General features: G+C 43.7%; 1 protein-coding gene across 1 annotated transcript; it reads right to left on the reverse strand.

Moving 5' to 3' along the window:
- Window positions 1-11,715: 11,715 nt before the first annotated feature.
- On the reverse strand, window positions 11,716-112,059 carry Mamld1 (mastermind like domain containing 1). Its single transcript, XM_026403534.2, has 6 exons — window positions 111,835-112,059; window positions 62,533-62,691; window positions 43,827-45,740; window positions 21,779-22,022; window positions 15,478-15,562; window positions 11,716-13,890 (listed from the first exon to the last, which is right to left on the reverse strand). The coding sequence occupies exons 2-5, from the start codon at window positions 62,626-62,628 to the stop codon at window positions 15,522-15,524; spliced, it is 2,295 nt and encodes a 764-aa protein (XP_026259319.2). The 5' UTR covers window positions 62,629-62,691; window positions 111,835-112,059; the 3' UTR covers window positions 11,716-13,890; window positions 15,478-15,521.
- Between the last annotated feature and the right edge of the window lie 32,120 nt (window positions 112,060-144,179).

Consider the following 144,179-nt stretch of genomic DNA (forward strand, 5'->3'; position numbering starts at 1 on the left):
CATCACCAAAAAAGAATCCTGTGGCTTTAACTGTTATCCCCCGATGCCTCTCTTCCCACCCATCTAGTCTCTGTCTCCATGGGTTTGCCTGTTGTGGACTTCCAAATGAATTAAATGAGAAAGTTTTGTGTCTGGCTTCTTTCACTTAATACATTGTTTTCAGGGTTTATCCAAGTTGTAGCATAAATCAGTACTTTATTCCTTTTTCAGTCTGAAAAATACTCCATTGTATGGATAGACCACATTTTGTTTATCCAGCCACCAATCCATTAATCGCCCTTTGGGCTGTTTCCCCTTTCAACTCTTATAAATAGTGTTGTTATGAACATTCCTACATATGTGTCCATTTGGATGTTTGCTTCATTTCTCTTGGCTATATACTTAGGAGCATCCTGGAGTAACTCTTTCTGTATTTGTTTTCTTACTCCTCAGAAGAGCTCCATGAAGAGAAATACTTGCATTTTCTCCATTTGGCAGATGGGGACACTGAGGCACAGAGACACTAAGTGGTTTGCTGACCTGCATAAGATCCCACAGCTAACTAGTTCTGGAGCCATGATTTGAGCCCAGGGTCTCTGGCGCCAGACACCAGTGCTTAATGGCTGCCCTGTGCTGCCCCTTGGCTTACAGACTGTGTCCAAGTCCCATGAGGCCTTGGGGCAGCTGGGTTTTTGCCTTTGGCTTGAGTCCATGCTTGCTGAATCCTCCCACTGCTGCTTGCAGGCCAGGGTGTTCAGCGTGCCAAGTCTGTTCCCTTTGTCCCCAGGGGAGCTTTGCAGCCACAGCCACTCAAAAGGGGCAGGGCTTTGGGCAGGCAGCATGCAGAGTGGGCCAGGGCTCTGCATGACATTTTGAAAAGGGCCACACATTTCCTCATTTGTTGCTGACCACGGGCCACATTATTGAGTGTGAGGAGATTGATTTATCAAACCCAAAGCAAAGCCACTCAGAAAAGAGAAATGACAATGCTGCATTTCCATGAAGGCTCTGTTCCACGTGCCTCACATCTTCAATGGTCAGAGAATTTCAATTTACAGAAAATCAGTAGATGCTTCAGTAACCATGGCCAAACTCTCAGATGTTCTGATGAAGAAGCCTCCACTCGTGGCCTTATAGAGGGAGCAGGTTGGAAAGAGAAGGAGAAAAATCCACTTATTTATTTGTTTACTTATTGTGGTACTGGGGATTGATCCTGGAGTTCTCTAACACTGAGCTACATTCCCAGTCCTTTTTATGCTTTTTCAGTTTTGACACAGGATTGTGTTAACTTGCCCAGATAGCCTTGAATTTTCAATCTTCCTGCCTCAACCACCCAAGTAGCTGGGAAAGCTGTGTCACTGTGCCAGACTGAAAAATCCACTTTTAGAAGGAAAGAAGTAGAGCTGGCCTGTGCCTGTGTAGGTGGCTTGTGGGCTGAGACAGAACCCAGGCAGAGGGGGTCTTCTGCAGTTTGGGATTTGGAAAGCTTCTGCCTAAATAACAAACAACCCTGAGAAGGCCCAGGTAAGTCTGGGCAAATGGAACCTGTTGGAGGACAGAACTCCCCCATTTTAGGAAAGCACAGAAGCAAAATAAGGAACGCTCTTCACTCCCACTCCAGAAACAATCTCTGCTAACAGTTTCAGGTTCACCGTCCATTGAGGACACTGTATTCCCACAGATGGCAAGGTGTCTTGTGATGATACATATATGTTACCCTCACTATTTCAAGCAGGGTGCCTGGCCTGCCTTTTTCAGGCACCCCAACTTCATGAGGAAATGACTCATTGTCCACTTTCCTTCCACTCACTGGAAGATCAGATGGAGGTGATGGCGAAGGGTGCTGGGGTGGGTGGAGCCAGCACCTTGTGCCCAAGAAGCAAGGAAGAAGAGGGCCCTTGCTTGCATTTTTCTGGGTCTCTGGTGTGTGTGTGTTTGTGTGTGTGTGTTGGGGAGACTTAGGCAGCACACTTTCTTTTCTAAGCAAAACTGATTTTTAATGGTAATTTCCTCTGAACACATTAATTTGATACTAAAAATGGGGACACAATTTTTATGGAGCAGATAAATATTCACATTATTGCAATTGTGTTTTACCTAAACAATACAATGAAAAAGCACCAATATCTTTTTGCTCCAAAAATGTTTTGCTTCATACTCTTAATATGGAGACTCATGGTATTGGCTTTAATATCTGAAGATACACATGCTGTGTGCCAAAGAATGGGCAATCTGTAAAAACAAACAACACATATTCAAGTCCCAAGGCATCCAAAATGTGTAACTTTTTATCATAGATAACATGATGGAAAGGAGAATGACAGATCTGAAGAGACAAAAAGACAGCTTCCATCTTGGAACCCTACCAACTTGCTCCATAGTGTTCTTCAGGTTACTAGTGGAAAGTCTTGGTACTGGCCCTGAAATCAAATCAAGTCTGCTGTATCTTGTTGCTACTTGCTGATTCCTTGTTGTTTTCACTTATCAGGAACAATCTTTGCAATGCAATATGGAAATTCATACCTGTATTTGATCTAATTCCATGAGCAAGACAAATCTTTAACCCCAAATCTCAGGTGCCTCAGAGTTCCTCTTTTATGGAGAAAGGCCCAGTCCCATTTCTGGTGCCTATTTGGTTGGATATTTTCTCTGCAAACTGGTTTTTGAAGCAACTCTTCTAGCAGAGAGGAATGATAGTTAGTTAGTACCAATTTTCATGGTCAAGCTCCTGAAGCTTTTAACCTGTGTTATTGAGGAGGAGGGATGAGAGGGTGCTTTCTTCACTCCAAGGTTCAAAGAACAATTTATAAAATGATGGCAGTCAAAATTAATATTAATTAATTCTGATAAAGTAAATGCAGAGGGAGGGTTAAATGCTGAGCATTGAAATGTCCAAAGTAACAATGTTTCCCTTGAAGACCTCTTTTGTTCAGGCTCCTATTCACTGTCTGGTTCTTGGGCAGTAGAAGCTCCAGTTGCTGAGGCCCCTCACTTAGCATTTCTGTGGAGCAAGGATGAAGGCTGTTGTGTCTCCCTGAGAATTTACTTTTAAGGGCCTGCAGGAAAGTTCAGGAGACAAGATTAGTTTAAACTTTTGAATCAGGTTCATGCAGGCTCCTCTTGCATCTTTGGATCTGCAGAGGAAGGTGATGTTCAAGGTTCCCAAATGGGGCCAAACTGGCTGGAAAATGTTCCCAGACTTCCAATAAATGGGAAATTCCATATGCTTTTTAATAGCTGCCTAATACTCCATAGAAAGGCTGTCACTAGTCTTTATTTTGAACACTTGAGAATTTTCCAGATTGGTGTGAGATCAAAGGATGTCATAATCAACTATTTTGTACACACATCCATGAATGACCTTACTACTTTTCCCTATGACAGATTCTTATCATGTCAAAAGCCAAAGCAGTTCTCCTTGATCCTGAAGCTTAATAGAAAATTCCTGAGCCTTTTCCTAGTCCTGCTAAACGATTATCTTTGAGGTTAGGGCCCAGTGCAGCCATATTTTTCAAAAGCCCCACAGGTGGTTCTGATGGACAAACCAAAATTGAAGCTCTCCTGGGACTTGCCAAACTGTCCCCACAAAAGTTGTGTGGATTTGCCCTCTAATCAGCAGTGAAGGAGAGAGGGCCAGGTCCCCATGCTTCATCTACACTGGCTATTTATTATCAATTCTTACATCTGGGGCCAACCTGACAGAAATGACACAACAGAGTGTCATTGGTCTTACTGGCATTTCTTTCACCTTAAGGAAGGTTGTGGATTCAGTGCATGTTCATAGACAATTTGTATTTATTCTATTTTTATTTTTTTGTGTGCTGGGGAGGGAAGCCACTGACCCCACCCCCAGATTTGTGTTTCTTCTATTAACTAATTATTCTTCTTTTAAATTTCCTCCTCACTGGGTAGTTATCTTTTTCTTATTGATTTGAAAGAAATCTGCTTTTTAATTTTTTATATGTAGTATAAAAATGAAGAAATACAAAAGAAGAAATGTGGGCTGGGGTTGTGGCTCAGTGGTAGAGTACTTGTCTAGCACATGCAAAGTACTGGGTTTGATCCTTATGCATCACATAAAAACAAATAAATAAGGGCTGGGGATGTGGCTCAAGTGGTAGCGTGCTCACTTGGCATGCGCGGAGCGCTGGATTTGATCCTTAGCACCACATAAAAATAAAATAAAGATGTTGTGTCCACCGAAAACTAAAAAATAAAAAATAAATATTAGAAATTTCTCTCTCTCTTAAAAAAACAAATAAATAAATATATTTTTAAAAGAAATAAAATAAAGCTATTGTGACCATCTACAGCTAAAAATATTTAAAAAGAATAAATGTTTATCAAGATAACCATTTAGCTAAGAAGTTGAAAATGGAAAGAATTAAAAACAGAGCAATTTTGAAAATATTGAGAACACACGGATAATTCAAATGAGCAAAGCAGCTGAGCAACTGTTCAGGTGATCAATTTCTGCATATTGCCATAATAGAACGAAGACTAATCTGTTGGTTGCTTTGTGTATTTAGGTTTCCCCAACCCCCTGCCCTGGTTTTGGCATAAACTCTGTTAGCTTCTGGAAAAGCAGTTGTAGGAGAACTGAGACCATTCCTATCCTCTTTCTAAATGCAGCTTACTTTCTGGCCTTTTCATTCTGCCTCAAATTGCTGGATTTGTATTAAAAAAAACCACCTCTGTACATTTAAAAATTATTTCCCTCTAATATTGTGAAATTTTCAACTATTCATAAAAGTTTGAAGAAATGTACAGACCTACCTCATAGATTCAACAATTAACATGATAGTCTACTTGCTTTGTCACATATCTGTTCTCTACCCTTCCATTTATCAACCCATCAATCATCTTTGTTTATTTATCTTATGGGCTTCAAAGTACACACAGGCTTCAGTACACCTCACCCCCAAGCACTCCAGCAAATCATTAACTAGAGTTCAATGTTTGTTTAAGATCCTTCTATTGTAGGTTAAATTTATTTATAAGGAGATGTCCAGATTTTACATGAGTCATTCTCTGGATTTGGGCAAATGCATGCACCTGTATAACCCTAGCCCTATCAAGATATAGAACCTACCAGCACTCCAGAAAATTCCTTTGTGCATTTTGCCAGCCAACCTTCAACCCTGGCCAGAGGGTCTCATTATTAACTTTTTCACCATTCATTACTTTTGCCTATTTTAGCTCTTTATGTAAAAAAAAAAAGCATACAGTATATATTCTTTTGTGTGTTGCTCCTTTCTTTCAGCATAATGCATTTGAAATTCCTTTGTGCTGTAACCTGTATCCATAGTTCATTTCTTTTCATTACTAAGGAGTATCATTGTTTATTGATGAGTAGTAAATGAATTGTATGAATATATGAGAGGTTTTTTTATATACACCTGGGCTATTTTTTGTGACTAAAATTGCAATGGAAGTCTTTTTTTTTTCTTTTTGGTACTGGGGATTGAACCACTGAGGCACTCAACCCCAGTCACAACCCTAGCCCTATTTTGTATTTTATTTAGAGAAGGGTCTCACTGAGTTGCTTAGTGCTTCGCATTTGCTGAGGCTGGCTTTGAATTCATGATTCTCCTGTCTCAGCTTCCCAAGCCGCTGGGATTATAGGCATGCGCCACTGTGCCTGGCTGCTATGGAAGTCTTATAATCATCTTTTTTAAAAAAACTTATCTTTATTTTGTTCATTTACTTTTACAGGGTGCTGAGAGGATAGAACCCAGTGCCTCACACGTGCGAGGCAAGTGCTTTACCGCTGAGCCACATCCCAGCCACCTTATACTCATCTTTTTTGTAGATAATTTACTGATTTTTGTTTTTTTTTTTTTTTTTTTTTTTTTTTTTTTTAAATATTTATTTATTTTTAGTTCTTGGCAGACACAACACCTTTGTTTGTTTGTGGTGCTGAGGATGGAACCCGGGCCGCACGCATGCCAGGCGAGCGCGCTACCGCTTGAGCCACATCCCCAGCCTGATTTTTGTTTTAAATCTTGGGAAAATTAGCCTTTGAGTGTCATGTGTTGTGATTTTTTTTCTAATTTTGTCATTTATCTTTTAACTGATGTGTTTTTCTTCAGGCAAGTTTTGAAAATTTTATATAAGCAATTTTAAGAGTCTTTTCCTTAATGTCTTCTGGGTTTCATATCATGATTGGAGAAGTTTGATCTAACTTGACTATAAAAATATTTACTCTTTTATTTCTTAAATTTTTTTTTGTTTTCTTCTGTGTTTTTATTGATGCATTATTATTACACATAATAGTGGTATTTGTGGTTATATATTAGTACATGCCATGATGTAACAATATAATTTGTTCAATATCATTCACCAGTATTTCCCCTTTCCCTCCCCTTCTCCCTCCCCCTGGTCCCTTTCCCCTACTTTACTAAATTCCCTTCAATTATTATAAGATCCTATAACCTTTTTTTTCCTTTTTTCCTCCTTAGCTTCCACATATGAGACAAAACATGTGACTCAAGGCCTTCTGAGTTTGGCTTATTTTGCTTAACATAATGTTCCGATAGTACTAGAACCCTTTCTTCATTCTTCTTTTTAAAAAATTTCCTAGATATTCTTGCTTTGTTGATTCCTCAGATGAATAATTCTCAGCTATTTTTAATATTCAGAAAATAATTCTATTGGGGTTTCATTGTGATCACAGAGATTGTGCAGATCCATTTGGGGGAGAAACACATCTATCTGAGATACAGAAGGGGTGAAGGAAAGACAAATATTAAAGATGACTCCCAGGTTCTGGACTTGGAGACCAAGTAGATTTCGGGCATCCAGAACTGAGGAAGGGGAAAAGGAAGACTACCTTTCACTGAAGGATGCCCAGGCTTGGAGGAGGTACAGTGAGGAGCTTGGCCCTCCTGAATTGGAGCCATCCTTGGCAAGCCCACAGGGAGAAGCAGGGAGGCAGAGACTCTCCTTATCCACCTACCCCATTCATTCTGAGGCCTGTTCTCTGCATGGGCTCTGAAGTGACCCAAGGCTTCCCTTGTTGAGCCAAGATGGCCTCCCCAGTGCTTTCCTGTCCCCTCCTTTGTTCACCAGATACTGCCCACTTGCCTCCTTCCCATTCCTCCTGACTTTTGTATTTGCTATTTCCTCTACCTGGAACATTCTGGCCCTAGCTCTTTGCATGGCTTGCTCTTTCCTAACCTTTAATCTCAGCTCAGATATCACTCTCTCAGAGATATCTATCCTGAGCACCCTATTTGAAGCAGACTGTTTTTTTGCTTCCCACTAGCCCCACCAAACTGAGGTTTCTCCCTCTTTCTGTCTCTCTTGTGTTTCCTTCATGGATCTTGACATGCCTTATTATTATTCTATTTGTCCATGTATCATTTGTCCCCATTCAATGGGTCATTTTATGTGTCAACTTGGCTAAGCTTTGGTGACTAGTTTCATCAATCACTCACTCTGTTGCTGAGAAGGTATTTTGTAGCTGTGATTAACATCAACTGATTACAATCAGTTGAATTTAAATAAGTGAGATTACCCTACATAATTCACTAGTATTTCCCTTTGCCCTCCCCTTCTCCCTCCCTTTGGGTGGGCTTTAGCCAGTTAGTTAAAAGAACTTAAGAGCAAAACTGAAGTTTCTCTGAGAAAGAAGAAATTCTATCTGTGGACTGCAGCAGCAGCTTCTGCCTGAGAGTTTCTAGCCTGTCCATTCTGGTGCTCTGTCCTGTGGTTTTGGGTTTGCCTGGCCAGGTCTCCCTCCCATTACACAGTCTCCCACTGGTTCTCTTTCTCTGGCATAATCCTGATGGGTGTATGCCCCCACCTTCCCCAGTTGTGATTTTATGAGGTTGGGGGTAATGTCTATCTACCTTCCCATGCCTAGCATGTGCATGTTGACATGTCATTTGAATCACATAATTGCCACACACTAGGGAAGACAACCACGTGTGCTCTTTAGAACTTCTTGTCCACTGGATGCAGTGGCACACACTTGTAATCCCAGCAGCTTGGGAGGCTGAGGCAGGAGGATTGCAAGTTCAAAGCCAGCCTCAACAACTTAGAGAAGCCCTGTCTCAAAATAATATATATAGAGAGAGTGAAGATGTGGCTCAGTGGTTTGGTGCCTATAGGTTCAATTCCTGATATAAAACAAAAAGTAGAACTTCTTCTCCCAACACACTGGCTTTCCTGGATGGAGGACAAATGAGAGACAACAGTTTACCCATAGACCTTAGTCCCAGCACTCCAAGGGGCCTGAGCCTGCTGTAAGGGAAGAAGGAAGACCTGGGGTCTCACATACCTCCCTGGGCACTTCTGGCAGCTTCCCTGGGGTTGGCCTCATGGATGGAAGGGGGGAATCGTGGTTCTTTCTGCCTCTCCAGTGGAGAGTCCTCAGGCATCTGCCTGTAGCTCTTCAGGAGTCATGGGCAGCTGAGTGCCTTCTGCCCCACAGTCCTCCCAGAGAAAACCGTGCAGCCAAGAAAGGGGTCCCTTAAGGATGGTAGATCAGGCTGTCAAAGGCAGGAAGTAGACTCCAAGCTCTTGGAGGGCTTCATCCCAGTGTGGGACCGAGTCCAGCAGCATTCCCTGATGAGTGAAAGTTAGGACTCTGACCAGATGTCCAGAAGCTGAGCTGCTGGGATGGTGGATGCAGGATCCTGAATCAGTTTGTCTGAGTATGAAGTCATGTTTGAAAAGTAATGGCTGGAATGTCTCCTTGTAGAGAGGTGGGAGAATGGATGTCATTGTAAGAGAGAGGGCCAGGTGTAGGCCAAAAGGGAAGAAGGGTCCCAGGATACTGTAGGCCCCAGGATCCAAGGGACAGCACATTTCTGCTGAAGGATTGAATCTGCTGAGTATTGAAAATTTTCATTGGTTTTATGGCCAGGAAGAAGTTTGTGTTTTGACCAGGTTACCTAGGGGGAAGGAGATGACACTGGACGCACACTGTTCTGGGTTGACGGTGGGTAGGAAGGAAAAGTAGGGCACTGCCACTCACTCCTTGGCAAGGGATGCAGGGAGTTGGGGTTGGCACTTCATTGGTGCTCCTGGAAAAAAATCCAGCAGAGGAATGGTTGATGGTGCTGGCGACAGAAGCAGTGAAAACAGATGATAGGGAAGGCACTGCTGGGAGGCCATGAGGCCAGGCTGGGATCGGGTGTTAAACAGTGTTCAGGGAATTATCTGTGCTGTGGCCCAAACTGGTTCAGCCATGAGGTTACCCATGAGGTTCACTTGGGAAGTTAAACCCTCTGCTAATGGAAGAAGGAATCACCTCAGTGGGACATGACCATCTTTTGTTTTGGTAGATCTGAAATAGGGTAGCTCTGACCCATGAGGCTCTCAGGAAGGCTGAGGAGGACATCTGGGAGGGCTGGGCAGGGGGTTTTACAGGGCATGGGATTCAGCTCCCTGATTAGCAGGTTCTGAGAAATAGTCATTGGGCATGTGGCCTAAACCCCTGAGAGGGGATCTGACAGCTGGGCCCTAAGGCTCCAGTGTATCTGGAACTATCATGGACAGGGCCCTTGAGGAAGATGGATAATACTGATAAGGAGTAGAGACTGGCTGAGGGGCACTTGTGGGATACCTATTTCCTAGATCTACAGGAATGCTTAGCAGGAAGCAGGAGGGGCCTGTCTGAATGGGGGCTAAAAACTGAGGCTTTGGGGTAATGGTTGTTTCCATGACCCCTTTGGTCCATGGGCAAGTAAGACATCTACCCTGGCGATCTTGGCACTTAGTCACAGCCATCTAGTATTAGATGTGGGCATTTTCTGAGAGCAGCTTTTGGTTCTGTTGGACATGACAGGCCCACCTCAGAACATGTACATTTAATCCTGATCGTTTCTTCAACCATGCTATTACAGCACACGTGAGTGTGTGTGTGTGTGTGTGTGTGTGTGTGTGTGTGTGTGTGTGTGTCCCAACTAGCTTCTTCCCCACCTTTGGACAGATGTGGCTCCATTTGTGAATGCTTGCCACCTACTGGCTTAGTTCTGGCCACCTGGTGGGAGAGGCAGAGGTCCAAGCCATCTTATTAGGGTCCCCTTCAGAAGATGCCCAAATCAGATGAATCTCTGTAGAAGACACTTTCTTGCTGTGATGTTGGTGGCCCACAGGTGAAGCACATGGGAGTCCCTGTTGTTTCTGCAGCAGTTTAAGGAAAACCCACCACCCTCAACAAAGCCTCTGGATGCACATGTGGATGGGGAGAGGAGGGGAAGGTGGGGGGACTGGAGGGCTTCCTGGGATGCTGGGATTGGCCAGCTGGTCAGGATTTAAGGGAACTGGGTTAGAACTTCAGGGACCAGAGCTCCTCTGAAGGTGAAGCAAATCCAAGTAATGCCTCTCCTTCCACTGACATCCTGGACCTGGAGGCAAGCCAACTTTGACCTTCTACCTGCACCAATTAGCCTCCCTTTGGCCCACCGGCCCCAGCTCTCCTGGCTCCTCTCAGAATGAGCAGGGCTGCATTTAGCCCAGGCTTTGGACCAGAGCCATGGGAGAGGGAGGCAAGAGGACCATTCTTGCTACATGCTGCAGGGGTGCTCAACTGCCTGTCTATGTCACCAGGGTCTTGTGGCTTTCTTTTCAAAGTATGGGTATATTTCCCTATGTAGCTGACATGTCACCCAACTCAAAGTCACCTCCCTGCCCAGCCACTGTTTAAAAAATAATTTTATTAGAGCTTTATAGTTACACATAGTAGTGGGGTTCATCCAGACAAATTTATTTGTGCAAGGTATTCAATGTCAGTTCATGACCCTTTTTCCCCACCCATCCTCCCTCCCCTCTCCTATTCTCCTTCCTCTACTCAGCTTACTTTAGCTCACTTTTTACTTTATATTTAATTGATTCTTTCTATGTATGCATAAAGGTAAGGTTCCCTGTTGTATATTTATATATGAACATAACATGATTTCCCAAGAATTCATTCTGCATTGCCTCCCCTTACCTGTCTCTCCACTCCACCTCTCCATCTTCTTCTTCCACATATTGATCTTCTTTTTATCTTTATGTTGTCCCATGCTTCCCTCCCCTTTCCTTTATTTCACTCTAGCTTCCCCATATGAGAGAACACATTGACCTTTGAGTTTCTGAGTCTGCCAGTCACTCTCTATGGGTGCCCCTTCCATGAGTGGAGCTGAAGGAGCCCTAAAGTTAGGCCTGCACTGCTCTTCTTTGCTTCACACTTGCTTTATCTCCTCAGATTCCAGGGGTCATACCCAGATAGCAAGTTGACATAGTAATGTGCTCAATTCTGTCAGGATCCACTCTTGGTCCATTTTCAAGGGTGGCAGTGTCTGAGCAAAGAAGGGCAAGTGTGATCTTTAGTAAGGGCAGGAGGATGGAGGCGCAAAGTCTGGATTCTCAGAGGGAGTCTCCCACCCATCCTCTGTCCCCACTATGGAATTACCTGAGTAGCCACGCAACCCTGTTCCTCTCCTATAAAATGAGGAGTTGGGATTGAAAATGCTATGCTTCTATGCTACACTGGTCAATCACTGTAATGTGTTCTACCCAGCCAGTTACCCCTGTGCCCTCGCCGCAGCAGCTTTCTGATGCACAAGACATCAAACCACCTCTGAGAACCAGAGACACTAGCAGGCTCAGCTGACTTGGGTTTGTAGGCACTGAATGCTCCCTGGAAAATGAAAACATAGAGGCACTTTTCTCCTGGCTGTTTATTACAGAACAGAAAAAACACACTGGCTCAAAATAGATGCCAGATTTTGATGTAGAGGCAAAATACGAGGTGGCAATTAAAATGTCATTACACAAAATCTGGACACTGAGAAAAGTTTACAGGACAGTGCGTGTGGATTTTTTTTATAACAGACACTTAAATATACATGACAATAATTGCAGATAGAAACCATCAAAGACAAACTCCAAATCAACTATTAATGTTTATAGACTCTTCACCCCAAACCACAGAGCCTTACACCAAGACGAATGCGGAAAGACTTGAAAGCAGGCTTGAAAGCAGGATGGGCTCACCTTCCCACTGTGAGGTTGCACTGAAGCGGCAGGAAGTGGGGGTTTTCTCTGAGGTCTGAATGACGGAAAGAGGGGAATGTTCTAGTGCCTCGAGGTGGACAGCTCACACAGAGCTCAGCTCTTTGCACCTCTCCCAAATCTAAAGGACATCTAGCTTACCTGCAATGTCTCAGGGGGCACTTAACAATAAAATAGCTTCTGCTGTAGATGCTCATTAGGGAGGAGCTAGCAGGGACGAAGAAGTCTGCAATGAGATTAACAGTCACACCTGGCAGGCAACAGAATTTTTAGTGAATATGGAAATCAATGACCAAGTGGTTTTTCTATTCAGCATTTGTCAGTTTGTACAACACCCATTGATCACATCCACATCTCCCATTGCATCAAAACCACAGCAACTCAGTCACCTGGCTTAACAAGGTGTCACTGCAGTGGACAACACAGTCTGCATATTTGTATAAAATGTATAATAAACACAAAACAAGGCATAATAAACACAACTCTATTGAAACAAAAGCCGTCACTTTATTTACAAAGTCACAAAACCAAGTATAAATACTTCTGTCATTCGTGTTTAGGAAAACCATTTACAAAATTTTTTAAATATATACAAGTAGCTTGAAAAATCACCAGCTTTCCATTGTTTCTGGTAGAGAGAGGGACAGGCTGGGCTGACACCACTAATGAGGAGCCAAGTGTGACTGTCTGGGGCCAGTTGTGAACTTGATGTGGATTCTGGCCACTTCTTTGAGTGACATCAACATGGGGGTTTCTATGGGCATCCTGCTCTGATCTAAAGCTCCCCAGTACCCTTGGTGAGTTGGTCGGCATTCTGGGCTGTGGCATTTTGGACTGCAGCTTGCTGTTCCAAAATGTCATCTATCAGCCTCAAATTGCACACCCAGTCTTCATCTGGGCCCTCGCTAGAGCCTTTCAAGAGAGCTTCAATGAAATCCACCTCACTATCATCAGGGGGTGAAATCAGACCATTTAGCGGAGACTGGGGATGAAGTTGGGGCAAAAGGTTGTCAGGTGGCAGCTCAAGGAGGCTACCTGTTCTGTTAAATGGACCCAAGGACTGGCTAGCAGTGATGGCAGATGCAGCAGCGGCAGCAGCGGCGGCAGCCACATAGCTTGGTGGCTCAATGCCCTGAATGGGACTCATGGGAGCCATGGTGGCCATGCCTTGCTGGAGGGACTTGGTAGTGTTCAGCACAGGCACAGGGACCTGTACTGGGCTCTGCTGGAAGCTCTGGTTCCCCAGCAGGCTGAAGCTGGGGTTGGCCAGGGCATCACTAACCTTCTGGTCAGGTGTGCCTCCTGGGGCAGCCTGATTAGGGGGCACAAACGGCTGCTGAGATGGAAATGCCGAGGCTACCGGAGGCACTCCCATGGGCACCTTGGCAAAGACTGAGTTGCTATCAAAATGGTGCTTCATGCTGTCATCTCCCTGGCTTGGAGGAGGTTCCCTCGAAACTGCTGTGGTCATAGCTGCTGCTGCCGCCATCCAGGCAGCATTGTTGAATACAGTGGGCATTCTTGTCATACTGGGCTGTCTGAGCTGGTGGGGACTTAGGTGCTGACTGTCCAGGGGGTGGGAGCAGAACCTGGGCAGGGGCACTCCTATAGGGGTGATTTTGGGATTCTGTGGATGCTGGCAGACAGAGCCAAGATTGCCCTGGGGGTTCTGGTTCAAGTGTGAGGATGTGGGACACTGGGGGCTGGAGTTGAATATTCTTTGCTGCTTCTTCAGAGTTAGTGAGATCGTGCTCATGCCCTCATGGCTCTGGTGTCTGGTGGGTTGGATTATTCCTGGATTCTCATTGTTCTGAAGGAGCCCAGGTGTGGATGACATCATATGCTGGCTGGACAGGGGGCTTGCCTTGGTGTGGCTACACTTGGAGGTGACTTGTTCTTGGACGGCTACAGAAAGAGAGACATGGGGATCAGTTCCATAGGCATCCTCAGCAAGGACTGTGGCCACTGGACAGGCCATGGGTCCAGCATCCGTCACTTCTCACCTCATGTCCCTGACTAAGCAACCCTGCCCCCACTGACTCTTTTCAATTTCCCTCATTTCTCTGCCCTCAGCCTGGACACAGTTATTCTGTGAAGCCCTCCCATAACTCCTATGTCTGTACACAAAACACCCCTCACCCAAAGCAGATCATGCTGGATTGAAATGCCAGCTGCCCACCTTTTCAAGTAGACAAGAATCTCTGTGAGACCAGGGGCTGTGTCTGCTCTTACCCTCAGTGCTCTGTATTTAGGGGCTTGTCCTGAATATTTTGTAGAAGAAAGGAAGGGTTGGGGTGGAGTGTGGTGGGTTGTGGAAGATGGCTCAGCCCTCAAACTAGGGAAGATGTAGCTTGCCTCAGCTCTCCACCCAACAAACATGGTAAGAAGGAGTGCTCCCCATAGCCTCTGAGCCTCACGTTTGAGGATCATGTGTTTGCTGACTTGATCTGCAGTAAGTTTCCTTTCTAAAGGTCGAAATCTAGGAGGCCACCTTCTGAACTTCCTGATTTTTGGAGAGAGACAGGGTGGAAAGAGACAGAGCAGAAGACAGAAGGTAGAATCCCAGGTACCTAAGTTTCAGAATGCATCCTGAGTGTGCTGTGGCTGACATCTACCAGCACTCTTGTTCAGTGGAAGCTGTGGAAACTGAGGCACGTGTCAGTCACATGGTTTGCCCGAGGTTAAGCAAGAAACAGTGCAGTTAGAATGCCAGCCTTGGACACTACCCATCTTACACTCCATGATCATAATTACTAATTCTATTTTTCTCTTGTAACCATGCCTAGGTTCTTTTATTACCGTGGCACTTCCAAGTTTTTCAACTAGTTTACACTCTAGCCTCAGCCTTCCTGAAACTGACCTGCTCTGTCCCTGTAGCTGAAGCCTGCCCGACATGCCACTCCAGCCTGGGCAGACAGACACAAAGTTGGCTGGTATCAGGCTCAAAGGCACAGGGTTTTTGCATGAGGCTGGAGAATCAATGGTGTAGAGATGGCATTGGGTAAAATGAAGATACTGCCACTTGTCGGAGAATGTTCCCATGAGTATGCTTGGCCTGCTCCAATCTCACCTTACTGGTTTGTAAGGACTGCTTAACTCAGTTATACCTGGAAGCCTGTAAATTCCACAAAGGTGGGACCATTTCTAGCTTTTTGCTAACTGGTATATCCTAAGCCAATAAATGTGGAGTACGTTCACGGTTGCCATGTGGGTGGTGGGGTGGGGGAGCTCCTGCTATCTGTAGAGGCTCTGGGAGCCAGTAGCCCTGGAAATCATTAGAAATGGAAGGTCAGCCCAGCTCTGTGTGAATGTGCATGGGGGAGTGAATGGGCAGGGTCAGAATTCATGTTCTACTTAACTGACTTACAGACCACTCAAGTGCTTTTCAGAAACACAGATGGTAACTGCTTACTCAGAAGTGAAATCCTGCCCCACCCCTACATATGCATCCCTTGGCAGGTCCTTTCGGGAAAACTGACCTTAACTACTTACCTTGAAAATGGCTCATCTGCTGGCCCATGTACACGCTCCTCTGTTTAGGGGTTATTGCCATAAGACCTGATCTCTGTTTCTCTTGCTAAACAGAAGATGAAAAAGACACATTAGATTATAGCTGCTGAGAAATGTTAGTCTTGGGATCACTGCTTGGGGACCTAGGACTCGGCTTTGGTGCAGCAAAAGCATGAGTGAACACACCAACACACACTTGCATGCATGTCCCACCCTCCACAGCAAAGTTCCACAGGTATAAAGAAAAGTAGGATTCTGCGCCTGGGTTAAAAAACCAACTGCAACAGCATAGGATGGGGCAAGAGGCAGAAATCAGCAGCAGTGCACAGAGAAAAAGACTGAGGCAGTTTGAATGTCTATCTGTTCAGAATGGGTCAGCAGTGCGATGTGGTCACCAAAAGAACAAATGTAACATTAGGCTGCATTAATAGAAGCAGAGTATGTAGAAGGACGGAGGTGACAGTCCTATGCTACTTTGTGTTGGCCACACATGCCCAGTGTGGATAGGAATCTGGCCATGCCATTTTCAAGGACACCCAGACAAATTGGCTGCATTCAAAGGACACAGTGGCTTGGGCAGAGCAGATTCTGGCCTGTTTGGTGGTGGGTGTCCAGTCTCTGCAAGGCTGTCATGGGGAAAGGACCAAGGTTTATCTGGGTGGTCCCGGCATGAAGGCTGAATGATCAAATGGTCACATGGACACACCGAGTCCAAGAGTTGGCAGACACTGCCAATTTCGCTTCCTTTTCCTGATTGGCTGCAGCACGGACAATTGGGAGGAGCTTCCTGTCTCCTTCTCAAAGTTGGCTGAGTGGGTGAGGGAGGAGCCAGGCTTTTGGGCTGCAGTGAAGCCCCTTACGTTCTATCAAGTAACACATTGTACTAGGGTTGGGGCAGGGGCAGATGAAAGTTTGAGGATGTGACCCAAGAAAAGGCAGGGGAGGGCAGAAAAGTACAAAGGGAAGGATGTACAGAGAAAGTCCGTCCACCCAGGAGCATGAAAAACAGCAAATCAGTGTGGGATAGGCTCACAGACAAAGGAGAAAAACATGGCAGGGAGAGGATCAGAAGAAGGCCCAAGGCAGGAAAAGGCACAAATCACTAAGACCCTCAGCCAGCCAGGGCAAGGTGGTGACTGGGACCCACATCTGACTTCAGTCCACTGCTCAACCTGTGCTCACCTGCTGCCGTCTCTCTCCCTTTCTCCAGAAGCCTGCCTGTGAGTGCACTAACCAACATTTTCTCTCACCTGTGCCCCCCATGTGACAGAGGTCTCAACTGTGCAATATGAGCTGCCTAGGCACTGCCTGCTTTCCTAGCAATAGGCTTCCCCAGGCAGCCCCTCTCTGCACTCAGTGGGGCTGGTGTGGGTGTAGGCAGGGCAGAGGGATGGCACTTTGGAATGTGCCCAGCTCTCAGGCCTGGCAGTAGTACCTGGCCTCAACTCCTGGCAAAGCAGAGAGGACAAACACATGGCACTGGGAAGACTACACCAGGAGCGATTTCCCCAGCCTGGGCTTTGCTTTTCCATCCCATCCTTAGCCTGCTTCCTATCCTGGCTCTTGTCTCCTCCCACAGCAGGGGCTGCTGGGATGTGGGTGGAGAGGGCTGTTTCTCGGCTGACCCATGGATCTGCCCTCTTCCTGCTAAAGCACTGGTTGGGCGGGGTGGGGTAGGTTAGCTTTTATGAGTGATCACTGTCTAGGGCACTTCGCACCCATTATTTCCTGTCATCTCAGAAAAAAATGCTCAGTGGGGTCAGAAGGCATGACTGCCCCAGGCCATAGCCTCTAGATGTGCCTGAGATGCTCAGGGTGGGTGGCCATTTCTGAAGGCAGCCCTTTCACTTATGTTCTTCTCATTGATTCTTAGATCAGCCTGAGGACATTGGAATACATCCAGAGTCCCCAGCTTACTGATGTGACATGGGAGGCTCACAGAAGTTAAATGACTATCCAAAGCAACATGGAAAGGAAGTGCAATGCTTCCTAACTGCAGACTCAAAGTCTATACCCACTGGCTGCCCCATCACTTTTATCTAGTATCACAGTAGTACAGGGACCGGTGCAGATGGAGGTTAGAGAATGTGACCCAAGCAAAAGCACGGGAGGGCAGAAAAGTGCAAAGGGAAGGATGTACAGAGAAAGTCTGCCCAGGAGCTCAGAAAACAAGGAAAGCCTGAGCTGGGCAGGATTCAGAGAGTGGAGGCCCCTGCTCCCCTTGTACCATCTTTTGTATGAGAAAGTGCTTTACACTAAGTTTAGGGTTATAGGGACAAAGGGGATACTAGAGCATCCAGAGTTTAAGGGGGAAATCTGGTCAGCTGTATAACTATACATACTGCCAAGGTCAAACAGTGCCCTTGCCCAGCCAGTAGTGCTGGCAGCTGCTCTGTAGAAGCTCTGTGTCTGTGGGGACCCCCAGAAAGCTGGGGTCTTCCACCAGCTCTTCACCCTGCTAGGGTATCCAGAGACACTGCCAGTCCTCTTCTCCCTGACAGAGGGGGCCTGGGCACTCTCTCCAGCCTTTCCAAGGAGGCTGCTTCCTTTGTTTTGCAGAGGGAGGCTCCGATCCTTTGTTCTGAATCAATGTGCTCCAAAGATAAGCCACAAGAAAACAGTTGTTGCCTTTTGACACTGACAATTAGAATCGTTGGAAAATGGAGAAAACAGGAAATGACAAATGGTTTCAGTGACCAGGAGGAAATGGTGGCTGAAAATTGCTGCTTAGTGACAGGACACTCACTTTCTGCCCTCTTGTAAAGGATGGCCCAGGTCGTGTGGCTTTTTATAAGCAAAGTTATGGAGACAGTCATCAAAGGACTAAATTTTGTAAGGCTGCGATTGTCATATGCTCTTGATCCTATTGTTCCCGGGACACTGATAAGTGAGCCCTGTGTGCCTCTCCCACAGTGGCCATCCTGATGGGCTAGGGCCAGCAGGAAGTCTCAGAGAACTAAGGCCTCCCCCTTCCTCTGTCTCACCTCTTCTCAGCCCCACTCAGCCAATTCACAGACAAGTCCTGGGCTGCCTTTCAGGAAGCTTCGTGTTGATGCTCAGGAAGCTGTACAGCCCCACCAGTCTCTAGGGGCTCATAGAAGGGCTAATGCCTTAACTTGTGTGCCAAGCAGGAGCGAAAGGCAAAAGGCCAGGCCTAACCAAAGGCTGCCACTGCCTCCTGGCACCACCAAGCTCAGTACGGTGCCTGCCAATAGACTAGGCTGGGCACTGTACCAGCTTCACCCAGAAGCCACCACATGCTCATGTTTCTGTGCACCCCAGTACAATCACCTGGATGCTTCCTTCTCATCAGGGCAGAGGGAAAGTGATCTTAATAACAATTTAACCACCTAATCGGAAAAAGAGACTCTCCAATTGGGGGGAATCAGAGGGCAGTAGGATCATATACAAAGACAGGTGCCCACAAAGGGTTCCTGGGTTTCAGCCTGATTCAGATTGAAGTCACTCACTCCACGATCCCCTAGCGGAAAGCATTCTGATTCAGAGAAATACAGCATGTCGATTGACAGAGGGAGGGAAGAGGAAGAGTGAGAGGGAAAAAAGTGGGAGAACAGGAGGCACAGAGAGAGAGAGAGAGAGAGAGAGAGAGAGAGAGAGAGAGAGAGAGAGGAGAAAAAAAGGGGAGAGGGAAGAGAGGAGAAAGATTATTTTTCCCTCATAAGGGAATCCCCACCTGGTCTCCCCAGTGAACACTGCTTGTGCCAGCAAAGGCACTCAGCTATGTGTCCCATAGGGTAATGAGCTCTAGCGTGGGTTTGTTTATTACTCCACAAAAGAGCACCTTCTTTTGTAGATTATGGAAGCAAGAATTGGCAACAACTCACTGGCCCTTGGGACTTTTCCTTTGAAATGACAGGAGGATGGCATACTGCATGGGAATTCCCACATCACTGAGATCTGATTTCTGAAGGGTCCCATGCTCCCCCATGGATGGGCACTCCTGAGACCCATGGGCTCTGGCCAGCCAGGACCCATAGAGAGACACAATTTAGATATAGCTGCCAGAAGCCCAGTTTGGGGTCCTCTTATGCAAAAATTTCTTCTTGAGCATCTTTCAGAAACTGTGGGGGGTTTCCTACAATGAATAGTAGGCAAGTGTTCATTGTTTACTAGGTTCCTCAACTCTCAGAGCCTGTGACTCAATTTCTCTAGAAGATAGGGAGTGATGAGTACCCATCAGGTCACTTCTCCCTGAGTATCACTGGGGCCATGACTTGGGGTGGAACCTGCTTAACACCTCTGCTTGTGTATGGCCTTGGCTTCATGGCTTCCCCTGCCCAGAGTGTCATGAGAGGGACACAGGCCTCAATGACTCTAAGGTCCCTGGACTTAACTGTGCAAGTACATGATGGGCTTACAGGGCAGCCCAGTCAGCCCCTCTGCCAGTCATTTGATGAACATAGGTCTGCTATGGACCAGGTTCTGTTTCCAGCATGGAGTTGGCACTGTATATCTCTGCTCTTATGGAGCTTACAGCAGATGGGGAGGCTGACAAGACCCAAGTAAATCAGTCAAAGAGGATAATGTTCTACAGACAATATGCCAGGGTGAAGGGATGGTGGTGGAAGGTACTGGCAGAATCCCTGGGTGAGGCATGGGACCCTGAGGGGGAACTGGATCCTGACACACAGTTCCATATGCTTGGCAAAACCTACAGCAGCATTGGCCTTCTGGGGTCTTTTTTTGCCCCTTTGGACAGTGGTGTAGGAGGTGGAACTCTCTCCCACAGAAAGAGCCCTAGGGTCCCAACCAGTTGGAAGCTATCATCAGGGGCTTCACAAAATAAATACTATCAAAAGCAAATGGCTGAACTCCATGTAGGTCCTTTTTTGCTACTTGACCTATGACTGTGTAAATTATTCTGAGTCCTCCTCCATCTTGGTGGTTCCAGGGCCACCTGGAACCTGTCAAATGCTGGGATGATCCTTGGGCAGAGGAAACAAAATCTTTTGTTATTTCTGTTTCAAACTTACAGGCTATTGTGACAAGTGCCAAGGACCCCCCTCAGTGTGGCCAACTTCTAAAGTTCCTAGAGAAAATGTTGGGGCCACACATGTGCTCTGCCCTCTGCTACTGGGGCAGACAGATAATGAGGTGAGGTAAAGGAACTCTCCAGGCATGCTAGCTGGGATCCTCTCATTTGTGGTTTCTGAGGCCAGGGCAAGGCAGGATAGAGCAGGGTAGAAATGGCGACATTCCGAGTGGACGACATCTATATCCTTTTTCGCTAATTTTGTTTCCCTGGCAGCTTTGGGCTGGACAATATTCTTCTGGTTTCATCTGAAGAGCGAACAGCTGAGGAGTACTGTGACTCTGAGGGAGAAAGAAATCAATAGCCCTTGAACGGAAAGCACTGCTTGTTCTTCCAGGCCAGGGCAGGCAGGATAAAGAGAACAAGGCTGGATGTACCAAAGCCGCATTTCCATTAAAGGCCAGAATCCCAGGAGGCCCTTTCAGCTTGATGGCCATCTTCTGATTACTATCACTTAGAAAATGCTCGTGTCTCCAGCTCTCTCTCTGCAGATAGGGCAGACATCCTGTGCACATTGATATTTCATGCACCAGAATAACAACTCCAAGATCCAAATGAAATTCTCTGCAAAAGCTGGTATGCATCATCTTGCTGTCATGACTGTTAATGTGACTCTTTGGGGCATGTAAGCCAGCCATTCTTTCTAGACTCTAGAGGTTGATTCAAACTCTCAGCCATCTTGGGATAGGCTTGGCTTGGATGCCTTCTCCCTTCCCTCCTGGACTGCCAGGCCTTCAGTGGGTTCAGAGAATACCATGCGGTGCAGAACCCACAGCAGATTGCTGGCAGGAGAGGCGGTTCCTGAGCCCCCACTTGGTATCAAACAGGCAGTCATCTGGTAGGGTGATTTGGAAGCACAGAAGTACAACCCCTACTCCCCTTGGGCTCCCAGTCTGGCAGCAGGGACAGGCAGGCAGGAAAGGAAATGGAATGCCAGAAGGTGTCCAGAAGAGGGAGAGAGAAACTGCACCCTGGGCAATCCCCCACTTGTTTCCCTGCAGGTGAGGCCAAGATACCTGGAGAATTCTGCTTGCTTGGGCTAGAGAAAAAGGAAGGCCAGAAAGCACTACAAATCCCTCAGAGGCATACAGAGCTTTATGGGTTGCCTTCAGAGCTGTCACCTCCTGTGTTCCTCCCAAATAACCCCGTGAGGCAGGCGGGCAGGCTGAGCGGGTGGCTGTGCCCCAGTTGACAGATGAGGAAAGCGAGGCTTGAGGAGAAGTGACTTACCTGCGGCATCGCAGCTAGGCAGTAGTGGAGCAGGCACCTGCCTCCAGTCCTTCGGATCCCAGCCGCCCCAGGGCGCTGCCTCTGAGGTGCTGTACGAGGAGGTGACTCTGGCCAGCTCATGAGCAAAGGAGCTGCCGGGCAGGAAGGACTCACTCCCCAGGGCCTGGCAGGATGGGGGCTGACGCCCGAGGCTGACCTGAGGGGGCCTGGCTTCCCCAAGCTTGCAGGCTTTGTCTACATGGGTCTACAACAACCGATTGAACAATCCATCAGCTGCTTGACTAGGAAAAGTTTCCGACTGATTTTTGTCACTGTTCTGACCTCCTACTTGGGTGGTTTGGGTGTTGTGGTTATATACACCAACTGGTTTAGGGAAGCAAAACCAAATAGCTTTGTGGTCTTAGCTTGTCTTGGGTCACAGACTCCTTTGAGAATCAGTTAAAGACTATAGTCTCTCGCCACAGAAAATGCTCCCGTAGTGTCTCCCCCTTCCTTCCCAGAGCATCCATATTTTACATATAATTTTAGGGGTCTTCTGGACCACTTAATGCCCATCCATGGATTTTGAGCAATTACTATCTTGTGGAAAGCTGGAATAAAGCTACATCAGATACCTGGTTCATGGATCAAACCCCTCCCCACCCTGCCCCACCCTCACCCTCACAACAGAGCACACAACTCCAACTGGTTTGTAGTTCTGTGCAGGTAGACATGCTGCGGGGTCTGAAAAACCAAATGGTGAGTGTGAAACCAGTCAAGTGTACACCTCCCAACAGTCAAAACCCAAACTTGTCCGTGCCAGGGCCTCAAGGTTTCAGGATTGGATGGATAGGAGCTCCCTTTCCATTAAGCTTTAGAAGGGAGGCATGACACCAGCATTGAATGTATGACCCAATTCCTTCAGCAGAAGCAATTAAAATAACCTTCTACTTGATATCTATGTCAGCAAAAGCTTCAAAACTTAGATGAGTGGACGAGCCAGACTTTTACACCCTGACGAGCAAGCCAAGTGTTTAACAGCAGTGGTGTCCAAGAGGACTGGGCCAAAGACTGCATGATGACAACTCGTTGTTTTTCCCTGAAGCAGCATCTTCATTCTCCTGCGTCTAATACTGAGCTGCAAGTGATCAACTGGGTCCAAGAAACAGTCCAGTGGAAAGAAAAACACCTCTCACATCTAAGCTAAACACTTACGAAGCACCTACTATGAGCAAGTCTTTCCAATGGATGATAGTCCAGTAGATGTTTCGATATATTATTTGAAAAAAAGCAATAAAAATTGCCACTGCCATGAAATTTACTGAGCATTTTCTATACTCTAGGATTAACCCAAGTGCTTGCAATATTTGGTCTTATTCAATTCTTATAAACAGTTGTCTCTGAAGTAGGGACTAATTACAGTCCTTACTATATGGACGAAGGCACTGAGGCCCAGAGATGTTAACTATGTTGCCCAAAGTTACACAGCTAGCTAGAAGTAGAGCAGGATGCAGACCTAGGTATTCCTCAGTCCAAAACCCACACATATGCGTTCAGGCACGAACATGGTATATAGAAAGCAAGTTTTGAAATGGAGAAATTGTCTCAATGTACTATTAAGAAAAACACAGGCAGAGTATTACAAGGGAGAGGCTCCAGACAAATACTTAAGAGCAAGTTATAAATATTTAAAAATAGGCATTAGAAGACAACCTAACTACCTGAAGAGTTTTAGAGATGACACATTCTCATCCAAAAACAAATGAATAAACAAAAAACAAAAACAAAAAAACTCTACCCAAAGCCAAAAATAAAGCTAAAAAGAACACAAATTAGGCTCAGCAAGTGAACTCAATGTACTCGTGAAAAAGACTTCTTTGCCATTCTGATGGTGTTAATACCAACCATAGAGAACTCAGGTCCTCTCCCATTGGGGTGATTCATTAGCACAGAGCTGGGCTCACTGGCCATGTGTAGCTTTATTTCATCAAGCTCCAATTTGTCCTTGGGGCAAGGTCATCTGGGTGGAATAAGTGCAAAAACGTGGCTTTCTACAACTCACAATCCTTTATTCCTGAACTTCTAGTTCCTTGATGATTCCAAACAATATTTTACAGCTGTATTGGTTTTTAAAACCCCAATATACAAATATTCTTAGGTTCTGATGACTTGCCTGCTCCATGATGACACATTCTAAAAGCAATGCATGGGGCTTATTTGGAGAGATTGAAAGCTTTTTAAGCTTTTGCTCAGGAATCTCTGGTAGCTTCATGTACTTGCAAGATATTAGTGATGGGTCAAGAAACAGGATCCCCTATCAGCATTAGCATAGTTTGCAGTGCCTCAGTAGTCCATCACGCAGAAAAAAATGCAGATGGCACATGGAAGTGTTCATCAGCAGAAGCCCCAACAGTGTGGGAACAATCAAGAGTGGGCCTGGAGCCACTCATTCAAGTGGAGCAGGATGGGATCAGGCACTACCGATGCAATCCCCAGTTTTAGAAAAATGGAATAAAGAAAATACGAGGCCTTATGAGTGTCTGTCCCAAAGACAGAGATGGGTTTACCAAAGTTAATTATGTTTAGAAACCTTTAGAAGTTACAGTGTTCCTAACAACCTTTTAGTTTGGTTATACACTTATAGGATATGTGATAAGTAGTTTCCTTTTCTAATTAAATAAAAGGCAGCAAACATGCCCATCAGCCATAAAGCTCTCACTTGGTCAGAGTCAAGATCAAATGACATTTCTTTTCTGATGGCAACTAGCTCAAAGTCACATGATAGGTAAGTGGCAGAGCTAAAAGCTGAACCTGGGTCTGCCTTTCAAAAAAGCTAGGCTTTTAGTCACAAGCACTAAAGGTAGTTGAAGATGAAGCAGTGTTCAAAGAAAAACCCTTAGGCTTATGCATACTCCCTACCCCAATTTTCCCAGCCTCAAGTTCCCCAAGTGCCACCTTGCTGGGTACAGTAAGTACTGCTGATAGGCCCTAGGGTTCCTGAGAAGCTATTACAACTAACTGACACATTCTAGCAACCAAGGAAGGGAGTGGCAGGATTTCCTTTGGAGACTTCCGGATTTAGACAGCAGATTTAATGCATGCATTTTAATTCATTCCTTCTCAAAGTCCCATTAGAACTACAGCAAAGGTTTATATTTTGCCTTGTTTTTAAAGAAAAAATCCCACCAGGATAGGGAGTGTAGAAGAGGAGATAGCACCATAATTTAAGAAGAAGCTATATAGTACATACACTTAGCTAGGCATGGTGGCATATACCTGTAGTTCCAGCTACTAGGGAGACTGAGACAGAGGAGCTGCTAAAGCTCAGGAGTTGGAGGCCATCCTGGGAAACACAGTGAGGCCCCATCCCCAAAGACAAATGTCAACAGAGCAGGCTTCACTGACGACATAGCCCCATGGAAGCGAAATCACCAGTGGGCAGAACAGAAAGCTGAAAAGAAACTTGATCTCTATGGCAGAATCTTCATCAAGCTCAGAAATAGAAGCCTCAGATTGTCTCTGGAAATGGAAGGTGAAGTGGAAAGGGGTGGTGGCCAATGTAATAGGGGTTGGTAAAAGTTTAGGAAGCAGGTAGATCTCTGAATCCCCTCCTGACTCTGTCCCTGGGCAATCATCTCTCCCTAACTCTGGTGGAGATGAGAGATCTGATTTGACTTTTGCTGGTGAATTTCCACTCTGCTTTACAGGTGCTGCTGCCTGGATAAACTGAGGACTGTCACTTCCCCCCATGGAGATGTTTTGCACTGGCCTACACCTGATAGCTGAAGGAATTGAAGGCAGCCTATGATGAGCATGAAAGCAAAACCCAGAAGTGGCCCAATCCCTCTAACTGTATTTATTTTTTATGTATATAGCACCATGTCTAGAACTCTGCCAGGCATCCCGATGGTGGTGGACTTTGTACATCCCCAGGTTCATGGTGCCTTTAGCCACTTACTTCTCTAAGAGACAGTCTGGGGGTGGATAGTCAGAGGCAGCTTAGCTTTCCTTCTTCTAGAAGCCTTGTACCCTAGGTTGTGTTTGTCACTCATTTTTCCAAAACAAAGCTATTGCATGTTTAAGAGTCCACTTATAAGTGATGAAGCTACATAGAAAATAAAAGAGAATGATGATGTTAGAATGAGGATAGTGGCTATCTCCATGACAGGAGGCTGTGGCAGAAGGGGCATACAAAGTTCTACTTGGTGGCTGTCAACATTCTATTTCTGTACCTGATCAGTGCTAACATGAGTCTTCACTTTTCACTCTGTCACAATGTACACATCAACCTTCCGGACTTTTCTGTATCTGTTATATTTCCCAGTGATGGGGAAAGGCTGTATACACAGGTTAATACCAACAATGTTATATACATTTCTGTATAGAAAAAGTTAGTGAAATACTATATTCCAACATGTTCACAATAGTTGTCCCTAGGTTATTTATATATTCATATGTTTGTATTTATATATTTTACATGAAGTTTGTTTTCTGCATTTATTCAAGTTGAGTACAAAAAGTATATATTACTCTAGTAATCAGAAAGTCATAAATGTATTCTGAAAAGACAAGGTCCTTATGTAAACCTGAAACTAATAACAATCAACAAAATTGTGGAGACAAGTCATCTGTGGAAGTCTATGCAGAAAACAACTACCTAATGCATTTGGACTAAGCACAAGGACTAAGATGAGCTCAAAGCTCCTTGGAATCTTCTAGGGTGTATTTCTACAGTCAGCACTGGGAAGTCAGTATGGGTGTTATCTCTGGAAATAGGGAGGGTACCTGGGGATTTCTAAGCTATTGGATGTATTATTTCTTGACCTGGTTGATGGGTTATGTGAGTGTTAGCTTTAGTTTCTTCTGTATATACAGTATATACTCCAAAATAGATTCCCTTGAGAGAAAATCAGGAATTGTGATAACAGAAAATATGATGCTATGTAAAAGAAGCAACCCAAGTTTATATAAAAGCACCATTCCTTTGGAAAAGTTTATTTTGGAATCTGGGGCTTATTGATGTGTTTTTGTGCTACAAATCATAGCTCTTTTTGGAGCTGCTTTAGGCACAGGGAATTGGGGTGGGTCAAGGTTGCAGTGCCCTGACTCAGTGCACTCTTGGTAGATTTAGAGCTTGCAGATGTCAGCTGTCTTGAGATCTTGTCAGGGATGCCAACCCTTTCAGGGTTTAGGATTTGGGTCCCGTCTTCCTCCCCTAGGTTTGTCCACATAGACAACTCAAACTACCCCATGGTTTGCTGCTACTCTTCTCTGGTGGCCACCTATCTAGTCACTGAATCCATCAGCACCATAAAAAGACTATTCACCATGATCAAATGGATTCATCCCAAGGATGCAAGCAGGGTTCAATATATGCAAACAAATGCACAAATGTGATCTACTATGTCAACAGAATGGACAGAAACAATATGGTCATCCCAATTGATGTATAAAAAGTTTTTAATAAAATTCAACATCCCTTCATGATAATATGCTGAACAAATTGGGCATATAAGGAATATACCGTAACATAATAAAGCCTATTTATAATAAACCAACAGCTAACAATATACTAAATGGAGGAAAAAGTAAAAGCTTTTACTCTAAGATATGGAATGAGACTAGGATGCTTACTTCCACCACTTTTATTCAACATAGTGTTGGACGTCTTGAAACCCCAAACACTCCACCAAAAAAGACCCATTAGAACTAATAAATGAACTCAGCATGGTTGTAGGATACAAAATCCTACATACAAAAATTAGTGGTATTGCTCTATATTGATAGAAAATTATCTAAAATAGAAATCAAGAAGCCAATCCCATTTATAATAACTATAAAAGTAACAGACTACCTAGAAATAATTAACCAAAGAGGGGAAAGTATCTACAATAAAATTTATAAATCATTGATGAAAGAAATTAAAGAGATCACAAAATGTAGAACTATATCTGGTGTTCATGATTGGAAGAATCCATTGTTAAAAACATCCATACTATCCAAAGTGATCTCAATGCAATACTTGTGAAAATATCAATGATATTCTTTGCAGAACCAGGGAAAACAATTCTAAAATTTATATGGAACTACTACCAAACAAACAAAATCATGCCAAAGTCATCTTGAGCAAAAAGAAGTAAGTAGGAAGCATTATACAATTTCACTTCAAAACATTCTACAAATCCTTAATAACCAAAGCAGCATGATATTGGCAAAAAATGGACACATAACCAATGGAATGGAACAGTCCAGAAGTAAACCTATGAATCTACAGCCAACTGTTTTTTTAACAAACATGTTAAGAACATGCATTAGAGAAGAGAGTCTTCTCAATAAATGGTGCTGGGAAAATTGGATATACAGATTCAGAAGAATGAATCTAGACTCCTGTAGGTCACCATTTATAAAAATCATCAAGGGTCTAGGGTATAGCTCAGTGGTAAAGCATTTGCTAAGCATATGTAAGACTCTGAATCAGATTCTGAGAACCACACACACAAAAGAATTAAAAATGGATTAAAGACTTAAATGTAAGATCTGAGATGATGACACTACTAGAAGAAAACAGTGGATATGCTTTAGGACTTTGGAATGGACAAGAAATTTTTTTTTTTTTTGGAGAAGGCTCCAAAAGCACAGAAAACAAAAGTAAAAATAGACAGATTGAATTAAATCAAACTGAAAAGCTTCAACACAGCAAAGTAAACAATCAACACACAGTGAAGTGTCACTGGGCGCAGTAGTGCATACCTGTGATCCCAGTGGCTCAGGAGGCTGAGGCAGGAGGATCCCAAGTTCAAAGCCAGCCTCAGCAATTTAGCGAGGCCCTGAGCAACTCAGTGAGAACCTATCATCTCAAAAAATAAAAAAAATATATAACATGGCTTGAAATGTGGCTCTGTAGTAAAGTGTCTCTGGATTAAATCCCTGATACTGAAAGCAAAAGCAAAAACAAAACAAAACAACTAAAACAAACAAACAAAAAAAAAATCCAGTGAAGTGTCAATGTACAGAATGGGAGAAAATATTTGTAAACTATATCTGACAAGGGGTTGATATCCGGAATATACCAGAAATTTCAAAAACTCAAAAACAAAGATAAGCCTAAAAGGAGCAAAAGATACAGACATTTCTCAAAAGAAGACATAAAAATGACCAAGTATATGAAAAATGTTAAACGTCATTAATCATAAGAGATATGCAATATCAAAGTTGGGGGTGGCATCTTACCCCAGAATGGCTCTTATCAAAGAGACTAAAGATAACTAACTGGCAAAAATGTGGAGAAAAGGGAACTCTTGAACACTGTGGGTGCAAATGTAAATTAGAACAGCCAATACAGAACACAGAATACAGTTCCTCAAAAAATTGAAAACAGAACTACCATATGATCTGGCAATTCCATAATAGGGTTTATATCCAAAGGAAATGAAATCATTAGGTTGAAGATACATCTATACTCCCATGTTCATTGCTGCACTATACACAATGACCAATAAGTGGGAATAACCCATGTCCACTACTGGATGAATGGACAAAGAAAATGTGGTACATATACACCATTCAGTCATATAAAAAGAATGAGATGCTAGAATTTGCAGCAACATGGATGGGATTGGAGATCATTATGTTAAGTGATATAAGCCAGGAACAGTTATCACATAGCCTCACTTGTATGTGGAATCTAAAAAAGTTAATCCCATAGAAGTTGGGAGTAGAATGGTAGTTCTGGGGAAAGTGGAAGGGTGGGAAGAGGTTGATCAATGGCACTAATTTACAGTTAGAGAAGATCAAGAAGCTCTGGTGTGCTATTGCACAGTATGATGACTAGAGATAATAATAATGCAAATAATTTTCAAAAATCTAAAAAGGATTGAGTTTTCACCATAAAAATGATAAATTTTACAGAGATAAATATGTAAACAACCCGATTTATATAAATATATACATAAATAAACCTGATTTAAACATTGCACAATGTCTACATGTGCTGAAACATTACATGGTACTCCATTAATATGTGCAATTTTATGCATCAGTTAAAATATTTGAAACATTAAAAAATAAGAAACTGAATATCCTATGTGATGTTATTAGGAGGTGGGGTCTTTTGGAAGTGATTAGGTATGAGGGTAGAACTCACATGAATGAGAACTAGTGTCCTGATAAAAGAGGCTTAGGGAGTCTGTTTATCCCTTCTATCATATGAGGACACATGGCACTTCCAGCTTCCAGTACTGTGAGAAACAATTTTTTGTTGTTTTGAAGCCACAGTCTTTGGAATTCCATTATAGCAGCCTGAACTGACAATGAGCACACAAGGAGAGCTCATCTGTCTCCTCCCTTAAGCACTTGACTCACAGCTAACTAAGTTGATTTCTGTCTAAGTTCTATTATGGTTTCTAAAGATTTCTTAGGCTACATATCCTTTTCTGTTATTCTCCTTCCTCATTTCAATCATAAATTGGTTGTTTAAAAAAGGACAATTCAAGTCATGGGATTCCCTCCACACCTCATAAGAAGCCCACTCTCCCAGAGTTCTGGAGAAGAGGGCTGTTTAGGGGAGTCCTCTGAGTATCTACACTGGCTGAGTTGCAGACTCTGCCCTGCAGAGAAGGCTCTGGTCTCCGATCATGCAACTCTCTATTCTTCATGAGGGAGGAAGGGCTGGCTCTGGGAACCAAAAGGCAGGCTCATGTATAACCTGCCACTATGCCTGAGAAAACAGACTTTTCTAATATATTGAGTATCTATTGACAATGGGATCCATCAGTTACAATAAACTTAGGTTCAGCCTTCAAAGTCAACATATATGGGATATAATTTTACTTAGGTTGTGGAGTTTATTATCTACCATTGCCTAAAGAAATTATTCAAAATTTTTAGTTTGATTTGATTTCATAATAAAATTTTATATATACAGCACGTATTTTATATAGACAGCAACTGGTGATTAACTGTAAAGAGTATCAATTCATATCCTATTCCCAGATTTAAAGTTTTCTGCAGATGCAGTCAAGTTTCAGAACACATGAACCTGACTCTGAACCAGAAGTCAGGAGACTCAGGCTGTGACTTGGGGCCAGTCATTCCACAGTGAAACAGACTGAATGTGGGAGCCCCTCTAAACTAGGCAGTTTCTCCTGCTGCGAGTAAAGGCTCAGAGGCAGCCACCTGACCTGGGAGAAGGCTGTCCTCTCCAGCAGACTGTCTAGAACAGACTAAAAAAATCTGTACATATGTGTGTGTGTGTGTGTGTGTGTGTGTACATATATATGTCTCCTGCCTTTTGTCTCACTTTGCCATCTGACTCCTCTGAAACCATTAGCTCAGTCTTCTACTAGCTTTCTATCTTAAAGCTGGCTTGGAATAAAACCTATTTTCCTAACAATTTCACTCTTAGTATTTCTGTATCAGCAAAAGGGCCCCCACCCTTACCCACTTGCAGGAATTAGTGCCACAAAGTAACATTTTTAAGTCACAACATGGCCTTCATTGTCTCTCTTTAAATCAAGACTACCTCAACCTTGGTGGGCCTTACCTCCCTCCTTCTAGCACTTAGCACTCCTCTAAGACCTTGCTCTGCCTTCTGCCTTCCTTCAAGGCTACCTTGGAATGAGACCTATTTTTCTACCTATTTATGGAGTAGCAAGCTATAAAGACTAGTTTCTTCCTTGGCCTCTAGGTAATAACTGCTGGAATCCCATTTCCCCAGAGGGAAAATGTGGGATTTATCTAGGTAAGCTCTTCAGGCCCTGTGGTGTTGGGAGAGTTTGAGGAGTTAACCTTCTTGAATTCCTAAGGTATCCTTCATTTTCAGCCCCACTTGTCAAAATTAGATTACAAACCAAAGCAAGAACTCCAAGTTGTCTGCAGCTATTCACAAGGTAGAGTTGGGTGTGTCCCATTTATAAAATATTGTGTTCTAAGTCAGTGTTAGATCTCAGAGTCCTAAATGACAGAATTTGAAGAAAGAATAGGGATGATCTGCATCAGAGGTTCTCAAAGAGGGGGACCTTGGAGCAGTGGCAGCAGCACCCCTTAGAAACCTGTTAGAAATTCCCAGGACCCCTGCAGAACCTATGGAATCAGACACTCTGGGGGCAGAACCCAGTAATGTGCATTTAAACAAGTTCTCTGGAACATACTCCAATGTGACATAATGTGATTTCCTCCAGCCCTCTCATTATACAGAAGTCAGGGTCTCAAAGAAGCAAGAATCACGTGACTCCCTGCCACCCCTGTGTGGCAGAATATGACATGGACAATGGATTGGTGACCACTCTCTGTTGCTTTTCAATCCCCCCTTTCCAAATTGGAAGGTTTTCTTTCTTTCTTTTTTTCTGTACTCCTGCTCTTTCTCTGCCCAGGTAAGTACATTGACCAGGGAATCACTGAAGATGAAGAGAAAGCCACATAGTGACCCAATTGTGAGGATGGTATATCTCTCAGGGTTTCAAGTTTGGAGCTGGAGCTCTTCAGAGAAGAGTAAATAGGATTTCTATAGGGGAGAGAGAGAGTTTTGGGAGGTATGTGCAAGGAAGAGAGAGTGTATGGATGAGGAGGAGCGAGGATACACCTGCAGTAGTGAATACTGTTGGTGGTCTGGCCAACACTGAATTATTCTCTTGATGACTTCCCCCATTTTCATTCAGGTAGCCTTACTTGTCCTATGCCACCTATATGCTTTGGTTAACCTGCCTTTACTTAAGGTCCTAGAGATGGGCACTTAGCATCATTGACATGAATTTGAGCACAGTAAGTATGTGATCAGTACAAGTTAGTAAGCTCAGAAGTCCCCAGAGACTTCGGGGAAAGAAGCCTCCTTTGCTCTTCCAGCAGAGAGACTAGAAGCAATGCCTGCTTTCTGAATGGGGACAGGAATTGTTGGCTGTTATCATGTGCCCACAAGGGGGAGCCAGCTACAGGATGAGGCCCATGCTATGTAAGGCAGAGCTAGCCAGAAAGAAACAGCTTCTGGTGACTGCTGAGCTGAACCCTGAAGTCTGTCCAACTGCTAGACTTTCACTTTCCTGGGGTTAGTAAGCACCCTTTATTCAACCCAGTGTGAACTGGGTTTTCTGCTATGAACTGGGTTGTCTGCTACGGGCAACTGAATACATTCTAACTGATAAAGAATCTAGCCTGGCCCCTCAGACCTCTGAGTTCATGATCTCTGCACTATGCCTTTAGCCTCACATTAGAGCAAACTTCATTTCTAATGATGAAGCTTGAGACTGTTTAACTCTGCTGAGCCCTGAGTCATGTTTCTTTATCCATAGACCAGGCCACCTAAAGACAAAACTAATATACTTGAATTGTCCAGCGTGCTGTAGCAAACCCATCTAGTACAGATCAAATATTGCAATCTTAGGCTTTTCATTCAGATCTCAAGTGTGGTACTCAAACTCTTAAATATGCATTAGTTGAATGTGATACACATTTTAGAAGAAATAGTTTAGCTTAACATTAAGAATGTCTGGATCATATTCAATTTTGACGCAAACATGAATATGTACTTTGTGGGTTTCTATGAAGAAAATAATTGATGATTCAAACTGGAATTCATCTATAGAAAATAGGCAGTGCTAGCTCCTAAAAGCAATTATTGGCACCAAGCTGCTGAATTTTTAAATCCTTTGAAAAGTCTTAGGATACACCAGAAAGTCAAGATTTGATTTCAGAGGTAATAACTAAACAAAAAACCTAAAAGCCTGTAAAAGGTGTTGCTGAGTAGGATGCTGATGGTTCTAGAAACAATTGTGAGGGTTGGCTCATTCTCTTTCTCTGTAGTCCAATATTATATAAAAATTTTGTGTATAGGATGGTGAGAAATAGAAACAAATGATGTATGGGATTATAGAGAATGCTTATAAACCTCAGTGGGGGGTAGTTATGAATTAGAGTTGGCATGAACAATGGGCTTAGGCAGGGAAGATGGGGGATGTGGCTATCACCCTTGTAAGTGGATCATAGGAGGGCAGGAACAAAGCAGAATGTTTGGAACATGGGAAGAGAACCTCTTGCTCTCTTCTCCACTGGGCCAAATGCATCTGGAGAATTTTTGGTCCATCCAGTAAAGTCTTGCTCATCCAGAGGGCTTCATGTCAATGCCCTGGGCACAGTTCAGAAGCAGGAAGTAAGGATATGGGCAAAAAATTGGGTGGAATAGAGACTCAGTAGGAATATTAGAGTTGTCTTCAAATCTGTGAAGTGCTTTTAAGACTTGATGGGCATATAGGACTAGAATGTTGACCAACCTCAAGATCATGCAATTCTTTTAAAAAAATGAGGCTCAGAGCAAGATGCTAAAATCTAAATTGAATGTCAATCTACCTCTGACAAGTCACAAAAAGATTTATTGCTTGTAGCAGGGCCTTGGTAGAACCTTGTAAATTCCTAAGGCTAAGACATTATTTCAAAAGCAGACTAATATAGTCTTTCAACAGATGAGTCCTTAGCTATAATCTTGCCTTTTGCAGTGTGGGGTAACCCCTGTGTTTGGAAAAGCAGTACTTCTCAGCAGCTTCTGAAGAAAGAGGCAGGCAGAACAGATCCCCAAGAATCCAGAAGGAATTGACATTGCCAAGGCTATTGCCAGAGGCTGGTCTTTCAACCTCATTCTGCTCCTTTGATCTGTATCAATCTTGAACTATAGTTACTAATAGAGTAATAAAAGAAATCAGGAGACCTTTCCAGGTAGAGTCATGTGGGAGGGAATCTCCTTGTGATGTAATTGTTCTGCTAAAGAAAACTCTTCTACATCAAAACTAATAAAGAAAATCGAAGAAACTACCAATATAGCTGTCAAAATGCTAAAAACAAAACCCAAAAGAGAGAATCTCCATAAGTAAACTAGGATCTGTACTCACAAACTAAGAAAATAAAATAATAAATTTTCAAAATAGTTGTGGGAGCTTGCTATAATTTGGAAATTCAATGCACCCCAAAGGTCCATGTGTTATAGGCTTGGTAACCAGTCTATTGGCAGGTGGCAAAACCTTTAGGAGGTAGGGCCTTGTGGGAGGAAATGAGGTCACTGGGGGCATGTCCTTGAAGGGGAGATTAGGATCCTAGCCTCTTATTCTTCCTTCTTTTTCTTCCCAGCTGCCATGAGGTAATATGGCACCCCTATGGTGTTCTGCCTTGCCACAAGCACAAAAGCAACAGAGCCAACAGGAAACTTTTCTCCTTTTAACTTGATTATCTCAGTACTTTGTTATAGCAGTGGAAAGGTAACAGAGCTTAATTCAAATGCAGTCAAGTGTTCTTATAAGTTACATTTTAAGTGTAATATATGATGAACAGCCTTCAAAACATGCCCACTTGATCCTTTGCTAGTCAAAAAGAAACAGCAGAGTTATCAACACACTGTAAGTATAGACCACTCACTGCTCACATGACTGACTGCAATTGAATGAGTGTAAGTGCTGCCCAAGAGTGTTATGAACAAATCTTAACTGGGAAAAAGCAATGAAATTGAATGGTCTGAATTTCTAAGCTAGCTTTTTTTTTTTTCTTATCATGTGTGGCTGTCATTGTGGTATGTGAAACGGCAGCCAGAAGTCTTGTTTTGTCCTTGTAAATTGTATTAAATGATGACAGCAGCAGCAGAAGCAGCAACAACAACAATAGAACACCCAGTACAAATTATCACTGGAAGTATAAAGCTCTGCATTTTTTGGAAGTTGAAGAAATACATGTATTTAGACATTGCACACTTGCTGTAGAATGACAAGAAACCCAACTGGACCAGAAAAGAAATCACACTATAGGCAATGGCCCTACATTTAGAGGCCAACTTCTCCCTTCTCCTCAGCTTGAGACTATACAGGTTCATTAGGCTCCTAAGCTGTGAAGACACAGTTTCTATGGATAATTACCCTTAAACATGCAAAAGTCTCCAGAACCTAACATTCTATAAAGGCTGGAACTCATTCATTCATCCCTACATTTTTCTGCTCATTCATTCAAAGGGTCCTTCAGCTCACATTTACAGAGTTAGTAAGACATCTTCCTGTGACTGAGGAACTTACTACCAAGTGGGGTAGCAGATAAGACACAACCAGTTAAGAAGTTCATGTCACCACACCCTGAGAGACAGAAAGCAAAGGCCTTGTGAGCTTGGGTGTGAGTAGTGACATAAAAACCAGGTATACAACTTTCCCCAAGTCATTTGGTCAGGGTTCTCACTTCCTACTTATATGCCAGTGTCTTAGCCCTTAAGAGCTGGCTGTCACATGGCTGAGAGACTTAACATTTTCCAGCACTCTGTTCCAAGTACTAGTACTTATTCCAGAGGGACAGTTTGCACAGAAAAGCATCATTTTGTTGACTCCTGTATTACTAAGCAAGCTGTGAGTCATCCTGGTGTTTCCAGACTTGTGGATAAACCAGAGGGCCATTGAAGCAAGTGGGGTTTCTTATCCCATTGAAAAGCAGAGATGATACCCATCCCCATTTACAGCCATTTCTTTGTCCCTCCACCCAACATGTTTTCATTTCTCCAAAATGCCTAGAGAATGACAGTCATTTTGTTTAATTTTCCAGAAAAGTTATTTCTAAGCACTGGCTATGCCAGGTGACTCTATCCTGTGTGTTTAACCTCCATGCACCTCACTAAGATATGCAGAAAACCCAATGGACCACACAAAATGACAAGTGGACATGCAATCAATTCTATTCCTCCCCAAGATGGAAAACAGGCAGCTGAGCTTGCTGCCCTGCCACTTTATAATGCACACTAATTTACTGGAAATGGAAATATTAGCAAGTGTTTTAAAACTGCAGGTTTTTTCTTTTTATTTTGGTAAGGCACCCAGTCAGGTGTCACTTAATGAGACACATTCTGAGAAATGTGTTGCTAGGTGATTTTGTCTTGGTAGGAATGTCCTAGAATACACTTACAGAAACCTAGATGGCACAGGTCAACTACTCATGTGGCCTGTTTTAAATTTTTTGGTACTAGGGATTGAACCCAGAGATTCTTAACCACTAAATTATATACCCAGCCCTTTTATTTTTTAACACAGGATCTCACTAAGTTGCTGAGGCTGACCTTGAACTTTTGATCCTCCCACCTTTGCCTCCTGAGTTTCTGAGACTATAGGGGTACACCACCATGACTGGCTCCTCATGGCCTCTTGATACAATCAATAGACTTGGTAGACATAAAAAGTATGAGATTACTGATGACATGACACTGCACATTGTTTCAACATTAAGTGATTTTGTTTATAAGCAGAAGGAGTACAGTCAAAAATAAAGATTAAAAAGTACAGTATACTATATGCTTAAACCAGCAATATAGTTATTTATTATTATTCATTGTATGTGCTATTCTTTCATATGACCAGTTTTTTTTTTTTTAACAGCAGCATCACTGCAAACAATTCAATGTGTTACACTATGACCGCTATGGTGAGAGTAATTTTTTGGTTCCATTATAACCTTATAAGAGCACTTTCATATATTCAGTCTGTTGTTGACAGAAACATCATATTATGGTGCAAGACTGTATGTAGCATAAAACTGACCATTTTGATCTTTTAAGTGTATAATTCAGTGGCATCAAGTTCTTTCACAATGTTGTGCAACCATCATCAGTGTCCATCTGCAGAACTTTTCATCTTGCACAACTGAAACTCTGGGCCTTTCATCTGTGAGTCCACGCTGCACAATTTCCATTCTAACATGAAACTTGCCTAATATGGGATGAAGGAACAAAGCACCGAAGAAACAGACAGACAGGGGCCTATAGTCCTCTCACTGTCTTAGAAACTGTTATTCAAATGGGATTCAGGAGTCAATGAAGTTTCAGGACAGCTGCAGAGGTGGGACTGCACATGGGATGGGGGTGATCTCTTTGGATTTCCCTGTTTTCTGCTTTCAATAACCTCAGTATTTTGGATGGGGAGAAACGTTCATTCATGATGAGTCCTCATCCACAAGAAACAAACAAAAACACACTCTGGAAAACCAGCTATCCATGTGTACAAGAATGAAACTAGGCTGTTATCTCTCACCCTGCACAAAAGATAACTCAAAGTGGATTAAAGACCTAGGAATTAGACCAGAAGCTTAGCAATTGCTAGAAGAAAACACAGGACCAACCAATACTTCAACCTATTGGCACAGACACTAACTTCCTTTAAAATCCCTAAAATTCAAGAAATAAAATCAAGAACTAATAAGTTGGATGGCATCAAATTAAAAATCCTACGACACAATAAAACAAGAAAAAGCAATGTTTGCCATTGTGGGCAAAATAACGAAATTAAATACAATTCAAAGTGTTTCAACTCCTTAGGACAAAGGAGAAACTTTCCTTGGGGGTAGAAGGTGGAGTGCTTTAACCATAATAAGTACAGATATCTGTCCACTTCCATGGAGACTTAGTTTCAGAATTTCCTTCAGATCCCTAAATCTGTGGATGGTGACAACCCTTACTTTGAATAATCTCCAGATAAATTATACTAGCAATACAATGTGAATGCTATGCAAATACTTACATTGTATTGTTTAGGGAATAATGAAAAAGAATAAAGAAAAAGTTTGTACATGTTCAATATAGATACACATTTAAAAAATATTTTTGATCCAGAGTTAGTTGAATCTGGGACTAGAGAAAGCACAGATATGGACAGCCAACTGTATTCTACCTCCTGCTGTCCCTTTCAAGCTCAAAAATAACCAGGTCAGAGGACACAGTTAGTTTACAAAGCAGGACCAGATTGTGGGATTTGTCAAACTCCAAGGAACATATCAGGGTCTTCAAGTGGCAGATGACCCCAGCCTGCTGTAAGCAGCTGTGGTTGAATTCTTATCCCTTCCTTCTGCCCACCTAAAGTCATACTGGGGTCACATTTGTCACTCATCATCCACATGGCTCCTAGTGCCTCAGCTATTTGTGCTAGGAGGGAGAACTTGGCCTTGAGCCCAGCCTCAAGATCTGTGGGGGGCCCCAAGGCAAAGGTCCCAGTGTCTGTTGCTCTGTGCCATTTCCCTTCAGGCCTCAGTGCTGGGAGTGTTGGACTTCAGAGGACTAGGTGTGCCAGGGATCAGACAGGCCCATTGGTGAGGGTTGTGAGGGATTTCCCCAAGAGCCTACCTCAGATGAAGGTGCCTAGACCCCACCATAGACACAGCCCCTCAGGGAGGGCAGACGGTGAGATCACTGCCTTCCCAAATGTTGGGCGCTCACTGCTGCCTGAGCTAAGGAGTTATGACGCTTCTTGTCAAAGACAGAAAACAGAGCAGACCCAGTAGGAGCTTAATTCAGGCTTCTCCAAGGCAGGCTGGGTTCACCTCTCTCTCTCCTCTTAGAATTTGTCAAAACAACATCATGTGCCTTTTGGTCTACTTCTCTGCAGCTGCCCTCTTCCCCCTGTGCCTCGAGGCCTGCCTCAAGGATCGGATTCCAGGATTTTTTGTTCTTAGTCCAACTGGCCACCATCCACATCCCTCCTCCCCATGAAGCCTCACTTGCAGCCCTGCAGATCTGAGCAGGGCTCCAAAGCACGTGCACTGAGGGCCTCTGGCTGGAGGCAGCCTCCTGCTATCCTGCTATCCCTGCTCTCATGCACTGCAACTTCCATCTCTTTGAAGATCTTGTTTTCCTGTTTAAGTAAATGAAAGTTCTATTCTCTAGTAGCCAATGGTAAAATTGAACTAAATCCTAACCTTGATTTTTGCAACACACTCAAGAATCTCTTACAGTTTTCAGGTTGAAGGGGTATCAAATCATGGGGACAAAATTCATTTTACCTCACTTTGATTAAAAACAGATATGTCACCCAGTCTGAGGGTAAGGTGGGGCAGATATAGTATTGGAGTAGAACAAACTCACCCTGAGTGTCATGAGAGAGATTTAAAAATCCTTCTCTCAGTAATTCCAGGTCCATATCTCTTACTGTAATTTCAAGTTTCAAGACACTTTGAAAGTTAAATTTTATTTTTGTAAATCTGGTCACAAATTTTACTTTGGGCAATATTTGACCTGGACTTCAATATGAATACTTATCTGCAAAAATAATAAAATGTTTCTCCAGATTCCACTGGAGGGTTGTGTGTATTTGGGATTTACACCATATTACTGTGATCAAGTCTCAAATGGTCTCCACTAGACTGTCATTGGCCACAGGGGCTTTAGATCTAAGGCCACAAGCATACACTGGTCCTGCCTAAGTGTGTGCCTGAGTAATTTCATCTTTTTTTTTTTTGTGGTGCTAGGGATTGAACCCAGGGCCTTGTGCATGCAAGGCAAGCACTCTACCAACTGAGCTATAGCCCCAGTCCCTAATTTCATCTTCTTTATCTTCTCAACACCTATGTGTTAGAGACTGTTTTTTTCCCCATTTGCTGCTGAGGCTCAGGAACATTGCTCAGTGTCTATAACCAGACTGGAAACTACTTCTGTCTGCCTCCAGTGCCCTTGTTTAACCTGCCATACTGAACTGCTTTCCTGAAGCCAGACAAGCATTTGCCTTTTACCTGACATGGAAGTGAATGGTTCAGTGAAACTCAATCATTATTTCAACAAGTAAAGTGAAATCCCCCAAGTTGAGAAATACTAGCCTGCAAATAAGAATGAGCTCCTATAAACAACTGAATTTTGCTTTTCTGCTTACTGTAGAGTTTGTTTCTCACCTCACATTTAGAAACTATTCCTTTAAAAAAATACGATCCACCTGGGCACAGTGGTGCGCACCTATAATCCCAGTGAAATGGGAGGCTGAGGCAGGAGAATTGCAAGCTTGAGTTCAGCCTCCACAACTTAGTGAGACCCTCAGTAACTAGTGAGGGCTGGTGATTAGCTCAGTAGTAAACTGCCCCTAAGTTCAATGCCCTTGATTTCAATCCCTCATATGGTGGTGGGGGTGGGTAGAAAAGCTAAGATTGAGATTCAAACATATCTCCATTGTAACTCAGGAAAAATACCCCAATCTAACAAATGCCATGTAAAGCTGAGTTTGTAGACCTTAAAGTTACTGGGTAAGGTCAGGAGAAGGAAAAGAGGGAACAGGGGGCTGCTTGTGGCATTCTGGCTGAAAGAGAGCCATGTAGAAATTGGAGTGCTAAGGAGAGTTGGGGCAAGAGTAGAGACAACTCAAGAACAAAGCAGCAAAGTGAACATAGCTCTTTCCTTTTTCTTCCAGCCCTGGGTTTCTTGCAGGGGGCGGGGCAGGGCCTAGAACAGGAAGGTCCTGCAACTCTTGTCAGCCTCATGGCAGACACAAAGCTGGAGAAAAGTGCTTTTCACATTCTGTCCCGACAAAGTTCCTGGTTTGAGATTCATACCTTAGCCCCAGAAAAACAGATCTGGGGGTTCAAGGTCAAGAATTAAAAGTCATAGTGGTTAAAAAAAACCCTTTTGCCAAGCCCTTTCCAAAGTACTTCAGATTTCTAAACATTTAATCCTCAAATGACCTCTCATCACCCCATTTTGTAGAAGAGGAAACAGGTAAGAAGTGAAGGTAGGAACAGAAAGTTCCAGAGGCAATGCCTCATGCACAGAAGTATGAATGTGGGCTCTGTATCCAGACTCTGGTTGTTTGACTTGCTGAGTGACTGTGGGTTACCTCTGAGGATTCAAATGAGAAAAGGCAAGTGAATCACTGAGTACCATGTCTAGTCCTTGGGTACAGGCTGACACTGTCTGGGAAGGTAATTCTCCTGACAATATGTCATGTAGGGAGCCCAGACTCTCTCTGCTGTCAGAGGTCTCTGAGCCCCTTTTGGCTTCTAGCCTTAGAGAGCATGGCTGCTTGGTCTTTCTCCTGAAAACATTCTCCAGTCCCATCTAAATAACTGGTTGGATGTGATTTCCATGATTCCAGGTATCTAGCTCTGGAACAATGCACCAAGCCTATGAATGTACCCAATTGCAGACAAAACAAAACAACAATGGCTCAAAATGTTAGATGGTGAAATACCTCTAGGATAAGGGCCATGCTTACTACTGAGAATTCCAGAGTCGATGCCACTGCTCCACCAAGATAGCTGCAGAAGTCCAAGCAAACAGATAGCAACAGCACTATCATGAAACCAAACCACAGTGTTCCTCAACTGCAGACAAAGGCCTGAGTCCCCAGGTGGCCTGCCCTTTCTTGCCTGCTGAGTCAGTCCTCATGCTGCTTACTATGGCCACCTCCATGGGAGCTCTGCCTTCTGTGTACATAAATGGAATGATCAATTCCCTGGTGTCAAGCACTCTGCTTGGTTAGGCTCCACGAGACCTGGATGAAAAAAACTATCTCTAGGGGGCTGCCATGGTCATCCTTGAATAGGAGGTCAGTTCCTCATTGGAGCTTTCCTTGGGTTAGGTCCCTGACCAAGCACTTTAAAGACATCTTCTCCTTGAATGCTCTATAGATGACGGAGACCATGTGGGAAATGGAAGCATGAAGGATAGTCAGGAGAATGCTTCCTGATGGCACAGTATTGAGCCTTAGGGAACTGCAGGAGTTGGACAGGAGAGAAAAGGGATGAAGAGAGAGCTAGGCATGGGGAAGAGCAGGGGTCAAGGCTAAGACTACACAGGGTGGATTAAGATGTTATTGAAACAAAGTACAAGGCATAGGCACTGAGTCTAAGAAGGTTGGTGGGGCCATGCTATGACCCTCTGGGGACTTTTGAGCAAGTGGGAAACATGACCAGGGCATTGTTTTAGCAAGGCAACTCTTAGAAAAGTGGATGGTTCTTTGGGGGAAAGTAGTTAAGAGCCAACTATATAAATTCATATTTTGAATCAAGAGGATCCAAACTTGGGAAAGGATAAAATGATAGAAAAGAGGATCGTGACTAACAGTATTCTGGGCAGGCATACATGAGACATGGCCTCTATTGAGCTCTGCCTCCAAGTAGTCATCCTTCACAAAATCTCTCTGGCTGACATCTCATGAAGAGAACATAGACTGAATTATTATAAAGACTATGGCTTCTGACTTGCCGGCACCTCTCTCTTGCCCACTTGGATGAAGCCAGCTACCATGCGGTGAGATGCTCTGTGAAGAGGATATATGTTAAGGAACTAGTTTGGGAGGAACTGAACACTCAGCCCCATAGCCTGCAAGGAACTACTTCTTGCCAACAACCATGTGAGTGAGCCTGGAAGCAGATCCTTCCTTGTGGAGTCTTGCATGACTGCAGCCTTCTGAGCGTCAGTAAGCCAGAAGTCCCAGCTAAGCTGTTCCAGGATTCCTGACCCACAAAAACTGACCTAATGTACGCATATGGTTCAAAATTGGTGCTTTGGGATAATTTGTTACACAGCAGATGATAACTAGTATAGGCAAAGATCAGAGCAATGACAAGTGGGAAATGTAACGAATACCACCAAGAAAACTGAGCTGCATTTAATGAATGAAAAAACTAGGAGATGAAGGAACAGGAGGGATCAAAAGTAATTTCAAGAAGAGCACAGGTTCTGGAAAAAAGCTTCCTGGCTTTAAGTTCCTGCTCTGCCCCTTCCTATCTGTGTGACTCTGGGCAAGTCATTGCAACTCTCTGAGCCTCAGTTTCTTCATTTGTAAAATGGAGACAGTAAGAGTTAACTACCTTGCTAGTGCCTGTCTTTTTCCTTCAGCACCTGCCTCAGTGTCCAACACAGTGATGAATGGAACACTGAAGTTGTTCAGCAAGTGATTGCTAAGGCATTTCTAGAAGGCTTAGTGTTCATCCTTATACCAGCAATCAGTGAAACTTCCTTGCATGCCAAGAAGACCTCACAAGTTCTGCTGCACAGCCAGTGCTGGAGAAGACAGTGCATTTCTACACAATGCTGACTTGTCCTCCTCTTGCCTTTCCTTCTCCTGGAAGCTTTGTAAGTACTGTTTTCCTCCCAGGGGAGTTGGGCAACATGAACAGGCACTGAAACCATAACCTTGGCCTCATTAACACTGCTTTACCCACGCAGAATTAGATGACTGACATAGACTTTGCCAGAGTCAAGTCCAGCCTCGGAGAGGACAATAGCCTGGATTTGCCCTCCAAAGCCAGGTTTCAATAGCATAAAACATAGTTCTTATTTCACAACAAAGGAACACCACCAGGTGTGAGATCCTCTTACCTGTCTGGGAAGAGCAGACATGGAATCTGAGGCCACTGATCGCTGAAAGCGCTGGGATTGCTGCATCATCTGCTGCAGTAGGAATGCAGAATGGTCAGGCTGTGGTGGTGGTGGTGGTGGCGGCAATGGCTGTGGTGGTGGCGGCAGTGGCTGTGGTGGTGGCAGCAGTGGTTGTGGTGGCTGCAGCTGTAAGGTGGCAGTGGCAGTGGAGGAGGCAGTGGCTGAGGAGGCCTGCGCTGGTGTGGGCTGCTGCAAGTAGTGAAGCAGGGATTGCTGCCTGGAGGGGGCAGGCATGGAGGGTATCTTCTGGGGGCCTGGCTCAGAAACAAAGTGGGACAATGGCTTGGTGTTGCCAAAGGTAAATGGTTCAGGGGCTTCTGGGCTGGAATTGGTCAGCCCCTGTTGCATGATCATGGTCATGGTTTTGGATGAATTGCTGGTTATGGACTTGAAGATGGCATTTGCTTGCTGCTGTTGCTGCTGTTGCTGCTGCTGCTGCTGCTGCTGCTGTTGCTGTTGCTGCTGCTGCTGCTGCTGACTTAGCTGAGTACTGGTGGGAGGGAGGCTCCTGATCAGAGAGTACTGTGGAGTGAAGGACTGCTGTGGCAAGCCTGGGCTGGAGAGTTTCTCTGGGCGATAGGGTGGGGATGGCCCTGGATTGCTGGTGGGCAGAGCAGACATCAGGTGTCCTTGAGGACTTTTGATTGCAGAGGATACCAGGTTTGCAAGAATGGAGCTCTGTTGGCCAAACTGTGGTTGTTGATTGACAGCCACGCTGGGATGCTTCTCAGGAACATAGTGCAAGGTGGGCCCCATAGTGGCACTGCTGCCAGACGCCATGCTGGAGAGTAAGGCATTGGGCGAGGCTTGCACAGTGCTGCCTGAGGAACTGTTGGATGATATGCAGGGTCCCATGAAGCTCTGAGAGCCAAAGGGTGGTGGTGGTGGTGGTGGTGGTGGTGGTGGTGGGTGTGGTGATGGCACCGGACGGTAAGGTGGGGAGATGCCTGTAGGAGGCAGGCCAGACCAGGCGATGCAGGGCCTTGGGTGCTTTGTAGCAGATCCCTGCTTGCTGGCTGCCAATGCTTTCAGCTGGTTGGCATGATGCCACTGCGGCACTGGTAATGGGGGCAAAGTGACAGGGAGCATGGCCTGGGCCTGGTTCTTGGCCTGTGTTGTTGAAGGACTGACTGAGACCATCTGCTTACTGGTGGAAGGAACAGAATGGCTGATCCCAGTGGAGGAGGGCATGATTGGAACTGACACGCCAGTGACTTGGCTGCAACTCGAAGCAAAAGCCTTGCTGGAACAAACGCTCTCCATTTGTGGCATCTGAACTGGAAGCTTGGGAGGCATGCCTACGGTTGCCTGGGGAGGCATGCCTACGGTTGCCTGGGGAGGCATGCCTACGGTTGCCTGGGGGGGCATGCCTACGGTTGCCTGGGGAGGATGTAAGACCAATGGCTCTTCTGGCTTGCTCCCCAGTATATTCTCAAGATCTAATTCAGATGAAGAAGGTTCCTGAATTTTGGTTAACTCTTCCAGCAGATCTTGAAGTTCCTGGTCTTCAGCAGGTGGGCTGTTTTTCTCATAGCAAGGAGCAGAGGGTTCTTTCAGCTCCATTTCTGGGGTTGGTGGCACCCCAAATGGTGGGCCTGTGACACTGCCATTTATGGCATTATTCTCAAGTAGTAATGACTGATTAGGTACTCCCATCACTGCAGAGCTAGGATTCACTGGTAACATGGGAACCTGCATCTCTGTACAGAGGGTACTGGGATGGGTACCTGGGCCCATAGAAAGGGTGACATCTTCAAGGCAGGGCCTCTTAACTTTATTAGGGTAACCCCCATCAGCCATGCCTGCAAATTGGTAGTTGTCTCCTTCCTGCCTCCTCTTAAGGGTTCCCTGTGGCTGAAAGAGAATAAAGAAAGAAAGGGATGGGAAGGGGGAGAGAAAAAATTTTTATAAAGGCTTGGCACATTAAAGCTAATGAATAGGAAACCTTCAAGATAAAACATCTCTCAGTCTAAGACTTATAGTTGTCAAAACTATAAAATATAGCCTTCAAAAAAAAAAACAACTATAATGTTTGCTTCTTTGTTCTTGTGCTTCATTTCAACAGTCCTGTTACATTTCAAATAATGAGTTATGCTACCTGGATACCAAACAGGACAAAAAGTCACAGCAAGGGTATTCTTTGCCCATGTAAAGGGGAGGTCAATAAAACTATGACAAAACCACTCTATGTACCTGTTGCCAAAGGCAGGCATTAAAAAGCAAAGGAGAACTGGCTGATATTTTTAATTCCTACTTGTCTACAGATACCCCTGTCTTGGCTGATATTTTTAATTCCTACTTGTCTACAGATACCCCTGTCTTGCATCAGACTGTGGTAATAAACTAAATCTCAATAGGAATGAAGTTGATCTGTGAGTGTTCCTGTGGGCAGCTGTCTAATATATATGGTTTAGAAAAAAGTCTAAGTTTCAGAACATTGTAGTTCTCATTTCATTTATTTTTATTTACATACACACATACATGCACATACAAACACTGCTTATACATGCATAAAACATAACTTTGAAGAACCTATATCCAACCATTTGGAGTAGTCATTTCTTGGGGATTACTGGCAATTCCCTTTCTATTCTCTACACTTCTGTACTGTTTGTTTTTAATGAGAAGAACTTGTAATCCAAGGGGGGGGGAACCCACGTATAAGGTTATTTAAATAAGAAATTCCTCTCTGCAGATGCATCCTCAGGTTGGGGAGATATCAAACAGCCGGAAAAGGCCCCACTGTGGGATCTGTACTGTGGGAGAGCTGTTCCCCACATATAAAAGCACAGCCTTTGGGAACAAAGCAAAACTGCCAGTAATGCAGTATTTCCTACCCTTTCATGGCTTTACACACACTTATCAATGGCTCTCATGTTAATAAACTGCCTGTCAACAGGTAAAGGGGAAAAGGGAGTAGGGTGGAGCAGAGCATGTGGGAATAATCAAAATAAGAAAAGGAAGAGAGGGACTTGGCAGTCACATGAATGTCAACAGGTGAATAGGTATAGTTCTCTTAAAGAACTTTTTTACATAAAAACTCCCAATTTCAGCTTTGGAAGTCTGTCTAGGACATACAGTGCTGTTATATTAGATACAGATATCCCCTCTCTCACCAGCATGATGAAAAGAATCATGGCCCTCATGGCCAGATGAACAAAAATGTAGCTCCCTCAGTGCTGTGAGCCTTAAGGCCATGCTGAACACTCAAATCACTTAGAAACATCCAGATTCCCAGAACCTCTTATCACAAATCAATTGCTTTAATCTCATCCAGGATAGGGCTTGTACACAGTCCCATGGGTGATTCTAAATGCCCCTAGATAAAGGCTCACTTCAGTGCTTCCTTTTTACATGGTTACATGATTTCTTACTAATTTCCATTATGAGAGGCTGGCTAGGCCTTCCCCATGCCCACTGCCACACTGGCAACTTTGCCAGGTCTTCTGGGCCAATGGGTGCTGCTGCTGAAATTCTACCTGCCCAGGTCACATGTTTTCTACTGAATTCCATGGCCACCGTCTTAAATCAAATACACCAGATCAAGAGAGCTCACTCCTCTGGAAAGACTTCCTTTCCCAATGTCCCCCACCAAGCTTCCAGACCTTTGTAAACAAATCTTCTCACTTACTAAGTGTGCTGTTTTCCAATCTCTGTGGTGACAGCAAGCTATTAGTTCTAGATACCAGCCATTTCTTGCTTCCTTCAGTCCACATATTACACAGGTTCCTGCCCTGAGTCTGTGACACTGAGTGAAGCCATAGATGTTGGTAGGATTCCTAGAGAGCAGATCTAAATCCTCTACTTCTACAGAAAACAGAAGGGGCTATAATTTGCATTTGGCCATACAGTCAGTTAAGGGATAAGGATCCTAGACCTCAAACGTCCCAACTTCTAGCCAGAGCCCCTGCAGGTCCTGCATTTGGTGGTAGAAATGAATTACTTTCTCTCCATACATAGATGCCTGCAGAGTCCCATTTCATAATCAGGCAGACAAAGCTACCAATGTGATCCCCATGACCTTATAAACATTCATTAAAATGCATTTTGAAGCATGTGATGGCTTCCCCACCCCCTAAGCCATGAGAAAACAAAGGCCATCCTTCTGATTGGGGCTAAGTTCAGCTGTGAAGTCAACATTATTTCTGGTACTGTCTGAACAATGACATATGGCAATGCTTCCCTCTCTACATTTTTAGTTCAGAATGACAAAAAGGACAAAAATTTCTTAGAAAAAGGAATAGAGTATAAGAATACAGTCCAGGCTCATGAAATGGAATAAGCAAAATAAAGAACATAACTTATGAGCAATACTCTTTCCAAATATGCCTGGCAGGCTGTTTTAAATGCTTAATTTTGGACTCTCTTGCTGAAAGTTTCACATAGATACCAACAAAAGGCCAGGAAGAGGTATACACAGCTCCTATTGGATAGGAAGGTAAAAGGTCAAAAGGTATCGGGGAGCCTCGTTCTCCCCCTGTTCCCCACAGAGGGCACTGAGCACTTAGGCTTTTGTGTAAGATTGTTAAGAAGGTAAAAATTGCCTGTGGCTTGTTTAGTCTCCTCTTTCTCCTCATTGTCTCCACTGTTTTAGCTCGGGGCAATTTGCTTGCTGGTTCTTCTGGTCTCTCCTACAAGTACATCTGAGTATCAACAACTTTATTTTCAGTACTATGATACTTCCCCCCCTATGAGTTTCCAGGCACTTGATGTTGGCCAAACAGACTAGATTTCCAGCCCTCTGAGGACAAGGATATTTCCCTAGCAGATCTGCTCAGAAGAAAGTAACAAAAATGTAGGCCCAGAATAGAAAAGACAATGGTGCATCATGACTGGTTTTGCAGGTGGGGGGGGGAGAGAATGAGCATATGAGAATATGCCTGGATATATACATGGGCTCAGATGAATATCCATTTTAAATGCCTATATTTGGGCATATATGTCATTTTCATGTTTGTTTTTCAGTGGAATGTTCCAAAACACTGACACTGAAGTTTATGTAGGACATCAGGATTATCAGCATTTCCAGAACTGCAACAAGTGAGACTCTGGACAATCAGGGTATTTGGTATCAGCAGGGAGCCTTGAATACTGACTGTCTTCAACAGGAGTCAGTGATGTCTCAACTTTGACCTACCAATGGGGGATTTCCTGGTGCCCCCAACTTTCCTTGAGCTAGCAGAAACTACATGTTCAGCACCAGATACAGGTAGAGGCTCCTAGTTCCTACAATGAGGACAGGATGCTTCATTTTCTTCAGATGAGGGGCGGGGGACAAGATGCATCATCTCAGGGCCACCCAGTCATACGCATACGCAGTCCAGGCCAATGGCAGCAGGGCAACCCCAGTAGGCATTGGACCAACACACTGACTCCATGTGTGCTTTCTGACAAGTCCCTCTCCAGTTGTTGTGGGCTCCTCTGTCATACACAGTGCATTCAGCAAGGAGATCAACCAAAGGCTACAAATTGTATAGAGCCTCCTGCCTGCAGACGCCAACCATCTGCTATTAGGAAAATATAACTGAGGCACAATCAGGTCACACAGTAAATGAATAAAGAAAATATCCCTTTCTGAAATGCTCTAAAGAGGTGGAAGAGGGGTGAGGAAGGAAGTGCTCCTCCAAGTGCCTGGGCAGTTCTTACAAATGCCGGACTTCCCTTCATCTGGTGAGTGACAGAACCAGTAGAAAACACCCATAAGGGGCTGGGATTGTGGCTCAGTGGTAGAGCGCTCACCTAGCATGCACAAGGCACTGGGTTCGATCCTCAGCACCACATAAATGTAAAATAAACATATTGTGTCCACCTAAAACTTAGGAATAAATATATTAAAAAAAAAACCATAAGCTGTAATGCTTAGACACCCTGCAAAGCAGAGAGGCCTAGATATTCTATAAACTAGTGGGCTGTGAAATCCCATAATTATGCTGTAAATATTTCTTTTCTTTTAATTTTTTTTCTAGTTGTAGATGGGCACAATGCCTTTATCATTTTTATTTATTTTTATGTGGTGCTGAGGATCGAACCCAGAGCCTCACACATGCTAAGCAGGCACTCTACCGCTGAGCTACAGCTCTAGGCCTGCTATAAATATTTTTTAGGCTGCCCTGGGCTATGATGGACCCTGTCCCCAGCTTTCTATATGTCTACCTAGAGCCCATGTGCAGATGAGCCATCCAGGCAGGCTAAGAGTGTAGACTTGCATTCAGAGACCTACCCAGGGAGTGGAGGGCAGCCATACCAACAGTCTCAACTCATTTGGTGGGCCCTGCTTTCATGCCATACAACACTATTTGAGGCCTCAGATTTGGCTGATGAATATATATCAGATGGGGAGCACTTATCTCCACCTCCCTTGCTCCCTGGATACTCAGGCCTTCCTCTCACAAGTGTCACCTTCTTGGCTGTGTCTTTAAATGCAGGATCCTTTAGGCAGTGGAAGGCTCCTTGCTGATGGTGATTTGAGGGGTGGGGAAGCCCCTTGGCTGATCCCTGATGGCATGAGAGGATTTTTAGAGGGGCTACTGGTACATTTCAGCGATATAATATAATGCTGGGCAGAGCTACGCTGCCGCAATAAGGAGCCATTAGTTAGAATGGTTTAAGCTGTGTAAAAATCATGCAACACATGGGGTAGCCAAACACATTATCCAGAGCATTTCTAAGAATGGTTGTGACCAGCTCTTCTTACAGCAAGACCCTACCAGCCTTGCCTCCATGCCCCAGTTCCCCCTCATGACCCAACTCTTGCCAGGATGCCACATTAAAATAACTTTTGCAATAGCAGTTCTTGGGCCTGTCTCCACACTGTTGCTTAGACCTCAAAGGATCATCCTAACCCAAGGAGTTTTATGGCTGAATAATATCCCATCATATGGACAAGCCACATTTTTTAATTGATGGATATCTGGATTGTTTCTCCATTTTAGCTATTACGACTAGTGCTGCCATGAACATCTGTATGCAGTTTTTGTTGAATATCTGCTTTGGTTGTTTGGGGAGTGGAATGGCTGGTTTCTAGGGTTTAACTCTTAACTTTCTGAGGAACCACCAAACTGTTTTCCATAACCTAAGTCCTCTTTGAAATGTCCACCATTTGTGGGGGTTGGAGGTCTCATGAAAAGGGAAAGCAGTAGAGTAGGGGAAAGGGATCAGAGGGAGGGAAGAGGGAAGGGAATGGGGAAATATTAGAAAATGACATTGTCCACATTATATTGTTATAGTCTACACACGTATGAATATGCAACAATAAATTCCACCATTATGTGTAATTATAATGCCCCAATAAAAATATGGGTGAATGTCCACTATTGTAACTAGATGAAAATGTGGCAGAGAGGGCTAAGCCTCAAAGTCAACTTCCAGGCTGGCAAAAGGAAACCTCTGTTCCTATACTTTGATAGTCTGAGATGGAATCCAAGGCCTCCACATGCTAGGCAAGTGCTCTCCCACTGAGCTACACCCCCCTGGCTTCTGCAACTTCTTTAGAGAAGCACCTATTTGCTCCTGCTGCCTGTCCACTTGCACTGCCCGTGGTCTCTGACAGAACCAGAGTTTGACGCAGGCTGAATGAAGGCATCCACCATTCTAACACCTAACAGGCAGAGAGCCAAGAAGAAAAGCATGGTCAGATCAGGCAACTAGAAGACTGGTTCTGATTTGTCATCTAAATCACATTTAGCTTTCTGATCTAAAATCGCAACATGGGTAAGGTTTAGCAGAAGCCTAGAATCCTATGGCAGAGTTTGTGAGGACCCATGGGTCACTGCCATTTGAGTTGGAGAGGTTGTTGTATTCCCATTCCAGCTGAAATGAGCCATCTAACCTGGATTGCACTTACTTTGAGGCAAGAAGCCTCTCTAAAGGCATGGTCCTCCAGAAGCCTGTTCTGCTGTACCTACTCCTCAACCTCCTGGCTCCTTTAGCCCAACTCCACATCTGGAATCCTGTTAAGGCAAGCTGATCATATGTTCCCCATCTATTTAACCAAGTAGAACACCACTCTAGAATTATCTCTGGCCACCACATGGTCAGAAACAGCAAGATGTGTGTCTGCAAAAGTAAACAGCAGAGCCTGCCTGAGCAGGGGATACATGCCTAGGAGTCAAGTTCTGCATTTTTATGTGTACACAGGAGGTGGCTCCTATACCAAAGCCTTTCCAAGGATGTGGGGGGTTTGTGATGTTTATTCCAATTACACAAGCACTCAAGAAGTAGTCATGAGGGATCTATATAGACTCTCAACATATTGGACTGTTTTAGAACTTCAGCTCCAATTCTTGGTGTTATCAACCACAGACCTTTGTAAGATTATAGCCTCTGTCAGTGGAAAATGGACTTTCTCATTCATTGGTTCAAACAGCAATTGTAGGATATAGTCATGGTTTTACTTCGGATCCTTGTTTTTCACATGGGTAAACTGAGGCTCAGAGAGGCCAAGCAATTTCTTCAAGTAGTACAGTTAAGTTGGTGGCAGAGCAGAGCTTGACACTCAAAACTTCAGAATGCAGATCAGAAACGGTGTACCAAGAATCCAGATGTGCATGGCACTAGATGCATGGACACTTTGGAAGAAAGTCAGCCTACCCAAGGTGACCTAGAGGATATGCTTGGACACTGAGGAAAAGGCATGTAATTTCAGTAACATAAAATCTGCTGTTCAGTCTCAGTCATAGCATTTCAATTTGGCTGTAAGGACTGTGTACTTGCCCTAGGGTTTTCCAAGTTACACATCACAGGAGAGTGCCAGATAGCAGCAGCCTTAAACAAGGAAGCTCCTCCTGCAGTTTTTAGTATGAACATTAAGGTAGTTTGGCTACTAGGAATTTGCTGATCTTCAAGGGCCCAACCATTTGCCTAAAAAACCCTTTATCTTCCCTCAGGTACCAGGTGCATTGCTATTGACCTGACTGAACTGCCAAATACTCCATGCATATTAAAAGTGTTGTAGACAAATGGAGAATCTGATCAAATAAAGAAACTTCTGGACATCAAATTCCAATTGCTGAATTTAGCAGTGTGGGATGGTGAGAGGGCTGCAGATAGGTCTTGAACCCTCAGTCTGCTGAAACCATGGCTCTAATTTGTAGAGACCTCAAGCAAATCTTTTTTTTTTTTACTTGTAGATGGACATAATACCTTTATTTTATTTGTTTATTTATGTGTGGTGCTGAGGATGGAACCCAGGGCCTCACACGTGTGAGGCAAGCACTCTACCACTTAGCCTCAGCCCCAGTCCCTCAAGCAAATCATTTTGAGCCTGTTTTCTTACCAACAAAATGGGGAGAGTGAAGCTACTTTACCATTTGTTATAAGGATTATATGAGCTTAGAAATGTAAAGTTAGCATAGTGCCTGGTGTGATGTAGATACCAAATAAATATTATCTCTCTTTCTACTCCTGAAAATGCAAACACATTCCTGGTGGTCCTAAAATAGCTGTTAACATGGCTTACTCAGCAACATTTGCCATTCAGGGCAGATCTGTCTTTAGTCATTGGCTGGGCTCCTGAACAGCTGTGTGCAAGGCTAACTTTTGTAAACCGAATCATAATAAAATGCAACAAGAATTTGACACTGAAAGGAAATCCTCAGTATATACTTTATGAAGTGAAAGATCCCTCACCTAAATTCATTGGTTTTTTAAGAGTATACATTAGGGGATATCACGCTTTCTTAGAGTCAACTTTAATTCAATGTTCATCACAAATACATGATGTTCCACAGCCCCAAAGCACACAATAAGAAGAGTAGGTTACATATTGAAAATAATGACAATTAAAACATGTATTTAATATACTATATATGGACAGTATCTGTAATTGCATAATTGAGTGTCCTTTTGTGTGCATGTGTGTGTGTGTGTGTGTGACAGAGAGAGAGAGAGAGAGAGAGAGAGAGAGAGAGAGAGAGAGAGAGAGAGAGAGAGAGAGAGAGAGAGAGAGAGAGAGAGAGAGAGAGAGAGAGAGAGAGAGAGAGAGATGGGTGCTGGTGCTGGTGGTAGAGTTGCTTGACGTGATAGAAGTGGGCAGAGGTGATGACAGTGGTGATGGTAGTGGCGGGGAGTAGAGCTATGAAGTAGAGATGGTGGAGGTGATATAGGTAATGGTGATGGTGGTAGTGGTACAGGTGGTGAAAAAGGAAGTGGCAGAGTTGATGGATAATTGAGCTGGTAGTCATGGTGGTTGAAACATGATGGTATGCTGATATGAGAGTGGAGGTGCTCCTACAGGATATTAATTTCTTGTTATAGCACTCTGTAAGAAGCTCCACTGACTGAGCCTGAGGAAGAAGACTAATTTTGAATGTGTTATTAACAGAGATCTCAAAACGGCCTGTCTCCTTGCAGTCATTCATACTTAATTTTTCCTTATCTGGGAAATTGAAGCTGAATTGCTGGGGAAACACGGGAGATTTGTGTTTGTTAACATGATGCCAGTAAAATAATTTTATGTCAGATTTAACTACAGGAAGGGGCAAAGCAATTTAAGTTCCTTAGATGTCATGTGATAAAAAAAATAAAGAGTGGTTAGCTACTGTACACTTAGCTGTGTGAAGCCATTTATTCAGAAAGCAGGTGTTGGGTGTTGGTGTTTGCAGACTGACTTCCTGGAGGAATTTTATCTAGGCCAAGTCCATTGTTCCAAACCCTAAAGGCTTTACTTGAGGGAAGATGAGAGGCAAGAAAATGTTTAGCTCTTCTGATAGTCACACAAGCAGCCTTAACACTAGACTTCAGCACCTGAAGCTTGTTCTAGAAAAGAAGCAGCTAGAGTGGCACTGAGCTTCCCTCCACCAGAGATGGAGACTTTTAAAAATGCAAGGCAAGGCTGCTGAGGGGCCCAGAAGAGACCTCCACCAAAATGAGCATGTGCCAGAGAGGTGTCAACAACAGAGGAGCTGGAATTCTAGTGGGGCAAACAATAGGAGAACAACAGGAACAAAACCAGAGTGAGCAGCATTGAAAAATAGTGATGTGATTGAGAGTGGGTGGGGGTCCTCAAAGGAGGAGACTTTTAAGTGAAGGTCTAATGCAGAAAGGAGCAGGCAGAGAAGCACAGGGACAACACACTCTGGGCAAGAGCACAGCATGTGGAAAGGCCCTGGCCCTGGAGGGAAGGCTCTTGGTCTGTTGTGGTGATGAGCAGGCGGCCAGTGTGCCTGGCACACAGTGAGCTGGAGAAGTAGCCAGGAACTCACAGAGGGCCTTGCAGGTCATGGGAAGGGGGCTGGGTTATATTCTGTTTGCAGTGTGAAGCCATGAGGGGAAGCGATGAAGTCGCGGAAAGATCAGTTCGATGTTTGTGAAACCTTTCTGGATGCCAAAGGGGGAGAAATAAACGTTATAGGAAGAAAAAGGAACAGCTGCAGATGTAAGAACTCCCAAGGAGGATGGGATTGACAGCGTGGGGTCTGGGCCAGCTGCAGTACGGTGGCATGGGGTGGAGGGGATGGAGAAGAAGCACGTGGGGAGACATAAGGTCCTATGATTTTACCTCAAGTGAGTAGTGAGGACAGTGCCCATGTATTGGGGGCAACAAAGGCCTCAGGGAAACTGGAACTACATGCCCAGTGACCTGGATCAGGCTTGGCAAACTTTTCCTGGAAAGGCCCAGATAGTGACTGTCTGAGGCTTTGCAGGCCATGTGGTCCCAGTTGTGAACTCGTTGGTAAATAGTATGCCAAGGACTGGAGCAGCCATACACTAATACAACTGCATTTACCAAAGCAGCTTATGTGCTGCATGGAGTTCCCAGTCCACAGTGTGTGAACCGAGCCTCTTCCCCCTGGGAAATAAGGTATTTCCGAAGTGCCCTCACTGCACTGCAGGGGAACATGCAGGCCTATTGTTCATAGAAGGGTTGGATAAGCAACCTTTTTGGAACTGAAAAACTTAAACATTTCCACTATAGTGCAAGTTACGTGACCATTTCTGAACCGTGTTATGCAGCAGTCCAAAATGCTATGCTTCACCTACACTAATGATACTTATTATTGTGCAACTGTTGGCCAGTGTTCCAAGGGAAACACCCTCTCCTCCCAGATCCCCTCCGGCTTTGCTCTTACAGCCTTTGTCCACTGTTGGACAATTTGCATATTGTCTAGCGGATTAAAGCACACCCTCTTCCCTTGGGCCTCAGTGGTCTCTCTAATAGGCCTTGGTTTCTACCTTCTCCCACAATGCCAGTTGCTCTGACCAACCTCCAGGCCCCTGTGATGGGCCTATGCACCTTTCAACCCCACAACATGCTCTATGAAGGTCAGACTGTTTCCTACTCATCTCTTTACCCCTAAAGCACATAGCCTTCCTGACAGGGCTCAGCTGGCATCTGCAGATCAGAATTACCCATTGGAGCAAATGGTGTTCTGTAGATTATCCTGTTCTGTTCCAGTGTAAGGCTTCCAGACAACCACTTTTCAGAAACTGTGGCATTGGAGGGTGTCAGACCAAGGCAAGCCTGTGCCAAAGGGGCAGGAGGCACCAATGAGGTAGGGAACGACAGAAGGAGCCAGGCCTTGGGTTTGGGCCCTCAACGGTCAAGTCCACTGGCTCAACGATCAGTCTGCCTTGCTAACTTTGGAATCTAGGGGATGATCATCTATGAGAAGGGAGGAGGGAGATGAGAAGGAAGGGGGACAATGGGAGGGAGGGAAAGGAACAAGGGGAGGAGATTTTTTGACACATTATTCTGTATCTACTGCAGAAATCAAAATATGTAGCCCAAACCTGAGAAGCATACACCCCCACCCCCATCCTGTCATTGCCAGAAGTGTGGAATGAAATCCCCCCCCAGGGAAGTTTAGGATCCATATATCTAACTGTAAAAGGGAGACATTGAGTTCTCCATCAGGGAATTTTCAGTGAAAGCAAGAGGTGTCTGCCTGCATAGGTCAGCCCACAGTTTGGGGTACCACAGGCTCATACTCCCAGGACATGTCCCCTAGAAGGCAGTGGAACCTGAATCCAGCTTGGCTGTGCTCTCTTGTCACCCTTGCCTTGAGGAGAGTCCAACAACATCCCCTCCTCTCCCTGGGTCAGTTCTTCCTCCAGACACCTGTTACCTTGGGTCTAATATCAAGGAAACTGGGGGAAGGAACTAGGTAGGAATGCAGACAAGGCCAGCGTGGGCTTCTGGAAGTTCAGAAATAGGCTCCCAGATGCCTGTGGAAGCCAGCTGCCAAATGGAGCTCCCCTTCCAGCATCCTCCCCCTCCAACAGACTGCAATTAATTTGCAGGTCACCGGTTTGCTGAGTTGGGTTACCCAGGCAGGACCCAGATGCCAAGCCCAGTGGTGTCCTGCAAGCTGACCGGTGCTCAGCCCTTGAGGAAGAGATCTGTCTGCAGGGAAGGCTCTGCCTGGTTTCCCGCCCTGGTGGGGTTTCTGTAACAGGAAAGGGCCCATTGCTGCAAGAATAGGAGGAGGGAGCAAAGGGAGGGAACAGCTGCGTGCTCCATGGGGAGGATCCCCAAAATAGCAAGGCGCAAGCGCACTTTGGGCCTTGACCCAGAATGCTCAAAACTGCACCATACATCCAACTCTCCTCAGTGCAGTGGGGCTGCTGATGAGGCTGTGGTATCCTCAGGGGTCCTCTGTGTTCCTACCTGAGTGCCAAGGACACATTCCTTTTTGCCCTTCTGATGGAAAAACAATTCTGAGGCAATGCCATTCTCTGATCACTAGAACAAGTGCTAAGAGCAGTCCTACCCTGTGTGCTTTACAATGCAAGTACATCTGTGTCCTGCTTCATCATCCCTGAGACCTTCACATAGAGAGCAAAATTATAGGCCTACTTCGCTGATGTGCAGACTGAGGTCCAGAGGCTCACCTAAGTGCTTAGTAAATGGCAGAGACTGCTGCTTCCTTGATGATATGGTCCCTGGGATCACCTGGGTTTTGGAAGTGAGGCCATACACACGAAATCCCCTCTCTAGGGGTCAGTCATGTACCCACAACATACCCACAGCCTGTGTGAATCTGGACTAATGGCAAGGACCCCAATCCCTGAACCTGGTCCTCCTATCCAGACTTCTAAGTGTCATTCCAGTTCCTAGGTGGCTGTCCCCCTATCCCTATGGGATCCTCATTTCTGGTTTTCTGCCAAGCTGGACAGTGAGTCATGCTGGTCACAAGGCTCTAGGGAGCTAATAGGTAAAGATACTTTACCTGTTTATGGGATGAAAGCTCCAGGAAAGGGGGCTCTCTTTTCTCCACTGGTCTAGCCTGAACACCCCGAGTTGTATATGGCCTGCAAAAGGTCCCACAAATATGAGTCCCTAATTGGGGAATGGGAGGCAGCTAAGTGGGAGGAGATTTGAAGGCAGGCAGGGCAACTGGGTTTGAGACATGAATTTACAACTTTTCATCTGTGTGACACTGGAAAAGTCCTTGTCATTACCTGAACCTCTGTCTCCTCTTTGATGAAATGAAAATAGCAATTCCTGTGTCACAGGAGTAAATGAGGTAATACACACAAAGTACCTTGCACAGGAGAGTCACTCAACCATTCCCTCCTCCAGGTTGCACAACAAACTTCAGAATAGTATAGCTTTGTTCCCAAGAAGGGAAGACTAAATAATTTGCTCCTAGACTGTGAACTCCTGGATTTTAGGGAAGGTATTTGTTCAAGGTCTCACAAAGAGCTTGTCACACTAATAGGATATAGTCTGAGATCTGCTTCCTGAGTCCAGTGCTCGTTTGCAAGCAAAAGCATGTGACTCCATGTGCCCATGCCAGATGGGCAGAAATCTTGAACCAGATCACACACTATAGGAAGAGGGGAATACAGCACCTCCTAATAGGTATTTCTAAGGTCTCCAATCTAAAGAAAAGGGACAAATAGAACAGGACCAGTATTTTTGCAGCCATCCAAATCTCTACATACCATTACACCAGTGGCTCCTCTCTTCTGCCTCAGCCCTACTTTCATTTAGAGGAGAGGAGACAGGCTGAGAATCGATTCTGGTCAGTCTATAGGTAGGAAGCACACTGCACTCGGAACCCTAGATGAAGCTACCTACCTTCTGTGAGTCACTGGATTTTTCAGATTTAATTATCTTCACCCATAAAGGAGAATGATAAGAATAACCTGTCCCTTCTGGCCCAGAGTGGTCAGCAAGCTCAGAAGGACTACAGGGCATGTCATCTCATTGGGGCCTTAAAGAGCAAGTCATTTAGTAGCATTAATTAGCTATACAAGATAAGCAAAGAGTATGCTGCCCCTTTCTCTCATCAACTGTTCAGGTAATGCCCTTAGTTCCCCTTTTTGTCCAGGAGCTGCTCACAGCTGAGGGAATCTTTGCAACTTCAGTGGGGTATAGACTGAGATAGAGCTGACATGGGACATGTAACCTGAGTCCTGACTGTATGCACACTCTGGAGGACTCCCAATTTACAGATCTAATAACTTTGAGATTCTCACACTAGTAATCAATTGACCTACAGATCTGGGGAAAAAATCAAGATCTTAACTTCAAAGGGAAGGACCAACTGTTCTGCCTCCTGTTGAAACTCCACACACAAACTTCAGACTGGATGCCTTATTAACTTTGGATAGACACCCAAATGTTCAAAAGGCAAAACTCCTCTTTTTCCCACATCACAAGTCATTAATCAATCATGCCACTGAATGAATGAATAAATGATGCTGAAAAGGTGTTTGCATTGCTGAGTTCTGATGACCACTTTTTTTTTGCAAGGTGAAATTTTTATTATGTTATCACAAGAAATTGAGAGAATATTAAAAATGCTATTATAGTTAACTGATGACCACTTTTGCCTGATATCTAACTCAATGTTTTGTGGTTTTCGACATGCTTTAGATCTAAGAGACACAGAGTATGGTGATGAGGATAGCAGATGCTGAGATCTGCCACTTTCCTAGGTTTGTGACTTTGTCAAATTGCTTAACCTCTCTGAGCCTCAGTTCCTTGCAGAGAATAATAGTCTCTTCCTCTCAGGGTTGTCACGAGGATTACAGGAGATAGTGTACCCCACTATCTATATTTGCTTAGCAAAGTACCTTGCACCTAGTGAATGGCAGGTATTCCTGCCTTTAGTTCATTTGAACTCCATTCTCAGAAAAACTCTGGAGCTTTTAGGAGCAGATGGAAGACCAGAAACTTGGTCTTAGGGTAGAATAGCTGTCACATCAGATGCATATATTCCTGCAATGGGGCTCTCAATTTATTTATACATAAATCCCAGAGCTGTTCAAAAGAACTTTCCTCTGGGACAGATAGAATTTTATTTCAAGACTCTGACTTAAGATGTGCATTTTTTGTTAGTTTGTTTCCCAGGAAAGAACAAGAGAACCAGTTCAGCCAAACCTGAAGCAGATATCTATGTTAAGGTTGCTTTCAGGATGAGAGGGAGTGGTGCAAGCAATGTGTTTCTAGATATCCATGGTTTTGTGAATGCAAGGTGCAGATCCTTGGATCTTATGAAGCATCAGAAAAACAACACACAATGAAAGCTTCTGGAAATGCACAGCTAGATCCTACAAAGGGCCTCCCTCTGCTGCTCACATTCTAGGCCCTGAAGTAACTTCTTTGGTCAACAGGTTTCTTGATGAACTCAGAGGTCATTCTGCTTTTAATCTGTCAATCTCTGTCCTTCATTTCTTAAGAATCCAGCTGCTGAGATCCTCAGTGTGTGCAGCAGAGTTCAATTTTAGCACAGGGTATCTTCCTGAGGTATCACAAATTGACCAAACACTAAAATTCAGCTGCTCTCACACCTCACCAAGAGCTGCCCCTGCTGCTCAATGATGGAAACATCACTTGCCCAGCCCAGCCAAAGGTGCAGGCTCTCTCTGTGTCATCCCCTTTAGAGACCATATGTCTTCCAAGAAGACAGATGTGGTTTCAACTGTAAAGATGACTTTTCTGAGACAGCTGTTTTCTGAGTCCTGAGGCATACTTTTTGGATCCCCTTAACTGGGGCAAATCCTTAGTCTTCTAGGACAGTTTGGCATTTTGAAAATGGGTCACTCAGAGCCAAGGATAGAGAACAAGGTGTGACATGGGGGAGGAAGAAGGACTGATTGTGGTCAAGTCCAAGGTGTGACTTTAAAGCAACGAATGTGAAATCTTGGCAAAGCTTACAAAGGGCACTAAAGGCTATCTTCCAGAAAAGGCCAAGCATGAGGAATGACAGCCTCTCCAGAGTGAGAGCATGGCTGGTTGCTCCAAGGACTCATTCTAAGTACAATTCTCCCTGGGCATTGTGATCTACACTGCTTAGACTGAAGCAGTTACTTATGTGTTACATTTTTAAAAAAAAAATATTGGTGGAGTGGGAGAGGACAAGGAGAAGAAGACCCCTACAACTACAACCTGCTTACCCTTTTCTCCTAAGATTTGGCCCAAGTGAATGAAAACAAGTGGGAAATGAAGAGGCCGTGTAAAGTCATGCTAAAACTGATCAGGAACTCTGGGGCCACTATCAGAGATTCTTCATTTACATACTCAGTTATTGACCATAAGAGAAAAGCATGAAATAAAAAGGGTAGTTAGTTAGGATGGAGGTTAAAAATCGCCTTCTAGAAGATACCTCACAAGGGGCTGGCAGTTTGGGGAACAGGTTGCTGGCCAAGTAATAGCTGTCATCTGACTGTCATTTCTGCCAGAGCTGGGATTCCAGTAAACAGAATTTTGTAAACATGTACACATTTAACTTCATAACACATTCTCAAAACATTGTTGGCAATGAGGGGAAAAAAGGAGAAGCACGATTCAATCACCCCCCCCACACACACACACCTGGGCACATATCAGTATCCTAAAATAAAGTACATTGCCCTGGGAATTGGAGAAGACAGGCCCTCTAATTATGTGAAAAGGCATTACCTCAGAGCCTAGGGCTCCTAGTTCTATGAACAGGAAGGAAGCAGACCCATGGCTCTATAAGAGCCATTTCCTCTCTGCTCTATTAATTTCAGAGATTAAGTAAGCCACTCCTTTTGGGCCCAATACCCTAAGATAACAGCCATTGTGTTTGCAGTGACTCCTTCTAACTGAGTTAATCTCACTAGACTGGTGATGTTTCAGGCTTTTATTGTCAAATTCAACCAACCCATGGCCCTCATGGCCCTATCTATCATTGTCTTGGACTCACAGAACTACCACTAGAATCAAAATGCTAAATTTCAGACACATGATTTCTGGATTCCTAGAGTGGAAAGCAAAATTTGTCCAAAAAGTTGTAAAGAGGACACTAGGACTACAGAGTTAAAAGGGAACCCCTCTGTGTTCCCTACTCACTAGCTTCTTTCTTTTAGTCATATTAGGAAGTTAATGCAAGACATCTAGTGCTTTCCATTCTGGCTGGTTTCTATCCAAAGGTAAAGGAAGATTTTCTTTCCTCTCACCTTTCATCCTTTCCTCAATTAAAGGGGTTCAGTGCAGAGATCACTGGACTGAGAATCCAGATTGAGCCTTGGAGTGTATTTCTAGCTCTTCCACAAACCCATGTGGGACAGGAGCAGCTCATTTTCTAGATCTTTTTCACATCACATTCAATTATATTTTGGGTTAGACCCCTGCCATCAAGTTTGCATAGAGAATTTCAATAACACATCTTATATTCAACTTTAAGATTAGAAGCATTCAACACCCCCCTCCCCCCATAGCCCATTTTCTGACCGATTCCTGGAGCTTTCTGGGCTCCTGACGATTTCCCACCATGGCGAAATGGGGAAGCATGCTCTTGATTACAAGCCGACTTTTCCAGTCATCCATTGTTTGACCTGCAATTTTATTCTTGATTCTCCAAGGCGCTTCCCAAACGACCTAGACACAGGGCTTAGGGAGACAAAAAGTACACTGTCTTTCAGATATGAAGATGAGACCATTGACCCCGTGAATCACAGACTTACACTCTGAGGACAGGTTTGTGTGGAGTCAGCCACATTCCTTTTTCCGTCTCTCTCCCCACCCCAGAACCCTTGTTGAGCACCCCCACCCCCAGTGATGAAGGGCACTTCTGTGAGGCAGTTGGTAGGGTGAAGTGGCAGTCTCTGGTCATGGGGCAGAGCAGGGTTTATTGGAGAACAGGGGGTGGGTGGAGGAGCAGCCTGATATGACTAAATAACACCAGGCACACAGATGAGGAATGTGGGCTGTAGGTCTCTCATTGCTTTTGAGTGGTATGCAGTGGGACACAGGGAAGACTCTTCCATGGTCTGGGACACAGTTCCTTTGTATGAAGAATATGGTGGTTGGATCAAGTGATGGCTTAGGGCTCCTTCAGCTCTGTGAGAGTAAGTATTAGGACCCATAGAGGAGCAGATATCAACATGGCCCTGCTAGCACCTAATCAAGTGTTCTGACCAATAGTTCAAAGCACAAAGTGACACTAGAAGGAAGCAATGGGTGCTGAAAGGAGCTCAAGAAACTCTGGTGAACTGGTTTACAGGAAACAAACTGAGCAGACTGTGACCATGGCTATTCCAATGTATGTGCTCTGTGATGGAGGAGCAGGCATACAAACCCAGGTAAAGATGTCCTTTCTTTTTGTTTTCCACAAGGTGGACATGCGATAAGAGCTTTGCTAAGACATTCTTAAACAAGAGCAGCCTGTTTTAACACAGATCTTCTTAGCAATATATTATGAGGCTCTAAAGTCTCAATGTCTGAACTTCTATCTCTATAAAGACAGAGTGTTTTTTTCCCATTCTCCCATTGAGTACAATTAAAATTTCTTGATCTTTTATATCAAACAAATAAAGACTCTTAAAGGTAGAAAGAAGGCAGAGTGGAAAGGAACCTTGGAATTTGAGGAGTTCCTTGGGTTTTCTTTTGCCTCATATATTCCAGACTTATTACTAAAGAAACCAGGGCTGGGGTTGTGGCTCGGCGGTAGAGTGCTCGCCTAGTGTGTGTGAGGCCCGGGGTTCGATCCTCAGTACCAGATAAAGATAAATCAAATAAAACAAAGGTATTGGGCTGGGGTTGTGGCTCAGCAGTAGAGTGCTCGCCTCGTATGTGCGGGACCCTGGATTTGATCCTCCGCACCATATAAAAATAAATAATTGAAATAAAGGTATTGTGTCCAACTTCAAATAAAAAATAAATATTAAAAAAACAAAGGTATTATGTACAACGAAAAGAAATAAATATTAAAAAAAAAAGAAACCAGCAACTCAGAATGCCAGTAGGCACTGACAAAAATGTCAACAAAAAAGTCTGCGCTTTCTAACCAGAGAACCAGGAAAGGGGTAACTTAGCAAGAAAGAAAATTTTTTAGATAAAAGTGCTCTAATTCAGCTGAACACCAGAGAAAACACTGCAGTCCCATTCCATCCCGTCAGTAAAAACCAATCAGGGATTCTAGACTCTACCCCAACTTGGCAGTAATGAGGCACTTCTCCACATCTCTGCTAGGGTGGTTATCAGTAGATGCCCAGTGGTGACCCAGAATTTTCATCCTTGCCTAGCAGAAATGAGGAGCCCCACCCTTTCTGACATTAACAAAGGTTAAATGGGGGAACCCATACTTCTATATCCACCTGGCAAAAATAAGATGGTGCCCCTCTTTCCCTGCCAGAGGCAGTATCAGAAGAAGTCAGGTACAACAGAAGATTGAAATAAGATCCACTTTTATAACATAACATCCCCAAATGTTCTGATTTCAAGAGAAAAAACACTTGTCATACCAAGAAACAAGAAGATTTAAAAATGGAAAGAAAAATATTATCAACAGATGTGTCACCAAGATGACACACAGATGTTAGAATTATCTGACAAGGATTTTAAAACACTAATCATTTAAATGCTTTAACCAACAATTACACCAAGCTTTAAACACAAAATAGAGAATGTCTCAGCAAAAAAATTACACACACACACACACACACACACACACACAAACACACATGAACCAAATAGAATTTTTAGAACTGAAAAACACAATATCTGAAACTTGATGCATGGGATAAAAAGGAGCACGGAAAGGACAATGTGGGAAAAAGTTAAGATGAAACAACAGAAATTACCCAATCTGAATGACAGAGAGAAAACAGGCCAGAAAAAAAGTGAACAGAGACTTGATGATATCTGGGATTATAAACAAAAGATCTCACAATCATGCCACTAAAATTCCAAAAGGAGAGGAGGGACACAGAATAGGAGTGAAAAAGTACTTAAAGAATTAATGACTGAAACTCCCCCAAATTTGGCAAAAGACATAAATGTGGAAATTCAAGAAGCTGAGTGAACTCCCCAAAGTATAAATGCAAAGAAATCCACTTAAAACAATATATCAAAATTTGTAGAGCATAGGTAAATGCATGCTAAGAGAGAAATTTATAACATGCTTACATTACACATGAGAAAAAGTTTAAAATCAGTAATCTAAACTCTCATTTAAAGCACTAACAAAAGAAGAGCAAACTAAATCCAAAAGCAAGAAGGAAGGAATTAATGAAGAAGCAAAATAAATAATATTTAAAGCAGAAATACAATAGAGAGAAACCCAATGGGAAAAGAGCAAGACAAAATTAATAAAATTGACAAACTAGTAATCTGACAATGAAAAAAAGACAAATACAAATGGCCAATATCTTGGGCTGGGGATATGGCTCAAGCGATAGCACTCTCGCCTGGCATGCGTGCAGCCCGGGTTCGATCCCCAGCACCACATATCAACAAAGATGTTGTGTCTGCCGAAAACTGAAAAATAAATATTAAAAATTCTCTCTCTCTCTCTCTCTCTCTCTCTCTCTTTCTCTCTCTCTCTCTCTCTCTCTCTCTCTCTCTCTCTCTCCCCTCTCTCACTCTCTCTTTAAAAAAAAAAAAAAAAACACAAATGGCCAATATCTTGAATGACTAAGTGAATGTTACCACAGAACCTGCAGGTACAAAATGGATAAGAGGATGCTATGAAAAACTCTTCACACAAAAATTTGGAAATTTAAATGAAATGAATTAATTATTGTAAAAGCACAAACTATCCAAATTATCCGATATCAAAAAATTGGAATATCCTGATATCACTTTGCACTCATGGGGATAAAAAAATACCACATTGCTGGCAGAAATGCAAAATGTTGCTGCTATTATGAAAAACGGTTTGGTAGTTTCTCAGAAAGTTGAAGAATTACCATTTGATTTCATAATTGCACTCCTAGACATATATGCCAAATAATTGCAAATGGGCATTCAAACAAATACTTCAAAGCAGATGTTCATAGCAGTACTAGTCACAAAAATCAAAAGTGAAAACAATCTAAATTTTCATCAGGGGATAAATGGATAAACAACATTTTGGAATATCCATAAAGTGGAATATTAGTTAGTTATAAAAGGGAATGAAGTGTTGCTGGGCACAGTGGTGCATCTCTGTAATCCCAGCAGCTTGAGAGGGTGAGGCAAGAGGATCAAGTTCAAAGCCAGCATCAGCAACTTAGCGATGCCCTCAGCAATTTGTCTCTAAATATAAATTTATAAATTTATAAATTAAAAAATTCAATTAAGTAATTAATTAAAAGGGCTGGGGGTATGGCTTGGTGATTAAGTGTCCCTGGGTTCAATCCTTGGTACCAAAAAAAAGGAATGAAGTATTGATATATGATACAACATGGATGAATCTTGAAAACATGCTAAATGAAAGAAGTCAGTTACAAAAGGTTACATATTATATTTTTTTTATATGAAATGTGTAGAAGAGGTAAATTCAAAAAGATGAAAAGCAGATTGGTGGTTGCCAGGGGCTAAGTAGAAGAGACACAGGGGAACTAATTGTTTAACAATTGGTATGGTGTTTTATTTTGTGGTAATGAAAATATCTAGGAAGTAGATATGATTCCATAATATTGTGGATGTTCTAAATGTCATTTAATTGCTATACAAATTTTGTCTTTATAAAAAAAAATAGTGCCAGGCACGGTGGTGCATGCCTGTAATCCCAGAGGCTTGGGAGGCTGAGGTAGGAGGATTGTGAGTTCAAAGCCAGCCTCAGCAGCAGCAAGACTCTAAGCAACTCAGTGAGACCCTGTCTCTAAATAAAATACAAAATAGGGCTGGGGATGTGGCTCAGGGATCAAGTGCCCCTGAGTTCAATCCCCGGTACCGCTCCCCACAAAAAAGTGACAACGTGAAATGCTGGTGAGGATGTGGAGAAACTGGATCACTCATCCATTGCTGGAGGAAATGTACAACTGTACAGCCATTGTGAAAAACAGCTGAGCAGTTTCTTTAAAAATGTAGCTACCAGCAACTGCACTGCTGGATATTTATCCAGAGACATGAAAGTCATTACCTAAGATGTCACTTTGGGGAAAACTGGGTGAAGAGTACAGGGTTCTTTGAACTATGTTTTCAACTTCCTCTGAATATCATCATTTCCCAATGAGGACCTAACTGCTATTAAAAAAAAAAAGAGTTCAGGATTCATATCCAGGGAGATCACTGATTCTTCTTAGTACTTCTGGGACATTTTCTACATAGCATTCTTTCTTCAAGCAATTTATACACATTTTGTACCCACCATTTTTATTTTCTAAAATTGTCCCACCCAGATCTTCCCTGTTTCAGGAGCCAAACATGAGACTTCAGCTGTGAACTGACTCCAATATTATGATCTAGAAACACCAAAGTGAAGACAAAATGGCACATAATATACAGCATACCCAAATGAAGAAGGAAAAACAAGACCACAGATACCGCAGAGGCCATCATGAACTCCCTGGCCCAGGCAGGCCCAGCATCTCCTGTCTGTGGGGGATGGAGCACCAGATCTCATTTCAGGGCTGGCAACACAAAACCTATCAACATCAAACAAACTGCCTATTCAGCTCTAAAGAAAAAAGGCCAAAAAAAAAAAAAATGCCGCCTTGGCTTTTAAAGACTCAACTCTATTGATTTCATGTCCTGCCCCTTTGTGGCCCCCAGAACCAATGCAAAGAGAACAGGTGGGGGGTAGTGGCCAGAGCTTTCTGAACAAAGGCCCAATTCTCTGGCCAGAAGTAGCAGCCTATTTCCTCACTACCACAGTCAACATGTTTGGGTACTGGCTGGGCCCAGAGCTGGGAAGCGAGGGAAGGAAGATTTGTAGGGTTTGACGGCTGAATGCACACAGACCAGCAGGATGAGATATTCCTATCCTCCAGATTTCCAGCCTGGATGGCAGGAGGAGGTATAGACCTGCTGATAGGCAGAGAAAGCTGCAGGAGTATTAATAGACTCATTAACCCATTGTCACAATCATGACCACTTTGGAATCTAATTACAGCAGATCACCCTGCTCTACAAGGGATTAACTGTTACTAATTACTATCTGCTGTGAACACTCTTGGTATTATGCTAGGGTATGGATCAAATAGGTTACCTTGGGCCAGGGAACTGAACCTGGGAAGGGCAGGAAGAGCACAGGCTAGAGACAGGCAGGTCAAAGGTTAAGAAGGTCAGACTTCTGGATGGCAGTATAGCTGGGACTTTGGAGCCCAAGGAGGAAGGAGGGCCTGAGGCAGGAAGGTGAGCTTCTTAGTCATGAGTTATGGAGCTGCTTAAACTTTGAGACTTGATTTCCTCATGTGTTAACATGCAAACTTCTGTACAGAAATGTAACCCCTACCTTTGAGCACTCGCTATGAGAGACATTAGGCTTAGCTGTTTACATACAGCATTTTACTGGTTCTTTAATAAGCTATAAGATGAATAGGAAGAGCCTATTGTACACATGCTCCCTCTGTGTCCCCTTTGCCCTTGGCAGGAGATATGTATTTAGTATTTGGCCCTACTTCTAGACTATCTACTATGTGGGGGAAGGGAGATGACTTTTCTGTGATGGTAGGCCCACAGAGTATTCAGAGCCCCCAGTAGAGTCTTAGGAACTATCTGCTGAATGAGTCTATGGGGTAGATACAAGCATGGGTAAAGGGCTTCACCAAAAACTGATAGTCACCCAGCATGGAGTTTAGCAATACATAATACATTGTTCAATATTTCTGTGCATTTGGAAGGACTGTTGACACAATGTAACAGCTGCAAGGCATATAATTATAGTCTTATGTTAATAAATATATCAATATTCTAAAATATCACTTTTGTTTTGAAAAATTTACTTTAAAAAGCACCAAGTGATGTAGAGAAATTAGAACCTTCTCACTGGTGGGAATGTAAAACAGTAAGTACAGCTGTTATGAAAAATAGCAATTCTACTCCTGGGTATATTCTCAAGAGAATTGAAAACATGTATATATACAAAAGCTTATACATGAATGTTCAAAGCAGCAATAGTCATAGTGACCCAAAATGGAAGCAAACCAAATGTCTATCAATGAATGAATGGATAAACAAAATGTGTTCTACTCCTATAATGGAATATCATTCAGCCTTAGAAAGGAAAGAAGTACCGACACATGCCACTATACGGATGAATGTTGCAAATATTGTGCTCAGTGATAGAAGTCAGCCACAAAGCAACACATATTATGATTCCATTTATTAAAACATCCAGAATACACAAATCCTCAGGGACTAAAAGTAGCTTAGTGCTTGCTAGGACTAGGGGAGGCAGGGAGAATAAATACTGACTACTCATGGATACAGTGTTTCTTTTGAGGGTGATAAAATGTTCTAGAATTAATTATGATGATGGCTGTACAACTCTGTGAATACATGAAAACATTGGATGGTACATTTTCAATAGGTGGATTTATGATATGTGAATTATGTTCTAAAAAGTTGTTCTGACTTCTTACTGTAATTCAGGATTTCAGAAGGATGTCCCTTGTAGAGAAACAATGAAGCAATCTTTTTTGAGTTTCAGGAGGCAAACAATGTTTATATCCTCCACATTAAGCAAGATTATCTCCTTTCAAAATGGAACATCAACATGCCCTTTCTCTGTTTTGCTACTGACACAGCAGTGCTGGAAACCTTCCCCAGTGACCCACATGCTCTCCAAACGACTTCAACTATCTTAGGCTCTCTAGTTGATCCTACTTTTGGCAATGCTGCTGCTGCTCCCTAGAAATCTCCAATCTCTACACCTTGGGTTTCAGAATTTCTTCCTGCTGTTGAGGTTACAAAAGATACACCTGCACACACATCTGGGTATTAACTGGCACTCTGTGACAAATCAGCTCAGCTCAAGATCAGTACTTCCTGGCAAATAGAAGTGCTGCATGTTCCCACACAGTGGTTTCAGATGACAGAATGCTGCTTCAAAGAAGCAACTATCTAAACCAACAAGCTGGCTAGAAAACTTATTTGACTCTAAAGTGGAACAACATGTATTAGCCATCCATTATGGATTTGGAGACTTTTTTGAACTTGGGAACTCCATGAAATGAAGGCAGACCAAGATCATCTTAGAGCAATGATGACAATGCTGGTCATCATGCTCCACCAAAGCTGAGAATTTTTGAGATCTCATTTCTTAAAAAAGAAACCAATTATTGGACTTGTTTAGCATCATCTTTTCTGTGTCATAAACATCAGACACTTTTAGGATTTAAAGAGACCTTGGATTTGAAGTGGCAATCCAAACTGGAAGGCCAGGCCAATGATGCTCTAGTTTCCCATGTGATAAATGTCTGCAAGCTTAGTTTCTCTAAACTTTTCTGTAGCTGATTATCAAAGTTGGGGCTGTTACAAGGTGCTGGGAAACTATTCCAGTAGCCCTTGTGGATCATCCTGCTCATAAATAGGTATACGTAAATACAGACATACACATCCTCTCTCTCCTTCCTGCCTCCACTCCTAGAAAGCACTAAACACTAGAGATCCTGGGGGAAAAGGGCTCCTTTTTTAAGTTTGGCATTATTCCCATCACTTTCAGTAGGTATCTGGCCCTACTATTTGTCCATCAAACTGGGCTTGCTGCTCAATTGGTCCTCGGTAGTTTCTATAATTGACCAGCAAAAGAAGAAGGAACAGTAGCTGGGCTATTCTTTCCTGCCCCTACTCACTGCTCAGCCATGGCCCCAAAGGCCACAGTGACTCCCCATATCCTGGATATGATTTTTAAAAATCTAGACTTGTCATACAGGAGTAAAAAGAAATGCTGAGCAAGGAGGGAGAAAAATGTTGGAAATTGTTTGGTTTTGTAGCAATTTCAGCTAGCAATCACCTCAGTGTAGAAACAGTTTGTAAACATGCTACACTTGGGCCCAGATGCCAGTCATAACAGCAGGTGGAGGCAGGCAAGTGCAGCTTTGCAAAGTGTTTTTAGCTGATGGTCTAGAAGCAATAGCAGGCTGAATATGGGGCTGGGAGTCAAGAGACATGGGGTCAACTTCCATCCAAAAGTTGCTTGACCCCTTTGAGCCTCATGTTCCTCATTTGCTATATAAGGCTGATTCCCTTGCTCTCACCCCTCACATGGTATATGTGAAGATAAAGTGAGACCTTGAATCTGAAAGCCACTTGGACAGAGGGGTGCTGTGTGCATGAGAGGTGTTGGGCGAGGGTATCCCCTTTTTGTTCTCCCCCTCTTCCACAGTAAAGCTCAGTTAAGGTCCTTGAATGTTAATATTGAAAGAGAAAACTAGAGATTGTAGGGTCTAACCCCCTTTGGTACATATAGGGAAACTGAGGCAGAGGCCCAGGAGCACATAATAGCAATGAATGATGGGAGCTGACTTTAGAGTTATATTCAATGAATTCTAAGGCAGGGCATGAACCCAGAAGGCTGGACTTGAATACAGACCCTTGATGCAATGTTTCCTTGAGTCCACATTCTGAAAGCACTGGGCAGAAGAAGTCTAATAAATCTGCAAGGCAGCCTCTCAGGCTGCCCAGTGCCTGCCTCTCCTCAAAGATGTGCCGGCATCATTGAGGTTTCAACCTCTCCTGCCAAGGCTCACAAGCAAGTTGCTTCATCTCTCTGAGTTTCACTTTCTCTCAATATACTAAAGAGCTTGGCCTGAAGGACCCTACAAGGCTAGCCAGCTGGCACGGTCTCCACATTGGTGACTAGCTTTCCTCTACAGTCATCTACCTATTATGATTCCCCAGCCAGCATGCACAGACAGACTTCCTTTCACTGGCTGCTGGAAAGAACCTAGATTGGCTCCAGATTCCTAGTGGGGCTAGGTGGAGTTTGAGGTCCCCTCTTTCCACATCAAGCCCAACACAAATGACACCACTCCCCAATTCTAAGTAAAGCAATCTCAGGGGATCACAGCCCTGCATCGTTAACTAGGACAATGCTCAAGAATTATTCATCAACCTCAGAACCCAAAGTATTCTAAAAACAAAGTGGGAAAAAACAAAGCCACAACTAAGAGAGAGATGTGGGCCATTGTCACTGGCATTGTGAGCATTATGAGGAGGTGGTCCCCATCTGATGAGAGGAAAATGTGCTTTCAGTACTTAATATGATGAAATAATTTCTCTCCACTTTTGGAAATACTGCTCTGCAAATATTTTAGATATTATTTCCCAAATGAATGAAAACAGTCAAGGCAGCTACCATCAGCTTGAAGGAAACAATCTAACTTTCAAGATATTTATCCATGGCAAGTTGGCAACAACAGCTATGGTTTCCAAAGAAAGTGGGAAAATTGCTGTGTATTTCAGAAATGGTTCCCAGACACTTTCCTTTGAGAACAGTCACCAAAATGCATGTAAGCAGGTGCTGAAAGCAAGTGTGAGTTTATAGGGAGCCATTCAGCGACACGACATGATAAATAGGCAAGACTAATGTTTTACATACAGACAGCTTTGGGCTTCTTAAAGGGCTTGCAAGGGAAAACTGACATGAAGACTTTCAGTAGGCTACCTTTGTTGATAGCAAGAGCTGATTTCCCAGTTAGAAGTATATAAATCTTTCTATTCCTATTGCCTGCTGAGTTCATCTATTTATCAAGCATGAAGTTCTAACTCTGTGCTCTAACTGAGCAAAAGAGAATCTGCTAAGTCCCAAGGAGATTGTAGATGCAAGTCACTTGACCTACAGCTTCAATCTATTCCCTTCCATAAGCCAGATGCTAATACCAAACAAGACACTTTTTCTTTTCTTTTTACAAATATTTATTTTTCTAGTTATAGGTAGGCACAATATTTTTATTTTATTATTTTTTTATTTTTATGTGGTGCTGAGGATCAAACTCAGTGCTAGGCAAGCACTCTACCACTGAGCCATGGCCCCAGCCCACAAGACATCTTTTCTTGTTCAAAATTCTCTTCTCTGAGTCAGAAGGAGAACATGCCATTGACTGGTGATTAGAACCAAGGAGGCTACATATGCAGTGTGCTTCAGGGTATTCCATCCTGCTCAGTGGCCCCTAGTCAGGTTGGTGCATCTGAGGAGACATCCTAAGTCAATCAGAAAGCCTGTAGGTCTAGCTTATCCTGAGCTTGATTTTTCCCATCATGTTTACTTCCTCTGGACTTAATTTCTTCTAGATCTAAACCACTACCACTTCTACCACTCCAAGAATCCTTCTTGCTCTAATTCCTTCCAGAATAAATACTTAACTTTACTTTTGGGTCGAATATAAACAAATTTCTGGGGTGGAAGGATTCAAATAGCTAGATCTTGAAAGGCATGTTATTTTGACACATTTCACACCTACAGAGTGACGGCTCTTTAATGGAATGTCATCTATTATCATTTCTTGGCCGTGGGCATAGTTGATTATGAATTCAAAAACACCCCAAATAAACACATTTGTACCAAGGCTTTGCAAATTTCATTCACCCACAAAGCTGCCTATGTCATACTGGTTCCAGTACTTATCTTTTCTCTTTTTTTCTTATACAAAGCAAATATGAGAGTGTTATAGATAAGGCATAAGGAAAAGAGACAAATTTTCCATTCTGTATTGTGGCAAAGTAAGGTACAGTAAAATCCTGTTAGCTATGAAACTTCGATGCATAAAAAAGGCATTGTTTTAATAATGCTTATCTTTTAAAGTGGTTAAGAAACCCCTGGTGGTTTATGAAATTCATTTCATACTCATTGAATAAATTGCTTAATGAGACAGTATTTATGCTGAGTTGCTTTCAGGTGGTAGAAGTTAGAAGGTGGACCCCACATATCAGAAAGGCCAAAAGGGTCTCTGCTTTCTGTTAAAACATTTTTCAATACTCAAACCATTTTTCAACATACTCAGAAGAATCAAAATGAAATTAATCCAAAGCTTGGTTTTCGATATGCAGCAGACATGCTGCCTACATGGTTTTGCACCAACATTCACTAAAAATCCCTGACGTTGGCATCTGGAACCTTGGGTTCAAGCCCCAGCTCAGGGAGGTCACTGGCTGCATGTCTTTAATTATGAGACTCCTTATCACTTCAGTTTTTTTCCTACTTGGAGACCCCATTTGTCATATGACTGATGTGAAAACTAGGCACCATGCTTCATGGGTAGCAAAAGGAGCACCTCAACCTTCCTGCCAAATAGGCCTTGGCTTGTAGTGGAACCTGAGATGATGGTGCTCTTGCTGGCAGGCCCAGCTCACTACTAAGTTACACTGAGATGGATATCAACCGACAGCCCCTAGTTTGTTCTCAGTCTACCGTTTTTCCATGCTACAGTTGGGCAGATGGGTCCAGGAACCAAATGTAACATTTGTCTTGTTAAATTCAGTCTTGAGCTCATCAAGATCTCTTTGGATCTCAATTTCATGCTAGAGAGAATTCCTCATTTTCTGGCACTATGTCAGAAGCAAATCTGGTTAGAGCAATTTCTCAATCTTCATTTAGATCACTGGGAAAAAGGAAAGCAGGAGGGAGCCCCAGTACTTGCCTCTTAATTTCTCTAAGGGAAGACATTAATCCATTATCCATGACCTTTGGATTCAGTCCTTTAATTGGTTACACAACCACATAACTGAGCTGTAAATGAGGATTTCATGACAGATGCTGCCAAATGCTTTGCTGAGGTCCAAAGATGCCTTCCTGCTTTGCTCTGATCTACCTGCCTAGCTAATTTTCCAATAAAAAGGAAGCCATTCTAACAGAGCGAGCTACTCTGAATGAGCCTCCACTGGCTCTGAGGGATTTCCCACTCTTTTTGCTCCAGCTTTGGCTTTAGACTCACTTTTAACTGGCTTCCTTTTGTAAGCCCTCACTCACTATTCCTTTTTCCTGGAGCCACATCAAGCAAACCATAGGTACACAAGATATTCAGTTTAAGAAATTCCTTTGTGGAAATGTGGAAGTGCCTGCCCACTTGGTGGTCTACGGTTTGGTTTTGCAGTTCTGTGTGAATTCTTCATGATCTGTACTGAAGGTTCCCATAGGTGCTCTCTTTCTTCCTCAATGCCATGGTCTGTCATTCACTGTCTGCAGTGACCAGATAGCCCTGTCACAATCACTTCACCCATTAGAATCTTCTATCACTTTCAGGTTAAAGACTATTCCAGAGCAACACTCATATGATGCTTATATAGGGGGGAGGAATTCAAGAAATACCATGGAGGACAAGTAAAGGGTTCCAAATGAGTAGTCAGTGAACCAAAAGACATCTCACATGATTTCTCAAAAGTCCTTGAGTAGGTTGGAGAGGTAATTTGAACATCCACAGGAACTAGAAATATTCCTGTGTAAGTGGTACTGGCAAGTGAACAACTCAGACGTTTCAAAGTCAGGTTTGTGATGAGTCAGGTAGTTAGAGGAGTGTTGTGATTGGAATATAAAAGTATTCTTCTTACCTTACAAACAAACTCATAAGGCTATCTGAGAGAAAGAACAAGCAAGAGAGAATGAAAGTTGGCTATGATATCAAATTAGTTGGGGAAGTTGTCACAACACTATAAAGGCTTGAGACAAAGTTCATCAGTCCATGTGAAGTCCATGGGTCTAAGCTTGAGATGGCAACAAGATGTACAGCTGGAGCAGTGGAAGAACAGGCCAGAGGAATACAAAAGGTTATGGATGGGCAGGGAGGTGTCCAAGGATGGGAACCCATCTTAAAGGACGCAAGAGGGAAGCAGCCAATGGAAGTGAAGAAATAGATTGCAACATCTGTGTGGATGGCTGAGGGTTAGGAGATGTCAGGAAGGTGACGGGTGCTGGGTGAGGGCACAGTGCAAGGAGGATTGGGGAAAGTTCACTTGTCCCACAGTTAATAATGGGTTAGTGGAGAAAACAGAAATCATTCCCTCTTACACTCATGGTTATTTTAATGACTTTTGTTGTCAGGCCATGAGTCTCAAGGCTTCACACATTGATTTTAACTAAAAGTATCAATCAGACCCCCATCCTAGTATTGTCCATATGCTGACACTAAGCTTTTTCCTAATCAGTGTCTGATTCCTTCTAGGAAAATCTGTATAATCACACTATACCATTTTACTTTCAGAACATTTTGTGTAGCACTTTTAAATCCTTGACTTTTAATATGGTTCTAGATCATATGGTTTTAATTACTGAATTTTCATTCCCTAAATTTGACTAAAAATAAAGTGATTTGCAAAACCAATGGGCCAGTTAAACAAGGTGGTTGCAATTCACTGGCAGCCTGCCTGCTTTTCCTGTCAATAAGTTCAGTTTCTGCTCCACAGCTCTCAACAAGTAGCTTGCTGATACCTGGGAAAGAAGGGAATAGGCCAGAGAAAAAGGTGTGCGGGCTGGGTGTGGTGGCACATGCCTGTAATCCCAGCAGCTCCAGAAGCTGAGGCAGCAGGATCACGAGTTCAAAGCCAGCCTCAGCAGTTTAGCAAGGCACTAAGCAACTCAGTGAGACCCTGTCTCTAAATAAAATACAAAATAGGGCTGGGGATGTGGCTCAGTGGTCAAGTGCCCCTGAGTTCAATCCCTAGTACAAAAAAAATAGTCTGCAGCAAAGGGGCCCACTGGGAACATTTGTGAGGTAATGTTGAGATTGGGGCAGTGCTGGGTGTGGTGACAGCATCCCAGAGGTATGATAGACAGCATCTAAACAATCTCTGCTCTACCTCGTACATATGTCCTCTCTTCAACCCAAGGCTCAGCCAGAGCTCCTCCTACTACTTCAGAGGCCAAATCCAAGAGGCACCATGCATGCCAAATGCTAAAATGGCTTTACAACTGCCAAGATTGCTCCTAGGCACAGGCAGTGGTAGCAAAGCACTTACCCAGCAAGGCAACAATTCATCATTTTCTGTAAACCTGATGTTGTCCCAGCTCAGACCCAAGAATTGGGGTCAGAGTTATCAGTGCTGATAACATTGCAAGGGGAAGGGGCAGATATGATTTACAGCCAGCTCCTTAGAGCCTCAAAACCTCTTTGAAACAAATGAGCTCAGGGTTCTGTCCCAGAGGAAGGAACTTTGAGGAGGGTGATGGGGCACTGCTCAGGCCAAGTCATACCCAGCTAGCACATTGTTATCTCTGACTTTCTTCCAGGGTGAAGGTACTCCTCACTTTTAGAACAGAGGGCCTGGTCCTGACTCTTGGACTTTTCTTGAACTTTTCTTGAACTTGACATCTTGACTGCAGGAGAAGATTCAGACTGCACCATCCTGTGAGGCAGTGTAACCATCCATCATGGAATCTGACACCCGGTAGTCTGAATTCAAATCTTAGCTTTGCTACTGATTAGCTGTATGGCTTTGGGCAAAGTAACTCAACTTCTCTCCTTTTCTGTTTCCTCATCTGTGAAAGAGAGATGCTACTAACAGAATCTGCCTCATTGGGCTGTGGTGACAATCAAAGGTATGATATCTCTAATGTTCGTAGAACAGTTGCTAGTACATGGTAAACCCCACCAAATAGTGACTGGTGGCACCCTCTTCCCCAGGGCCTCCATTTGAGTCCTGGCAGCAGTTATCTTGGCCCTGTGACCACAGCTACTGTTTGGAATGCAATTTTGTCCAAAAAGCAATGTGGATTGTTTTTCTGTTCTGTCTCTCCTGACTACAATAAGAGCCCTATGCTGAATGCCCCATTCCTAGAAGAAGGCCTGGCATGTGGCAGGTACACAGTGACAAAAGAAAGAGTGGGTACAGGAATTCCCTCCTTGTGGTGCATGACTCTGGAAAGAGTGCCAACATTGAAATAATACTTACTTCAGGGCTAAGGGTATAGTTCAGTTGGTAGAGTGCTTGCCTCACATGCACAAGCCCTGGGTTCTAATCCGTAGCACACCACACACAAACACACAAAATACTTGCTTCAGTGCAAATACAGTTGGGTGTCTGAGAGCAAAACACACGTAAAAAGAAGTGAACTTGCATCAGATATCCTACTGTGAGAGTGACAGGAGCTGGCCCAGGAGTCAAAAGGTGAACTTTGGGAGACTCTGCACACACCATTTCTATCTCCATTATAGGAGCCAATTTCTCTAGCTTAAAATGTTCATTGTAAACCACACCCCGCAAAAAACATGTGAAACTTATATTTAAAAAGACATTTTGGAAAACAGGTACATTTTGACAGGAGCAGTCTGAAATTGCCACAGGCATAAACACACATAAATTGATACTATTTGGTTTGTATCTGAGAGCCACAGGCAGCTCAGCCAGCTACAGCCAACTATTTTATCTGAAGTGCATCTGTCATGCTGTACCCAAGAAAATGAACCTGGACTAGTCAAGTGGATAGATACTAATTTTACTACCTTTGCTTCCAGAAGCTGTATTTCATTTTGGCAGCAATGGTTCCATCCCTGACTCCTTATCACCTTGGAGTTATCACTACATTGATGTCCCAGAGCTCCCCAAGCCCTTCATGTCATATCTCTCTTCAAAACCTTTTGCAGGCATGGAGTACTTAGCAGGAGCAAGCTTCCCCACGAGACCAGAACTGATCAGACAGGCAGGTCTATGATCACTTGCCTTCAGGCTTTTAGCCCTCCCTTCTCCCATGTCTGGAAGTCGAGGATGGCCTGTCTCTGTCTACCTGATGCTGGGCAGCCAGCCAGCTACACGCCTCATGCAATCGCATAGGGTTTTGAGAAGAAGAAATGTCATATTCCTGAGCTGGTGCATGAAGCACAGTAATGCTGACTCCCTGGCAAGGGAAGGTGTGGGGCCCCCTGATTGTGCCCATGTTTCACCACAACCAACACCATCCAAGAGAAGTTGAATCCTGCGTAAGGATAACATCAAACCAATAGCTCAGTACCTCACCCAAAGTCTCCACAGAGCACCTCAAGGTCAGAGTCAGCTTATAGGCATGTCCTTGCTTTTGGGGCACCCCTATGGCAGCCCCACACAAAAGGTTACCCAGTCCCTTCTAGGACTGTGGGCACTTACAACCATATCCCACTTCCCCATAGTTATGAGTTCTCTCACTTGCTGTCACTTATGCTAACATACAACTGAGAAAGGAAATATAATGGAGAGTGGAAAGCAACCTATATAAGAAGCTTGTAGACCAGCAAGATAGCAAAGATGCATTTGAAACAGCTCATGCAACCAAATGCCAATGGCTAAGCAAACCATCACCCCAGGACTTACTCCCCCGTGTTGGCCCTGCAAATTGAGCTACTCAGCGCTTCCATTTGCAGACATAAACATCCACTTATGAGTTCTGAAAACACTATCTAAGCCAACATTTGGACTCAAGTAATGCTAACAGGACTGCATAATCAGTAAACTCCCTTTTCCGCTCTGTGCCTTTACAATATTCTCAGAGAAGAATGCACAAGAGTCTTACAGATAAAAACTGACATGGAACTAAGTTACTAGTACATAGAAATATTGGATTTTGAGTAAAATATATTTCACTCTGCAGATAAAGAGAACAGAGTTTTTTTTTCCTTATCTGAAAACAGAACCTTGTGCAGAATTGCTGAAATGGAAGTAATTATCAAGAACTGAGAGCATAAATCAAGAAAAAACCTGTTCTTCCCTTGTTCTGAAACTTTGTAGATGAAAAAAAAAACAATACAGAGCAAATGAAATGAACTTGGACCACAAGGATCATTTGGTTACTTTCCCCTGAAACCCATCTGATGTTTCACATCTTTCTCAGATACAGTATAGTTTATCCCACCAACATTTTGATAAGAGCAGCTCCCCACCACCTCCAGTCACCCTTTCCTACTATTGCCCTGGTAAATGTCAACAGGCAGCTCTTGTGTTGGGGGTGGTGGGGTCTGAATTAAAGTGTCACTGTAGCACTTGATGATTTCTCTGTTGTAAACACTCTCACTGTGAACTATTTCAAGCTACCAAAATGATGTCAACCATTTTGCAAAATTTCTAAAAATGTAACAATTGGCTTTCAGGAACCAGTATGAACCAGCTTAGCCCATCTCCATCCATCCCCTGTCTGTGTGCTTCCTATGCTTTCTACTCTGGGGTCATAGAGATGGCAAAGACATAAATTACCAAAGAATAAGGCTGACAGTTATAATAGTCGACATATGCATGCTGCCCTTTGATTTATAAACTGTCATCTAGAAATAGTTATTGTAGTTAACCTTTTTGAAAGTGCTAACGTGCTGCTGGGATGTTTTACAAGCATTATCCCACGTAATTGTCATGTCAACAGTAGAAGATAGGTACCATTAGCACTTCCATTTTACAGAGGAGAAAACTGATGTTCAAAGAGGCTTAGTAAGTGATCAAAGCCACCTACTTCATAAGTGGGGGAGCCAGGAGTGGAACTTAAGCCCCCTGGTTTGTGCTTGGCAGTAAGAAGGAAGCACAGTAGAAGAAAATGCTATAAAGATAATAGTTGGACTCAGCCAAAGAATCAGGAGGGAAAATCCCAATCAAGCCAATGGGTTTCAATATTGTCTTAGCAGTTTCCCTTATCCTACAATTCATGGATAGAATTATGGGGTGGGGGTGGAATTACATTTCTATTTTCACTTACCTCTAACTGAAAATTTAGTACTTCTTCAATTATGAATGTTGGCAACAAACCACAGAAATATTTACAGAACCCCTGACTTTGTCACCAAGAGAAAGCACAGATATTTTTACTTCTTACTACAGTCATAGCAGGAATCTTCAAATATCACTACCTTGAAATTACAGTAATTATAAGACCTATTGCTACATCTTATTTAATGTGTTAAGCACAATAAATTAATATCTCACAGGATTGTTACAACAAAACCACTTTGATTTAATTAGTATTCTTTTTGATCCCATTGCTTTATTTTATGCATTTGAAACATTTGTTTTCCGGAGAAGGGAGTCCCAAAAATTTCCTAAGAGAGTCAAGGGTATCCACGACATTCTATCCTCCCCAAGTAATTTCTCCAGTACCCAGGACTGATCCAATTCCATTCCTAAAGGCCTCAGGACCAGCTCAGCACCAGAGAGCCCCGAATCAACCCACTGCAAATGTCAGAAGGATCCTCTAACCTCCAGCCTCCCCTGTTCCCTCTTCAGGGATGATGAACTTTTTCATGGAAAGTGAGGTTCTCCTGAGATAGAAAGATAAATCTGGCATGCTTGTTTATTTAGTATGGCTGGGCTCATTCACACAGAGGACAAGCCCATGGCCTGTAATTGTTGATGGGCCCTCCAGCATTTTCCCCCAGTGAGAAAGCTTGATGCCCATGAGTCAATCCTTCCTGAGAAATGGTTGAGGAGCTTTCAGAGATGAAAAAGTAGAGGGGGAAAATGAGGGAGGGGCAGGGGACAGTGTGAGTCAGACCCCCAACCACTCTTCCAGGGCATCCTAGGAGATCAGTTCAATGGAAAAGGGGAACTATCCTGCCCTTCTGGGGTTGAATCATGCCAGGGTGGCTCTGTTCCTCTCTGTCTGCGTTTCCCTTGGTGAGGCTTTTATTTTAGGCCAAAATGAAGGGCCCTGAACCCAGCAAGTGTCTACCACAGAGAAACTCTGGAACAAGTGGGTTATTATCTTGATGGAAAAGTACTAATATAGTGTGGGTCTTCCAAGGGCCATAGAACCCATCTCTTCTTGGCTAGAGTATCAAGGAGTCCCAAGCCCAGGGCCATCTGTATTTTAACAGATTAAGGAAATGAAGCTGCAGTTCAGATTGTTCCACTTCTACTTCAGACTGGAGGTTCTCTGAAGTGATAGGGGCAAGGACAGTGCACCTTGCCTTCCTAACTTGCACCCACCGAGTCTAACTTGTTGAGAAAGAATTCCTTTTCTTCTTACCAACTCTGCCATTCCCTGGCCATGTGATAGAAAGCAAGAATTTTACCATTTCTGTGCCTAAGTGTCCTTCTTTATTACATGGAGGCAATATATTTTATCCATCAGGTGCTGCTGCAAGGGTTTAAAAGAAGACATTGTAAAGTCTGGAGCACCATCTCTGATGCAGAGGGTGAATGCATTAGCTAAGGATCAGCTGTTGTTATAGCTCTTCTCAACATGAAATGAAAGGCACCCAGCATACATGCTTGATAAGGAGGGAAGGCTTGGTAAATATCCAGGAACTTTCTCTTCCTTCTCATCCTGCCCCTGCATCTTATCAGTTTAAACCCAAGAATGGTCACAAGGGACTGTACCAATGCGTATTCACAAAAGGAAGGCTGACAATGTCTGTGCAGAAGTGGGTTGATAGCCTTCTGGGTCTCATGCCTGTTGTACTCCCCCTCGATATCAAATCCAATGCCCAGAACACTTTCTTCACTAGGCAGGAAAGACTCCATTAGTACTGTTAGTGTAAGCTCCAAGATGCAGAGAGGAAAGGTTTGATATCAGTATCTGCAACCAGCTCCTTTTTAAAGTCAAGGGCAAGGATGAGGCCCCAGAGCTGGGCTCTTATCCTTGGAATCCAGTGCTGGAGTGTCCCTCATATACCACTTCATGTTAGCCACATCCTGCATAAGGAGGAACCTGAGCCCTGGGAATGGGAGCAGCTGAAACAACTCTGGCAGAACTGGCCCTAGGACAGAAGTCTCCTGGTTCTAGGTCTCTCACTCTTTTGGCTCCACCAAAAGAGTCTAGCAGTCTTCAGACACTTTGTGAACACACCCCTAGGAGAATCAGAGGAATGCCCAGCACAAAGACCTGTCTACCAGGAAACCTTTGTGGGATAAAGAATTCTCTGATGAGATGTGATACTAACCAAGTTGCTTCTCCACCCTGCTTCTCTCTGATCAACCTTTACAGAAATGATAAGACAAGAATTATATAAAAAACAGTTAATTGCTCAAAAGGTAGAAAATTCAACTGCCTTCTCTTTCCACTTATTCTAAGTTATAGGTCAAGTACATCTGGTCTCATTGCTATGAGTTCCCAGATCCAGACAAGTACATGAACACATAGTTGCACTACAAGGCTTAGGGGTGGGCACCCAGAAAAATGGCCCATTCATTCACCAGGGACTTCTGGATCTTCCTAAAGATACCCAGGGGCTCTGGACACTTGGCCATCTCTCACATTTCCTCAGCCACCTGCAGCTTTCAGCATCCCTTTCAAAGGAAGTCAGTTTGACTTCTGAGGTTCCCCTATTCCAAATGCACCTCCATCTCCCATACTCAGTCTTTCTTTCACAAATCACCCCTACCTTTAATCATGTTTAATAATATACCCCCCAGAACCAAGTCTAAGATTATTTCTGGATCCAGCCCAATGCCTACTTTACTGCAGAACATGTGTGAAAAACCAGAACTTCTACCAATCCCCTAGGGAGCAGGGATCGTTAAAAAAAAAAAATGCACAACTCAATAAGTGACACTTATGCTTTATAAGCCAAGCATTTTACTACTGAATGTTTACCTAAAATATATGGAAAGTATATGTCCATACAAACACCAGTATACCTAAATTGATGCCAGTTGTATTTATAGTTTCCAAGTAAACTGGAAACAATCCAAATGCCCATCAGTAGGTGAATGGCTAAACTGTGGCATCATCCACACAATATAATACTTCTTAGCAAGAGAAAGCAATGAATAATTGATGTGTACACAACATGAATGGGTCTCAGCCATTACACTGAATAAAGAAAAAAGAATCCCAATTTTATGGCTCCATTTATACAAAACTCTGGAACATTGCAAACTGTATACCAGTGCTTGCCTGAAAATGACAGACAGGGGCCAGAGGGAAGAACCATCAAGGGTCATAGGAAAATTTCGGGCTGATGAGTATATTTTTTATCTTGACTGTGGTGATGGTGTACACATGTGTCAAAACTGATCAAATTTTACTTTAATATCTGTGGTTTCTTGTGCCTCAATTATACCTCATTAAAGCTATAACATAATTATAGTTACACAGCTGCTTGTCTCTTAAAAAATTCAATAGATTTTTTAAAATAAATGACAGTGGAATGTATTACATTTCTTATTACACATATAGAGCACATTTTTTCATATCTCTGGTTGTATATTAAGTATGTTCACACCAATTTGTGTCTTCATGCATGTACTTTGGATAAGCTGAACCTCATATGACACCATATATGGTACCAACATTCTTCACTCATTGCTCTATTGGCCCTGTGTTCTCTTAGCTTTCTGGATAAGAACATCCAAAATACTTTCATTTGCACTTCTGGAGAGCTCCTAAGAAGACAATGATCTAGAGAGAAGCAGTTTATGAAGGAAACTGCACTTTACAAAGATCACTTTGCTATAGCATGGAGGCACAAGCCTCTAATCCCAGCTACTCAGGTGGTTAAGGCTTGAGGATGGCAAGTTTGAGCCCATTCTGGAAACTTACTGAGACCATGTCTTAAAATTAAAGGGATTGGGATGTGGCTTAGTGGTAGAGCACTTGCCTAGCATTCATGAGGCCCTGGGTTTGATCCTCAGTACCACCCAAATAAATAAATAAATAAACAAGACATTAACACAAAAACAACCTACAGTCATTTGCAATACCTTTAACTGAGATTAAATGAATACAAGAAGCCTTGCATCCTGGACCTTCCACTGTTACCTTTTCTTTCCCACCATAATATGCAGCCAATCCATTCAGAAATAAGACAGAAAATGCCATGCATGCTCCAAAGGTAGCTCTCAGGATGACAAGCCTGCCTTGTTCATCATGCCATGTTGGCAAAGGGCAGCTAATGTCAGCATGATTAGGCTCTCTGTGCTGCCCACTATTTAGTTGAAGTTGAGACTGCCGGACCTCCTTGGGGTCACAGACAGGATTGCTGATCTCCAAATTTTCATAAACTCAGTCATAAAATCTTTCCAAAGCTGCAAAATTCACAAAACAAAAAATAAATCTTTTTTTTTTTTTTTTTTTTTGTGCCAAAGATTGAACTAAGAAGTGCTTAAGCACTAAGCCACATTCCTAGCTCCTTTTTTTATTTTGAGACAGGGTCTTGCCAAGTTCCTTAGGGACCTCACTAAGGTGCTGAGGCTGGCTTTGAACTCCACATCCTCCTGTCTCAGCCTCCTGAGCCACTGGGATTACAGGTATGTGCCATCATGTCTAGCAAAATAAACCATTTTAATGTGTACAATTCAGGGGCATTTAGTATGTTAAAAGTGCTGTGCAAATACAGTTTCTAGCTAGTTCCAAAGCATTTTCAACACCTTAGAAAGAAACTCCATATCCATTAGCAGTCACTCTTCATGCTCCACTTTTTAACCCAGCCCCTGGCAGTTCATTTTTTCTCTCTTCCTATGAATTTACTGGTTTGGGACATTTCATATAAATGGAATCACACTCCTGGAGGCCAGAATTCTGAAATCTAAGTATTGGCAGGGCTTCCTTGTGAAGGCTTTGAGGCCTCCAGGGCTCCGTGGTTGTCTCCTAGCTTCTGGTTGTTTCTAGAAATCCTTGATATTTCTTGCCTTATAGATTATCACTTCAATCTCTGCCTCAGTCTTCACATACCCTTCTGCCTGTGTATCTTTTTGTGTCCAAATTTCTCCTTTATAAGGATCCTGCTAGTCATAGTGAATTAGGGTTCATCCTAATAACCTTCTTGTAAGTTGATTACATCTGCATAAACCTTATTCCCCAGTAAAGTCTCATTCATGGATTCTGGGAGTTAGGACTGAAACACATCTTTTTTTTTCTCGGGGTAGGGGGAGGTGGGGGTCAAAATTAAACACACCTACACCATTCAAGTCTCTGTAGTAAATACCCAGAACAGTTGTTGATGACAGTATTTCTATCATGGATTCAACTCCACATCTCTGTCCTGGTGAAACACCAGTCAGGCCTGTCTTTGGAGTAATAGCCATCTGTTGATTCTGCCTCTCAACCATCTGTCAGGTCTGTCTCCTTCTACTGCCCTGGCTGATCTTCTTCACCACTCCCCTGGATTCCTGCCACAGCCTGCTCCCAGGGGAACTTCTCTGTCTCCAGTCTCTGCTTTCCAATTTGTCCTCCGTAGAGCAGTCAGAACAACCTTTCAAAACATTGATCTCACCAACTTCCTGGCTCAAATATATGGTGGCTCCCTACTCCCTCCAGAAAAAGTTCCAAAGCATGGCCTTCAGAGTACTTCACATGTGCTAGTTCTTCTCTGCCATGTTCATGGTGTTCAGTCTTCTGGACACCCTGCTGCTCCCAAACTCATTAGATCAGGGCCTAAGCAAAGCCCTAGATGCTTGAAGGTGATGGCATCTTCCTATTGCTAAGTGATCTCTGAGCCATATGTATCCCTCTACCATCCCTTCACCCAATATCACTTAGTTTTGACCTTTTTGGCCTCTGTCCATCCATTGAGAGCTTACTTGGGGGCTGGGACTTGCAGCTCAGCAAGAGAGGCGAACTTCTGGCATACGTCAGAGGGGGTTAGATTCTCAAAGAAAAGGTCTTGAAGATGATAAAGCTTCAATTGACCATAAGCTCCTACAGTGCAGAAAGCACTCCTGACTTACAATTCACACTCGGTGCTTAGGTACCTCATAAATAGCAGGTGCTCTGGAAATGCTTGAGCAATCCATTCTGACTGTGGAGCCCTGAGAAACTTTTAGAGAAGAAGTGCCGTCCAAGTGGAACCCTAATGAATGAATGAGATTTTGACAGGGGAAGAAAACACAGTGGGAGATGCAGTGGTGGACTCAAAGGAACTGCTTTATAGGAATTAATTTTCTAGAAACAATTATATTAAAAGTTTTCAAGCAGTATCTCTAGTAAACAGAAATGTCCCGTAAGAGTTCTTGGGGTGTGGGGGGGTATTCTATAGTTGTTTTGTTTTCATAGTTCATTGGCATTATATTTATTTATTGGTCTGTCTCTTCCACTAACTTAGAAGTTCTGTGATGACAGCATATTTCTCATTACACATACACATTGTATCAAGTACTTAGGAAATACATTATTGGGTCCACACTGAAAATACCCTAGTGTAACTATTATTATCACTGGCAGTCGTCTTACTAAATATACCAATGCTGCCTGTTTTTTTTAAAAAAATCCCTACTGATGGAGTAAGAAAAAAGGAATACTTACAAAAATTAATGTTTATATGGGCCTTTAGAAAGCTACTGGATTCTTGGGGCTGGGGATATAGCTCAGTTGGTAGAATGTACAACCCTCACGTGAACAAGGCCCTGGGTTCAATCCCCAGCACCTCACAAAAAGAAAAATAAAAGAAAGAAAGAAAAGAAAGAAAGCTACTGGATTATTGAAACTTCCTCTTTCTCCTCCCCTTTCTCCTCCTCCTCCTTCTTCTCTATCCTCCTCTAAGAGTAGTTGGAGATGAGGTGGTGGAAGGTAAGCTGCAGCCAGCATCACAAAATGTTCTGGATGTTAGGCACATAAGCTTGACTTTCCATCTCTGTGTGCTGGAACCTGGCAAAGCCAGGACTGTGTCATAGGACAATCCCATATGAGGTTCATAAAGAGATGGAAAATAACCATTATAACCTGGAGCAACAGCCTAGACTGAAAGCAAGGGTCACCGATGTAGGGGGTAACCAAATAACCACAGGGTGGTGATTTTGCAAAGGAGAGGATAAGAAAGAAAATTAGCTGCCTCATAAAAGAGCAAGTTCTCAGTCCCTGGAAATATATATCCAAGTATATGCCAGGAAGTTCCTTTAACAAGACACACTGAAAACAGAATTCAGGCAACAAAAGTGAGGTTAGGCTACATGACTTGATGATTCCATCTAACAGACATTTCATGACCACAGCTTCTAAACTGCTGGAGAATTATTAGAACTGAAAAAAACAATTGATGAAGTATGTAAAGTGTTAATGATTTCATATTGTCTATCATGTGAGTGTCAACATTATTGAAATTTGGGTTGGAGTGGTCAGGGAAGATTAATTGAATTTTATACACATTGAGTTGAATACAAAAGAGGGCTAGCCATGTATGCAGTGGAATTGACAGTCCCAAATTTTGTCAGGTACTCAAATGATAGGTTGGAGATCCACATTTGAGATTCACTGATATATTTCATATGCTAAACAACCATGGATGTGATGTACACAGTAGGAAATAAAACCCCATTTACAAAAGGAACAAATAAGATAATATCCTTCAGAATAAACATGGCAAACAATGCATATGATTTCCCTAAAGAAAATTCTACATACCTTATATACAATCAGAGATATGATAAATTCTTGTATAATGGTGTATTAAGAATTGTAATGCAAAAATAAATAAATAAATAAATAAATAAAAGAAAATTCTGAAACTCCTAAAAGTCTCAAAGGTATGTGAGAACAAGTGGAAAGGATCTCTTGCTCTTGAATAAGATGACTCAACATCATCAAGATGTCAATTCTCTATAACAAATTATAAATATCAATAAATCCAATAAAATACCAACAAGCTTTTTTAATGTTGCTAGATAGTTTGGTATTAAATCATACATGCAAAAAGTGAACACAGAAGAATAGATAAGAGAATAGACAAGTGAACCCATTAAAGAACACTTTTGGTTCTAACCAAGGTAGGGTAGCACCATTTCATCCAGGTGCTTCCTCTTACAACTAAAACACCAGGACACATTGCAATGTAATATCCTTAACAATATTGGACTACAAATTTACAAATGGTTAAGATGGTTAATTTTATGACATATATATACCATATATCATATCATATATATCATATGTAATATATTACATATATGTAATTCCATATATGTATTACATATGCATCACATATTACTATCATATATAACATATATTACATATGCATCACATATATTAATATCATATATTACATAATCATATATTACATATATTATATATATGACATATATATGCCATAAAATGACATATGTCATAAAATGATATATATGTATATATTCCAATTAAATATTTTTAAAAGCAAAGTACAGTACAAAGAAAAACCAAGTCATAATTAACAAACCAGCAAAGGAAGACTCTTGAAGATAGAAATAAAAGGTGAAAAACCTAGGGTCCTAAACTTGAGAACAACACAATATTGAGTTCCCTGGGTTTCCTTATTGATTTCCAAATATTTTCAGAAGGGTACTGTAGAAACATCCAATCTAGAAGAGGTAAAGAAAATTAAAAAGCAGGCAGAAAACTAGTAAAGGCATAATTAAACTCAATACCATTAATCAAATGAATGTAACCAACATCAATAGAATACTTCTTACAATGATTGCAGATACACATACTTCTTAAGCTCACATGGAATATTCACCAGCATACATCACATTCTGCATCATAAGACACACTTTAACAAGTTTAATAGAATAGAAATCATACAATGTTTCTTCTCAGACCACAACAGAATTATACTAAAAATCAATAACAGAAAGATAACTGCAAAATCCCCAAATTCATGGAGATTAAACAATACATTTCTCACTAATGTGTTAGAAATGTGGGCCAAAGAAGAAATCTTAAGAAAAAGTTTAAAAATATTTTGAACTAAATAGAAATGAAAATACAACTTGTCAAACTTTGTGGGATGTGGTAAAAGCAAGGGTTAGAGGGAAATTTACCGTATTGAATACATAGGAAAAGAAGTAACATACAAAATCAACAATCTATATTTCTGCCTTAGGAAAATTTTAAAAAATTTAAAAGAGTAGGTTAAATCCAAAGTAAAGCAGGAGAAAATAAATAGTAATTGAGGCAAGAAAAATCAAGTGGGATAAACAGAGAAAAATCAATGAAATCAAAAGCAGATTAATAAAAATTATAAGCCTCTAGCCAGGATAAGGAAAAAATAGAGAGAAGCCATATTGCCAAAATGAGAAATGAAAGAGGAGACATCACTATAGAATCCGTGGAGACTGGGGCTGGAGTTGTATCTCAGTGGTATAGTGCTTGCCTCTCGTATGTGTGAGGCACTGGGTTCGATTCCCAGTATCATATATAAATAAGCAAATAAAATAAAAGTCCACCAACAACTAAAAAATATTTTTTAAAAAAAGAATCCATGGAGACTATTGCCAAGTTGTCGGTTCATCCCAACAGTCTATAGAGTCAATGCAATTCTCACAAAAATTGTAGTAAGTTGTTTTGTGGATTATAAACTTTATATGCAGAGGCAAAAGACCCAGAATAGTCATCACAATATTGAAGGAAAAGAACTAAGTTGAAGGACTGATGGTGCTACCTGACCTTGACACTGACTATAAAGCTACAATAACCAAGACAATGTGGTATCAGTGAAAGAACAAACAGATAAATGGAACAGAATAGAGCTCAAAATTAAACCCACAGATGGAACACACCTGTAATCCCAGCATCTCAGGAGGCTGAGGCAGGAAGATTGTAAGTCCAAAGCTCGCCTCAACAAAATCAAGGCACTAAGCAACTCAGTGAGACCCTGTCTCTAAGTTAAATACAAAATAGAGCTGGGGATGCAGCTCAGTGATTGAGTGCTCTTCAGTGGTTCAATCCCTGGTAACAAAAAGAAACAAAAATCAAACCCAGAGATAGAGTCAATGATGTTTGACAAGGGAGCAAAGGCAATGCAATGGTGTAAAGTTAGTCTTTTCAACAAACAATGCTGGAACAACTGGATGTCTACAGCAAAAAATTAACTTAGACACAGACCATACACCTTTGAGAAAAATTAACTCAAAGTGTAAAACACAAAACTATAAAATGCCTAAAAGATAACAGAAAAAAACTTAAGTGACTATGGGTATGTCAATGACTTTCTGGATACAATACCAAAGACATATTCATAAAAGAGAATTGATAAGCTGGACTTTATGAAAACATCAGCTCTGAGAAAGGTTAAGGTGGAATGGGGAAGAGTGAATAAGTGGAGTACGAAAACTTTGTAGGGCAGTGGAAGTGCTGTGTAAGATTCTAGTCTGATGTGTACATATTATCATACATTTATCTAAACTCCTAAATGTATATGAAGAGTGAACCCTAAAGTGAACTATGTACTTTGGGTGGCAATGTGTCAATGTAAATTCACCAATTGTCATCATTCAAAAGATCATTCAACAAATGTATCTTTCTGGTGGAAGCTACACATGTGTAGGTCAACAGGTATATGGGAATTTTGTAACCTCCTTTCAATTTTGTAGTGAACTTAAAACTGCTCTAAAAATAAAGTCTTTTTTAAAAGCTCCAGGAAAAGCCTTTCCCCCTAGCCAAAATACTGTGAAAAAGATGGCCTAAATAACAGAAGTTCTGTCCAAAAATATCTGCCCTACTCCAGTCAATACCAACAGAAAAAAACATTCCCCTCCTGTGGTTTTATCTGGACAAAGTGGAAAGCTGATATTCCACTTACTCAACTCCCTAGCCCCATGTATACAGATAACAGCTCTCTGATTCCCCTGCCCATAGTGTCCAGAAGTCCAAGTATGCTCTTTTTCCTCCATCAGGGTAGTCAGCACAGTCAGGGGAACTGAGCCTTCACCTTCACCTGAAAGACTTAATGAAGTACTGTGAAATGGAGCTAAACAACAATAGACTTCAGCAAGCACCCCTATCCTAACATTAGTGAGGTAGTATGGAAAGTTTTACTTTTACTCTTACCTAGCATTAACAAGTCTAAATAAGGTCATGCAAATCAGGTATGGTCATCATTCCACTTTCCATCACTAAATAAAGACTAACAGGATCTAGATGGCACTTAGAGAACACTCCACCCAACAACAGCAGATTACACATTTGTTTCAAGAGTTCATAAAACAAAGATAGATCATATCTTGGGCCATAAATAAATTTAAAAGTCATATAGTGTGTTCTGTAATTACAGTGGAATCAAACTCAATGAAAGAACAAACTCAGAAAATCTCCAAACACTTGGAAATTTAAAAAAAATATATATATTTCTCTAAGTAAACCATAGATTAATGAAAATTAAAAATGCATTGAATTTAAATGAAAATATAATTTCATTTAAATGAAAATGAAAATATGAGTTACACAAATATATAGGACACAGCAAAGGCAGTGTTGGGAGGGAAATATGTAGCACTAAATGCATATATTAGAAAAAAGGAAAGGTCTCAAATTAACCTTAGGTAAACCAATAACCCCTCAATGACCTAAGAAAATAAATGCAAAATAATACCAAAGAAGCAAAAGGTAATAAATAATAAAATAATAAAAATCAATGGAATTGAAAGCAAAAACTACCAGAGAGGGAGGGAATCTATGAAATAAAAATCTAGTTCTTTGAAAAGAGCAATAAAACTGACCTCTAGCAAGAGTTGAAAAAGGGAAGATACAAAATATCAACATCAGAAATGAAGCAGGGAATATCACATACAGACCTGGTACACATCAAAAGGATAATAAGGGAATATTGCCAAAACTCTACACACATAAATTTAATAGCTTACATGAAATAGACCTATTCCTTTCACAGCACAAACTACCAAAATAAAATTTTGAATATAGCTATCACTATTAAAGAAAATGCATTTGTAATTTAAAACTTCCCCCCAAATTCTCTAAACCTAATGGTTTCATTGGAAAATTCTATATAAAAGGATAATTAATAACAACTCTTCACACTTTCCCCCCAAAACAGAAAGAGGGAACACGTCCCAACTCATTTTATAGAATTAAGTATTATCCAGATATTAAAAGCAAACAAGAATAGTAAAAAAGGGCTGGTGATGTGGCTCAAGCAGTAGCATGCTTGCCTGGCATGTGTGCGGCCCGGGTTCGATCCTCAGCACCACATACAAACAAAGATGTTGTGTCCGCCAAAAAACTAAAAAATAAATATTAAAATTCTCTTTCTCCCTCTTTAAAAAAAAGAATAGTAAAAAAAAAGCTATAGACTCACATTCCTTACGAAAGTAGATGCAAAATCATTAGGGAGTTATTAGACTAGAACAACTCAGAAAATGTTAAATATATAACCCAAATTACCCTATAATTCTTTAGTAAATGTATTTGTAGCTAAAAACTCTTCAAACAGAAATCTCTAGACCTAGGTGGTTTCTTTGGAGAATTTTACCAGATGTTAAAAGAAAAATTAGTGCCACTTTTACACAATATTTTTAACACAAAAAAGTGGCAAAAGATTTACCAAACAATTTTATGATTTCCAAATAGTTTTATAATAAATCCAGATGAAAACAGTACAGAAAAAGAAAATTATAAATCAATCTTTCATGAATTAATTTTTTAATACTAACAAAACACTAGCAAATGAACTCCAGGAATATATAAAAGAATAATACCCCATGACCAAATGGAGTTTCTCCTAGATTGCAAGGCTGGTTCACCAATTGCTTGAGCCCAGGAGTTGGAGACCAACCTGAGACCAACATCATGAGATATAATCTCAAACACAAAACAAAAACAAAACAAAAATCAAATTATCATATTTCATACAAAATATAAAGTTTTTGACAAATTCAACATCCACTCATTACAAAAACTCTCAGAACACTAGGAATAAAAGAGAGCTTCCTCAACTTGATAAAGAGCATCTACAAATCCCTACAGCAAACATTATCCTTTGGAATGTAAGACTGGCTGCTTTCACTCTAAGACTGACAAGAAGGCAAGGATGTCTGCTAAAACTACTGCTACAAATACTTGCCATTCTAGCTAGTGTAATAAGGCAAGAAAATGAAATAAAAGGCATGCAGATCAGAAAGGATAAAATATATAAGTCCCCATTTGCAGATAATGTGATTGGCCACATGTAAAATCCAAATGAACTGCCAAAATAAGTCCTAGAACTAACAAGTGTGTTCAAAAACCAATACACAAAAATTGATCACGTTCCTGTATACTAATAGCAAACATTTGGAAACTACAAAAAAAATCATAATGCTACTATCATAGAGATAGATGTATCAATCAATAGCATAGAACTGAGTGTCAAGAAATAAACTTTAGGGCTGGGGTTGTGGCTCAGTGTTAGAATGCTTGCCTAGCATGCATGAGGCACTCGGTTCGATCCATAGCACCACATAAAAATAAAGATATTGTATCCATTTAAAATTAAAAAAATAAATAAATATTTCTTAAAAAAGAAATAAACTGTACATTCATGGTCAATTGATTTTTGACAATGGTACCAAGCAAAACAATGTAGAAATAATTTATCTTTTTGACAAATGGTGCTAGACAACTGGATATCTACATGAAAAAGAATGATGTCAGACTTTTTTTCACTGTTTATAAAAATGGGCAAAGGATCCAAATTCATATTTTTTCCAAAGAAAACATATGAATGATTAACAGGTAGATAAAAAGGTGGTCAACATCACTAATAATCAGGGAAATGCAAGTCAAAAATCACACTGACATATCACCTCACAGATGTCAGGATGTTTGTTATAAAAAAAAAAGACAAGCAATAAGAAGTGTTGGGGAGACTGGGGAGAAAAGGGAATCCCTGTACACTCTTAGTGAGAATGCAAATTGGTGCAACCATTAGGGAAAATAATTCGAAGTTTCCTCAAAATAATTAAAACTAGAACTACCATACAAACCTGAAATCCCACTTCTGGCTATATAATCAAAGGAGATGAGATCAACATATCAAAGAGACACCTGCATTCCAATGTTCATTGCAGCATTTTCAATATATATTTCCTAAGTTTCCTTCAATAAATGAATGGGTAAAGAAAAAGTGATATGTCTTTGAAATGTGAATAACACACACACACACACACACACACAGAGAGAGAGAGAGAGAGAGAGAGAGAGAGAGAGAGAGAGAGAAATATTCAGCTGGTTAGGGGGATGAAAGGATGCCTGCTCAAAGTATATAAACTTTCAATTATAAAATAAATAAATTCTGGGGATGTAATATACAGCATGATGAGTATACTAAACAACACTATTTTCTTAAAATTTTTTAAGAGCAGATTTTAAATGTTCTCACCTCATACATACATATACACAAAAATGGTGACTATGGATGCTGATGCATGTGTTAATTAATTTTATTGTGGTGATCATTACACTATGTGTATTTACATCAAACATTCACATTGTACACCTTGATTTTATACAAATTTTATTTGTTAATTAAATATTTTAAAGGGCTGGGGTTGTGGCTCAAGCAGTAGCGTGCTCGTCTGGCATGCGAAGAGGCCCTGGGTTCGATCCTCAGAACCACATAAAAATAAAATAAAGATGTTGTGTCCACCTAAAACTAAAAAATAAAGAAATATTTTAAAAATTCTCTCTCTCTCTCTCTCTCTCTCTCTCTCAAAAAATGTTCTAAAATAAAAACTTTAGAATGGAATATAGATCTAAATGTAAGAAATGAAATTATTGAACTCTTAGAAGAATCATAGGAATAAATCTTTCTTAAATATGATACCAAACACACAAGTGATGGAAGAAAAAAACTAAATTAATTAGGCTTCTTCAAAGTTCAAACTTTTGTGGTGCAAATAATTCCATGAAGAAAAGTAGAAAAATGCATCACAGAATGGGAAAAATATTAGTAAATCATGTGTCTTATGACTCTAGTGCTCCATGTATGTAAAGAACCCTTATAATTCAACAATAGGAAAACAAATAACTCAATTTAAACATAGGTAGAAGCTCTAAACAAATATTTCTCCAAATATCTACAAATGGCACATAAACACACAAAAACATGCTTAACATCATTAGTTAACAGAAACATGCAAATAAAATGCCACAATGAAATGCCATTTCATACTCACTACAATGTCTATAGTCAAAAAGACAGATGGGCTGGGCTATATCTTGCCTTGCATGCACAAGGCCCTGGGTTCAATCCCCAGCAACACACACACACACACACACACACACACACACACAATAGAAAATTACAAATGTTGACAAGGATGTAGAAAAATTGGAATCTTTACATATTTTTGGTGAGATTGTAAAATGGTGTAACTACTTCGGAACACAGATTGGCAGTTCCTCAAAATGTTAAACAGATATAACCTGGAAATCCCACTTGTAGGAATATACCCAACAAAAATGAAAGCATATGTCCCCATAAAACTTTTTACATGAATGTATTATTAGTCAAAATAGCCCCAAAGTAATAAGTCAAATGACTCTCAGTTGATGAACTGAGTGTTCACACAATGGAATATTTTTGGCAATACAAAGAATGAAGTACTAATAGATAGATGCTACAATGTGAGTAAATCTTAAAAAAAAATATATTATATCAAGGGAAAGAAGCCAGTCACAAAAGTTTACCTATTATATCATCATCTCATTTACAGAAAATATCCAGAATAGGCAAATGAAAAGAGATGGAAAACACATTAATATTTGCCAGGAGTAGGGGGGTCAGGGAGTATGTGGAACGGTTTTTAATGGGTAATTCTTTGGGGGGGGGGGTACATTAATTAGGACTGTGGTATTGGCACATAAAAAAAATCAACAGAAAATTAGAAAGATCCCAGAAAAAGATCTACCCAAACATACTACATTTTGACAGGGGGTGAAAAAACAATTCAGTAGAGAGAAAGTTTTTTCAACACATATTGCTAGAGCTATTGAGCATCCAAGGCAAAAAAAAAAAAAAAAAAAAAGGAAAGAAGAAAATAAACATGCAAACAAAAAGAACATCAACCTAAGTTTCTTATCTTATACAAAAAGTCATGAACAGAGAACAGACATTAAATTGAAGAAGATATACAGATGGCAAATGAGTTCCATAAGAGACATTCAATATCATTATACATTAGAGAAATACAAATGAAAATGACAGTGGTATATAACTACCTACCTATGAGAATGCACCTATCATGTATTTTGCTACACTACTATCAGAATTAGGTTGGGGGAAAAAAGTCAATCAAGAGATCCCATGCTATATGATTTAATTTATATAACATTCTTTTATAAAACATTCTTGCAATGTCAAAATTATAATTATATAGAACAGATTAGTAGTTGCCACAGGCTTGGGATCTGATGTGGGGCAGAGCAGGAAGCAATTGGGTTTGGATATAAAAGAGCAAGATGGAATATTGAGGTTCCTTGTAACAATGAAAATGTTCTTTATCTCGACTATAGCCACATGACTCTATGCATTGGATAAAGCTATTTTGAATTTAATACCCACCCCCACACAAATTTGTGCATGTAAAACTTGTGAAATCTGAATAAGGTAGGTGTATCAATGTCAGTGTCTTGGTTGTGATATTGTACTATAGTTTGCAAACACATTACTGTTAGAGAAAACTGAGTGAATGGTATATGGCATCCCTCTTATATTATTTCCTAAAATTGCATATGAATCTATAATAACATGAAATATTTTTTTAAAAAATCATATTATAAGGGTTGGGATTGTGGCTCAGTGGTAGCATACTCATCTGGCATGTGTGACGCACTGGGTTTGATTCTCAACACCATATAAAAATTAATAAATAAACAAAATAAAGGTATTATGCCCATCTACAACTAAAAATATTTTTAAAAATCATTCTATAAAGTCTGTAATAAAAGCAGATGAACAAAAAAGACAAAATGTGGTCTATCCATTCAATGGAATATTGTTTGGCAATAAATAACAGAATAAGAACAGTAAACAAATCCACCATTGAAATATCATATGTATTCAGAAATAGACTGAGATGTACATGTAAGTTGAATGTATAATAAAGGTGACCTTTCAAATGACTTGGATAAAAGTACATTTTTTATATAATGGGTTTCTGATAACTGGGCAGCTCTTTGAAAAAAGGTAAGACCCATACCATACGTATTTCACAAGAATAAACTCAAAATGGGTTAGGAATCTCAGTGTTAAACATAAACCCATACAAACACTGGAAGAAAATTTGGTGAATTCCTCTATAATCTTGCTGAGGAAAGTCTGTGACTCAACATCCAAATGAGATAAAAAAAAAACTGATATCTGACTCCCCAAAATGCTTTTGCATGACAAACAAAACATAAATATCAAAAACCAAGAAACCAACTAGGAGAAATTATCTGCAACATATATCACAGATAGAAAACTAATATTTCTACCACATAAAACTCCTAAAATTGGGGATAAAAGACCAAAAACCCAATAGAAAATGGGAGAACAGACTTGAACACAGAATTCGCACACACGGACACTATCAAAAAGGCACTTAAGCATATGAAAGGATGTTTCAAGTCATTCGTAATTAGAAAAATGCTGATTAAAGTACACTGAGATATCATTTCTCACCTATCTGATTTGCAAAAATTAAAAAGTATAGCAGACATTTGTTGGTGAGGCTTTGGGAAAAAAGACACTCTCATACACTGCTTTTGGGAATGCAAATTGGTGCAAGCTTTCTGGAGGGGAATCTGGCAATACATAATAAAACTATATCTGTGTTTACTTTTTGATACACCAATTACACATCTAGGAATCTACCCTGAAGTTAGCACTTCAACAATGTGAAAATGTATATTATCAGGCTGTTGATTGAAGCATTATGATTATAAAATATTGGAACCAACCTAACATGCCTATATCTAGTATGGTATTTGAAAAATCTATGGCACAATCACAAAATACAGTAGTCTGCAGCTGTAGTGAAGAAGTGAGGAAGATGTCCTTTATGTAACAAAAAAGGGCACAGCAATATACAAATATCTATTTATGCAAAAATATAAAAAACTAATGTTTCCTATGTTCATATATGAATACACAACCATTATAACTTCACATCATATACAACCACAAGAATGTATGTATGATATGTCAAAATACATTCTACTGTCATGTGTAACTAAAATGAACAAATAAAAAATACAAAACAAAACAAAACAAAATAATGAGGTTGTTTACTTACATATGAGCGGAACAAGGTGGAAAGGATAGAAGTAATGAGTCCCGTCACCTTTCTGAGAATTCTTTGCTGAACAGATCTCATTTTTTAACTATGTTATTATTTCACATGCTCAAAAAAGGAAATCAAATTAACAAAGATGGGGAAAATAAAAAAGAATCTAAACAGAAACAAGTGAACTAAATCATATTCAAATAATCTCATGGGGATGAAGGGATGAAGAATTAGCTCAGGTAATGTTTTAATAATGATGAACAATAAACTCATAGACTAAAGACAAAAAGAATTCTAAACAAATACTGTACTCAAGTTAATAGGCCTCTTCATAGAGTCATGGGTTAGTGACTCTGAAATCACTTTCTGTGTATTCTAGGAATAAGTGACTAAATGTATTATGAATAATAGCAGAGAGATTTCTCACTGTCTAAAATAGAAATTATACATATGGAAAAGGGAAAGGAAGAATCAATGTTAGTGTTGGATCAGATTTAGAGGAACCAGCATGAATTCATGGTTTATTGATAGGTAGGTAGCTAGAGAAACAGATATTCCCCAAATACTAAAACTAATAAATGAAAAAGATATAGATAGTTATTTTCCTAGTTTTGTGGACTGAGAAGATTTAGTAGCAAATTCACATCTGTAAAACTTATCATACACCTAAGAATCCAGACCATGGTTTCTAAATGCCATTCTCCACTAAACAAATAATCAAAATGGGAAAATGCCTAAATTTAACACAGGGAAAATACAAGAAGGGCCTGAAGCAACTTGTGCCAGAAGTTAAGGCCAGGCTCAGAGATTAGACAAAAAGATGTAGGAGCCAATTTGAAGGAACTCCCACTGGCCAAACCTGAGCCAGGAGACTGAGGCAGGTGGACTACAAATTTGAGGCCAGCCTCAGCAATTTAGCAAGACCCCATGTCAAAATATAAATAAATAAATAAATAAAGTGTCCCTGGGTTCAATTTCCAGTACCAATAAAAATAAAATAGAGTAAAATAAAACAATGATAGTAAAGGATTATGACCCACCGAATAAAAGAAGCCAAAACTCTTCTTAATAAAAATAAATGTATTAGTGAACATATTTACTTATGATGGGGTAAGGGAAAGCTCTTTCTTACAGTAGAAAGTTAAATGATATAGAAAGAATGTTGGGATCAGAAATTAATTATTTGGCAACGCATAATAAACTTGCCTCAGGCAAGGATCATCAAAGGGCTGCTAAACTAGTGAGTTTAAGTTTGAAGAGTAACAAGATATTAACATAGCTTCAAAATATGTTCCTTCCCCTAAGATATTCCTTAATTGCAAGGGGAAGAAATGGTATTTTCAGAGTTGGAGACACCTGGCACACACCACTTTAACTATGTGATCAAATTGCCTGTCACCAATGATGAGATGTAGTGATCTCATACACCTCCTGACCTGCTATACCAAGAGGACACAATATCATGTCTGTCCTGATCCTGCCAAAAGTATAGAATCTGAATCTAATCATGAAGAAACAGCAGCAGACAACAAACCCAAATAAAATGATATTTCACAAAATAGCAGGCCTGTACTCTTCAAACATATCCATGCTACAAAACACAAAGTATTTCACAAAGTCTGAGAAATTGTCCCAGATTAAAGAAGAATAGAGAGACATGAGAACTGAATTCACTACACAATTCTGGCTTCACTTTTGCTATAAAAAAACATTATTAGAATAACTAGCAAAATCAAAGGTCCGTAGATAGAGTAATAGCAATTTTAGTTTCTTGATTTTGATCAACATTGTGTGCTTTTATAAGAGAATACCTTTATTTTTAGGAAGATAGATATACCTACACACACACACACACACACACACACACACACACTTATCTGCAATTTGTTCTCACACAATTTGCCAAAAGTAATTGTGTGTAGAGGAGGTGGTATATTTAAAAAAAAGAAAAAGAAAATTCAGTCGAACGTTAAAATTTGGAGAACTGAATGAAAGAATTTATTTTGATCACTCTTGCAATCATTCTGGAAGTCTGAATTTGTCAAGCAAAAATGTTAAATTAAAAAAGGTTAGAATAAGTGGCCTAGGGAGAAGGTGTGGAGAGCCAAAAGTACATGCCTGAGAAAATGTTCCTGGTTGCTGGGTGGCTTTCCAAGAGGCAACAGGACAGGAGTCTCCAGGCACACGCAGGCTTTCAGGAAATGGTAACCTTCATTTGGATAGAGTTCAAGGCAAAACTGGAGCCCTCCTTATGACAAAGGATTCATTAGCAGTGCTCCTCAAGGCCCTGCTTGGTGTGACAGATGTCAGCTGGTCCGCTGAACTCCTTCCAGATCTGTACTCACAGGGCAAAAGCTTGAGAATCAGAGGACTCTTTCAGGTAGGGACACTTGGGAAAGTGGATAGAAAGTTGAATGGATGGAAGGACAGGTGGATACATGAGAGTCACCAAATAAAAGACTACTGAATATCCATAGTGAAAGAACTTATGCAAACTAGTGATGATTAGCACATTCATTATTTTTAATAATTTCAGAGCACTCAGCAAAGAAAGCCCATTATAATGTAAAGTTTATCAGGGACATGCTAAAATGAGAACATTTAACTTGAGTCTAGTTAATGTACTGGCTGATATAGTGGCTACTGAGCACAAGTATTGTGGCTAGTCCAATTTGAGATGGGCTGGAACTGTAAAACTGAAATATGAAGACTTAACATGGTTTACAAAACACTGTACATCCAGGTGTGGTGGCGCAGGCCTGTAATACCAGTGGCTTAGAAGAGTGAGGCAGGGGATGTAATCCCAGGGCTGGGGATTTGACTCAGTGGTTAAACACCCTGGGTTCAATCCCTGGTAGCAAAGGGGGAAAAAAACCCACAAAGAACAAAAATCAAAGGGAAAAAACCCCTCTGTATAATATCTCATTAATTCTTACGTTGATTACATGTTACATGTTGAAATGAAATATATGATTCACATTAATTCCACCTGCTTCTTTTTTAATGTGGCTAATAGAAAGTTTAAATTTCCATGTGTGGCTTGGATTTGTAGGTCCTGTTCTATTTCTATTGGACAGAACTGCCTCGTTGATGAATGACTTTGCTAGTTTTTGCTCAAATTTCACCTTCTCAGCAAGGTCCTTGCTGTCCATCCTATTGAAAATTGCACCCTTCCCTGGCAACGTCCAACTCGTCCCTTGATTTATTATGCCTCAAGGAACTTATCACTTTATATGCTACATATTTTACTTACTGATTTGTCTATCATTGGTCTCCCCTGCTAAACTACCTTTCATGTGTTCTTTTTTTTTTTTTTGTATGGTTCATTCCTGTACCCCTGACATATCATTAATTTTCAGAAATTTTTTCACCATGGGTATTTAGTACCTTTTAAAGCTTTACTCTTGTGCATCCACTTATCCGAACATCTGTCCATCCACCCATCTATACAACCTCCAACAGTTCCTGGTACATTGATAACAGACTTAAATCTTTATTGAGTCCATTTTCTAAATAACTTTTGACCAGCTCCTGAATTGACAAGCATCCAAGTCCCAGTTTTGGATTACTTAGGGCTCCAGTTTCATACCAATCCCTCCTTCCACATTGTACAAATAGGAGTGGAGAGGCAGCCCAATGCCAGCCTGTGCCACAGAGGGCCCACACTGGAGAAAAAGACCCAGGGCAATGCCCTCTTTCCCCAACTTGCTTTGATTTTGAGGTTACAGGTCTTAATAAACATGAGTGAGAGGAAGGGAATAAATATATCTTTCCAAAAGGCTGACAGCCATCAGAAGCTCTGTGGTTAAGAAAGCAGATAAGTGGCTGGGCTGGAAAGGAGAGACAGTCCCAGAGCTGGTGGCAGCGTGAGGATGAGCAAGGTGCATTTTCTAAGTACCTCCTGAGCTATAAGTGGCTAATTCTTTCATATGATTAAGAAAAGCAAATAAACCAAGCCCAAACACTTTGGATGCAAACAGTTGAGAAACTAAAAGCTTCTTTTAGAGGAGAAAAACTGTTACTCATTACAAAAATAAGGGTGGGGTGGCTTGGGTTTGTTTTTTCTTTCTCTAATGAAAATTAGCAAATATGAAGTCAAATCTAAAACAGTCCATCTGTTTAAAGTAAAATAATTTCAAATAACAGGCCCCTAAGGACAATCCCCCCAACCATTATTCAAAAAAATCTGTTTTATTTTAAATTGGGCATTGGTACAAGACCAACAAAATAAAATATTTACTGTTAACTGAGAATTACTCATAGATGTCGGGAGTAGAGGTGAGGGACAAAAATTCTTTTCTGATAAGCTACTATTTGATAGCTAGAAATTCAATCTCTTATCCCTGTATTCTGCTGACTGCAGGCCCACATGAAGCTAGGAGTGTGAAGGTTTCTTCTGTCAGGGCTTAGGAACTTTGGGTGAGCTACAAGATGGGACTCAGCTCCTAGCAACTTGCTGAATGACCCTCAGCAAGTGTGGGTTTCTCCAGCCCCTGCATCTTCATGTGTACAATGAGGGGTTTCTAAAGGAATTTCCAATTGTCCTCTTCTTTGGTACTACATAAATGCACATCAACTCTTTAGCCCAAAATTGTAGGACACTAATTTATATAAATCTCAGTCCCTGAGATTTATATAAATTAGTGTCCCAAACAAAACTAAAACCCCAAATTTTCAAATCTCCAGTAATTTCAAAAAGAACGATCTTTTTATGTGTCATTTTCAAATATCTTAAGTAACTTAGAACTCAATTTGCTCTTCAGACAATCAGAGAGGGGAAGTAGTTTGCCCAGAGTGCCATGGGTAGTTGGTATCAGAGCTGGGCCCTGAGCGCAGGGGGATGTTTGGCTTCCATAGCACCAGGCACTCCTCCCAGATTTGGAAAGCTGACCCTAAACAGTACACCTTCCCAAGGGCAACAGCTAATTGCCCAACTTTCAAATTCACAAAGCACTATCTTTTTTGTTTGTTTGTTTGATCATGTGATGGTGACTAAATGGCTAGAGGGGATCTGCTTTTAAGTATTTTGCATGACTCCTTCCCTTCCAGATAAATAATGAAATTAAGAGCAAGACACTCCAGCAAAGGATGGTAATCCAGAGTCACTCTGCATCATGCCCTGTACCAAAGACACATTTGAAACAGGATGCAATTGCTCTCCACTTAAGCATCCTTGGCAGATCTGGCTGGTTTAACAGAAGAAAGAATGAGTAAGGGAAACCCAGGGATGACCAGGAGAGAGTGGAGGAGGGAGGGTGGGGAAGGAGGAGGAGAAGGGGAACAAGCCTGCAGGGAGACTCCCTCAGCTTAATACTGGAACAAGTTGGGCTCTGGCAGGCTTGAGGCTCCCATTTGATAAGGGCCTCACCTCCCTCTGTGGGAGGAAACCTCACCACCAGTCCCATTAGTGGACAAGGAAGGACTCCCAGGCTCTGCTCCTGCTCAGGGTACCAGTCACACTCCCAAAGTAACACCTGAGCCATATGCCAGGCAGCTTCTTGGGCTCCCTGGGGATGCTGGCTCCCCAGCAGGATTAGTGTAATGACACTCCTTGATATTTTCAGAGCTCATTTTGAGGGTTGTGGCTACCCCTAACAATCATGCTCTTTACCCCACTGCTAGAAACAACCAGATTGCTCACTTTAGTTCTAATGTCAAGTTAATTATTTTAACACTAAGTTTGTCAGATTTGACTCCATATCCTGAAAATTAATTTTGGAGTGGCAGTGAAATAAGATGGCTTACTTCTTTGAGCTTTGTTACAACATGTTCATGCAACAAACAGCGAAGAAAATTTAGTAATTAGAGGTTAAATTAATCCTTGACAGACAAGTGGCTTAGAAACACTGCACCCTCCTCTCCAAACCTAGCATAATGCATGCCAGTCTCTCAGAATTAGACACGCAAAGCATGTGACGTTGGCAACTGCACTGAACTACTGTCCCACTTAAAATTCCAAGGTCGCACTGGAACTTCCAGAGGCAGATATTAACACTGGGATCTCATTTAGAAGGAAACTCAAACAACCTTCTGCAACAGCCAACAGAGCCCACTCAGCTGAGCCTTCCATGGGGCTGACTGCCCAACTCTCCTGCAGGAAATTTGGAAGCCAGATGAGAGACAATCCCTTCTGAGGCCCTAGTGCCTGACTCTAGTCTTATCCTTCACTTCCAGCCTCCATTCTCTAGCTTGTTCCAGCCTTGGCATTCTGGTTTCAGTATGCCCCTCTACTGTTCTGACAATGCCTAGCACAGCACACACAGATACAGGGCAGATTCTATTCCACCATATGAAAAATGTTCCTTGATGTGCTGCATTTCTTCTCACCATATTTGCTCTGCCTGGAAAGGATGCCTGTCTGCCCACACATGGGTGCAAAATGGGTGTTCCAGACTTGACTGAAAATTAGAGATCAAGATTCTGTCTATTTTGGGTTCCTTTTACTAAGTCCTCTCAGGAAATTCAGGCACCTCTCTGGACAGCAGTTTCCTCTTAATAAAATCATAGGGTTTCAGTATTCCAACTCAAAAACTCTATTTTTCAACATCTGAGTTTGTCTGCCTCTAGTCCCTAAAGGTTCACACTTCCCTCCAAAGACTGAAAGCACATGCCAGAGCCACCAGACCTGCTGACCCAGATGCCACTTGCTAGCTCAGGCCCTGCAGCCTCCAGTGACCTCTTTGAGAATCAGCAGAAATGTGTCTCTATAGCCCAATGTCCAGGTACACCTCAAGGTGGAAGAAAGGGGAAATCACAATGGCTGGCTGGCTAGACCCCCTTTCAACAAAATGGAATCCTGTGGCCTCTGGGGTATTTCCTTCTGGGACCTGGGGAACAGTTCTGAGCCTTGAAAAAATGGCATTTACCAATCCTGACTTAATGGTTATTTAGTGAGTAGAGCAAGCCACAGAGTACAGAGAAAAAGTAAGGTGGCTGGATACCCTCAAGAAAATAGGGGGGGCAGTGAGGTTCATACTGGGCTGTGCAGAAAGGGGCACTGGCTCCCCAGGGGTCAGAGGGCAACCAGGGCATGACTGGGTGCCACAGGAGGAACCCTCTTCCTAGCAACAGGCAGAGCCCCTCCTTGCAGGCAGGGAAGGATGGGGGAGTCAGAAACTGGGGTCCCAGGGAAGCTTGGGAAGGCCCATGGGACAAGGAAAGTTCTTGGAGTTTGCAAATAACTTTTTCTTTCTTTCCCCCGAATCTTCCTTAGGTTTCTAAGGATGCCTTTACTCTGGGGAACTGGTGCTTACAGCCAGTGAGGCCCCTTACTGTCGCTTTCCCCAAGGGATCTTTTTGGATTGTGACATATCCAATTGCTTACTTTGGAAATTATGAAGAGGTCAGATTTTAGGAGGAAACCTGAGGTTCCAAGGAAACCAAGGAGGCTCTGTGAAAGGGAAGAAAATAACTGGAGTGGGGGGAGGGGAGGAGAGCCAGAACCCAAGTCTTTTGCTTTCCTCCCCTCCCCTTGCAGAAATTCTCCAGGCTACAGCAACCCTGGGTGGTTATTTGGAAGGAGGACTCCACCAGTGGCTGGCGCCTTGCAGTGTTCTTGTGTAAATACCCTCTAACAGGAACTCTTCCTCACCTCTGTGGGGAACTCCCGGACTAACTGCCTACAATTCTAGGAGGTCTTTGCTGCATTAAGGCCAGCGATGACAAACACAAATAACAAGCGAAAAAACAAGTGCAACAAAATTCCTTCAGGTTCATTCCCATTTAGGAAGACTCCCTCCTTAAAGTCCTAAAAGATGTGTAAAAATCAGACCAGTTCCAACTGAGCTTTGTGATGCTTCTTTCCTGCCATACAGTTGACTGGTGCTGCCTAGGTTACTCCTTGGTGGCGTTGTGAGAGGTGTATGATGGGAATTGGTTTATTGTGCTGATCCATAGTAACCGGCTCCTGTTCCTCCATCATTTATCTCCCTCCCCAGCGACATCTGGGTTGGTCTATTCACACTCTCAGCATTCTATCTGCTCCAACAAACACTCAGCTTTTTCTGCTTGGATAAGGAGATTTTTTAGTTACATCCATTATATGTGTATCAACATTTATGGCAGCAAGATAATTGCCAAAGAGCTCAGAGGATAAAAGGTCCTTCTTCATAATGTCCACCCCCGCCCATTGCAAAAATCAATATTAACAACAAGCAGGACAGTGGCAGATTCTTGCAGGCTGCTGCGTCCCCAAAGTTGAAAATGTGATTTTTAGAAAATACTCAGCTGGACTAGAGAGAAAAGGAAGGCTTCCACATGAGTTCTGAACACACATCCAGTAGTGCAGTGCATGTGGAAGATGCAAGGCCTTTTTGTCCTTATAACCTCTGCTAAAGAACTACAAGGCCGCAAATCTGCTCTATATTTGATGAATCCTTTGGAAATACGCCAATCTAATTTCAAAGAGTTTAAGATCCTGTTATCTGTGGACCAACCCAATGATTAGGAAAGCCTTCCATCAATAGTTTGAGATGGCTGGATTAGAAGTACTGGACCAGAGGCCCTCTAGGTTGCCTCCAGGGCCCCCTGTCTATGATTTTGAGTTACAAGTTCGCACTTGCAATGATACAAGAAAGTGCACACTTTCTACTCAAAAATTGTTTTGATTGGCCTTCTGCCAGTTTTTATTCCTCCCTCTTTTCCCTGCCCCTCAAAATCTCAGCCCCATTTCTTTATCTATCTGGCTGTTTTCTCCAGTGAGAAAGTTGAACGTGGTGTTTTACTTTCCCAGAAAATGACTGCTTGTTCACAAATCATACTGCTTTAGAACTGAAAAGGAATTAGACTCAGAGGTTATGGGGAAAGAGCAGAGAAGGACAGACTTGCCTATGATCTCTCTATTAATTAGTGGGAAGAATTTTCTGGAACACAAGTTTTCCAGTTTCTGATCTAATGATCGCTGCAACTCACCATTGCAGAAAAAAATAATCAGAATCCTTTTGAAAAAGAAGTTTACTATGTATGCAAAGTCCCTTTTAAGAAGAGTAGTTCAACTACTGTCAGAAGAACCATTTACTTAAGATGAGTTTGTGCCCATTTCATAAGCCCAAACAGTAATTGAGTTTCCTAGAGATGAACCATTAACAGGTGCATTTTGAGCCTAGGTGATCAAATTTAAAAAGGAAGACATTAAACCTGCTTGCCAAGCTGAAAAAATATTTCTCCTTACAAAAAAGGATGAAGAACAGTAAATTTCCTACCTTAAGATGCAAAGAATGTGTAGCCCCCAACCCCCATCCCAGCAACAGGCTATTTCCTGGTTGAGTTTAAAAATTCAATGACGTTCCTGTTTCAACCCACACATCTGTGTCACTGTCAGCGTCAGTGGCAGGAAAACAGACAAGTCACCCTTTGCTAATGATTTCCTAACATGGAATTTCCTTGTATCTCCTAAAGCCTTTCTTCTTCCAATGCTAAACTGCCCCCTCCCTCTTAAACACATTGTACCAATGGATGGAAAACTGAAAATGGTCACGGCCGGAAGAGGATGGTTTATAAGCAGAGCTTGTAAGGAAGAGCTTCAGCACTTGAGATTTTTAAAGAGAGAAGAGGGGAAGGACTGCTAGTGTTTCTATGCCATTAGGAACAACACAGGGAGATTTCCTTCAAAGGAGTCTGGAAATCTCTCAGCTACATCTCTTTCTTTCCCTCTTCCTTCCTCCCCCTTTCCAAGTTTCAGTTTGAGCAACATTCTCACAGCAATACTGGAGGAAACAAACTCACGTCCCACAGAACTAGACAAGGGCAGAGGATGAGGCCCCCCCAGAGCAGGGACAGGCACTGGAAGACCACCAAAGCACAAAGCAACACAGAAACCCATCACTTTTCCCCTGTAGAGAATATCCTATTTAATATGTAAACTGGTTATCGAGAGAAAAGAGGGCTGTTACTTTAAGGGGAAGAAGCTGATTAGCTGCTCTGGCTGGCAGCAAACAGCTGGTCTGTCCGGCAGGTTCAAGGCCATTTCAGCTTCTCTCTTATGGAGGCACCATATGTTCCATCTCGCACATCAGCAGCTTTATTTTCCAATGATCTTGCTCCAGAAGAGAAGCACAAAGGGGGGAGGAGAAGGTAGAACCAGTAGTTTACCCTTTGATTACTTTCTGGTGGTTTTAGATGCAGTTTGGATGTATGTGGTGTGTGTGTGTGTGTGTGTGTGTGTGTGTGTGTGTGTGTAGGGGGCTGGGAGAGTTTAAAGCTTTACCTTCTTCTCCAAAGAGTAGAGAGCAAATGTTCAACTAACACTTATATATTAATAACCTCCAGAGATAGGAATGGAAGTGGAGTTGGGTAAAGATACCTGAAAAGGCCCAAATGAAACGTCGACATCAGCTTAAATGCTCATGGGGGGTGCAGAGGCAGCGAGAGATCATAAGGAATCTATGCTCCATAAACCCACTAGCCTGAGCTGCAGTCCCGCCCACTTCTTCTTGTCTTTTTTTTTTTTTTCCTTATTGTTAGTATTCCCTTCCTGAACAAAGTTTGGGAGAAGAGAAGTGGAGCATTTTGGATGATAGAGAAGAAGCAGGCTGATGTCACCATTCCTCCGTGCAAACCCTGGTTCCTCCAAGTTTTGGGGGGAAGCAGGTGTAAGGGGAAGGTCTCACTAAGTTGTAAATGCAACTAAACCTGACTGCCTGAGCGTCTGGGACACCCACAGGCGCCAAATGCTGGGTCCCTGCAGAGGCAGCAAGCCGGTGCGTGGTCCAGCGCAGTCATTCTAGTTCTCACTGCCCGCCCAAGCTGCACGAACCCTGGAGGTAGCAGCTCCTACTCCCTCGGCGCCACTAAACAAAGGGCACCCGCGAAGAGTTTCAGCCGTTGTGTGTGTGTGTGTGTGTGTGTGTGTGTGTGTGTGTGTGTGTGTGTGTATACGCGCGCGCTGGGGGGGGGGGGGGCGGGGGATAGGGTGCGGCAGAAGGGCGCGAGAAGGAATGAGGAGTGTAGCTAGATGCGGGTGACGAAAGCCTACAAGCCGCCGCCGTCTCCGCCGCCGTCTCGGCCGCAGGCAGGCGCGACAGCCGCCCTGAGCTCGGGCAGAGAGGGGCGTCCGCTGCAAAGCGAAACCGAGGAAACGGCGCCCCCTATGCCCGAGCCCTGCGACCGCAGTGGCCGGCAGCTTTTGCCCACTTCACTCAGCGTTGGCCACATCGGGCCCCCTCACCCGCGGGCTAGCTGTGCAAGCCCGCTGAGCCGTCTGGGTCGCAGGGATTTAGGGTGTCCAAGGCTGGCAGGCAGAGCGCACAGTGGGCACCAGGGGCTAGGGCTCCCCATGCCTTCCTGGGTTCCTGCAGAGGGTCCTTGAAACACACCCCCTCCCCCATCGCCTACATTTGCCCTCGGGTCCCAAGCAGCTCGGAGCCGCACGGAGGCAGCCGCCCCCGCCCCCTGCTTCTGCGTCCCTTTCCCCTTCCCTCTCTCCAGCCTCCTGGGAAACAAAGGGGCTTTTTATAAAGCGGATTGTTGGCGACAGCCGCGGCGGCGGGGGTGGGAGGGAGGGGGGGATCTATAAAGACAAGAAGAGGTGGGAGGGAGGGAAGGAAAGAAGCTGCGAGGCCTCTAGGGGCCCAGGGCTGTGATGGTGTCTGGGAAGCCCCGGCGGGTACACAGTCGACCCCGCCCGGCCGATGGGCACCCGGGCGGGAGTACGCGCCTGCCAAGAACTGAGCGCCAAGCCGTTGTGATGCTGCCCGCCGGCTCAGAGTCAGGGAACACATTCCCCCGCCGTGGACAGGGGCTGATGGGGGTGGCACGATTCCTGCCGTGGTTTCCTATGGGAGACCTAGACCCTCTACGTAGTCAACTCTTGCTCGGGCTCAGGGAGACTTTGCGTCTTTGTTACAGTGCGGTTATCTCTAGCAAGCTCGGATCACTAGCCCTCACAGTGTCCCGAAGCCGGCCTTGGTCGGCTACACGAAAACAGCACGTTAGCCCTGGGGACAGCGCCCTGAGGGGTTCCTTCTGCTGCCAAACAAGCAATAGGAGTCCCTTTTCCTATGTCCCCTAGCCACTCAGTGCTCCCGCCTGCGCACACACCCACACTCAGGGTGCAGGGGCTCAGCCGCGCCCAGCTGTAGGAACGCGGTGGGTAGTGAATCTCCTCGGCTGGAGGCGCATCTGTTTGCTAAGGTTCCGACGGCTTCGGGGCCGAGTTTTCTTGCAGGCTGATCCTATTAGTGTCCACTCAGTCCAAATTTAATCACAGATCAGAATCAGACATCAATGCCAGCTTTCCAGGAGGCTTCGGACACACTGCATCGGACAGAGCCTGGCCCAGGCCAACTGGCCGATAAAGTATTTGGCGGCGCTCCGGGGGGCTTCCCGCCCGCCCCAGCCGGCGCCGGGCGCCCGGCTCTGTTGCCACACGGATGCGGGAGCCTGGAGCGCTGAGTCTGGCACAGGGGCGGCAGGAGCGCGGGGTGGGAGACCAGTAGGGGCTGCCTCGAGCCGCTAGATCCGCTCAGGGCTGCACTACCGAGGAGGAGTTGGCAGGGGAGGGAGCACTGGGCAGCGGGCTCGGCGCGCACACACTCCACACTACTGCTCCGAGGCGGCAAACCGGGTTGGGGCGGGAGAATGTTTCCCTCAGTGCCCACTGCCCACCAGCCCGGCTTAGGGAGCTGGCATGCAAAGGAAGAGTCGCCAGTGGCACCTGGGCTGTGAGCGGCCCAGGGGTGTTGGTATGGAATGGGAGCCTCCCCGTAGCCCAGCGCAGCCCAAGGAGCCCGAGCAGCTTGCGCTCTCAACCTTCCCTCCCGGGTATATAGCTGCCTCCGACCGATTTCAGACGCCCGGTGGGAGCCGAGAAGCAAGCAGAGGCCGCGGCCCCGGGGTGATGCGAGCTGCGATCAGCCTGGTTGGGCTGGTCCGAGAGGGGGATGGCCACCCCCAGTGCCAGGTGGGCCCTGTGATCAGAGCAAACTTTGGGGTACCCCGGCTCCGCAGCACCCCAAGGTCCCGGATCCTCAACAATAGGGACTCTAAGTGGGGGCTCCAAGTGTACCCTGGAGCCCCGAGAGCAGTTGAATCTCCCCAGCCCGCCCTCAACCTTACCGTGTTGCGGAGCTCCGGCGGCGGCCAGGGCAGTGCCCGAGGGGCGGGCGGCCGCCGGCGAGGGCAGCCTGGCCCCAGGCGCCCGCCGAATGGCCCAGCCCGGTTGCAGATCACCCCCTGGCTAGCGGCCGGTGCCCCCGCGCCCGCCCGCCGCCGGCCGCTTCAGCTCGCGGCCAAGTTCATGCTGGCGGCGCTGCAGTGGCGGCCTCAATCTGCTCGCTCCATTCCCACCGCCCGGCTCCGCGCCGCGCGCCCGGAAGGTGGAGTTTCGGGGGTTTAAGTTACTGATAGGCATTTCTCACTGCTGTGTCACTCGGGGAGGAGGAGACACGCACGCCGCACACTCACACACCCTCACACTCACAGCGACGAGCGGCTTTGGTCTTAAAGGAGAAGCTGCGCTGCCCTGCCCGCGACCCCGCCGGCCTCGAGCTTGGAAACACTGGGTTTCCAGGCTGTGATGGGGCTAAAGGTAGCCCCAAAGCACCGGACGCCCAAGGGGCCTCCTGGGACCTCCATTCACTTTTTAAAAGGGGAAAGTCACCCCAGTCTGGCTTCACTGTGGCCACCTCATTTTTCCAGTTAGCTCGAACCAGGGTGACATATATGTGTGGGGAAACCAAAGGGGCGCAAGGGGCTCGGGTGCACTCACCTCAGAAGCTTCTCACGCTGTGGAGGATGGCCTGTGCCCTTGGCGTCAGGTGGCTCTCCTAGACGGTGAGCTGATGGGGAGAGGAAACATCAGTGTGACCAAGCACCCCTAGGCGCAAGCACACAGAGCCTACCGGAGGGCCACGGGCTCAGTCCGGAGCGCTAGAAAACCCAAGCCTCAGGTAGACCTCCTGCATATGGGAACAGCGAGATCCTGAGCTCTGGCTTCCCCGACACACGTAGAGAGAACCGGGAGAGTTAGAGAGCCAACACTCACCAGCGACAGGGCGAGTTAATGCTCCAGACTCACAAGAGATCAAGAGAGACAAAGGGAGGACAGAGACTGAGAGACAGAAATCAAGTGAGGTAGAGACAAGTGGATGGAGAGGGGAGGGGGCAGAATCGAACAGAGAAAGGGAATTGATAGATTCCTGTAGGACCCCAACACGTCCCAGCGATGGGATTCTCATAAAAAAGTAGCATATTTAAACCCTTTCCCCCTTCCCACTCTCTGCAGAGCCAGATTCAGCCCCATCCTCCCTTGGGGAGAGGTGCTCACCTGCAGTGGGTGACTAGGGGTGGGTTGCGCCCGTCCCTCAGCCCACGCGTCGTCCTCTGGCTCACCAGCTCGCACCTGGACCTCCAAACAAATCGACCTGCAGTGGCGGCAGCAGGGACCAGACTTCTCAAGTGGTGGATTATGAACTGCACCCCCTCCCCTGTCTGCCTGGTGTTCTACTCTTCACTCCCCGATCCCCTCTCTGGCTCTTGGCTCGGAAGCTGTCGGTGTTGCCTGCCGGTGAGCTTACCCAGGAACCCAGGCGCGCGGGCCGGCGGCGGTCTCCCGCCCTACTGGCCCAGAGCAGGCAAAGCCCCTACCCAAGCTGGGCTGGACTGGCCCTCTCCATGGCGCTATTCCGGGCCCGACACCTGTGGCTTTTGCAGGAGCACTGGTTCCTCGCAAGCTGCCTGGCCAGCCAGTGCACCGTCTGCTCTCTGCCCTGGAGCAGAGGCTGGCGAATCCCCTCCCCCATCCCTGGGTGCTGGGTTGCACCCCTTCTGCAGATTTCCCACCACAGGTGCGTTTACTAACTTGGACTTCTCTGGGCGGCGGCAGCGGCAGGGATTGAGAACCTCTTCCACTCGGAGATCAGCAGCGCTCTGCTCAAAGTACCTCAGAGTAAAGACCTGACGCTCCGCGGAGCTGCAGGCCATGAATAAAGGGGTGGGACAGCCGCCCGCTCAGCCCCTCCTCCCTCCACGCCTACTCCCTAGGTCCTCAGAAAGCGCCAGAGGGTCCCCTGCAAGAATCCCGCAGAATCTCTTGGTGGGCTACATGTAGGCTATTCTCCAAGGGTTTGAATAAGTTCGCTAGTGGAAGAGTGGCGTCTGGGCCCTACCTCAAGGCACACGTGCCGGACACAGCAAGAGCTTATCACCGGACCGGGTGAGGTGGGGTGAGCTGCTCCACCGCGCAGTAAGGAAGGAACCCACCTTGGCTGGGCCCAACTCTGTCTGCTTTGGAGCAGCAGGAGACCAGGAGAAGATATTGTTCTCTGGTGACTGAAACTAGTCGAGGTTCACACCTTCAAGACCCCACAGAATGGAAAGCCATCCCAGTGCACTCCAGGAGCTGAGAGCTCTGGAGTCTGTTGAAGGGAATCTGATTAAACAAATTGAAATGGAGAGTAACCATGTCTATCACGGATCATTGGTCGGAGGCAGCTGCACATCCTCTGAATGTGCATCAGCCGAGGACTTGGGAGATGGGATTCTATTCCCTTTGCCTTCCCTAGCCTCATGTCACTCTGCATCCCCAGGGAGACAGTGATGCTCATGATCCTTGAGTGTCCTGGAAAGACTGAAATCACAGATGCCAGCCAGCACCACCACTTAGATTGTCTCTAGTCATCTCAAACTGAGCTGAGCTCCTGTCTCCTCGCTTAACTGCCTTGCCCACCATAGTCCACTATCTCTGCTCATGATACCAGCATCCTTCAAGATACCCAGGCCAACAGGCTGGAGTGATCTGTGAGTCTTCTCTTTTGCTCACATGCCATATCCAGTCCAGCAGACAATTCTGTTGTCTTTGTTTTCAAAACACACCCACAGTCTCAGCCTTCTCTTCTCTTCCTCAGCTACCCACTGGTCCCAGCCACCAACATCTTCTGCCTGATTTACTCCAGTAAGCACCTAGCAGACCGCCCTGTTTCTTTCTTCCCTTCCATCCTCCCCTTCCCTCTGTGCAAAATCCTGCAGTAGCTTTCCATTTCACAACGAATCAAACCAAAGTGCTTCTTTTGGCCGGTGGGGCCCTGCAGAATCTGCTTCCCTGTCTCCACCATCTGGATGACATCATATTCCCTCTTGCCCTATTCTCCCTGCTTCAGCCTCATGGGCCTTCTGACTCTTCCTTACATACTAGGTACATTCCCACCTTAGGGCCTTTGCACTAGCTGTTCCCTTGGGCTGGAATTCACTTCCCCAGATATTCACAGACTGGCTCCCTCATTTCCTTTACTCTTGAAACAAATGTCACCTGGCTACCCTGTGTATTGCTTCAAAGCCCACGCCCATCTCTGGCACTTCCTCTCCCCTTCCCTGCTTTGTTTTCTCTCCAGTACTCACCAGCAGCTGCCTTTTCTGTAGGTTATAGTGGTGCCTGCTGTTTTCACTGCAGAGTTGCCAGCTTGTAGCACAGTGCCTGGCATGGAGTAGCTGCTCAATGAATGTTAGTAGATTCTGTTTTCCTGCACCTTTCCAGGAGATTCTGGGGGCCACAGGATTATGCACACATTGGGAAATGGGCTTTAAGCTGTCATCACATTTTAAGGAGATTCCAGGCCTAAACAAAGGTTAAGAGAGATGGAGGCCAATCAAAGAGCTTCATGTTAGCCTGGGCCCTTTTTCATATAAAATGCAGGACCTAGTCTTGTGCCAGCAGTATATAACCCTGCTTTTCTGTAGGCCTTGCTGTATTTTACTGACAGGATTATGTACCTGCTGTAGTGTGAGCAACAGTCATCTCCAGGTTGTAGATGAATAAATGGAAGGATCAGAGAGGTGGAGATATATGTCCAGCAGCACACAGCTCCAAAATGGCAGAGAAGTAACCAATTGGGCCTGAAAGCATGGGCGACTATTACTTGGTATGTAGCTACCTGTTTAGTGTATAAGTCCTGGCCTGATGGTCTAGGAAAGGAGAAGATCCCATATGTGATCTCAAGGAGCTGCCCTTTTCCTAAGAGAATCTCCTGGCCCTGTTGCTGAATGGGTGCCAAACAAAAGGTTGAAGCTGGGCCATTGGGGTCCAGGGGCACCAGGCCAAGGCACATAAGGGCCCTGCTTTTGGTCTGACCCAAGCTTGGAGCTCCATGGATTTGAAAACAATCAGCAACCACCTGTCATGCGTAGTCATATTCCTGTGAACTTATGCCAAGTCTTCCCAAGTTCATATGACAAATGCAGCAAGCTTAACTGGGTAGCCTTTGGAATTCTGTGTGTGGCTTATACAGGTAGGGGCCCATGGAGAACACTCATGCTGACTGAAAAGAAGAAAATACACCCACTGGTTCTATTCATCATCACTCTCTTGCTCCCAAATCCCCTGTGGCTCCCTACTGCTGAGGGAACTTAAATTCCAACTCCTCAGCTTGGCATTCAAGGCCCTCCATAGGCAGGCATCAGCCTGTATTTATTTCCAGATTCTTCTTTTAGTGCTTTCACACATGACCCTGGGCCTCCTGCCTGGCTGGATTGCTGTCTGGACACCTAAAAGTTCCAGCTTCTTCCCACTTGTGCACTTTCTTCCTGCATTTCCCATGCCAGCTCTTCTGTTGAAATCCTGCCTGGCCTTCAGGGTGTATCTCCAAGTCCTCCTCCTCCTGAAGCTAGGCTCAAGTACCTGTTTAGTGTGTAAGTCCTGGCCTGAGTGTTTTGGGGGGTTCACTCCCTGGTGAACTCATGAATGACCTTCAGTGGGGGCAAAGTGGGGTTTGGGGTGCCTTCTGGATGGCAGAATTAGGACCTGCAAAGAGGAGGTAGTAGGTGTGGTAGGGCTCAGCGCATGTTCAGATGCTGTTGGCTATGCTCACATGAAGGTCACCATCTCCCCCTGTTCCCCTGGCTCCCAGGCCTGCAGCTATGCCCCACTCAAGTAGAGGCCACATACCCACAGTGCAGTAGCATAACCACAGCCCCCAGTTTCTTGAGCTCCAGGGGCTGCTGCCTTGTGTCAGGGGAGTGGGTCCTCCTGTGCACCCATCCCTGGCCCAGAGAACTGTGTTCTGTGACCACAGAGGGCTGGAAGCTATAACCAAAAGGAGCCCAGGAATGAGGACATACACAGGTCTGTGTGGAAAAGGCCCAGGGTGGCCACTACCCCATGCAGAAATAGCATGGGAACCTGATGTGGCAGGTAGGAGGCGCTGGTGCCTAGCCAGGCTCAGCTGCCTGCTGACTGCTCCACCTCCTGAGCCTTAGGTCTCAGTGGTCAAATGGGGTCACAATAGTATCTACTTTATGTAGGCGCAGCCAGGGTCACAGTTCCCCACGTGCTGGACTGCTTTTGGCAGGGTGCCTGGCTGATTATCCCTCAGAGAAGAGGGTGATGCTGTGATTATCCCAACCCCACCCCCCAGGGACAGGAGGCACGCCTTGAATCCTAGAAGATGACGTACATTCGAGTGAAAGTTCAGGCCTCCATGTAGGGACAGACACCTTTTGATTCTGGACAACTCTTCAAATGCCTCTTGAGGAGCCAGAAGCAGGCACTGTGGAGGATGCATGGTATTTTGCCCTGGTGGGGTAGAGGAGAGCCTCTAGGAAATGAGTTGAATGATCTCTCTTTGGTGTATTCTTAAACAATTTTCATTTTATTGAAGATGTTGTTGGTGGTAAGCATTTCTAACAAGCACAATGGAAACAAATGGGAAATTGTTAAAATATTGATTGTAATTTCCTGGCGACTTCACTGATTTAAAAAATAGAAACCTTTAAGAAAAAAGCCCTCATTAGCGAGTGAACAGTTAATTAAGGGGCTGTAGAATGGCTTGCATCGATTTCACCATGAAACCAGAAAGCTGTGGCTGCAAGTTCATTTTTCCCTACACAGCTCCTTGCTTATCACGAATGCTGCTTCCAGAATGTCATGGGTGATACCACCAAAGTGTAGATGAATAAAAGGAAGGGCCATTTAAACAGAGATGGATAAACAATTTAGGGAACTACATAAATCCAGATGGCTGCCAGTTTTCCTCTTGCACCATACATACAACTGAAAGATACTTCCAAAGCTCTTATCTAGATAAAGTATGCAGATGGCTTGCTAATTATTACTCTTCATGCAATCACATTGTTCCTGATAGCACAGGCAATTGAGACCCCACATAGGAAGAGGCTCTATCCACTGCTCTAGGACCCTTCAGATCATTTGTGATTTTGTGATAAAAAAAAATGAAACTCTGGCCTTTGGCTGTCCTAGCAACCAGCTGAACTGATGCTGTACCATGACCACAACCATGTAGAAGGTTAATATGACCTAACACCAGGAGACTAGCCAGGGCCAGCATCCCACAGGAATACTGGCTAGGACATCTGGAGAAACACCTAGACAATGTGTTCCAGGTGGTCTTGGTTTGCAAAACACAATTATATTAACAACAAATACAGCAGCCAGTACTTGAGGGCACACCTACTATGTGCCAGGCTCTATGTGCCAGGCTTCACATTTGTGAATTCAATGAAGGCTTGTAACAACTAATTTTAGAGATGAGCAAAGTGAGGTTCAGAGAAGTTAAGCAACTTGTCTGAGATCACACAATCACTCAACATGCAATCAAGATTTCAGTGTCCTAGACAGTCTGGAACTGAGCAGCCTCAGTAGCATAACATTGGCACAAAGCTCATAGGGAAGGGAAGGACTATGCACTTCACACTTTTGGCCCTGTGCCTGTACTGATTGGCTTACATCAGCTTGTGAGATAGATCTGTCACATTTTCAGAAATTTTGTTAGCCCGTTGATGGCACATCGGTAGCTTGAAATTGGCCATAGTGGGAACAGTTACACCACATAAATGGGCAAATGCCACAAATTTGAATTGGTTGTTAAACGTTTACCAACACATCATTGTATGCAGGTGTCAGAGTCAGACTGCCTGATTCAAACCCTTGCCCCCCTGCTTACTAACCATGGCCTGCACAAGTTTCCTAGTTTGAGAAATGGAGAAAGCAATATGTCCATCCTATCAGGATGTTGCAGATCATTAAATCTAATAATCCAGGTAAACCATCTAGGATAGTACAATCAAATCCCCCATGATAATATTTCAATGACTGACTGCATATACACGGTGTCCCATCAAATTACAAGGAAGCTAAAAAATTCCTATCACCTAGTGATGCTATAACCATCATAATCTTATAGCACAACATTTCTCTCACAGTTTTCTGCTTCTATTTCTCTGTGCTTCTATTTTCTCATCTGTAAAATGGGGCTAATAATGGTTCCTACCTTAGTGTGGGGTTCAGTGAGTTTGAATCTGCCAGATGTTAGTTATCATTCAGTTATAGCCAGTGCCTAACTAGGTAGCATAGTGTAGTGGTGGGACAAGCATATGATAAATAGTCTCATTCCAAACAGGAGAAATGGGAAGGACAAATGGAGCCAAGGCTGTAGAGAAAATCTAAAACATAGCATGGAAAATCCTGTTAGATTTCCAGGCTTCAGAATGAACCTCTTTGGTTTGATACTCCATCCTCCAGATTTGTCCCCAGCCTCCACAGAAACATCCCATGTGGTGGACACAGCAAACCACTCATTGTTCTGAAGCACTCTGTACTTTCACACCTCCATGCTGTGTACACGTTGTTCCCTCCAGGCTACAAGAGGCCTCCTTTCCCCACTACTTGGCTATCCACGAGTCCTCATGCAGGAGGACTTCTTTGGCCCCTTCTCCCTGAGGCCCAGGAGTAGGAGCTGCCTTATTTGTAAGAAACAAAAACAAACAAACAAAAAATCCACCTCTGGCACTTGTGTGACCTCCAATGCAGCCTTCTCCATCCTGGCTCCTGCCCGTTTATCCACGTGCTCTCTCAGTAGACTAGGTACTATCTGAGCTCAGACACCAGCTCTCCTTTATCATGTATTTGAAACTCAGGGTCTGGTACAGAACTTGTGCACAATATGTTAATGCCTGCATGTGAGAGTGATCAAATACACAGAAGAACCTTTCCAGATTACCTACTGTGTGTAGAGTATTGGACTTGGGCTGTCCACTCTTGGGGAGGGAAGAGGAGGGAGTAGGACAGACAATCTCAAAGTCAGTTGTGACAACACCCACATTTACATGTTGAACATATGAACACTAGGACTTCAGTGTGTAACCTTAGAAATAGGGCCATTACAGATAGAATTAGAATGACATCATACTGGAATATGATGTCATGAGAGCTGCTAAGGGCCCTTAGCTGCAGGCACTGACACCAGACATGTATTAGCTTGTAGCATCACACATTGACCCTGTGCAGGACAACTTATCACAGTGTAAAAGTCAGCACTCAGGAGCATGTGAGCCTGGTTTGATTCCAGACTTTGCCACTCATTAGCTATGTGACTTTGAGCAGCTTACTCAACCACTCTGTGCTTCTATTTCCTCATCTGTAAAATGGGGCTAATGATGGTACCTACCTTAGTGTGGGGTTCAATAAAATTGTATCTGCCAGATGTTAGTTATCATTCAGTTACAGCCAGTGCCTAACTAGGAAGCATAGCATTTGATGCTGCTGCAGAATGTCACCAAGACCAAAACATGCTTCTCTGCCCTGGGACAGATGTGGACAAAGGAAGTCTCAAGGACCCCTCTAGGTCTCAAGTAATGCACTTCTGTCCTGTAAAAGAAGTGATTTTGGTATATAAACAAGCAGCATGTACATGGGGAAAGGGCGGGCTCTGAAATGGTCAGTGATGCCAGGTGTTTGGTGGTAGCAACCCTGTTCAATGAGAAGATCTCTGGCCTGGGAGGCAAGACTATGTTTTTTAAAATATTTTTATTAGTTGTAGATGGACCTTTATTTTGTTATTTATTTATTTACATGCAGTGCTGAGAATTGAACCTAGTGTCTCACACATTCTAGCCAAGTGCTCTACTGCTGAGCCACAGCCCCAGCCCAAGACCCTGTTTTTTATCATTATTTTTTAGTTGTATATGTACATATTACCTTTATTTCATTTATGTTTTTTATATGGTGCTGAGGATCAAACCCAGGGCCTCACACATGCTAGCAAGTACTCTACCACTGAGCCACATCCCTAGCCCAACCCTGGGTTCTTGACTCTGTTCTGCAAGTGGCTTGCTCTGGGGCCTGAGACATGAGTTTCTGCCTTCCCATAGGCTTGAATCTCCCCTCTATAGCATTTTCCAAGAAGTCCTCCTGCCAACCTATGTCAGAAGCCAACATATTGGTCCTGGGCTGTGAGTAGCCACCAGTTTTGTTGGCTCTGTGGCTGTGCCTCCACTATCCTGCCTTATTGCCACATAGGAAACCCTGCTGCCTTGGGACCTGAGGGTAGGTGCTACTTAGTACAATTTAAGTAACAAAATCCAAGGGCAAGGAAGTGGCTTGCTGCTCTTCCCAGTCAGCTGGGGCGATTGTCTCCCTAGCACTTTGTCCTGAGTTGAGAAGTGAGTGAAGCCAAAGGATGCTCTCAAGTGTGGTCCCTCTGAGCACACATTACTCCCTTAGTGCCTCAGGAGGCAGGTGGCTTTCCTGCCTCTGAGATGCTGCCTGAAACACTTCAAGGTGACACTATATGGAGAATTACGGTACTGGGCAGTTGCCAGGAGGAAGAGAGTATGTGCTTTACATGGGACTGAAATGTCCCTGCTGTTCACAGAAAGGAGATTCAGAGAAGAAGGTAAAATTGGGGCCTTTTCAGCAGCCAAATTTCCATCTCATTGCTGTGTGCTGGAAACGTGATGCCCAGAGCTGGATCACTCAGGTTGGTGTCACGTTGCATCAACGGCAAAACAAACACTTTGAGAAGCAAATCCTCAGGACCTGGTAGAGGATGCCTGGTTTGCTAGGAAGGCCATGGTGCTTGATTTTAGAACTGTGGAGGTCCATATAAGCTAGATATAGTGCCACACTTACCCTCATAGTGGACATATAGAAGTTTCCTTCAAGTAGCCATGCAAGGCTCAGCTTCATCCCTGCCCTGACTCTGTTCCTAGACTTGCCCCACAGAAGCCCATTTCAGTTCACTGTCTTGTCTGTAAAGCCACAGCCACACACTACCTGAGCATACCACCTTACAGGCACCACCTTGACATGCCACTCTGTGGGCTCAGTGAGGCTAGGAAAACCAAGAGCAGAAGCCTCACGAAGCTTTTGCAGCTGTAGGCAGAGGCTGGGAAAATCAGAGCAGAAGCCTTGAAGAAGCTTCTATAACCCTAAGCAGCTGTGGTCACGAGGGGCCACGTTTCTCTAGTAGGATAAACAGCAAGCAGAACATTTCCTACCCTGACAGAGGCCTGAACTAGCTGTCCCCTGCCAAACTCCATGCCAACTCCACTTGCTCTCCACTCAGGGCTTGTTCCTGCTAATGAAATGGCCATTCTGCCAGTGTAACATTACTTAGCAATTTATTAGTAATTATTGATTTTCAACTGTGGTTTCCTGGGGCTGTGGGATAGAGCAAATCGAAGGCATCCTGCCTGTGGATCTCCTTCCATTCACTACAGGTCAGGGGCTCAGATGCAAGTAACTTATGCACAGCTGAAAACACTCAGACTGTTCTGCTGCTCAGTTTCCATTCACTCTTTCCTGCAGAACCCTCCACTCTGCTTCCCCTGAAGCCCCAGCTGCAGATGGGAGGAGAAAGGACTTTGAGTTGAAGCTTTTTATAGTTTTTTTTTGTGGCCCCAACTAGTTCCTTTTTCCACCTTCCAAGACTTAACTCTGTCTCTTTGCTTCCCAGAGGCCTCCATCTATTTCTCCCTTTTAAAGGGCTACTACTTCTTCCTGATGGTCCATTGTCCCTCAGCTTGCAGAATGGTAGCCTCCCAACTCTGACAGGGTGCAGGAATGTCTGAGTCAGCTTTGTGTGTATTACCTTGTGGTTTTGCTTAAAGGGTGCAAGGGTGGTGATTCCCATCATATCCTTGTTCAATCCATCTGTATGGCTCCAGCAGAAGCTGGATGAATGATGGCAGATCATGGTGAACTGCTATAGTAAACAAAACTGGGGGGTTGCCCCAATTATGGTCGTACTGCTTGATGTGCTATCTTTATTGAAATAGACCAAACACCCCTTGACACTTGGTCTGGAGAATACATTATTATTATTATTATTATTATTATTATTATTTGATATTGAGGACTGAACCCAGGGGTGCTTAACCACTGAGCAACATCCCCAGCCCTTTTTAATTTTTATTTAGAGACAGGGTCTTACTGAGTTGCTAAGTGCCTTGCTAAGTTGCTGAGGTTGATTTTGATCTCCCAATCCTCCTGCTTCAGCCTCCCAAGCCATTGGGATTGCAAGTATGCAAACTGTGCCTGGCTGAGAATACATTTTTTAATCCTCATCAATAATTGGGATTACAACCAGTTTGCATTTACTTGAAAAGTCCAGTGGTACATAGGCACTATCTTACCCTGGGGGTAGGGGAAGTACATTAGTTCATCATCTTGAAGAAACTGCTGACACATGCTAAATGCACCTGATGAGTATCAAATAACAAGTACCCTAAATGCCTTTATAAGACAAATGAAAAACAGAGTTGGAGGCACCTGTCATGTCAGTGAAATTTTTTTTTTGGGGGGGGTCTAATTATCCATGAAACCTCCCCTAAAGGAAAAAAAAAACAAGTAACTTTATCTTTAATTATCTTTAATTAATTGGGACACAGCACTTGGTAAATCTTTTTGAATTTTGGAGACATAGACTGCAGTTTGGAATTCCATATATTTATTGGGTTAATAAGAAATTTGTCAATTCTGAGTAGGACTTAGAATAAGACAAGACCCTGAAGTGGATCCAGGCTGAAATATGAGCTACTTTATGACTTGAGCCTAGTGACTCATCAGATCCATTGGTGCCAGAGAATGTTGTGTGGAGTCTTGGCAAGCTCCAATAGGAAAACCAAAGAGCAGGCCTCCAGGACCTGGTAGCAAGGTCATGCCTTCTGTGGCAGAAATTTGCTGTCTATTCTCCCCAGCCCCCCAAATGGGAATTGAACCCAGAGCCTTGTGCATGCCAGGCAAAGTGTTCTTTCACTGAACTCAATCCCTAGAGGATTGTTCTCCTTTTGTAAAACAGCTCCTGAAGTGCTACTGGACCCTGGTAGAGAATTAGTGCTTGGCCATGAAACCCCAGATAATTATAGGACTATAGTTGCCCATCATGACCTAGGTATATATCACACTTATTAAATTATAAGGTCAAGCAAGCACACTAGCAATCCATTGTATGATTAAAATGGTAATTTGACTTTGGATACAAAAAGAGCCATAAGCTCAGATAAATTGTACAAACAAGTGGCCCAGACACCCATGCCACTTACATCTGTTGCAGTGACATACCATTTCCTTAGTTCATGTTGATGACCTTATGAGGTTTCCCCATGATCAACTGATGGAAGATAAAATAATTTGAATCTAGTTCTCATAAGGATAAGCACAGTGTATTGGTGAAAACTGGATAAAAAGGACTGTCACTACATTTCAATCCCTCTGGCAATGGTCTAAAGGACAGTAGAGTTGTAAACAGTAGGGTTGGTGATCAACATTTTTTGGAAGGAAAAGTGGCCTACAAAGAGATGGATTAATGGGTAGTAGCAATTGCCTTAATTGGTTGTCATAGGTCAAATCTTGCTCTCAAATTCATCTATACAAGTCCTAACACTCAGTACCTTAGAATGTGACCTTATTTAGAAATAGGGTCAATGCAGGTATAATTAAGATTAGATCATACTGGAATAAGTGGGCCCTAATTAAATATAACTGATGTCTTTACAAGATAGGGAAATTTGGACACAAACACACAAATAAGGAAGATGATGTGAAGAGACATGGGGATATGATGGCATCTACAAGCCAAGGAGTGAGGCCTGAAACAGATCCTTCCCACATACCCCTCAGAAGCTCTGAACCCCTGATGATGTCTTAATTTCAACTCCTAGCTTCCAGAACCTTGAATCAATACATTTCTGTTGTTTAAGCCACCCAGGTTTGGGCACTTTATTATGGACGCCAGAGCAAACAAATACATCGGTTGGTTTGGAACCTGGAAGGAATATGCTTGGAAAACTAGAAATGGAAAGTCCTAGAGAAGAGCATACCTATGGGAGCAGGCAGAAAGCCTGTGGCTCTTTGTGCTTCATAATCATGCCTACCAGAGACCATACACCACAGAGGGCACATTCAATGAAGCAGACAGGATGACCTATTCTGTGGATTCTGTTAGCTCCTCTCCATGATAAGCCTCTCATCAAGACAGAGTATAAGAGAGAGAGAGGAGAGGGGCTCCCCATTGCTGTTACTATTGACCATGAATGGAGTGACCATGTGGCATGGATGGATGGACAGAAGCTGAGGTGGAGCCAACAGCATCATGTTTCTTCTTGCTAATTTTTATATAATGATGCCAATGCTGCATACCCAACCTGTCAGCAGCAGAGTGCTGAGTACTTGATATTGCTCCATTGTTTGAGAGTGCAAACTAGCTACTGGGTGGTAGGTTGATTACATTTGAGCCCCTTCCTCTCTGGAAGGAGCAGGAATTAGTCTTTACTGTAATTGATGCCTACTCCAGGTGAGTACTGTTTTCCCTATCCATGGTGCCTCCATCAGCACCAGATCTGAGGATCTACAGATCTTAGATGGTATTGACATTGTATCCCACACAGTATTGCCTCAGTCCAAAGAACAGACTCCATGGCAAAGAGGGTGTCAAAATGGACATAGGATTCCCTGATATATCCTTGTAACTAATCTTTCAGTGGCAGCATGTCTAATAGAGCCTAGTAAAGGCTTATCTAAGATGTCAGCATGGAGACAACACACGGGGGGGTTAGGCTCCTATTTTCCAGGATTTAACATATACATGGGTTCAGTGGCTGATGTATGCTGCTATGTCCCCAAGGGTGGAACCCATAGATCAAAGGGTAGATGTAAGAGTGGGCCTTCTTACTCTCACTCCATGACCTACTTTTGGAATTTTTGCTTCCTGTTTCTAAAGACATAGTCCCTGCCTGATTAGAAGCTTTTGTTTGATAGGTGAAAATGTTGCCATTAAGGGTCATAGTAATGATTCCATTGATCTTGAATCTACAGTGACCCTCTGGTCAGTTTGGGTTTTTCATAATAGTAAACCAGTAGAAGAAGTAGGAGTTAGGCTACTGACCAACAATGGGGGCATGGAGAAAAATATATTTAGAGCCCAGGGAATTCAATGATGTGGGGGTTCTTAGCCCTTCTATGTCCAGTGCTAAAGGTGGATGGGCAATTGCAGGAACCGTAGCTCAATAAGGAAAAGGCAACTAAGGTCTTAGTTTTCTTCGAGGATAAGCCTAAGCCACCTCCATAGGCAAGCAACACAAACTAATCAAAGTGCTGGCCCAGGAAAGAACATTTCTAGAATAGAGCATGAAGGAGGGAGATGGTAAGCAAAAATTGAGGCCAAGGACTAGCTTGGCACCAGTCACCATCACTATTTCATTAATCTTCTGGCATTAAGTCTTTGCAAATATTGCAGGTGACCACTACTTGGAAGTGGCTTGGTATAGACTGGCTTGGGAACTCACATGTGTTAAGAAAGAAGTGAGAGCATTTTGTCTTCTTGAATATAGAGGCCCCGCATTATAATAATGGATCTGGGCATAAATAAACTTGAGTGGTAGGAGGAATGGACTATATCAGGAATCTTTTGTGACTCACTTCAGACTCTCTTGGCCTCACCCATCCTTTAGTCCACTCAGTGTTGTGACAGTGCATTCTTTGAAGACTCCTACAACCTCCACACTGGTGCAATGCAGTGCCCCTGATACCTATTTCCCTCCTCCTTTCTGTGGGCTTCTCTCATGTCAAGATGGGTCATTAGGAAACTCAATCAGCATTCATGCATGTGAACTCTGGCATGTGGGGACATTGACACCCCATGGAATGCCTGTTTCCCTTTTTCTTTCCCCATAGATGATCCTGAGATGCATTTCATGTAACAGCAGCCAACTTGATAAACATATTCTTGTAATGGTTTCTGTTCATTACTTTCCTACCCCTCACTTTGCTCCCTGGGGTCACTCTCCTACAAGTGTACTCACATGTAAGCCTTTGTCTCTGAGTCTATTCTCTGGAGGAGTGTAGATTAAGAGAATGGGCAGCTGCTGGTCCTCACTAAATTCCCAGTCTGGATGGGGGAGATACACATGGCATTTAAATATTGGTATGGTGTGCTCCCTCCAGGACTGTGCCCAGTGTAACAGAAGTACAGGGGAGCAGAACAGCCCTCAGTAACATGTGGGAAGGGCTTCCTAAATTAGGATGGTTCAGGTGATATATGAAGCATGAGTAGAAAGGCAGTCAATGGGCAGTAGTGTGGGCCAAGGTGTTTTTGTAGGGATAAGGGATGCATCAAAAATTGCTGAATGTTTCAGGTTTGGAAATAGCAGTTGGAGGTGGTTTTGAGGTGTGAGGAAGTTGAGGCAGCCAGAACAGAGCACTCTTTCTAGAAGAAGTGAGGCTCTGGAGGAGATGAGACAGGATGGGGTCTAGAAACTAGGGGATATGTTAACCATTCCCAGGAGAAGGAGCAACTATTCTTCCAGGGAGATTGAAGATAAAGAAGGAATAGAGGGAGAGGATGAGTGGGGGCATTTAGGGATGGTGAGAATGATGGAGGCCTGCAGTTGAACAGCTTCAATTTCCTCTGCAAAATCTGAGATAAACCCGCTGCTGGCAGAGTCAGGGTGGGGCTGGGGCTGGAGGAGGCTGGTGGGGAAAGCTCTGGACAGCTGCTGTGGGGGAATTCCAGAGGGATTGAGTTGGGAGCTCTGCCTGCCTACCTGCCTGTGAGGCCAGACAAACGCGGGGCTTTGCATGGAGGAAAGCCTTGAGATGTTTGCTGAATAGAGAGCTGGTTTGCCATTTGTGGCCTGAATTGCTGCAAGTTCATGCTTACCCTCCACTTGACCCACACTTGGCTTTCCTTCTTCCTGCCACCCCCACTCTCAAATGCACCCCCTCTCCCACCCCCAAACCTCTTCCCAAGTTGTCCCTCATGCAGGCAACAACTGGTCTTAGATCCCCCCAAGCCACAACCCACATTCTTCAAATCGCAGCCCAAAGCCCCACCTCTAAGAAGCTATCTTTATGATTAATACTGACCATGCTCCAACCCCTCAGCAGAAGCCCCAGACTGGCCCTCTTGTCCAGTGCACTCCTATAATTTCTGTTTATATCTGAATTTGGCCAGGGCCAGTCCCAGCATCATGTTAGGATGTCCACTCTAAAAGATAAAAAAATATCAGAGGTAAATCCCATTCATGAGCCCCAAGACCATTCTAGAACTTCTTCAGTCAAGTTCACACATCCTCAGGAAGTCCAGAGAAGGATGCAATTTAACTATGTGACCCTTGGATTTGGATACCAAACACTATAGTGCATGTGTGTGTGCTTCTCTGTGTTTTTTTCTAGGTAGAAGTTTTATAACTTTCCTTTGCTCTTTTCAAAGAGAACTACAAATCCCAAATAGCTCAGATCCACTGCTGCAAACCTTTGTTGGTGGACACCAGCTTGCAGTTGGTGTACACCCCTGCTCTGTGTGCAGAAAAGGAGGAGTCCCTACACAGCTCATTAGCTATCAGTGTCAAACCTACACATTTAAATGGTTGCTACTCCAAATCCCTGGACCACTGCCAAGGGTGTTATGGCCACAGATACCTATACTCAGCCAGAATCTAGTCTGTGAACCAGAGCATCCCTAACACCACAAAAGATGGATGAAATTAATAGGGAACCAGGCTTGGGTTGTGGCTCAGTGGTAGAGTGCTTGCCTCCCACATGTGAGGCACTGGGTTGGATCCTCAGCACCACATAAAAATAAATAAATAAATTTTAATTAATAGGGAACCATCCAAGTTTATGAGTGTTGTGAAAATTAATAAAATCCTAACCTGTTGTATCTGGAAGGGCTTTTAATGTCTGTCAAGTCCAATATTTCCAGAAATGTGTTCTGTGGAGCATGAGTTTTTCCAGATGTGAAGAGCTATTCCAAGAAAGAAGGTTCTGAGATCAAAAATAATTTGCAAGATGGGGCTAGGAATGCTAGAGCACTTTGAATAGCATGCACGAGGCCCTGGGGTCCACCCCCAGCACCACAATAATATTTGGGAGCTATGGGGTTAAACAATGTTAAGTACTTTTTCCAGCAGGACTTCTCAGCACCTTCATTGTATAATATATGCATTGAATTTTCAGGAGGGACTAAGGTAAACTGTTTTCCCAACTATATTTAAAGTACTATGAAATCCCTTTGTAGAGTATCAGGCAGAAATAAGATTTCAAAGAGTGTTCTACTCCACAGGTCTAATCCAAACTCTTTATCTTATGAAGGAAGAAATGGAAGCCCAGAGAAGTAAAAGGTCTTACCCAAGGTCATCTAAAAAAAACTATTCAGTTTTCAAAAGGAACCATAAAGGTGAGAGGGGTGGTGTAGGTTAAGGTACAAACAGACTGCCTGTCCAGCTCTGGAAGACTGAGCAAAGGTCAGGTATCCTTAAACAGGGGTGTTGTCCAGGACACAGCTATACAAAGTGTAATCCAGGGATCAGCCTCATTGGTATTCCCTGGGAGATTGTTAGAAACTCAGAATCTCAGACTCCTCCACTGACCTATCAACTCAGAATCTGTACTTGAAGAAGCTCACCAGGGCATTTGATGTCACATTCATGGGAGAGATGTGGGGGTCCCTTAGTCATTTATTTCCAGTTTTTTGTTAGCCAAGTTTGGGTTAGAAAACGTTTCCTGAGATTTGGGAAGTTCTCCTCAGCCCCCACCTAAGTGCAGAACTTGGTTGGATACGTGAGCCTCTTTGAGGACAAGTAGAGGTCAGGATACTATCACTCTCCCAATCCTTGGACCTTCCCAAGCTTTCAGGCAATGATTCCATGGACACTTGTGTCATACTTATGTGCCGGGTCCCATCCCAAGTACTTTATACTTGCTTACCCTATCAGGCAGTGTTCTCCAGGGAAACTGAGTCAGCAGGGAACATGTACAAATATATTGAAAGGAATTGGATTGCACAATTTTGGGGCTGGCAAATCTGAAATTTGTAGGGTGGGTAGCAGGCTGGGAACTCAAGCAGAAGTAGATGTCTTGAGGCAAAATTTTGTCTTCCTTGGGGAAATCTTAGTTTTTGCTCTTAAGGTTCCTCAATTGATTTGATAGCAAAGGCCCATCATATTACTGAGGATTAATAATCATTCCTTAAAGTTGACTAATCGTAGATGCTAACCACAGCTACCAAATACCTTCACAGCAACACCTAGACTAGTGTTTGATGGGATCAGCAGTGACTAGAGCCTGGCCAAGCTGACACATTAAACTGACCATCATACTCGCCTTGGCCTTACAACAATCCTACAACTAGCTCCATTTTCCTGTTGAGGAAACTGAGGTGCTCGGAAGATAAGTGACACACCCAAAGGCAGCCAACCAGCCAGTGCCAGAGGCAACATCTGAACACAGGTAGCCTAGCTTCAGGTGGTCACTGTTCCCGCCAAATCAGGCTGCCTCTCTTGGCAACCTGCCTACTGACAACGCCAGGTCTCAGAGTGGCAGCTCCCTGGCTCTCCAGCCTGGTTTGGGGGGCTAGTATGTGTCCCGTCCCAGGTTTTTCCACTGGCGGGGGTTGCTCATACAAAGACAACAGAAACTTGGCACCTGTCTAAGCCAGGCCTGCAGGGCTTTATTTGCAGGTGTATTTGGAAGAGGCTCCAGGTTGTTTCCTGGGCATGTATGTTCAGGCCTGTGGGGGTGGGGGAGGCAGACTGTGTTATTTGATAACACCTGGAGATCCCTTTGCTTCCAGCACTGCCCATGAGCATCCTAATGCCTGCAGCCGTAGGCTCATGGCCAGTGTGGACTCCAAGCCAGGACTCTATGGGCTATGCTGCAGTCCCTGTGCTTTGATGGGGGTCCAAACTTAGATGAAGCTGCACTGGGAACTGATGTGCTGCCTGTCCCTTTGGGCCAGATTTGTTTTTCCTGGTATTTCCTCTCTCCCTGCCTCCTGTCTTTCTTTCTTTTCTCCTTCCTTTTCTTTCTCCCTCTTTTCTTTCATTCTTCTCTTGCTCCCTTTCTATCTCCTCCTTCCTTCCTTTATTTTTTACTTTCCTTCCTTCAAATTTCCTCTCTCCCTCCATCCCTCTTCCACTCTCCCTCCCATCCTGCCTTTCTAACTTGCCCTCAGTCATATGACCCCAGGCACAATGTAGCTCCAACAGCTGAACAAGAACAGCAGTCATGTCTCTTGGCCTATTTGAGGAGGGAGCTGAACAACCAGCATTCTTCCCCTAACTCCCCCTCACATTTAGCACACATTTCCCCATTATTCTGAAAGAAAAAAAGCCAGGATTTCAGGAAGCAGTACATATGTGTGTTCACCTTAGAGCCCGAGATCCATAGTGGCAGCTTGTCCTCAAAGCAGACAGCTACAGATTGGTGTGCTGCATGCTTCAGTCTCTCCTTCTTTTGAGCCCCAATGACTGATGGTTGGACCTGCCTTTGATTGCAGGCAATGCAGGTGATGCCCTGACCAACATCTGTTTAGAGGTAAGAGTTGGTGTGACCACCTTTTGCTTAGCTGCCTAGAAGCTAGAGACTAGAAGAAACTAGAAGACTGGTGTGTTAGTGTTAGTCAGGTTTAAGAACGACTTAGATGAAGAACAGTTTGTTTTGGGCTCATGATTTTAGAAGTTCTGTCATTGGTTAACTGACTCCATTGCTGTGTGCCCAAGGTGAGGCAGAACATCATGGAGGAAGGGTGTGGTGGAGGAAAAACTACTCAGCTCATGGCAGTCCAGAAGGAGAGAGAAAGAGATAGAGATAGAGATAGACAGAGAGAGAGAGAGAGAGAGAGAGAGAGAGAGAGAGAGAGAGAGAGAGAAATATTCAAGGACAAGATGTAGTCCAAAGATAGAGTGCAAGGGCATGCTCCCACTGACCTACTTCCTTCAGTCACAACCCACCTGTCTACAGTTACCACCTAGTAATTCATTCATACATCAATACATTAATTATTATTAATACATCAAACGAATTAATCAACCGATGAGGTTATAGCTGTCATAATCTAACCATCTTATTTCCAACCATTCCTGCATTGCCTAACACATGAGCATTTGAGGGGACATTAAAGATCCAAATGATAACAGATAGGTTCCTGCTGTGACTTTGGGCCACTGGGCCTCCATAAGATGGCTCCCTTTGGTTTGCCTATTCTTTATAGATTACCAAACATGTTCTTATCCATTCCCATCTACTCATCTGCCAAGTCTTATGTCTACTACATATTTAACAAGTGTTGGTTGTGCTAGGCATATAGAAGTGGAGTGGTGATCAAGATCAAGCTCTTTGCTGTCCTCATAATGTTTGCCATCCTACAGGAAGCTAGAAAAGGAACACAGAATTCCAAGAGGGGTACATGTTTCACAGGCTAGGAGATTCTATTGCAGTTCAAAATTGGGGCAGGGAGCACCATTCTTAAGACTATGTTCTCACAACAAGGCAGGGTAGGTGCATTCGATCCCAGGTGTCATACTTCCCAGGTTAGGGTTTTCTGTACCTCTCCCCACTGCTCTTTCCTTATGTCTTCCACCTGCTTCCAGCTGCTGTCAAATGTGTTGAAATTCACCATCATTCATCCAATGAGCTTGGCCAATGACAAGATTCTGCACTGCTTGACTTTAACCAAACCAGGTGACTAGACAATTGAGGTCTTTGACAATCTGGAGAAAAGACCAAGCCATGCAAAACCAGGACAGCTCATCAATCTTCCTTGGCTTCCTGCTGTCACTGGTATGGCCAGACTCCACCTTTGGACTTCTAACACCTGGGAGTGGGGAAGGGTTAGAGGAAGCTGCAGGGGGCATGTTGTGGGCGTGGCTGTGCTTAGGATGTACAGTCTTTCCTATGTGTAACAAACTTGCATTTTATAAGTATTGAAACTGTGGTTTAAAATGGGTAAGAATGTGACTTTTCCAGTATTACTTGGCTTTAGAGATTTTAAAGGGAAGGGGAACTGGCATTGGCTTTTCCTAACATAAAGGAGTCCAGAGAGCATCAAAGAGTGTCAGAAAGAAGCAGAAAGGGCAGAGTCACCTGGGTGGAAGGTTGTTGGTATTCTAGCATTGGGTAAGGTAACTCTCTGTTGAGGGAATCCCTGGAAGGTTATCCAGATGGGAATGCTAATGCTACTCATTACTGTAGGGTTCAAAGTCAACCTACTATACCTATAGCCTCTTCTTATTTTGTCCTCACTGCACATTCACTTTAGATATTTGGGTATAGCTGTCAAGGTCCTTGAAGAGCTAGCCATGACAGCCCTATGTAAGATGTCTGCATGGCATTTGTGTGTGTGTGTGTGTGTGTGTGTGTGTGTGTGTGTGTGCGTGTGCTGGGGATTGAACCCAGGGCCTTGTGCATGCAAGGCAAGCATTCTACCAACCGAGCTGTATCCCCAGCCCCTGCTTGGCAGTCTTATATGGCCTGGTGTGGAAAAGAGGTGCCTGAGCCCTTCTGCTTCCCTAGCCAGATTCCTGTGCCTCTTGGCAGTGTACTAAGTTGTCTAGGCCATTGCCTTTTTATAAAGTGGGGCTTAGCTCCTGATGACTCAGCTGTACTCCTAGAATTTGCAGAAGAATCGTCACCTCTGTGACAGCTCTCTCACTAAAGGCTGGCTCTCTTTGCTGCAGCATAGAGTCCATTCTCCAGGAAGCTTGCTCTGCCATCCACTCTCCACCAGGCTTGGGGAGCCCTGCCTTCAGCCCTGTAGCTATACCCACTGGACTCTTCCCTCTTTGGGGAGGAACTAATGGGCAGTTCCATATGCCTTTCTCTGTGATAAACCTGATGATTTTGGCCACAAGTACAGTCCTTTCAGGAAGTTGTGGCCCATTGTCATTACACAGAAAATCCCAGAGGCTCCACCATGAGTTGTCCATGCCATTCCAGTGCTAAATTTGGCAGGGAAGGAATCCAAGGAATTCTTTAGGCTCTCATATTCCACCTTGTTATTTTGGGGTACAGAGAAGAAGGGGGTGGAATCTATGAAATTGTATCCTCAGCCTCAACTCTAGAGCTGAGGAAAAAGCAGAGCTGAGACCCCTAGGGAGTGACAGCCCCTTCCCTCAAATCTACTGCCACCCCCCATTCAGCACCATGGCTACCAGGACCACACAGTAGTTTAAGTTTCACCAGAATCCCAGGGGCCCTGTGCTGGGGGCTTCCGGGCCCCTCTGCTGCTCTGCGGGGCTGTGCTAGGGGCCCTGAGCTGCCCACTCCTCATGGGCCCTGGGACCCTGCCAGCCTAGGAGTAGTCTTTGTGGCTGGGTCTCACTTCCCCAGCTCTGTTCTGGTCACGTGGAAGACTCCCTGTCCAAGCCTCCCCTCTGCCCCACTCAGCCTCCACCCCAGGGGCTCCCCCTGCCCTTCTGCCCTCCACAGATAACCAGAGGCAAACTCAGCAGGGGGAGGCATGGTCTGCACTGCAGGCTGCAGCTCCGCTAGCTACCGCTTGGAGACACAGAGCCACCTGTGTGCCCCAGCTGGGTGGGCTGTGCCACTAGACCAGTGCCAGGCCAGGAGTCTGCTGTGGGCCAGTGGCCATCTCAGCCCGCTCTCCTTTGCACAGTGGCTCAGTCCCAGGGGCCGCTGACAGAGCCACAAGCCTGCAAAGGGCAGTGGCCCCCTCCCTCCCTCCCTCCCTCCCGCTTCTAAGTGGGAGGAGCCCACTTCTTGGAAGGGCTCTGGGAGACAGACAGATGTTCAGGCAGGAGGTCAAAGGGACCCCAGAGCCAAGGCTCTGCCCCTGCATCCCTGGCTGGCCTGGGAAGGAGGGAAGGATGGTGCCCAGGGCTCCTAGGACACCCGTTGGCAAAGCCCCCTCAGCCGCCACCAGGGCCAACTCAGTGCCAGGGCAGCTGCTCCAGAGGCATGTCCTGCGCCCTCGGGACTGTGTGCTTGGCAGACATCACCTTTGCCAGGTGAACTCCAGAGAAGGCCTCTGAAACACCCAAGGAGAAAATCTCCCAGTTGGCCCCAGCATTAAAAGGGGTCACTTCTGGGGATCTTGGACAGGCTGCCGGGTCTTCCAGAGCCTGCCAGCAGCTGGGGACGGCCTGCCACCGAGAGCCCTGACCCAGGACACAGGGACCCTCACTGTCCCTGACTTGCACGTGACCTTGGATCCAGCTCTGTCCTCGGTGGGCAGGGTCTTCCCCAATGTCAGAAGCTGAACTGGGAGCCTGCCCGACCTGAGAGGCCCTGCCTGCCTCTTCCAGGTTTCTGAAAATGGACTGGCTTCAGGATGAAGGAGTCCCACGGCCACTGGGACCCCTGGATCAGTTACTGCTGCCTGCTGCACAGGGTCAGGAGGTCACTGCTATGGAGGATATGAGAAGGGTAGACCCTGCTTAGGAGTCTGCAACCCACTCTTCCAGGGCCAGCTCCAGAAACAGGGTGCTCTTCCAGTGCTGCACAGAAATCAGGCCTATAGACAGCGGCAATCCTGGGAGGTCCTCATTGGACAGCCAGAGTTGTGATGAGTTGTATCTCTGGATGTGAATGCAGCAGCAGAAACAAGGGCCAGAAGAGCTCTCAAGCTTAGGCTGAGGCCAACCTAGCTCCTTACCTCTGGGAATCCTCACAAGAGCCCTGTGAGGCAGGTATGCTTTGTGTCTCTGTTGTTTCAATAAGGACATGGTAGCTCAAGGCACATACTGCCTAGAAGGGTGGTGCTAGGACCCAGCATTCTATCCTAGGGTTGATTAACCACAGAGATGAGAGATGAATCTCAAACTAACTCATGCTGCCTCATGGTCATGCTCCAAGAACCCTGAAAGCTGAGACCTTCTGTGGAACTCCTCCCAGCTTCACTCAATGCCCAGCCCAAAGGTGACATCCAGTTGGTACCTCTTGAAACATGGTCTGGATAAAAGAGCTTGTGCTCTACTAGACAGGGAGCAGCACCCTACCTAGGCCTGTCCTGACCACTGGGGCTTAGGATGAGGAAGACCTATTTCTCCAAAGAGGCTGTCTCTTGCCATCCCCAAGACTGTTTCCCTAGGCTGCAGGGGCTGGTTTGGGGCAATTGGTGTCCCCTGTTTTCTCAGGTGAAGAAAGAAAATCTCCCAGTTGTCCCCAGCATTAAAAGAGGTGTCCACCTCTGTGAATGAAGGAACAGGCCCTAGTAGGCTCCCAACACCAACCTTGAATATAGATTAGGTCCTGAAGTCTGGAGTCCCTCCCCAGAGGAGCTCTGTTTCCAGATGAACCGCTGGCAGGAGGAGCAGGAGAAGTGAGTTGGGGGTGGAGTAAGGGTGGGGAGAGGGATCTAAAGAGGAGGGATGGAAATGGACTCAGAGAGGAAGGGAGGGGACTCAGAAGTTGGGTGGGGCCAGGAGGAGTACCTTCAATGCCTTCCAGGGAATTATAATTCTAGAAATAAGCATAAATTACAATCAATTTCCAGATAATACATGCCTTGAAAGACAGATTGTGGCTTACATGTTCATTGTACCCAAACTTTAATTAAACCCTTTAAAACGAAAACTTACCCTGCATTATTCTGCTAATTGACCCGACCTGGTGAAAGAAGGCCCTGTCTGGGACTGTGGTGATTGTGTGTTAATAAAATTTATTTCTGCAGTCTCGCCCAACTCCCTATTATGTATTCAAGAAATGTGTGGGCTCAGAGCCAGTCATCACAAAGCAAAAAGTAATAAAACCTCCAAAGACTGCCCCCACCCCACCCCCACCCTTGCCTGCCACTTCTGGTCAGGCTCTGTCTTTGCCATTCTCTGTACCATGAATTCAGTTAGGATCATTTGAGGTTTTACCCCTTTATAGTAGCAGAGATTTGGAAATCCCTGTGCTTATTGTATTGGGCACTTGGAATGCTCCCCAAGTTCATAAGGAACACAGCTGGTGATGAGTGGAGATGGTACTTCTCAAGGCTGGTAATATCGCACACGGTTTGGTTTGCTAAGAGATGGGTGCAATGGCCATGGTCTTAGTCTTTACAATTCCATTCAGAGAAAACAGGGGTTGTGTCCAGATCTGCTCCTTAGCCTCATCTCCTTGGCAGACTGCAGTGGCTGAAATTGCCACAGTGCTTCACAGAGTCTCCTCTGCTGAGAGAGTCTGATCAGGTCCTGTCCCTCTGGATTTTATCCTTATAAATCCAGGAAAGGGCAGCCATACTTTGGGCCTGCAATCACCTCAGTGTTTATGGAGACTTCCTATTGCTTTGAGTTGCAGCCTCCCTATTGCTTTGAGTTGCAGCGGCCAGGGTATAAAGGACCCTGTTGGAGGATACAGAGCCTTGTATATCCTCTGTGGTTGTTCTCATTCCTAACCCCAGCCTGCCTCTGTGAGCTGTGCTGCTAGTAGAGGATGAGAGTAGACACTGGCCTTGGTAGAGAGAAAAACCAAACCGAACTCACTTTTCCTGACCAACTTAGCCTCTCATGGCCCCATTTCACCAGGGAAAAGAACTGACCAAAGAATGATGTCTCCCTGGGCATGGCCCTCAGTCTTCATGAGACAATAATAAGCACTCTTTCAGTCACTCAAAAAATGGGCACTGGCTACAGCAAAATGAACTCAGCACCATACCCTAACTTGGTAGTTATGGAAACATACCTGAAGTACCACTTGCTAGGTGCAAAGAACTGTGGGAGCTCTGGCAAGGGAGTGACTAAGCTTTCTAGGGTATGAACTCTAGACAAGCAAGCCTTCACAGGGAGGAGGCACTGAAACTGGGCTTTAAGGGAGTTCTTAAGGATATTCTAGAAGGAGAAGCAGAGAGAATGACAGAAGGATATGAAAGCTTCCAATGGGCTCTGGGATCAGGATGCTGCCCTAGATGTGGAAGCAGCCATGGACTTCTGATCTTGTACTGGTTTACCAATTTGACACCTATACTGAGAAGGGTGATTGTAGGGTGTGGCTAGGACTAGACAATGCAGAGTCCCAGATACACATTTGGAGAAGACAGGGGACAACCTCACTCAGAAAATCCAGAGGGAGCAAGTGTGGTAGCAGTGTGGCAGAGCTGCCAATTGTCTCACCCTACCCCTACACACATGGGTCCACATGTACACATGGACACACAGACACATGAATACATGAGCACACATGCACACCTAGGCACTATTGAGGATTATAGCCTGGATGCCTGTGTCTACTTGAAAATTCATGTGAGGACATAGCGAGAAGTTGGCCATCTGCAAAACAGAGTCCCCACCAGGAACCAAATTTGCTGGCAATTTGATCTTGGACTGCTCAACCTACAGAACTGTGAGAAAGTCATGTTTGTTGTTTTGGCATTTTGTTATAGCAGTGTGAACTAACACAGTCACTGTGTAGACACACACAAAGGCATGCATCTAGCTCATACACATAGATGGGCATATGTGCAACACATACACACATGCACATCCAGGCACACGTGCACACAATGGCGTGCATGTGGACCCATGTACATACATGCACATACTAATAGATGGGCTCACCCAGAGACATATGCCTGCACACACAAGCATGCCTAAGGTCACAACCACATACAAATGCACATGCTCAGATTGGTGCATGCAGTGGACATACAGCACATGCATATTGACCTACTCTTTCCCCAGCACCACAGAGCTCTTTGCTCCTGGGCAAGTAGTCAAAAGGCTCCACTCCATGATCAGAAGCAGTCTAGAACAGACTCCTAGTGTCCTATTTATGCCACAGCCTGAGACTCTGAGTGGCTTTTTGGAAATGGGTGGAAAATCCTGTCCTGGGACTTGTAAATGAGACAGCCATTTCTGATGGGAACAGATCAAAATGTGTTTCTTCATCTTTGCTTGCATTTCTCCACCCCCACTGTCACCAGCCTTGGAGCTCCAGAAAAGAGACACATGGTAAGGGCAGAAAAAGCCATTACTATAATCCTAGAGTAAAGAAAGCATAGACAGCCCTGAATCTGGACCATGGGAAAGGCATTTGGCCTCTTTGTGTGTGTGTGTGTGTGTGTGTGTGTGTGTGTAGGAGTGTGTGAATTTGTCTGGGAGATTATGACTGTGAAAGTGTAAGTATGCATGTGTGTGCAATGTGTAAGAAAGTGTGCACCCACATGTGTTTGTGTGCATGCATGAGAAATAAAGGTGGTAACTCTTGATGGACCCCTGTGGAGATTCATAGCCACAGTCACCTGCCAGCTGGGTCCATGCTATTGTGGGGAATGACAGGAATAGAGGCCTAAGAGGTGCTAGAAGGTAAGGATATCCTTGGCAACTTCTCTGGGCTTCTTTTCCCAGGACTTTTTTGAGGACAGACCCCAGGCTTGCCCCTCAGAGGAGATGACTGGGGGCTATTTACTCTGCCTCTGCCTTCCTCTGAACCCCCTTGGCAATCAACAAACTTTTAAAATCTGTCCTGAAGACCCCTGTAAGGCTTGTTGCCCATCCATTTTCTCATCTGTGCCCAGTTCCTCACACATAAATCCTGCCCTCAGCTTTGGAAGCCACCCCTTTGTCCCTGCAGCCTCCTGGCCTTCTGAGAGTCTCCATGGACCAATATCTGCCTGTGGTCCTGGAAGCTGCCTGCCTCTTTTCCTTGGTCCACTGAACTCTCCATCACTCCCAGCTTGCCTGCTTGCTTAGTATTTGCCTGCTCATTTTAATCCATCTTGTCACCATGAACCTTGCCTTCTCCATTTTGCAGCTGAGGAAACTGAAACCAGAGATAGGACATAACTGCTACAAGACCATTCAAAGAGGCAGTGATAGAACTGAGAAGTGGCTCATGGTCTTTATGAACCCCAGGACTTCTTGAATCTCAGGAACATAGCTTTGGAGGAGGGTGGGGCCCAGGATGCCTTCTGGATGTGGCTGCTCCGCTCCTCCGGAGTCTCAGGTCTCACTCGTCAAATAGTGGGTCAGTAGGAAACACAGCTTGTACTAGAGACCCAGGCCGGATACTACTCCATCCCTGTGTGAGTTTGGACAAGTCCATGCTTCTCTCTGGGACACAGTCTTTCCATCCTGGAAATTTTTAAAAAGAAATAGGCAAAACAGTACTAGCCTTGTTAAAGGAGAAATAATAAATTTTGAAGATCAAGAGGCATCTGCTTAGGGTCTTCAAGTTCATTTCACTGAATGTAACATGTACCAAGTTCCAACTCTAAGTTCCATTCCAGGGGTGGGGTGTGGGCATTTATGCAGTGAATATGACCAGCTTGTGTCTGTGTCTTTGGAGGCTGACATTCTAGCCAGGGACTTGAAACAGTCAGAGCTGAACACAATAGGTGGTCTTTAAGGGTCCTTCTGCCTCTGAGATCCCTGAATTGGCTCCTAACTTGCCCATGGTCAGGGACCTCTGTTGGGGGCAGGTCAAGAATGAGTACCTCAATGTAAAACTGAGAGTGACAGAGAGAGGAAAAGGAAAAGAAGATATGATTGGCAATACAAGGTCCTCTCCCAAAGGTAACAATGCCCTAATTCTCACAGCCGGGCAACGTGCTGCCTAAAGTTACTTAGGGCCCACCCAGATAATTCAGGATGATCTCCCCATCTGGAAAAATTATGATTTAATTCCACCTGCAAAGTCCCTTTTCCCAAGGAACTCTTGTGTCCTTCTACTGATCTAATCCTTCTTACAGAGGATGAAAGATGTCAGAGATATTTGTAGAGTATATGAGATCAGCAGAAGTAAGAGGCTGGAGCAATTCAAGGAAGGTCTCAGAACCAAAGAACACAGGCAGCCTCTTAAAGCTGGAAAAGACAACAGATTCCCACTTAGAGCCTCAGAAGGAATACAGCCTGCTGGTGCCCTGATTTTAGCTCAGTGTGACCCACTTCAGACTTCTGACATGCAGAACAGTAAGAGCATAAATTTGTGTTGTTTGAAGCCACCAAGTCAGTGGTCATTTGTTGCAGCAGCCCTAGGAACCTGATACAGAATGGAATTGGCTGTTAAGCCCTTGCCATGTGCCAGGCATGGTGCTTGGGAGTTTCCACCAATTGTCTCATTGACTCAGAGAATGTCCCCTGCCATTGGGAAGCTCTTACTATAATGTCCGTTTTACAGATGAGACTCCTGGGGACACAGCTTGCCTCTGTTCACTCAGTGTAGATATGGCAGCACAAAAGTTGGTTCCAACTGAGCCTGCTGGACTCTGACAGCCATTGAGGGAACTTCCAAGATTGGAGAGTAGATTCACAAGCAGCCACTGTGCTGGTCTGGATTAGGCTGGACTCTTTTTCATCCCTAGTTCCCCCAGAAGTCTGGGACTGGCCCGGGCACAAGGTCCTCTGGTGGCCTCTGTCTCCAGCAGTGGTGCCCTTTCTAGCATCTCTGCCCAGGCATTGATCCAAGCTTTGGATCTCTTGGCTAAGATCATTGGCCCTGATTTAAGAACCAGAGAGCCAAAGAGACCTGACTCAACAGCAGGTGCAAGCAACACCCAATTAGCCTGCTGGCATGGTAGCTGGTGTAGCAAAGTGTATTTCTTCACTGGTCCTTGTAGGGCCTGTGTTAACATTGATCCTGAGGCCTCACTTCCCAGCTACTTGAATTAGCACTGACAATTTTCCAGCTTGAGAACAGGGCAGTGGATGAGAGGCAATCCAGCTCACATAGCTGATTGTAATGGCTTCATTTTCACATGATATATTTATAGGGAAAAACAGTCATAGCAGAGGAGGGATGCATGTGCTTCCAGATTCTCAGACACAAGTCTGGTGGGGAGGAGAAAGGAATGGAGCAGGTTAGGGGAGAGGCCCTATCACATCTATTATGTGCCCTTTCCTATTATTTGACCTTCCATTTGGGCAATAAAACATTTATGAATTTATAGCACCTTTCAGAACAATGTCACATAAAGATGAGAGTGGTCCCTTTTCCATCCTAGGCTTATTGAGAATGTCATGATGATCCCAGTGTGACTAGAACCTTCCTTATAGTTTCTAGCAGCAAGAGAACTCTGGCATGGTGGGAAGTAGTTCTGCCACCTCTGCTTCCCCTCCAGGGTCTTAGTTCCAACCCCAAGAGCCTCTGAGCAACTTAAACCCCAGTGGATCCCTGAAGATTAGAGCTGTGGAGGGCAGGGGGCTGTTCACAGCAAGAACACTCAGTCTACTGGAGAAGAGATAGGGGAATTGAGGTCGTTCAGGAGCCATAAGTTCTTAAAAATTACGAGTTTGGTCCTCAAAGCCTTCAGATGTCACCCCCAAATAGGTCTTGTTATCCCATTTCAAAAGGGATGAAAATTAGACCAAGAGTGGCTTGCCCAGTGTTGCTTAATTGGAAAAAAGCTGACCAGAGATGGGAAATTCAAGGGCTGAATCAAGACCAGTGCTAAGCTATGTGCTAGACAGGTTGTTACTCTCTGACACACTGATTGTCTTCAAACCATATGTTGGGATTCCTCACTGACATACATTCTTATTTAGGGGACACTATATTCTCATTTATGATTGATTTTTAGTATATTTTCTTTATTCCAAAGTAGTTAATGGTCTATACAGAGATTCTTAAATGCACTTGGAACCATTTTGTCAGTGCAATTTTGTAATATTGTTATTATTCTAATGCTGTGATTCTGTGAGTTTGGTTTCATTATTATCACCTAGAACATCTTAGAAATTCAAATTCTCAGGCCCTGACTCAGACAGATTGATGCAGAGATTCTAGGAGCAGAGCTCAGCCAAGACAGGATACATAATTGTGGAGCCCAGTGAAAAATGAAAACGTGGAGTCCCTTGTTGAAAAACTTAATAGTTAAGAATTTCAAGATGGTGATAAGAGAGCATTAAACCAAGTGTGGGATCTGTCTGTGCATGGGACCCTGTGTGACCATGTGGGTGGCACATGCATGATGTTGGCCTTCTGCCTATCAACTATTTCCACAAGCACTCCAAGAGATGCTGATGCCCACTGAAATGTGAAAACTGTTGCACTAATGCTTTTTCAATTTAAAAGTAACACCTGTTTGCAAAGGAAACTTTAGGAAATCTAGAAATATGCAAAAAATAAAAATTTTTAAAAGAACCACAAATGATCTTATTACCTACTACTCGTCATCATATTTACTTCCTATCTGTTTTCTATGTGCAGGTTTTTTATTTTTATGTATACATGTGATACCACTGAACATACATGGGTGTACTCTGTACTCTTCCATAATAGAACATAAGCATTTTTCATGCAATGACATTGGTGGTGCTCAGGATCAAACCCAGGGCCTTTTGCATGCTAGGTAAGTGTTATTGACCTATACCCCTAGTCACTATAATGATCACTTATAATAGCAACATACCTGTGTCAGCCACCTTTTGTCCTCATATCCTCTGCTCACACTTCCTGCTTCATTGCAATGGAATTCTGTTCACCTCACTTTCTGCCCCTGAACTATTTATCTACCGCAGCCTACTTAGCCATTGTTGGCACATGTGCACACCTGGAAACAGGAGAGTCAATACCTGCTGGGGCATCCCTTCATGAACAGACAAATATTCTTTTCTTCCATGTCTTGGGCCAACAATTCAAGGTACATTGTATTGAATCCTTTGAGTGTCCCCAGTGGATCTGAGCCCCAGGTCACAAGCAGTGACCAACTCAAATGAGGTCCCTTGAATTGGCTTCTCCTCCTTTCCTGTTTAATTTATCTCCCAGTCCCTCTCTCCTGTTCCCTGGGACCACTTTCTAAAAGATACTTGTCTCAGATGCTCTTTCTGGGGGGAATGCAAGGTAACATGCTACTCCTCTGCTCAAGTGGATGGGGCATTCTCACTTGTTGGATTGAGGTGAATCCGGGCTTTTCTTTGTTTTACACCAAGGTGAACCTTTTTTTCTGCATAAAAAGTCTTCTATATATAGGTTAATTCTCCTGAACAGAATCCCCAAGATAGAATTCCTGTGTCAAACTGTTAACATTGCTCTTATTTCTAGAAGTCTAAAAGAGAACAGTTGTTTTCTGGCTGGCCAGGCCTACGGCACTTGATTGACAACCTCTTGGCCAAGGTATACTGACCTGAAGGTGTTGGAAACACATGAAGAACACAGTCTTTCCACCATTTATAGCGTGTAAGTTGCAGAGAAAAGTCACAGGCAAGGTCTGGATATATGTTTGCTTGGGATGTCATAATAAAATACTACACATCGAGTGGCTTAAACAACATAAATGTATTGTCTCCCTCCTGGAGGTCAGAAGCCTGAGTCAAAGGTGTTGACAATGTGGGTTCCCTCTGAGGGCTGCTCAATCCATTTCTCTTAGTTTCTGATAGAATCCTGGCAATATTTTGTGTTATCTTATCTTATAGAAACACCATCTCTATCCATGCCTTCATTTTCACATGGCATTCTCCTTGAGGGTGTATCCATGTGAAAATGTCCCCTTTATATGAGAGCACCAGTTATTTTACAT

Source organism: Urocitellus parryii, chromosome X, assembly GCF_045843805.1.
Source record: "Urocitellus parryii isolate mUroPar1 chromosome X, mUroPar1.hap1, whole genome shotgun sequence".
NCBI classification, from domain to species: domain Eukaryota; kingdom Metazoa; phylum Chordata; class Mammalia; order Rodentia; family Sciuridae; genus Urocitellus; species Urocitellus parryii.

Coding starts and splice junctions, on each gene's coding strand:
- Mamld1 (XM_026403534.2), bottom strand. CDS start 62,628: ATGGATGACTGGAAAAGTCGGCTTGTAATCAAGAGCATGCTTCCCCAT. Junction 22,023..43,826: donor TGTCTGCTCTTCCCAGACAG/GTAAGAGGATCT, acceptor CGGTTGTTGTAG/ACCCATGTAGACAAAGCCTG. Junction 15,563..21,778: donor GCCTAGCTGCGATGCCGCAG/GTAAGTCACTTC, acceptor TCTTCTGTTTAG/CAAGAGAAACAGAGATCAGG.